The sequence below is a fragment of the Cetorhinus maximus genome, chromosome 32 (assembly GCF_964194155.1).
Source record: "Cetorhinus maximus chromosome 32, sCetMax3.hap1.1, whole genome shotgun sequence".
Taxonomy (NCBI): Eukaryota; Metazoa; Chordata; class Chondrichthyes; order Lamniformes; family Cetorhinidae; genus Cetorhinus; species Cetorhinus maximus.
In genome coordinates, this window is record NC_135910.1 from 15,329,173 (window position 1) to 15,473,351 (window position 144,179).

Sequence of the window (144,179 nt, forward strand, 5' to 3'; positions counted from 1 at the left end):
TGTGAAATACTTCGAACTGCCGCGGACAAATGAGTTTTCAAAGAGGTCGACTCCACCTCCACGTCCTGTCAAGTGTGTTGCAGGGGGCTGACCACATACCAGGTGTAGCTATGGCAACGGGGCAGGTGGGGAGGGGTCCAGAGCTGCTCCACTTCTTCGCTGACCCAGATTTCAAGGGACAGCGTTAAAGTCCTTGAAGAGCATGGTCACATGAGGGAGCATGTGAGAACAGGGGAGCGAGACAGAAAGAGACTGGAGGGGCTGATAAAGAGAGGAGAGAATGTGTGACAGAGTATCAGAGCCTGGCAGTGAACCAGTGGTGAGGGGTAGGGCTGCTAACCCTCCAGTATTGGCCTGGAATCTCCAGGAGTTGAAGATCAATCTCCAGGTGTGCGCAACCCCGGGACATTAAATAAGAAACTGTTCTTTGAACACCTGCCTTTACCAGAAAAAAATATTGTAAATGGGGGAAAAAAAAGTTGTTTGGCTGACAGTCAAGCATCATCCAATTGGTTAATGAGTCCTTTTGCTTTTCAGTTGGCATAGGAAGGCCACAAGGATGGATGTGTTGGCCGATAATGGCTGGAGAGTGGGGGGCAAATCATGTGATCAAATCTCCAGAAATACATTTCACCCACAGTTGGCAACCCTATTGAGGGAGGAAGAAAGACGGGTAAGTATGTGTGAAGGGATAAAGTGTGAGGAATGAAATATGGTGGGAAGAGTTTGTTCTATGGCTCAGCAGGTAAGGGCATTGCCCCCTGACCCCTAGCAGGAAGTTCCATAGGGCCGATCTCACAAGTAGTGTTGGGGAGCGCAACTCTGACCCGATTGTCTTGTTTTCCTGAATGGTGCTGAGTTCAGGATAAGGGGTCGACCATTTGGGACTGAAATGAGGGGAAATTTCTTCACTCAAAGGGTTGTGAATCTTTGGAATTCTCTACCCAAATCTGTGGATGATCAATCATTGAATATATTCAAGACTGAGATGACAGACTTTTGGGCACTAAGGGAATTAAGGGATATGGGGATAGTGCAGAAAGGTGGAATTGAGGTAGGGGATCAGCTGTGATCTTCTTGAATGTCGGAGCAGGCTTGAGGGGCTGAATGACCTACACCTGCTCCTATTTCTTATTTTGGAGTACAGTGGGCAGGTCAGGATTGCACACGTAGTGAGTATGAAGCTAACTCCAATCCTGACATGAACAACATGGTGACTCCAGAGATTTGAGCACAAAGTCCAGGCCTATACTCCCAATGCAGTACCAAGCGAACGTTGCACTGTCAGAGGTGCCATTTTTGGATGAGAAATGAAGCCAAGGACATACCTGCCCTCTCTGTAAAAGATCTCATGGTACTATTATGAAGAAGAGCTGGGGAGATCGCCCCAGTGTCCTGGCCAATATTTATGGAACAACAGAGGGTGAGAAGTGATAGAAGGAGAAACTCCAACAGTACAAAGGGTACAAAGATGAGTTTTGAGGAGACTTTTAGAAGCAAAACAAGGAGGCGGGTTGTAGTTGCAGGAAATTAGAACATTGAATCAGGAGGAGGCCAAGGAGGCCATTTTATCCCTCGAGCCCGATCCACCATTTATTGTCATCATGGCTGATATGGGGCCTAACTCCATGTATCCATCTTTTCCCCACGTATCTTAATACTTTTCGTTAACAGAAAATCTATGAACCTCAAATTTTACAGCTAACAATTGATCGAGCATTGACTCCTGTTTGTGGAAGAGAGTTCCAAACTTTACCACCCTTTGTGTGAAGGTCTGGGCAGCTGAAGACCGGACCACTGATGGCGGCTGGGTGAACGGGGTATGGGGGTGTGTAGTTTGCACAGGAGGCCAGAAGAGTGAAAGGCACTGGCTGGTGTAGTGATCAATGTTTCAATTGTTCTGTGTTTGATTATGTGAGTCTGGCAACTGATCTATGCTCACTGTGCTTGATTGATTAAGCCTGGGTGTGGACTCAGAACAAAATAAACAAACTCCGCAGAAGGAGCTGGAAGCTGCTAGAAGCATGAGGGGGTAGACATTTTAAAGCATTGCATAAAACTCTGTAAATAAAGTTCCTGCAAATGTAGAAACTAGTGACACCTCTGCATAGATCTGAGATATAAAATAAACAGCTGGGGTGTAGGGCTACAGGAGGTCAGGCAAGGCTTGGGAAAGCTTTATATAAAAGCAAGGCTTGCATTTATACATAACCCTTCACTTTACAATCAATTGTTGAAGCATCAACACTTGGAAATGTGGGGAAACACAGCAACTAATTTGTGCACAGCAAGCTCCCATACGCAGCAATGTGATATATTAACACCTGTTTTAAGAGATGTTGGTTGGGGGAATAAATATTGGCCGTGGTTCTGGGGTAGACTCCCCTGCTCTTCTTCGAAATAGCGACATTGGATCTTTTCAGTTCACCAGAGAGAGCAGACAGTTTAACGTCTCAGCTGAAAGCCAGCGCCTCTGACACCCAGAATAACTCCCCCCAACCCTATGATGGAGAGAGACAAGGTGAAGGGGTTAGAGAGAAAAACTGTGTAAGAGCGCGTGACAGGGACAGAGTGCATATCTGTCCATCACCCACAATTAACTGAGCATCTTTTGATCCCCGCCTGTGCTCCCTGTGTTTTTTATATCACATGTATAAACTCTGAAAGGAGGGTGTAATTCAGCCTGATTTGCCTCTTCTTTGCCTCCTCGGTCCGCGTTTCCTTCAGCTGTAAATTTAGTTCAGCGCTAGGGCTGCCCCACATACAGAACAATGCTCAGGATGGAAGCAGTAACCTAATTTAACAGGGAGCAAGCCGGCAGAAGGTAAGGCTGCAGCAATCTGCCTGTATGGGAAGCTGTTATCAGTGGATTGCATCTGTAAGATTCCAGGTTTGTACCTGTGTGTGTTAATGAATCAAATGGGATATTTAGTAACAGTCGCTTGGTACTACAGAACTTGAATTTTGCTGAAAAGAGGGACATGTTGCTGAAGCATTTCGACTTGCACCCATCAGGACAAACACAAGAATACCAAATTTCAAACAAGTAAATCAATTTACACTGCAGGAGAAAAGGGTGCGGATTGGTTGGCAAGTTCACTCCGATTGGCCAAGGTGTTGCCATGTAGAAAGCAACAGGGAACTAAAGGCTACCCAAGCTCCCAAGTAATTCAAAAAAGGCGCAAGGCTTGAACATATTCCTTTTGTTTGCAGAGAATGGGTCCCTGTGTATGAATGTGTGTTGCTTCTAGTAAATGTAAATGAGCCACATTACGAGCTTGACTGATTATCTTAAATTGGTTGTTAGTGCAGCTATTAGTGCATTCAGGATTGTTGACTTCCCAACCAATCAGCACCCTTTTCTCCTGTGTTGTAAATTGTTGTGATTGTTTGAAATTTGGCATTTTTGCATTTGTCCTTTGTCGCGGAAATCGGAGTGAACACTCAGACCCAGGAGGTTTGTCTCGGAAGCCTTTATTAAATCGTGATATCACGGAGAGCCCAGCAGCATACAATGGAGCTAGCTGACACTCTGAGGAAGCATCAGAGCACACACGTATTTATCGTAAAAGTCGTACATATCAAAGAGCTTGAAGGTGATAAGACTGTCTAACCTTCAATAATTAATTACATTGAGAATCATTGTCTTTGGCATGCAACACACAATTAGTCTATTCTAATTTATGACTATACAGGATATTGGGGGAAGCCCATCTGGTAATAAAAAAGTGAGACAGAGAATAGATAACCATGCTTGACCTTATCTTTAGTGCTAGGGGGTGTACACGCTAGAGAACAGATGACCATTGCTTGATCCTGTCTCTTTGTGTTGGGGGCAGACATCCTAGCCTTGTCTCAAGGATTCTAGGAAGCTTGTTTATGATACTCCTTTTCTCCTTTCCTGCTCAGTTAGCTGGCAGCTGCAGGTGTACCTGCTAGAACAAAAGAGGGAATTGTGCTGTAGTATTCCACTACGGTTTTAACTGTTTAACCCTTAGTTGTCCTGTAGGTGTATTTTATTCTTCCACATCCTTATAAGCGCAAGGCTTTTTTGGAGGTGTCAGCTGTGGCTCAGTTCATAGCACCCTCGCCTTTGAATCAGAGGGTTGTGGGTTCATGTCCCACTCCCGGAAACCAAGAACTGTGATTGTACTCGAAAGAGTTGCAATCTGTGACTGTTGATAACTCAAAAGAGCTTCAGCAACATGTCTCTCTTCTCAGCGAGATATTTATGAACAGGACAGGAGCTGATTGGATCATTGATCATCATCGTGGGAACCCTTCTCTTGTGGCTCGCCTCCCAATGTAGATTTTCCCCACCTACAAGAACTTGGGAATCCCCAAAAATTGTACCTGTGACACGACAAGATGCTTACATGGTTTATCCCCTTTTAACTAGCTTGGTGCAAAGGAATGAAATTCTTATGAATTGATTGCCACGATTCCTGTTCAGTCCTCTTCTTAATTTTCCTGGTTTTTTTCTCCCTCTTCCTCTTATGGGGAGCGAACTGGAAACAATTGCACTCCTGCCGAATAGCTGCTCAAGTGTGGCATGTGGTGGCATAGTGGTATTATCACTGGACTAATAATCTAGTGGTGTAGCTTGGTGGACATGAGTTCAAATCCCACTGCAGTTGGTGGAGATTAAATTCAATTAGTAAATCTGGAATATAAAACTAGCTGTCAGTAATGGTGACCATGACAACTACCAAACTTTGTTGTGAAAACACATCTGGTTCACTAATGCCCTTTAGGGAAGGAAATCTGCTGGTCTGGCCTACCCATGATTTCAGACTAATAGTAATGTGGTTGACTCTGTACTGCCCTAGTGCAAGACACTCAGTTCAAGGCAATTAGGGGATGGATGACAAATGCTCACATCCCATGACAGAATTTTAAAACCACACTGGGGCTGATTGACCACAGGTTGCATCACACCCCTCACCAATCTCGCCCTCACCGAGAGCAACTGCAGTTTCCACGGGGAGGGGGTAGGATCCCTGACTAATTTTCCACCACCTCCCCCCTTTGCCACTCCCTCCCCCTCTGCCACTCCCTCCCCCTCTGCCCACCCTCTTTCCAATGCCCAGGAGCAGTAGCTCCACTAGCATCTTAAAGCGCTATGTACCCCTTGTCTGAGATTAGTGAAGTGGGCACAAACTAGGCATCAAGCCTGTGCCCATATAGGACTGGTGCATTTGGCAAGTTGAGAGTTTTACTTTAGGGTGGTTGGGAGCGAGTACTTGCGGTTTTCAAGTATCAGTGCTGTTGCTAGGCGACGGAAACACAACCAGTGCCACCCAAAAGCTGCATCTCTTGTGGTTTTGTCCTGTGCTGTCTTGTGACGCAGAATATAAATCTATCCCCAGACACATTCATTCATTAACCACAACTCCATGCTATACCATGGGCCAAACGCCAGAATCACAGAGTGCGTGAGAAGGGATGAGGCAACCTGGGTCCCTTGCAGGTGAAATGGACCGCACCAAGATCAGGCACATGCAGACTTCCACAGCCAAGATCCTGGGGTCATGGTGGGAGTGTTACCCCACAAGAAGGATGATGGAGACTGAGAGAGAGGTGGGGTGGGGGGTGTGGGGGTAGAGAGAGAAAGGGAGAGGGAAAGAGAAAAAGAGAGAGCGAGAAAGAGAGACAGACAGGGGATAAGATTTTGGGCTATGGTAGAGTGTGGGATTGCTTCAGCAAAGAACTAGCACAGACAAAGGGCCAAATGGCCTTTTTCTGTGCTATGAGCCTCTATGGTTCTGTAGAAAGACAGAAGGTTAGCATGCAGGTGCAGCAAGCAACAAGGAAGGTAAATGGCATTTCAACCTTTATTGCAAAGGGATTGGGGTACAAGAATCAAGGATGTCTTGCTACAATAGTACAGACCTTTGGTAAGACCATCCCGGAATACTGCGTGCAATTTTGGTCTCCATGTTTAAGCAAGGATACTCTTACATTGGGGGCAGTACAGTGAAGGTTCACCAGATTGATCCCTGGGATCAGAGGGTTATCCTATGATAAGGGGCTGAGTAAATTGGTTCTGTATTCTCTGGAGTTTAGAAGGATGAGAGGTGATCCTCTTGAAGCATACAAGATTCTGAAGGGGCTTGACAGGGAAGACACTGAGTGGTGGTTTCCCCTGGCTGGAGAATCTGGATCCTGGGGGCACAGTCTCAGGATAAGGGACCGATTATTTAGGACTGAGATGAGGAGAAATTTCTTCACTCAAAGAGTTGTGAATCTTTGGAATTCTCAACCCCAGAGGGTTGTGGATGCTCCATCGTTGAACATATTTAAGGTTGAGATAGATCTTTGGTCTTACAAGGAATCATGGGATTTGGGGAGTGGGGTGGGAAAGTGAGGTGAAGGCCGAGGATCAGCCTTGGCTTGAGGGCTGAATCGTCTTCTCCTGCTCTGATTCCTTATTTTCTACGTAAGTGGAAGGTTGATTTCCGGGCTCTGTGATGAGCTAACAGATCTCAACTGGGGTTCTGAGTTAAGGAAGGGCGTTATAATTAGCCTAATTCCTCTAGGTTAGGGAAGAGAGTAGTGGGGAGAAGGAAGAAAATCAACCAAAGGTGAGACCCTCTGATCATGGGGATCAATTTAGTGAACCTTCGCTGTACCACCTCCAATGTAAATATATCCTTGCTTAAATATGGAGAGCAAAATTACACGCAGTATTCCGGGTTGGTCTTACCGAAGGCCTGTACAATTGTAGCAAGACTTCCTTGATTCTTGTACCCCAATCCCTTTGCAATAAAGTTCAAAATGCCATTTACCTTCCTAGTTGCTTGCTACACCTGCATGCTAACCTTCTGTCTTTCTACAGAACCATAGAGGCTCACAGCACATAGAAAGGCCATTCAGCTCTTTGTCTGTGCTAGCTCTTTGCTGGAGCAATCCCACTCTCTCTCATAACCCAAAATCGTATCACCCGTCTCTCTCTCTCTCTCTCTCACTCTTTTTTTCTCTTTCCCTCTCCCTTTCTCTCTCTGCCCCCCCAACTCTCTCTCTGTCTCCTGAGGCTCCTCACCAAAATTCAATGGGGGATCATGTGCAAAATATCTACTGAAATGTGGGGCCAGAGATTTGTAGACACAAGAGTCCACTCATATAGAAGGAGTGCTGCACTGTCGGAAGTACTGTCTTTTGGATGGGATGTTAAACATCTGCCTTCATGGGTGGACGTAAAAGATCCCACAGCCATTATTTCGAAGAAGAACAGGAGAGTTCTCCCCCTGTGTCTTGGCCAATATTTATCCCTCAACTAAAAACAGATGATCTGGTCATTATCTCATTGCTGTTTGTGGGAGCTTGCTGTGTGCAAATTGGCTGCTGCATTTCCTACATTTCAACAGTGACTACACTTCAAAAAGTACTTCATTGACTGTAAGGTGTGTTGGGACATCCTGAGGCCGTGACGGATGCTATATAAATGCAAGTTTTTCTTTTTATAAGGGAGTGGGGGAGCAGCGTAAAAGGATCGATTGTGGGAGGGGGATATTCAATGTCTTTACAAACTATAGTTAAAAACTCCATCATTCAGAGCAGGTTTATAATGTTGCTAGGTCTGCTGAGGAAGGAAATGTGTTTTAATAATTAATGGGATGTGGTCATCACTGGCTAGGCCAGCAATCATTGCCTGTCCCTAATTGCCCCTTGAGAAGGTGGCGGTGAGCTGCCTTCTTGAACCGCTGCAGTCCGTGTGGTGTAGGTACACCCACAGTGCTGTTAGGAAGGGAGTTCCAGGATTTTGACCCAGCAACAGTGAAGTAACGGCCGATACATTTCCAAGTCAGGATGGTGAGTGACTTGGAGGGGAACTTGCAGGTGGTGGTGTTCCCATGTGTCTGCTGCCCTTGTCAATCTAGGTGGTAGAGGTCACACGTTTGGAAGGTGCTGTCGAAGGGAGCCTTGGTGAGTTGCTGCAGTGCATCTTGTAGGTGGTACACACACTGCTGCCACTGTGCGTAGGTGGTGGAGGGAGTGAGTGTTTAAGGTGGTGGATGGAGGTGCCGATTGAGCAGGCTGGCGTGTCCCTCATGGTGTGGAACTTCTTGAGTGTTGTCGGACTCCTCCAGCTTGAAAACAAACATGACTGTTCAACCATGTGGCTTGAGTCCAGCCCTGGAAAGCACGCAAGCTGGATTCGAGGTACATGTTCCCCCGAGGACATTTGACTTGTGAAGAATAGCAAAGTAATCATTTAGGTCAGGGTGTGGTTTGTGCTTTCTTTAAAAGTTATCTCCTTGTCTGCCAACAGTCCTATTGTTTCCAACACCAGTGTGGCCTAATGTTCTGTACGGTCTGCTTTGCATAACTCCCAGCTGGAAACCCCCTCTCTACAAACGCCCAGACTCGTCTACAAGGAAAACAAAGTCTTGTAGCACAGACGTATCAAGTGATCATCCAACCCCAACAGGTTCAACCTCTTTCCTTCTGCACTTTTTCAAATTATCCAGCAGTAATAAATTGTGCATCTTGACGGTTAACCCTTTAATTAAAGCTTCCTAGCTTCAATTTTCTCCTCTATTCCCTTGTGATTTTCTGGGGCTGGGGTGGGGGGGAGGTTGGGGCTCAGGACAGTTGAGGGTCATCAGTAGCTCGCACCTCCGAGGTGAATCTACACACGCTAAAATATTCGCCCGGATTACTGACTCAAGTCTGCAGAGTGGTGCTTGAACCCACAACATTAAGTGTCAGAGGTCAGAGAGCTACCAAAACCATAAGACCATAAGACCATTAGACCATAAGATATAGGAGCAGAAATTAGGCCATTCGGCCCATCGAGTCTGCTCCGCCATTCAATCATGGCTGATAAGTTTCTCAACCCCATTCTCCCGCCTTCTCCCCGTAACCTTTGATCCCCTTACCAATCAAGAACCTATCTATCTCGGTTTTAAATACACTCAATGACCTGGCCTCCACAGCCTTCTGTGGCAATGAATTCCATAGATTCACCGCTCTCTGGCTAAAGAAGTTTCTCCTCATCTCTGTTCTAAAAGGTCTTCCCTTTACTCTGAGGCTGTGCCCTCAGGTCCTAGTCTCTCCTACTAATGGAAACATCTTCCCCATGTCCACTCTATCCAGGCCTTTCAGTATTCTGTAAGTTTCAATCAGATCCCCCCTCATCCTTCTAAACTCCATCGAGTATAGACCCAGAGTACTCAAACGTTCCTCATATGTTAAGCCTTTCATTCCTGGGATCATTCTCGTGAACCTCCTCTGAACCTTCTCCAGGGCCAGCACACCCTTCCTGAGATATGGGGCCCAAAATTGCTCACAATATTCTAAATGTGGTCTGACCAGAGCCTTATAAAGCCTCAGCAACACATCCCTGCTTTTATATTCTAGTCCTCTTGAAATAAATGCCAACATTGCATTTGCCTTCCTAACTACTGACTCAACCTGCAAGTTAACCTTAAGAGAATCCTGGACTAGGACTCCCAAGTCCCTTTGCACTCCAGATTTCTGAATTATTTCCTCATTTAGAAAATAGTCTATGCCTCTATTCTTCCTACCAAAGTGCATGACCTCACACTTGCCCACGTTATATTCCATCTGCCACTTCTTTGCCCATTCTCCTAACCTGTCCAAATCCTTCTGCAGCCTCCCTGCCTCCTCAATACTACCTGTCCCTCCACCTATCTTTGTATCATCTGCAAACTTAGCCAGGATGCCCTCAGTTCCTTCATCTAGATCATTAATGTATAAAGTGAAAAGTTGTGGTTCCAACACTGACCCCTGCGGAACTCCACTAGTCACTGGCCGCCATCCTGAGAAGGACCCCCTTATCCCCACTCTCTGCCTCCTGCCAGACAGCCAATCCTCTATCCATGCTAGTACCTTGCTTCTAACGCCATGGGCTTTTACCTTACTGAGCAGCCTCCTGTGCGGCACCTTGTCAAAGGCCTTCTGGAAGTCCAAGTAGATAACATCCATTGGCTCTCCTTTGTCGAAACGTGAAAATTGATTTCATCGTGCCTGTTATTTCCTGAATCTTATTTAAGCACCATTCATAGCCAACTAAGTACTTTTGAAGTGTAGTCACTGTTGTAATGTAGTAAACACAGCAGCCAATTTGTGCACAGCAAGATCCCACAAACAGCAATGTGGCACTGAAGAGATAACTTTCTTTTAGTGATGTTGGTTGAGGGATAAATATTTTGTCTGGGGATCAGGGAGAACTTCCCTGCTTTTCTTCTAAATAGTGGCTGTGGATCTCTTACATTCATCCAAGACAGGAGATGTGGCCTCTGTTCAGATGAATTCTGTGACAGGAAGGTCAGAGGCTGGGAATTCTGTGGCGAGTAACTCACCTCCTGTCTCCCCAAAACCTGTCCACTATCTACAAGACACAATTTGGCAGTATGATGAATTACTCTTCACTTGCCTGGAAGAAGCTCAACACCATCCAGGACAAAGCAGCCCACTTGATTGGCACTTCATCCACCACCTTCAACATTCACTCCCTCCACTACCAACGCACAGTAGCAGCAGTGTGTGTACCATCTACAAGATGCACTGCAGCAACTCATCAAGGCTCCTTCAACAGCACCTTCCAAACCTGTGCCCTCTACCGTCTAGAAGGATAAGGGCAGCAGATAGATGGGAACACCACCACCTGCAAGTTCCCCTCCAAGTCACTCACCATCCTGACTTGGAAATATATCGGCCGTTCCTTCACTGTCACTGGGTCAAAATCCTGGAATTCCCTCCCTAACAGCGCTGTGGGTGTACCTACACCACATGGACTGCAGCGGTTCAAGAAGGCAGCTCACCACCACCTTTTCAAGGGGCAATTAGGGATGGGCAATAAATGCTGGCCCAGCCAGCAATGCCCATGCCCCATGACAGAACAAAAAAACCAAACAAATACTGGCAGGATTTTCCAGTCCTGCCAGCAGCAGGCATCGCCGTAGATGGGACAGGAAAATCTGGAGCGCGGCCAAAAGTCAATTGACTTTCTCTCCAAACTTTTTTGTCCCGCCTGTACTTTGCCTGTTTCTGGTGGGACTGGAAAATCCCAGCTTACATCTCCAATAGCACAGCACTCCCTGTCACTGAAATATGAGGAGCACAGAGATCTTGGGGGGTGGGGGCAGGTTGGGGGGGTGGGTTGTAGGGCTGGAGGAGATTACAGAGATAGACACTGGCGGGCCTGGGCGCGTCAGTTTAGACTTTGCCCTGGGAGTGGGACTTGAACCCACAGCCCTTCTGGCTCAAACATGAGAACACTACTCACTGACACAGTGCAAACAGGCCACAGGATAAGCCTGACCCTGATTCGCTTGCTCTTTGGCAGATCAGGGGATTTTCCCCTTCTCCCTCTGGGAGAAAGAAAATCCTGGGAATTCCCAGTCAGGAGAAAAAATAGCAATAGAATCCAGCAGCTGGAATTTTTGGACAAGTTGGGATGTGGGAAATAGCAAGAGATGACAAAGGGGGAAGCAATAAGAAATCTGAGAGATCACAAAGTTGGTTGCTTGTAGGGAACATTCATTTGCATTTCAATGACAGCCGAACTCCCAAGTCAGGCCTCAATTTTAAAATTCTCGTCCTTGTTTTCGAATCCCCCCTTGGCTTGCCAGCGCCTATCTCTGTAACCTCCCCCAGCTCTACAATCCCCGAGCTCCTCTAATTCTGGCCTCTTGTGCATTCCTGGTTTTAATTGTTCCAGCATTGACGACCGTGCCAATCAGTTGCCTGGGCCCCAAGCTCTGGAATTCTCTCCCTAAACCTCTCTGCCTCTTTCAAGATGTGCTTTGAAAAAAAGCTTTTGGTTACCTGTCCATATCTCCTTTCCTTTTATTCATTCATGTGGGCATTGCTGTTTACTACATTAAAGGTACTACATATGTGAAAGTTGTTGATTTTGACATGTTTTCATTCTCTAAATTCCACTCTTATTTTCTCTTGAAAGTAAACACAACTTTCAGATTTATTCTTGCTCTTTTATTCATTCAGTACCTCCTCCTCCTCCTCACTTGAACATGGTGACCACACTCTAAGATTTTTTTTGATGGGATGTGGGTGTTGCTGGCAAGGCCAGCATTTGTTGCCCATCCCTACTTGCCCTTGAACTGAGTGGCATGCTTGGCCATTTCAGAGGGCAGTTAAGAGTCAACCACATTGCTGTGGGTCTGGAGTCACATGTAGGCCAGACTGAGTAAGGAGGACAGATTTCCTTTAGTGAACCAGCTGGGTTTTTGATCACATGGTTACTGTCTTTCCTTTTCCAATTTATTAATTGGATTGAAAGTCCACCAGCTGCTGTGATGGGATTTGAGCCCATTTCCCCCAGAGCATTTTTCAAAGCCTCTGGCTTACTAACCCAACAACATTACCACTCGTCTACAAGGAAAACAAAGGCTTGTAGTACAGACGTATCAAGTGATCATCCAACCCCAACAGGTTCAACCTCTTTCCTTCTGCGCTTTTTCCCTTGGCTGCTAGTTGGAAGGTGAGCAGGGAAGTTCTTTGTAGGAGCCTTGGGCCAATATTCATCCCTCAATCGACATCACTTCAAAATAACATTATTTCGCCATTGCTGGTTGTGGGAGCTTTCTATATTACAACAGTGAGTATATTGCCAACCCTGATAGCTATTGGATGATGCCATTGCCCAGTCTATTAGCAATACGTAAGGCCAGACTTTCCTCTGCTTGGTCCTCAGTGTTAGCTGATCTCAATCATAGCGAGAGGCTCAGTAACCACACCCCCGACCCCCTCCTGTTTGTTTCAGGTTTTGTTACTGATCATTGTCAATTTCGGATTTTTTAATTAATTGAATCAAAATCCCACCAGCTGCTGTGGTGGGATTTGAACCCATATCCCCAGAGCATCAGCCCGGTATCTCTGGATTACTAGTCTAGTTACATTACCACTACATCACTGACTGCAGAGGGCATCATGGACTGTCCCTATGCTTAGCTGTGGCTCAGTTGGTAGCACACTTACCTCTGAGTCACAAGGTTGTGGGTTCAGGGCTTAAACATTAAAAAAAATCTAGGCTGACATTGCAGTACTGAGGGAGTGCTGCCCTGTTGGGAATACTTGCCCGCTCAGGTGGATATAAAAGGTCCCATGGTCATTATTTTTGAAAAAGAGCAGGGGAGCTCCCCCTGGAGTCCTGCCTAACATTTATCCTTCGATCAAAATCAGGTTATCTGGCCATTATCACATTGCTGTTTGTGGGAGCTTGCTGTGTGCAAATTGGCTGCTGCATTTCCTTCATTACACATGACCACACTTCGAAGAGTTCTTCATTCTTCAGACGTCCTGTGGCCGTGAAAAGTGCTATATAAATGTGAGATTCTCCTTTTTGCTCTTCCCTCGGAGAACTCTGGAAGGATTTGTAGACTGATTAATGGTTTTACAGTACATGGTGTATCCATCTTTATACAAGCCTATAGGGTTGTTCATTCTACACAGACTGGGGGTGGGGGGTGAGTTTTTTGGGAATCCCATAACCCATTCAATCACGGAGCTGGGGCACTGACCTGATGGGATTATCTTACTGGATATCAACATGGAATTCCAAGCCAGAGTTCACCGAGACTGTTTGGGGTGGGATTCAAGCCCTCCATCTTCTGCCTCAAGGTGTCAATATTGCCACTAAAGACTCATTACGCAGTGCCCTGTGTTAATGGTCACTGTTGTTCTCTATCTGTCTCCCTTGCCACAGTTCATGAATGGGGATGCAGGACAGGAATAGTCTGAGCTACTCTCTGTGGTCAGTGACATTGTGGTAATATAACTGGACTAGTAATCTAGAGACCCAGGCTGATGTTCTGGGGGTGTGGGTTCAAATCCCACACAGCAGCTGATGGAATTTCAGTTCAGCTAATTTTAAAAATCCTGAATTGAAAGCTAGTCTCAGTAATAATAACCATACAACCATCGTTGATTGTTGTAAAAACTCATCTGGTTCACTAATGCCTCTTTAAAGCAAGGAAATCTGCCATCCTTACTTGGTCTGGCCTACATGTGACTCCAGACCCACAATAATGTGATTGAGTCTTAACTACCCTCAAGGGCAATTAGGGTGGGCAGCAAATGCTGGTCCTTGTCAGTCACACCTAAATCCCATGAAGGAATTTTTAAAAGAAAGGTTCTTTTTGGTGATACTCACTGTGAGGGCTCACATTTGACCACTGGGGTGGGGGGTAACTGCTACCAGGCAGTGACACCTGAGCAAAGACCTTCAATGAGGGAGAGGGAGAGAAAGAGGTTTAAAAAAATCTGCCTGAATGGAAAGCATTCAACTTTCTGGTTTCCCTGCCTGGTGTGGGAAATAATTTTCCATCTGCCTCCACTTGTTTATAATTCTCCTGTCCTGGGACTTATGCAACTGGCTTCAGGAGACTTCAGTTAGGGAACACTGTGGGAAACACCCCACTCTGGGCCAGGGAGGGAACAAACCCAATCAGGACGTCCCAAGGAGGATCACAGCCAACTAAATGTAGTCACTGTTGTTATGTAGGAAAATAAGATGGATATTTTGTGGGCAGCAATGAGATGAATAACCAAATTTTCTGATTTCGATGATATTGGTTGAGGGAGGATTGTGGTGAGACATGTGGGGAACTCCCTTGCATTTTTGAACAGCCTTTTACTTTGGGTCATAGGGTCATACAGCATAGAAGGAGACCATTTGGCCCATCGTGCCTCTGCCAGCTTTTTGAAAGAGTTATCCAATTCGCAACCATTTCTTTCTCAAGTATTTGCCCTAGGTCCCCCTTTTCAAAGTTCCTATTTGCTTCCACCACTGTTTCAGGCAATTCCAGGTCACAACAATTCGCTATGCAAAGTAAAATTCTCTCAATTGTTCTTTCACCAATTATCTTAAACCTGTGTCCCTCTAGTTACTGAACATCCTGCTTCTGGAAACAATTTCTCCTCCATTAATCCATCAAAATTATTAAATATCCCCTTAATCTTCTCTGCTGTAAGGTGAACAATCTCAGCTTCTCCAGTCACTTGAACAACATATAAATTAGGAGCAGGCGTAGGCCATTAGGCCCCTCGAGCCTGCTCTGCCATTCAATAAGATCATGGCTGATCTGATTGTGGCCTCAACTCCACATTCCCGCCTACTCCCAATAACGTTTGAATCCCTTGTTAGTCAAGAATCTATCTGCCTCAGCCTTAAAAATATCCGATGACCCTGCCTCTACCACTGTCCGGGGAAGAGAGTTCCACAGACACATGACCTTCTGAGGAGAAAAAAATTTCTCCTCATCTCTGTCCTAAATGGGAGACCCCTTATTTCTTAAACGGTGTCCCCTAGTTCTCGTCCCTCCCACAAGGAGAAACACCCTTTCAGCATCCACGCTTAGTCTCTCCACCTCCCTCTGAACATGCACAATTTAATGTCTCATGTCAAAGACTCCATCAGTACTTTTTTTATTATTCGTTGATGGGTGCGGGCATCACTGGCTAGGCCTGCATTTATTGCCCATCCCTAATTGCCCTTGTTCAGAGGGCATTTAAAAGTCAACCACATTGCTGTGGGTCTGGAGTCAAATGCAGGCCAGACCAGGTAAGGGTGGCAGATTAGTGAACCAGATGGGTTTTTACAACAATGGTTTCATGATCATCATTAGACTTTTAATTCCAGATTTTTATTGAATTCAAATTTCACCATTTGCTCTGGTGGGGTTCAAACCTGGGTCCTCCAAAGGATTACCCTGGGTCTCTGGAATACCAGTCTAGTGAAAATACCATTATGCCACAGCCTCCCCTCCCACTGAAGTACTAGACTGAATCCACAACCTTGTAATTCTTAACAAAAACAGAATTACCTTGTAATTCTTGCTGTGACAGAAGCGGTGTCAAACTGTTTACTCTGAAGCAGCCCAGCTATAAAACTTTGCATCTAAATGTTATTAAGACTACACAGCAGGTAAACATGAAAGTCTTTGAACCTGACTCCACTTTGAAAAATCCTTCCTTGGCTGTAAAGCACTTTGGGACGTCCTGAGGTCGTTATAGAAATGCAAGTCCTTTTTTTTTCCTTTTTGCCCACCTCTATCACACAGATTGGGGGATGTAGGCGGGAGCTTGTTAGGGGAACCATGAACGAAGCTCCTTCGAAACAAGCACCTGTTATCGAGATGGGTTAAAAGAGAAAGGACTCTACACTTTAGAGAATGTAGACTGAGGGGTGGATCTGATTGAGGCTTATAAGATGATGAATTACCCGGGAGCTTGAGAGACCAAAGTTCCCCGTTGCTTTCTCCATGACAACGCCTCGGCCATAAAGAATCGATTTGTCAACCACCTTTTTCTCGTGTAGTATAAATTGTTGTGAGCGTCTGAAATTTGGCATTCTTGTGTTTGTTCTGATGGGTGCAAGACAAAATGTTTCGGCAACATGTCTCTGTTTTCAGCAATATTCAAGAATAGATTGTGTTCCAGTTCACAGTTTCTTCCAATTAAGAAGGTTAGGTAGGAGCAGAGTGCATGATTTTAAGTTAAATAAGGCCAGATCTACATTAGGTGTCAGAGCATCGTTCTTTTTCCAGAGAATAGTGGACCTCCGGAACAGACTGTCGTTTTGTGCTGTGGATGCCAATTCCCTAAATTCCTTTGAGAGTTGGATCTGTTCCTGACAAGGGGCGGTCATCACCTCTTACCAGAGATAGGGTGGTTTCCTGGGCTGTTTTCGATTGCTCAGGTATATCAGAAACTAATCGCCCAGATTTTTCTTCAGCAGTTTTAATCGCTTGGTAGTACAGATTGCTGAAAAGAGAGACATGTTGCTGAAGCTTTTCGTCTTGCACTCATCAGGACAAATACAAGAATGCCAAATTTCAAACGATCACCATAATTTGTGCTATAGGATAAAGGGATGCTGATTGGTTGGCTAGTCAACTCTGATTGGCTGAGGCGTTGCCACAGTAAAGCAATGGGGAACTATAGGCTCCCCAAGCTCCCGGCTAATTCACAAAAGGTGTAAGGCTTGAATCTATTCCTTTTGTTTGCTGAGAATGGGTCTCTGCACCATTCACTAAAAGTTGCTACACAAGTTAGCAAGGCTATAAAAAGAAGCAACTCAAGCACCAGGCTTTATTCCTAGAGGGATAGAAATGAAAAATAGGGAAATTATGCTAAATCTGTATTGAACCTGGTTAGGCTGCAATTAGAGTACTGTGTGTAGTTCTGGTCCCCATGTTGTAAAAAGGAGCTAGAGGCACTGGAGAGGGTGCAGGGAAGATTTACAAGGATGATAACAGAAATGTATTTTATCAGGAAGGGATTGATTGGCTGGTTTCTTTTCTCTTGAAAAAAAGAAGGTTGAGGGGTGACCTAATTGAGGTCTTTAAAATTCTGGAAGGTTTTGATAGAGGTGGATACAGAGAGAATGTTTCCTCTTGTAGGGAACAGCTAAACTAGAAGCCATTAACTTAAGCTTCTAGGGGGAGATGGTGGCATAGTGGTAACATCGCTGTACTAATAATACAGATGCCCAGGCTAATACTCTGGGGAATATGGGTTCAAATCCCACCATGGTAGCTGTTGGAATTTGAATTCAATTAATAAATTTGAAATATAAAAATGATGGTCATGACAATTACTGATTGTTATTAAAAATCCATCTGGTTCACTAATATCCTTTAGGAAGGAAATCTGCTATCCTTATCCCCCCCATTTGGCCTATGTGTGACTCCAGACCGTAACTGCCGACCAAGCTGTTCAGTCAAAGGGCAATTAGAGATGCACAGGGGAAAAAAAATTGGCCGATCATCAAGAAATTCAATAGGGAATTAGGGAACTTCTTTACATAAGAGTGGTGAGAATGTGGAACTGTGAATGGTTGAAGTGATTAATGTAGATGCTAGACAAGGAGATGGGAATGGAGGGTTATGATGGTGGTTAAGATGGGAGGAGGTTTAAGGATAAACATTAGAAAGGACTGGTTAGGCTGAATAGCCTGTTTCTGTGCCATGTATCCTTTGTAAGCTACTTTGATTTGTGATTGAGCTGAGGTTAGACAGTCTAACCCAAGGCTGCCTACCCATGCAACCCAAACAACAAACAGGAAATCGACTGGCTTCTTGCTGCTGTCTCCCACACACAGAGCCAGTGACATCTTTGTGACTTTCTGCAGTCAGAGGTGTAGGCGTAGACAGAACAAGGGAAAGACAAAAAAATTCTACACAAAAGTTTAAAAAATCCATTGTGAATCTGCAGTTGGAAATTCTTGAAAACTGTGAAACATTTTCATGATAGCTTTTTTTCCATTTTATTTATAACTGACGGTGGTGGGCCAAAGAGGGTTTGGAAAAAAAAAAACTTATTTAAGAAAGGGCAGATGAGTCAATGGAATATGTCAACAGAGAAACTACCACTTCTCGGCCTAGTTTGGCCAAGAGCCAGCGAGGTTGCTGTGACAACGAGCCAACGTGACACATAGCTGCCTGGGCCCATATCTGACCACACACACACACACATACACACACACACACATACACACACACACACATACATACACACACACACATACCCTCACACACATACACACACACACATACACACACACATACACACGCACACACACACATATATATATATATATATACACACACCCTCACACACATACACACAAACACATACACCCTCACACACACACACACACCCTCACACACACACACACACAAACACCCTCACACACACAAACACACACACCCTCACACACATACCCTCACACACACACGCCCTCACACACACACAAACACACACACCCTCACACACACACAAACAGACACACCCTCACACACACACACCCTCACACACACACAAACACACACACCCCCTCACACACACACCCTCACACACAAACACCTCTGAGCTGATTGCTGCCAACAAGCCACATAAGCTAGCCACGCCATTAATGTTTTTAACCACATGAGCACTTTTGTGAGGGATTCCAATCTCGCAGAATGGAAAATTGTGTAAAAAGGTTGGAATATTGTGCCGCTCCGGGCAGCGGGAGACGGGGCTGGCGAACGCACTTAATTGCGCAGGAGGTGAAACGTCACCTTCCCAACAGCGGCCTGAAGGTGAGGAATTGTGCAGCAGATTGAAGGTGGATTGAGGCAGCAAGTGGCAGGAATCTATTTTAAATGCATGAGTCTGTCACGCGTACTCATCAAAACACCATTTCGCCAGATTAAATGGTACTGTTGCAAATAGCTCTCCAGCCTACGAGAAACGTGTGCCTTCAAATTCACGACAGGTTAAAGGTGGTGTGCAGCAGGCGAGATAGTCATCCTGGTGGATTTGGGCTGAATAGGAGCTGCTTTTCTTTCATGGGGAGCCTTGTTGGACCCTGGGAGAGGAGTCATTGCTGCATTGAGACTGGATGATGGCAGTGCAAGGGAATGGAGACATCACAGAACTTTTACAGGAGTACAGGAGGCCATTCGGCCCATCGTGTCGGCACCAGCTCTCTGAATGAGCAATTTGCTTAGTGCCATTCCCTCTGCCTTCTCCCTGTAACCCTGCACATTCTTCCTTTGCAGATCACAGTCCAGCCCCCTTTTGAATGCTTCGATTGAACCTACCTCCACCCCAGTCTCAGGCAGTGCATTCCAGACCTTAACCACTCGCTGCGCGAGAAAGTTTTTTCTCATATCGCTTTCGCCTCTTTTTGCCAAACACTTTCAATCTGTGCCCTCTCATTCTCAATCCTTTCACGAGTGGAAACCGTTTCTTTCTGTCTACTCTGTCCAGGACCCTCAGGATTTTGAAAACCTCCATCAAACCTAGGAAATGGGTTTCAGATCCGTTGTGTGGGAGGCCGAGGCACTTCCTTTAGAGGAGAAAGGAGAAGTCAAAGCACAATTCACCTTTACCTTGATATGTATTTCTGACCAGCCAATCCCCAGGATTCGAACTCATGAGTAATGGTGAACTAAAGAATCTGACCGAGGGAGGGAGGCAGAGTGCTGGCTGTGCAAGAGGAGTCAGGGTATGGCTGACCGAGGGAGGGAGGGAGGGTGGGTTGTGGTAGACCTACCAGGGATCGTGCAGGACAGAGCTGGACTAGATGGGAAAGGTCAATATCTACAGACGGGAGGTGACGGTAGGAGATCCAAGGTTATAGAGGGAAGATCAATGGTGAGGTCCTGAGGGCAGGTCAAGGAGGATGGAGTGCAGGTCGAGGCTGATGGAAGGAAGGTGAAATCTTCAAGCTCCAGGGTCACTATGTGAGTTATGTTTCCTTCTATAATTCAAACACGAGCTCACCAATCAGTCAAGCAAGACTGGCAAACTATATTGTTACTTCTTTATTCAAAGTTTACAGTAGCATGCATACACATGTTGCTGGAGGACTCTTACTAGTATTGGTCAACCAGCACATTCCAACTGCTGCATCACATGACAGGTGAGATCTTATCCTGTCTGATGATATGTACAGATTACAGACAGACCCACATCAAGCTCTTTTTTTGGCTCCTTCTTTCATGGGATGTGGGCATCGCTGACAAGGGCAAGATTTGTTGTCCATCCCTGATTGCCCTTGAATTGAGGCCAGTTAAGAGTCAACCACATTGCTGGAGTCATATGTAGGCCAGACCAGGTAAGGACAGCAGATTTCCTTCCCTGAAGGGCATTCGTGAACCAGGTGCAATTTTACAACAAGCAATGATAGTTTCATAGTCACCATCAACACAAGCTTTATATTCCAGATTCATTCATTGAATTTAAATTCCAACTTGCCCTGGTGGGATTTGAACCTATGCACCCCAACCCCCCCCGAACATTAGCTGGGCTGCTAGGTTACTAATCCAGTGACATTACGAAGAGACCTCCAGAATACAGGTCAAGGATGGAGATGTCCATAGTCAGGTGGGCGGAGACCAGGATGTGGCTGATACAAAGTATATAGGACTCCCCATTGGTCAAAAGTTCTCAGGAGGGAGGACCTCTTGCTGCCATCACTGGGGAACTGGACCTCCCGCCATTCCCGGATGGCGATGGCCTAGAGGAGAACCTGCAGGGAGGCATCGCTAACAGATGAATTAGGAGCAGGAGTAGGCCATTCAGCCCCCTCGAGCCTACCCCACCATTCAATAAGATCATGGCTGATCTGATTGTGGCCTCAACTCCAAATTCTGCCCACTCCCGATAACTTTTGACTCCCTTGTTAGTCAAGAATTTATCTACCTCTACCTTAAAAATCTTCAATGACCCTGCCTCCACCACTCTCCAGGGAAGAGAGCTCCAAAGACTCATGACACGCTGAGGGAAAAAACTTTCTCCTCCTCTCTGCCCTAAATAGGAGACCCCTTATTTTTAAACTGCGTCCCCTAGTTCTAGTCAGTCCCACAAGAGGAAACATCCTTTCAGCATCTACTCTTGTCAAGTCTCTTCAGGGTCTTATACATTTTTATAAGATCACCTCTCATTCTTCTAAACTCCAATGGATACAGGCCAACCCATCCCGCCTTTCCTCATAAGATAGACTCATTGACGTTTACAGCACAGAAGGAGGCCATTCAGCCCATCATGTCCATGCCGATCAACAAAGGTCTGACTGCACTAATCCCATTTTCCAGCGCTTGGCCTATAGACCTGGAGGCTATGGCAACACAAGTGAATATCTAAATACATCTTAAATGTTACGAGAGTTTCTGACTCAACCACCCTTTCAGGCAGTAAGTTCCAGACTCCCACCATCCTCTGGGTGAAAAATTTCTGCTCAACTCCCCTCTTAGCCTTCTACCTCTTATCTTAAATCTATGCCCCCGGTTATTGACCCTTCTACTAATGGAAAAAGATAATCACCCCCTCCACCCCATCCCAGGTATCAGTAGAGTAAACCTTCTCTGAACTGCTTCTAACGTATACCAACATACGAACAGGGAGCAGGAATAGGCCATTTGACTCTTTGAGCCTGCTCCGCCATTTAATAAGATCATGGTTGATCTGATCATAACCTCAAATCTGCATCTTGCCCACCCCCGATAACCTATCGCCCCCTTGCTTATCAAGAATCGAACCACCTCTGCCTTAAAAATATTAGTCATAGAATCATAGAGTTTTACAGCACAGAAAGAGGCCCTTCGGCCGTGCCGGTCATCAAGCCCCTATCTACTCTAATCCCATTTTCCAGCACTTGGCCTGTAGCCCTGTATGCTATAGCATTTCAAGTGTTCATCTAACTACTTCTTAAATGTTGTGAGGGTTCCTGCCTCTACCACCCCCTCAGGCAGTGAGTTTCAGATACCCTCCACCCTCTGGGTGAAAATATTTTCCTCAAATCCCTTCTAAACCTCCTGCCCCTTACCTTAAATCTATGCCCCCTGGTTATTGACCCCTCCATTAAGGGGAAAAGCTTCTTCTTATTTACCCTATCTATGCCCCCCATAATTTTGTACACCTCAATCTGGTCCCCTCCCAGCCTCCTCTGCTCTAAGGAAGACAACCCCAGCCTATCTAGTCTCTCTTCATAGCTGAAATGCTCCAGCCCAGCAACATCCTGGTGAATCTCCTCTACACTAGTGCAATCACATCCTTCCTATAGTGTGGCAACCAGAACTGCACACAGTACTCCAGCTATGGCCTAACTAGCATTTTATACAATTTCATCATAACCTCCCTGCTCTTGTATTCAATGCCTCGCCTAATAAAGGCAAGTATCCCATATGCCTTCTTAACCACCTTGTCTACCTGTCCTGCTGCCTTCAAGGATCTATGGACATGCACACCAAGGTCCCTCTGATCCTCTGTACTTCCTAGGGCCCCATCATTCATCGTGTACTCCCTTGCCTGGTTAGTCCTCCCAAAATGCATTACCTCACACTTTTCAGGATTAAATTCTATTTGCCACTGTTCTGCCCATCTGACCAGCCCATCTATACTGTCCTGTAATCTAAGGCTTTCCTCCTCACTCTTTATCACACCACCAATTTTCATGTCATCTGCGAACTTACTGATCATACCTCCTACATTCATGTCTAGATCATTCATGTGCACTACAATCAGCAAGGGTCCCAGCACCGAATCATGCAGTACACCACTGGAACCAGGCTCCCACCGCCTTTTCAGGAAGAGAGTTCCAAAGACTCACGACCTTCTGAGAGAAAAAAATTTGCCTCACCTCCATTTTAAATGGGCGACCCTCATTTTTAAACAGTGAGCCCCCCCAGTTCTAGATCCTCTCACAAGAATAAACATCCTCTGCACGTCCAATGCTGTCAAGACCCCTCGGGATCTTTTCTGTTTGGATCAAATCACCTCTTACTCTTCTAAACTCCAGTGGATAGAAGCCTAGCTTGTCCAACCTTTCCTCATAAGCCAACCCACCCATTCCAGGTATTAGTCTGGTAAACCTTCTGTGAACTGTTTACAATGCATTTACCTCCTTCCTTAAATAAGGTGACCAGCACTGTACACAGTGCTCCAGAACGCATTTATATCCTTCTTTAAATAAGGAGACCAAAACAGTACCCAGTACTTCAGATGTGGTCTTACCAATGCCCTGTACAGCTGTAGCAAAACAACCCTATTTTTATATCCCATTCCCTTTGCAATAAATGACAACATTCCATTTGCCTTTCTAATCACTTGCTGTACCATTTGCTACTCCTGCTTCTTGTTTGTATGCATTAGAAGCAGTTCAGAGAAGGTTTTCTCTACTGATAGCTGGGATGGGGTGCGGGTGGGTGGTTACCTTATGAGGAAAGAGTGGGCAGGTTGGGCCTGTACCCATTGGAGTTGAGAAGAATGAGAGGTGACCTTATTGAAAGGTATAAGATTCTTCGACAGGGTGGATGCTGAGAGGATGTTTCCCCTCGTGGGAAGAGACTAGAACTAAGGGACACAGTTTAAAAATAAGGAGTCTCCCATTTAGGGCAGAGAAGGGAATTTTTTTCTGCGTACTAACATTTTCTGATTCATGTACCAGGGCACCCGGAGAGGGGGGGGGAGGGGCGGTGGGTGGGGAAGGGGCAGTGGAAAGATCAGAAGGTTCCGGCAGCAGCTGTTGTCTCGCGGCATCCACTCGCACCGCCAGACAGCCGCTGCCCATATGGCACCTGACCTTCGACCCCCCTGAGGTGACGGCGGGGTCGTGGCACGACTGCACGATTGGCTGGGCGCCTTGTCCATGAATATCCGATTGGCTGGCTGCCATGTCATGTGACCTGCCCATGGCCAGCCATCCCCTCTATGAGTGGAAGGTGTGTGTATTTCCGGTCCTGCCACCAGGACACTCGCACTACATCAAGATTCCAGCTGTAGTGTCGGAGGGGGCTGGTGGTGCAGACGGAGCTGAAAGGTTACTTATTTATCAGCGAAACCTCTAGGAAAGGGACTGTTGTATTTTCCCCACATTAGTACCTTTTTCTTCCAGAGTAGGATTGCCAACTCTCCAGGATTGGCCTGGAGTTTCCCGAAATTAAAGATTAATCCCTGGATACTGTTGCAAGCATGAGCGAGAGACAAATAGGAACAGAGGGATAGGAGCAGGCCATTCAGCCCCTCTAGCCCGTTCCACCATTCAATGAGACATGGCTGATCTGAGACCTAATTCCTTCACTGTCGCTGGGTCAAGACACTGGTTAAGACACTCCATAAAACCTACCTCTTGACCAAACTTTTGTCCTAGTATCTACTTATGAAGCCCGGTGCCAAATTTTGTTTAATAATGCTCTTGGGGAGTTTTACTACGTTAAAGGCACTATGTAAATGCAAGTTGTTGTTGTTGTCGTTGATTGTATGGTTTGCTGCCTCCAATTACATCTCGTCTGCCTCAAGCACTGCCTCTAAGCTAACGTAGCAATTTTAACGTAAAAGAATGTTCCAAAAATGCACGGTAGAGATGCGAGCCAAAGATTGAGGGATCAGGAGCAGTGGACAAAATCCTATTCCAAGAGGCTGGTTTTGAGGAGTCCATGTCCAAATGCAGCAAGATCTGGACAATATTTAGACTTGGGCTGAAAAGTGGCAAGTAACGTTCGTGCCACACGAGTGCCAGGCAATGACCACCTCCAACAAGACAGAGTCTAACCATCGCCCCATCACATTAAAAGGTATTACCATCGCTGAATCCCCCACCATCAATGGGGTTACCATTGGCCAGAAACTGAACAGGACTAGCCATATAAATACTGTGGCTACAAAAGCAGGTCAGGTCAGAGTTGGCCTTAAAGGAGCAGAGAGGTCTAGGGAGGGAATTCCAGAGCTTAGGGCCTTAGAGACGACTGATAGCATTGGAAATTTGGCAATTGGTAATAGATGCGAGATGAATTGTTAATTTCAAATCTGAGATTGCTAGATCTTTGTTAACAAAAGATTTTAAGGAATATTGGCAAAAACATGCATTTTTTAAAATTCATTTACCGGATATGGGAGCCACTGGCTAGGCCAGCATTTGTTGCCCATCCCTAATTACCCTTGAGAAGATGTTGCTGAGCTGCCTTCTTGAACCGCTGCAGTCCATGTGGTGTAGGTGCACCCACAGTGCTGTTAGGGAGGGAGTTCCAGGATTTTGACCCAGCGACAGTGAAGGAACGGTGATATATTTCCAAGTCAGGATGGTGAGTGACTTCGATGGGAAGGTGGTGGTGTTCCCATCTATCTGCTGCCCTTGTCCTTCTAGATGGTAGTGGTTGTGGGTTGGGAAGGTGCTGCCTAAGGAGTCTTGGTGAGTTGCTGCAGTGCATCTTGTAGATGGTACACACTGCTGCTTCTGTGCATTGGTGGTGGAGGGAGTGAATGTTTGTGGATGGGATGCCAGTCAAGTGGGCTGCTTTGTCCTGGATGGTGTCGAGGTTCTTGAGTGTTGTTGGAGGTGCAATATCCAGATAAGTTGAGAGTATTCCAGCACACATATGCCTTGCAGATGGTGGACAGGCTTTGGGGAGTCAGGAGGTGAGTTACTCGCTGCAGAATTCCCAGCCTCTGATCTGCTCTTGGATTGCTTCAGTACCTGAGGAGTCACGAGTGGTGCTGAACATTGTGTAATCATCAGCGAACTTCTGACCTTATGAAGTCCTCCCAGGTGGCCTAGTGAGCCACTGAGTTGTGCCAAAGAAAGGAGGTTATTGGTGGGTCAAGAAGAAGGCCCATCAGCCCCTTCTCAGGGCATCGAGAGATGGCAATACATGGTGACCTTGCCAACGGCATTCTGAATCCCAACAATGGACAAAGGAAAAAATATGGAAATTTTGCTCCCGGCTCCTGATTGAAGTTGCCAACTCTGGTTGGACTTATTCCTGGAGATCTCATCACATGACCTCCTGCCCCACCAGCCCCACACTCCTGCTATTGGTCGTCTGACTTGTCCATTTTTAAAATGCTCTGCTTTCCCGCACCATTTGGAAAGTGAACAGCCTCTTAATTATCTGATTGGATGATCATTGTCGGTCAAACTATCTTTTGTTTGTCCCACCTCCAATGTTTTTAGAACCAATAAATGAAAGCGTTCAAAGAAAATATTATTTTTCATGCCCCCTGTTCGTTTTCCTCCTAGATTTCTGCTTAAAGGGCAGTCTTTCAGACAAGCCGTTAAACTGAGGCTCCATCTGCCCTCTCAGGCGAATGGAAAGATCCCATGGCCATTACCCGAAAAACAGGGGATTTCTCCCAAGTGTCCTGGGCTGATAAAAATCCCTGAACCAACATCACTAAAAATACAGATGTTCCAGTCATTATAGCATTGCCATTTGTGGGAGCTTGCTGTGTGCAAACTGGCTGCCTCGTCTCCTAAGATATAACTGTGACTCTACTGCAAAATTAGTTGATTGGCTGTAAAGTGCTTTGGGACATCCTGAGGCTGTGGAAGGCGCTATATAAATACAAGGTCTTTCTTTTAGTTCTAATGGGCTGATAAGCAAGGGGCTCATTATATAAAAAAAACTAGAATGTATGACACTTACTGGGGAAAGCCCATGCTGTAGGTGAGAGGAGAACTGACATTTCAACTCTCGTTCTGACTCCTATGACGAAGCGATGTATGTGGCCCATGGCCTCTGAAATGGGCCTATGGATCGTTGCGGGGGACTGTCAATAACCCACAGAAGGGGTGCCCAAACTACAGTGTGTGGGCTACATATTGACATTCCTGCCCTTAAAGCCCAGGAAACTCAGATGCATTTTCTCTACATTAACCAGTGACTACACTTCAAAAGTGTTTAACTGACTGTAAAGCACTTAGGGACATAGGAATAGGAGGAGGCCATTCAGCCCCTCCAGCCTCTTCCACCAGCCACTGCGATTATAGCTGATCAGTGACTCTCCTTTGCCCCATATCCCTTAATACTTCTGGCTAACAAAATCCAACAATCTCAGTTTTAAAGTTAACAATTTAACAGCGCATTGATTTCCATTTGTGGAAGAGAGTTCCAAACTTTTCCCACCCTGTGCGTGTAGAAGTGTTCCCTAATTTTAATTCTGAAAGGCCTGGCTCTAATTTTTAGACGCTGCCTCCTCCTCCCAGACTCCCCAGCCGGCAGAAATAGTTTCTCTCCATTTTACTCCATCCGTTCCTCTTAATATATTGGAAACTTCAATCAAATCATCCTTTAATCTTCTAAATGCCAGGGAATACAACACTAGTTTGTTTAATCTCTCCTTGTATCTAAACCCTTGAGACCAGGTCTCATTCTAGTACATCTACACCACACTCCCTCCAAGTCCAGTATACCCTTCCTAAGGTGTGGTGCCCAAAATTGCACCCTGTGAGTCCGGGTATTGTCCAACCGGGGCTTTGTACAGTTAAAGCTTTGGAACATCCTGATGTTGTGAAAGGCACCGTATAAATGCAACTTCATTCTTTATTTTCTTGTTGGGTAGGGAGTTTCAGGATTTTGACATGGTGGCAATGAAGGAACGGACGGTATATGTCCCAAGCACGTGCGAATTGGAGGGAAACTTGCAGGTGATGGTGCTTCCCTACGCCTGCTGCTCTTTGTCCGTCTATGTGGTGAAGGATGTGGGTTTGGGAGGTGTGATCCCAGCCACATACATCAATGCCACAGGAATCAGTGCTGGGACCTCAACTGTTTACAATTTATATATAAATAACTTGGATGATGGGATGGTTGCCAAATTTGCTGATGACACAAAGATAGGTAGGAAAGTAAGTTGTGAAGAGGATGTAAAAAAAATATAGATAGATTAAGTGAGTGGGCCAAGATGTGAAAAATGGAATATAATGTGGGAAAATGTGAAACTTGTCCATTTTGGCAAGAAGAATAAAAGAGAAGCATGGTGAGAGTTTGCAGAGATCTGAGATGCGGAAGGATCTGGGTGTCTTATTGCGTGAATCACAAAAAGCTAGTATGCAGGCACAGCAAGTAATTAGGAAAGCTAAAAGAATGTTATCATTTATTGTGAGGGGAATTGATTATAAAAGTAGGGAAGTTATGCTTCAGTTATACAGAGCACAAGTGAGATCACATCTGGAGTAGTTTACAGTATTGGTCACCTTATTTAAGGAAAGATGTAAATGTGTTGGAAGCAGTTCAGAGAAGGTTTACTGGACCAATGCCTGGAATGGGTGGGTTGTCTTATGAAGAAAGGTTGGACAGGCTAGGCCTGTATCCACTGGAGTTTACAAGAGTAAGAGGTGACTTGATTGAAACATGTAAGATCTTGATGGGTCTTGACAGGGTGGATGTGGAGAGGATGTTTCCTCTTGTGGGCGAATCTAGAACTAAGGGTCAATTTGAAAATAAGGGGTTGTCCATTTAAAATGGAGATTTGGTAAATTTTTTCTCTGAGAGGGTCATGAGTCTTTGGAACTCTCTTCCTGAAAAGGCGGTGGAAGCAGAGTCATTGAATATTTTTAAGTCAGAGTTGGTTAGATTCTTGGTAAGCAAGCGAGTGATAGGTTATTGGGGGTAGGCGGGATGCAGATTTTGAGGTGACTATCAGATCAGCCATGATCGTATTAAATGGCGGAACAGGCTCAAGGGGCTGAATGTTCATATGAATGAGGGATATCAATGGATTCAGCTTGTCTTCCAGGAAGAATGAGAACATGAGGGGTGGGCTTTTTTGCTTATGTGAAGTGAGATCCACTTATTAACAAATAGACAGTGCAGGATAGTTCTGTGAAAGTTGGGTTGGGTCTGAGAAAGAAAGTCTTGCACTTAAAAAGTGCCTTTCACCACCTCAGGACATCCCAAAATGCTTTACAGCCAATGAAGTGAGGCGACTGAAATGAGTCCATTTGTACACAGCAAGCTCCCACAAATGGCAATACAATAATGATCTTTTTCAGTCGCTGATTGAGGGATAAATTTTGGTCGGGACACAGGGAGAAATTTCCCTGCTCTTCTTTTGCAGCTTTGCCCTGGGATCTGAGATGGCAGACACAACTGTTCAACGTCACACCTGAAAGACAGCACCTCCAACAGTGCAGCTCTCTCCCAGTGCTGGCACTCGGACTCTCAGCCTAGGTTTTTGCACTCAAGTTGTCAATAGTGGGCCTTGAACTCACAACCTTCTGACTTATAAGCAACAGTAAAGCTTACTTAATTACTTTCTGCCAGAAATTGTGCAGTTTGTGGATGAAGGAAGTTTATAATTTTGAACACAACTTGATGCTATCAGTCAGTCTAATTGGAGTCTTCTCCCCACTCCGTGGATATACAAGCACTTTTAGCCGCTGTGATGAGATGGGGGAAGGATGAGATGTTGTACTTTACCAACAGTCATCCCATTACTGAAACAACGTGTGCGGATTCTCACTTACGCTGCACAACAGGAATGAGCATTACAGTCACGTATTCATCGCAAAACTTTGTTTGAAATACTTCATGAGTCACCTGCCTGACCAACCCTCCCCCCCCATTCCCCATCGCTTTTGAATAACTGATTCATCTTTTGCTAATTCACGAGTGATAGTCTCAGGAGGCCTGGTGGCTGAGGAGGCAGGCTTATCATCTGAATACTCGTCTGGAGTTCCAATAGCCAAGAACCAAAAGTCCCATCAGAGCCACTGAATCAGACTCAAGACCTGCCTATGTTGGGACTTTCCAACACACCCCCCACCACCACCCCACCCAACACTATCCTACCAGCAGCTTTATTGGCTACATTTTCACAGGCAGTGGATGCGCCACAGTGACCATTATGTACGTTGAACTTTACCCAACATCTGTCCAACACTGGGCAACATCATTGGACTCCCCTTGTGGGCAGGAATCACTGGATGACTTCTCTTTATGAAGGAGACACAAAAAGCCTGATAAGTGTATCCCCTTTTTTAGGGCAGCATGACTAATAAGCAACATAGGAGCTTTGAAACTGGAGGAGGCCATTCAGCCCCTCGAGCATGTTCCACTGACTCCCCAGAGTCGTTGGACGCTGAGCAGCAGCAGGAATTCTGGCTGTTTCCACCCCCCCCCACCTTAACCCGGGAGTCCTACCACCAATTGTAGTGCCCTCTGCAAGCATGGCTGAAGCATATTGAAAATTGAATTGTGCATTCTGTCCATTTAAGGCTCCCATACACACATCTACCAGCAGAGGGATTCTGCTAGGAAGAGATAATAAAGGATCCATTTTGACAGCTCATGCAATTCAATTTTAAATAAATCTGTGGCTGAATGTATAACTTTCTGTTCCAGGAATTTCAAACCCACCATTCTGGCCGAGACCTGTTCGCTGTTTGGGGATTAGAACCCAGGGCATCCTTGGTCTGTGCAACTGGGAGATGGAGGTTCTATCTCCATGCCGTACGAATTTCAAGATTGGCTTCCCACTCAAAAGCGCCCATGTGCTGAAAACAAAAGTGGACCTAGCATTGATCCCTTGCTATGTCACTATCAACTCTGCACCAATACAAGCAATGCCTCTGTATCCTAACTCTTAGCTTCCTATCCGTCAACTAACCACCGATATTCCATGCTGTTATATTTCCTCATATACCATATGCCTGATTTTTTTCTAATGTGTCTCTCGTAAGGCACCTTTTGAATGCCTTCTGAAAATCCATGAGCACTGCATCCACCACATGCCTATTCATTCTAATTGGCCACTCCTTTGAAAAATCCTCTGAAATTTGTCAAACAGAATGTGCCTTTAATAAATCCATGTTTGGTGTCCTTGATTAACCTGTGCATTTCTAGGTACTCACTACTTTTCTCGAATTATGGGGCCTAAGAATTTGCCCAAAATTAATGTTAGACTAACTTTCCCAGTTTAGTCAGCTATGCCTCAGTGGTAGCACTCTTGCATCCAAGTGAGAAGTCTTGATCCTGCTTTATAAATGCAACTTAGTGTTGTTACTGCCACAGTCTTGAACCTGGTTCAAGTCCCACTCCGGAGACTCGAGCACACGAATTTAAGTTGACTTTCCAGTACAGTTTTAAAAAATTCATTCATGGGATGTGGGTGTTGCTGGCTAGGCCAGCATTTATTTGCCCATCCGCAATTGCCCCTTGAGAAGGTGGCGGTGAGCTGCCTTCTTGGCCCGCTGCAGTTCACGCGTTGTCGGTACACCCACAATACTGAGAGAGCGCTGCGCTGTCGGAGTTGCTGCCCTTCAGGTGAGAGTTAAATTGAAGCCCCCATCTGCTCTCACGCAGAAGATCCTGTGGGCGCTATTTTGAAGAAAAGCGGGGGAATTGCCCCCGGTGCCCTGACCAATATATATCCCTCAACCAACATCACAAAACGCTATCCGGTCAGTGTCGCATTGCTGTGTGTGGGATCTTGCAGTGCGCAAATTGGCTGACGCGTTTCCGACATGGCAACAGACACTTTAAAAGTACTTAATTTGTGATGTCATATGAAAGGCGCTAAATGTAAGTCTTCCTTTCCTTCCTGCCCTCCCTGCTTCAGCAACGCTATTTTGTTGGCTCTTTCCCAGCGCAATGGCATATTTTGCAGGTTTAACAGGGATTGAAATATTATAGCCAGAATCTCTGCTCTTTCACTTCGACTTTATTGAACTTGAGGGTGCCATTCTTTTTCCAAATAATTTCCTTTTGTACAGTTACCTCTATCAATTGTTCCATACCCTCATCTAGCACACCTACACTCTCACTTCCATCATCGCTTTACAAACCGATGCAAAAATATTTATTTCATATTTCTGCCAAACTTTCATCCTACACAGTTAAAGTGCCCTTGAGACAGAAAGCTTATAAACACGCCAGCCTTGCAGTGTGCAAACTGGAGGCACATTTCCATTACAACAGCAACTACACTTCAAAATACTTCATCGGCCGTACAGCACTTTGGGACATCCTGAGTTCATGAACAGTATTGTGGAGGAGAAAGACGAGGGGTCTGGATGGAGTAGATAGGGAGAAACTGTTCCCACTGGCAGAAGGATTGAGAGCCAGGCGACACCAATTTAAGTTAAAACAAAAACAGAATTACCTGGAAAAACTCAGCAGGTCCGGCAGCATCGGTGGAGAAGAAATCAGCTAACGTTTCGAGTCTTCATGACCCTTGAAGACTCGAAACATTAGCTGATTTCTTCTCCACCGATGCTGCCGGACCTGCTGAGTTTTTCCAGGTAATTCTGTTTTTGTTTTGGATTTCCAGCATCCGCAGTAGCTTTTAGCTTTTTGTTTTTACCAATTTAAGTTGATTGGCGAAAGGACAAATTGCGACACGAGGAAAGTTTTTGTTTTTAAACGCATGGAGTGGTTAGGGTCTGGGATGGACTGCCTGATACTGTGGCAGGGTCGATTCAGTCATGGCTTTCAAAACAGAACTGAATCATTATCTGAAGAGAAAGGATTTGCAGGGCGATGGTTAAAGGCAGGTGGGGGGGAGAGGGACTAGGTGAGTTGCTCTTGCAGAGAGCCAGCACAGGCATGATGGGCTGAATGGCCTCCATCGATGCTGTAACTATTCTGTTCTATTCCATGAAAAAAATATTAAAACAACAAAGAAGGAAACTTTGTCAATTGGGGGACATGATGATGAAATTTTGTATTTCAGCCCCGTCCAATTGGAAAATAATTTAATTGACAACTGGAAAGTTCCAAAAACGCTCGTAGCAGGTAAACAGGTGGCAACTTAAGTAAGAAAAACAGATGGTGTAGTTGGGAGAGTGGTGCTGCACTAATTTACATGTTAATATAACTCTATGTATGGATAAGTTAAGGAGAGATTTAATAGCGGAGTCCAAAATCATGAGGGGTTTTGACAGAGTAAAGAAGCATAAACTGTTCCCGGTGACAGGAGGGTCGGTAACCAGGAGGATACATATTGAAGATAGCTGGTAAAAGAAACAGAGGGGGAGATGAGGAGAATTTTTTTACACAGCGAGCTGTTGTGATCTAGAATGTGCTGCCTGAAAGGGTGGCGGAAGCAGACTCAGTAATAACTTTCAAAAGAGGATTGGATAATACTTGAAAAGGACTATTGGGAAAGACTATGGGTAGAGGGACTAATTGGCTTTTTCAAAGAGCTGGCATAGACATGACAGGCTGAATGGCCTCCTCCTGTGCTGTATGATTCTATTCTGTGGGGACTCATGTGCAGGGAGATTTATTGTAGTAAGGAGACTTTCACCTATTATGGGTGACTCACACTCAAGCTGTCACACTCTTGAGAGTGCCAGTCATGTGTGCATTAGGGCTGTTACGCAATGGTACTGAATTCTGCTCCCCTGCCTGAAACCTTGCTTCCGCAGGAGACAGAAACAGCCCAAGAAAATACACACACAAACATGCCGTTTCATGGGGATTACTGTAATTCATGCAGGTATCATCACAAGGCACTGCGTCAGAGGTACTCTTTCAGAATGACTGACGCTGCGATGCACGACCACTTGTCGGCACCTCAGCTAGACAGTCAATGAAGCTCTTTCTTGAAGTGTAGCCACTGTTGTAGTCTAGGGAAATCCGGCTGCCATTCTACACCCAGCAAGCTCCCACAAACAACAATGTGTTGATGCTCAGATCATCTGTTTTTTATGATGTTGATGGGGGGACAAATATTGACTAGAATACAGGTCTAGCTCTTTTCAAATAGTTCTATCTGAGCGAGTGGACCCCGGCCTCTTTGTAATATCTCAGTGGAAAGATGGCACCTCTGACAGTGCAGCACTCCTTCAGTATCGCAGCGGGAGTGTGCAAAACTAGATTACAGGGCTCAGGTGGCTGGAGTGGGACTTGAACCCATGACTTTCTGACTCAGAGGCAAGCCTGCTACCCACAGAGTCACTGGCACTGAAAGGGGAAGAGATAGAATCAATAGTCAAATGGAAACAGAAGGTCATAGAATCACAGAGGCCATTTGACCCATCTCTGCTGGCTCTCTGTAGAGCAATCCAATCAGTCCCATTCTAGCCCTGCAAGTTTATTTCCCTCAAGTGCCTATCCAATTTCCTTTTGAAATCATTAATTGTCTTTATTTCTACCACCATCATAGGCAGCGAGTTCCAGGTCATTACCACTCGCTGTGTAAAAAAGGTTCTCCCCTGTATCCCTTGCCCAAAACCTTAAAGCTGTGTTCTCTAGTCCTTGTACCATCAGCTAATAGGAACAGCTTTTCTTTGTCTACCTTATTTAACCTGTCATAACCCTGTACACCGCTATCAAATCTCCCCTCAACCTCCCTCGCTCCAAGGAGATCAACCCCAGCGTCTTCAACTTAACCTTGCAGCTAAAATCCCTCATCCCTGGAACCATTCCCTTGTAAATCTCCTCTGCACACTCTCAAACAGCTTCACATCTTTCCGAAAATGTGGCAACCAGAACGGGACACAATAATCCAGTTGCGCCCTAACCCTTGCTTTATAAAGGTTCAGCATAACTTACCTGCTTTTGTACTCAATGCTCCTACTTATGAAGCCCAGCATCCCACATGCTTTGCTAAGAACTCTCATTATTTCCCACCACTTTTAAAGATCTATGCACATGAAGTTATAGGGCCCTTCTTTTGAAATTTGTCTTTTTGTTCTTTAGTAGGTCATGATAAAATGAATCATTTCAGGGCATTGGATATTGGCAAGGACAGTCTGGAAATTTCCAGCTTTGTGGCATTTCCTCTCCTGTGGAGCCGGAGACGCAACTTTGAGCAGCAGTTGGTGACATCTGGTGGGCAGCATGTTTTAGTGCAGCTGCATAACTGCCAGTGTCAGCACGCCCACCAATACCAGGCCAGCACGCATTTGTGTAATCGCCAGACCTTCCTCTGCGTTAGCACCCAAAGACACACGGAATGTGGACTCAAATGCAAAAAGGCTTGTAGAAGTTTTAGGCGATTTACACGCGTAACTACAGCATGCCCAAGTCTCCTCGATATTTTATGGCACCTCCCTCCTCCCCCTCCCCCTCAACTCCCAGTGCAACATAGGAACCAGAGGAGGCCATTCAGCCCCTTGAGACTGTTCTGTCATGCAATGAGATCACGGCTGATCTGTGACCTACCATATACCCCCTTTGCCCGATACCTCTTTTAATAGGAAAATCTATCAATCTCAGTTTTAAATTCAACAACTGATCTAACATTTGTCTAACATTTGTGCAAGAGAGTTCCAAACTTCTATCACTATTTGTGTGTAGAAGTGTTTCCTAATTTCACTTCTGAAAGGTCTGGCTCCAATTTTTAGACAATGCCCCCTAGCCCCAGGCTCTCCAATGGTCTTGTGGCAGAGTGGGTAGTGTCCCTGCCTCTGAACTAGAAGCTCCCGGTTCAAGCCCCACTCTAGGACTTGATGGCCATGGATGGTATGGTTCTGAACAAAGAGAAATAGAAGGCTTTCACCACCAGGATGCCCCAAAGTGTCTTATAATGAATTATATTTTGTAGTATTGTCACTTTTGTAAAGTAGGACATGCAGCAACCAATTTGTGCACAGCAAACTCCCACAAGTGGCAATGTGATAATGGCCACATTATCTGTTTTTCAGTGATGTGGATTGAGGGATAAATATTGGTCAGGACACTGCGGGGAGAACTCCAACATGGTGGCATGAGAGGTTTTACATATCCACCTGAGATGGCAGACATCTTGTTTTAACATCTAATCTGAAAGGTGGCACCACTTACAGTGCAGTACTCCCTCAATACTGCACCGGAGGTGTCCCGCTCCAGGAACCCAGGACCTTCTGCCTTAGAATTGAGATTGTTACCAACGGAGCCACAGCTGATGTCCTGAACAAAACAAACAGAGGTGCTCAAAATACGTGCGTGAATGAAGCAGTGCATGAGGGAAGGGGAGGCGAGGTCAGCAATGGCCAGGATCAGGGGAGGGGAGGCAGGTGGAGAGGTTTAGGCAGGGAATTCCAGAGCATAGGGCCCAGGCATCTGAAGGCACGGCCGCCAATGGTGGAGTGATTAAAATCTGGACCTCTCCACCTCTCTCTCTTCCCTTAAGATGTTTCTTAAAACCTATCTCTTTGACCAAGATTTTGGTCACCTGTCCTAATATCGTCTTGTAGCACAGGAGGCTAGAATGGGCAGAGATCTCTGAGGGCTATGGGTCTGGAGGTGGTTACAGTGATAGGGAGAGGGCAAGGCCATGGAGAAACTTTGAATGCAACTTGGAGAGCTTCAAAGTCTGTTCTGATGGCTGAATTCACCTTGTGACTAGCTTTCATTTGAAACATCTGCCCCTAAAGCTGGTTGACAGGCTTCTATCAGGCCCTGATGGTGATGGGGTGGAAGGTTCTATCTAGCCCCATATCTTGTTATAATCTTCCCTGGGACAATACTGTTTCCTTTCAATCGTTGGCTCAGAAGTTACCAAGCGCAAGTGAGTACTGGTTTGGTGCGGGGGGATGCGGGGGGTGTGTGTGTGTGTGGAGGGGGGCGGGTGATACTGTTGCCAACTCTCCAGAATCACCTTGGACCCTCCAGGAATGAACGATACACTTCCAGCGCATTGCTGTTTGTAAAGCCTGGGAGAAAAATCACCGGGCCAATCAAAAAGATGGTGTTTTAGAAATAAAATTGCTTTGAACACATCAGTTCTAAAGATATTGGAGAGAGAGAGACTCTTTGATTGACAATCAAGTATCATGCAATCGGGTAAGGTTGAATCTACTCGCTTTCCGGTTGGTTGTGGGATGGCAGAGCACTGACCAATGGTGGCATGATGGGGGCACGGCAGTGGAGAGGTAAACCCCTCTTCCCATCAACTTTACATCAAGAGGCCACAGGTTGAAGAGCCATTAAACGAGCAAGGCAGCGGCAGTGGTTTAGGCTTACTTTAGTGAGGAGCCAGTATGGACATGATGGCACAAGGGGCCTCCCTCTGGCATCCAGTCCCACTCCAGAAATTGAGCACAAAAGCTAGGCCGACACTCCCGGTAAAGTAGTGAGGGAGGGCTGTACTGTCAGAGGAGCCGTCTTTCAGGTGAGCTCTGGAATTCCCTCCCTAAATCTCTCCGTCTCCTTTGTGGTGCTCCTTAAGAGCCCTGTCTTTGACCAAGTATCTGAATGATTGAGAATTTAATGAACGCAACCTGACCACATATGATCTGTGGACTTTAATACAAAATGCAGAAAGCAGCAGACCTTTCATTTGTATTCTGGAAGTTAAGGGGACCTGCATATTGCAATGTGTTGCAATTTTTTGTATGCTGATATCAGGGTGACCACCTCTTATGAAATAAAATAAGGAACACTTCGACTGTGGGACTGGAAAGGGGAGTGGGGCGCGCATGGTGTGGTGGTTTAAAGCGACTAAAGCTTAAAACTTGTCTTGTGGAATCACAATGGACATTATCATCTCTCTGCTGGCTGACTCACAGACTTGCAGACCCGCTCAAATCGCTCAACTGAGACCCCCCAGGCTCAGTCTCCCACAGGGTGCCCTACAACCACGGGACAAAAGGCTTCCCTTAAGGGACGCAGGGAAAAACTGTCAAAATAAGAGATGAACCCTTAAAACAGGGGACAGTTGGTCACCCTGGCTGAAAGTATCATAGTTGTGCAAACCTTATATTATCTTACACTTTATTTTTATTTTCATTTTAATGATTGTCTATAATTATGGGCTGAATTTTATGTCGGGGTGGAGGAGAGTAGGTGGGGGGGGGGGCACATTGCTTGTCCCCACCCTTCTGGTAGAAAAGTTAGTCTGCTCCTCAGGGAAAGGAAGTCCCGCCATTGAGAGCTGCCGGCCAATCTGATTGGCTGGCAGCTGAGTAGTCCCTATAGCACCAGTAGCAAGGAGTGGCGCTGCTGGGACCACACAGAAGTTGCCGGGAAGAAGTATCATGGATGCCGGACTAAGGTAAGTCAGGACTTTTTGGGTGGGGAGGGATTGGAGACCCGGTTGGGTGGGGAGATTTGAGGCCGGGGGGGTGTAGGTGGGGGGGGTAAAATCTAGGGGAGATGGGGTGCCCCTGATGCCCACAGGGCACCAGCTGGAGGAGTTAATCCCTTCCCTCCCACTTTTTCACCAGGGTTGGTGAAAAAGCGGCCTGCCCACTCTCCTCCGCCTTCCACCACCAGCCATATTATGTTGGTGGAGGTGGAATTAGGTCCTTAACTGGCCCTTAATTGGTCAATTAAGGGCCCCAGTAGGAAGGCAGGCGGGTTGGCAGATGGCTTACCCTTCCACCATATTGTGTGGGACAGCTCGGGGTGGGTGAGAAGGTGGCGGGCTAGCCACCCGTCATATTTTATGCACCCCGCACCCCCACCTCAAACAGGCCCAGCCATAAAATTCAGCACTGGGTCATAAATTATGATTGATTGTATGAATTGTATCATCACCCCAATTCGGTAACTGCACCATGATGATATGTGTATGGTTGTATGTTCAATAAACCAATTATCAAACAGACACTTGGTAGTACAGAAGTTGAATCTTGCTGAAAGAGAGAAACACGTTGCCGCAGATTTTCGACTTGCACTCATCAGGACAAATACAAGAATGCCAAATTTCAAATGATCACAACAATTTATACCACAGGAGAAAAGGGTGCTGATTGGCAGTTCCCAGGTAATTCGAAAAAGGTGCAAGGCTTGAACATATTCTAACACGAACATCTTCCTGTTCTCTGCAAACAAAAGGAATATGTTCAAGTCTTGTGCCTTTGTTGAATTACCCGGGAGCCTATAGTTCCCCATTGCTCTCTCCATAGCAACAGCTCAGCCAGGGTTGACTTGCCAACCAATCATCACCCTTTTCTCCTGTCGTATAAATTGTTGGGATTGTTTGAAATTTGGCATTCTTGCGTTTGTCCTGATGAGTTCAAGACAAAAAGCTTCAGCAACATGACTCTCGTCAGCAAAACTAAGGATCAATGAACCAATCATCTATCTAAGCTTTCCATCGCCAGTTTAGTATCTCTTAATGTGGCTCGGTGTCAAATTTAGTTTGTTAACCTCTCCTAGAAACAAAGGAGCAGGAGCAGGTCATTCAGCCCCTTGAACTTTCTCTGCCATTCAACTAGATCATGGCTGATCATCTACCTCAATGCCATTTTCCTGTTGCTATCCCTATATTTCTTGATGTCATTAGTATCTAGAAATCTATTGATCTCTGTCTTGAACATACTCAATCACTGGGCTTCCAAAGCCCTCTGGGGTAGAGAATTGCAAAAATTCACTACCCTCTGAGTGATGAAATTCCTCCTCAACTCAGTCATAGAGTCATTATGCACAGAAGGAGGCCATGCCAGCTCTCTGTAGAGCAATCCAATCAGTCCCTTTCTCCGGGTCTATCCCTGTTGCCCTGCAAGTTTATTTCCTTCAAGTGCCCATCCAATTTTCTCTTAAAATCATTGATCATCACCACCCTCGAGTCCCTAAATGGCTTCTAAAAGACTGCGGTTCCTAAAATTGGTTCCCAAAAGACTGTGTTCCCCTGGTTCTAGAGCCACCCCCCCGTGCGCCAACACAGTCAGGGGGAAGAGTGCTGGGTACCTTTTATTATATTTAATGCGCTTTAGAAATGCAAATTGTTGTCCAGCTCTGAAGAAGAGTCATACGGACTCGAAACGTTAACTCTTGTCTTTCTCTCCACAGATGCTGTCAGACCCGCTGAGTTTTTCCAGCAGTTTTTGTTTGTCTTTGTTTCAGATTTCCAGCATCCGCAGTGTTTTGCTTTTATTTATGCAAATTGGTGTTGTTGGCAGCGCTTGAGTGGGGGTGCAGCTTTAAGAGGCGAGGGCCCGCCCACGCCCCGACGTGATTGGTCGAAGGCGCCCGTCAATCAGGGGCGGGCTGACTTCCGGTCTGGACGCCAGTCGCCGCTGAGCGGGAGCGCGCGCCACAGAAAAGCTGAAGAGATTCGGAAGAAAGCTTTTCTTTTAAGCAAACCTCTTTTTCCCCCTCCCCCTCTCTCTAACGCGGAGAATTCGGCGGCGGCGATCGGGCCGATGCTGGAGTTTAAAATTTCCTCAGGTAAAAGAAAAAAAAAGATTAAAAGGCAGGAGGCCTCAGCGGCTGCGGACAAACGGACTTTTTTTGTTGTTGGTATTTTAAAGGCCCCCCAACTATCTACCCGGCCCAGTTCGGGCGCACAGTGTGGCGGATATTCGTCCCCCCGCCGAGCGGATTTTATTTTTGCGCCTTTCACTGGCAGAAAGTTGTGAATCGGGAGCGGAATGGGCGGGGAGGCCGCCCCGGGACCGGATGTGGTGCTTGACGGGTGATGGACGGGCGTTCCGGCCAATGGGAGGGGAGGTCGGTCTGTTACTGTCCAATGGGCACACGGCAGGGGCGGGGATTCTGTTTGATTGACTGCGGTGCAAAGCCCTGGTATGTGTTTGTATGTAAACAGCAGACGGTCTGTTACAAGAGGGGCTCAAGGTTACCACCAGGCTGCACTTTTGCACACTTAACTTTCTGGTGCTTTTTTATCTTTTATTTACATTACCTCATACTGTTTTGCATTGGCCTCTGTTGAGGCAAAACCCTCAAATGTTTTCAACTTTCTCAATTTTTCTTCGAAAAACATTTATGTAGGAACGAATGAGGAGCAGGAGTTATGGAGGCTCAGTCATTAAGTATGTTCGAGAGGGACATTGACTGGTTTCTAGATATTAAAGATAAAGATTAAAGAGGATGTGGGGATGGCGTGGGAATAATGGAAGCAATGAAAACAGTGCTGGAAAAACTCAGCAGCTCTGGCAGCATCTGTGGGCAGAGAAACAAGAACTCACGTTTCGAGTCCAATATGATTTTTTTTTCCCCTTCAGAAAATGGTTTTAAGGTGGAAGATCAGCCATGATCTAGTTGAATGATGGAACAGGCTCGAGGGGCTGAATGGCCTACTCCTCCTAAGTTCCTTGTTCCTGTGAGTGGGCTGTCTGGCTTCTTGAGAACTTGCTCTGCCATTTGATAAGATCACGGCTTATCTGATTGTGGCCTCAGCTTTGCTTTCCTGTCTACCCTATATTCATGATTAACAAGGGTGTCAGTCTAACTCAGCCTTAAAAATATTCAATGATCCAGCCTCTAGTGCTCTATGGGCAAGAGAATTGCACAACTAATGACCGTAATGACTAATGAGAGGAAAATAAAAATCTCCTCATTTTCATCTTAAATGGGAAGCCTCTTATTTTTAAACTGGACTTTAGCAGGTACATCAGCATCCATTGCAGCTAAAGTTTCAGGCCCACACTAATACTGATGTCTACCTGTCCTCTGCACAGATGCTGACTTTAAGATTTTAAACAAAAGTAAAATACTGTGGGTGCTGGAAATCAGAAATAAAGCCATTAACTGCTGCAATGCTCCTCAAGTCCGGCAGTGTCTAAGGGGAGAGAACCAGAGCTGACAAAAGATCATCAACCCAAAAGGTTAGCTCCGTTGCTCTCTTTCTCTGTCCATAGGTGCTGCTAGAACTGCTGCGTGCTTTCTGTTCTTATTACTGATTTAAGATGTATCAAAAAATTGGAGGGGGACAGGGACAACGTGACTTTTTTTAGAAACTCTGCAACAACTTGCATTTATATAGCACCTTTTAACATTTGACAATCCCGTGAGAATCACAGCAGTCTTTTCAAATTAAATTTGACGCCATACGGGCAGGTGACTAAAAGCTTGCTTAGCAGTAGGTTTTCAGGAGTATCTCCGAGGAGGAAAGTGAGGCAGAAGAATTTTTTGGGAGGATATTCTGGAGCTTAGAGCCCAGGTTGCTGAATACATGGTCACCTGTGTTGGAGCGATTAAAATTGGGGAAGCCAGAATTGGAGTTGTCAACAAGTCATGGTCTGCAATGCACTGCCTGAAAGTGTGGTGGAAACAGTAATTTTCAAAGGGAATTGGGCATACACTTAAAAAGGTAAAATTTTCAGTGCGTTCATATGGTGCAGAAGGCAGCTATTTGGCCTTTTATGCCCATGCTGGCACTTCGAATTAGCTCCACTCCCCTACTCTTTCCTCGTAGGCAAGTTTATGGAATTTTCTGTTTTCATTTTCAGATTGCCAGCATTTGCATTTATTGAGTTGAGGGTTGGGGCTACAAAAGTGTTGACACACTCATGCTGGCACCTTTGTCCCCAATTGTCCTAACATCCGATAGGCTACCTGAAGCAGCAAAATGGTGTTGCTGCTTTATTCCTACTGATGTGTATTACTAATACAAATATTCACCACTAAATCATGAAATACAGAACCTGACGATCCCACTTTGAAACTTGATGCTTCAAGGTTGTGCCGAAATATATCGTGTGACATGGCCATGTTGCTGCCAAGCTTTCAGTAAAACATAACAGTGAGTTGGCAAATTTTGTTTTTCCGCTCTAATGTTCAACTGAGAATAATAACCGGATCCTGTCTATAAACATTGTGTTGCAGGACTTATGTACTTTTTTTTATCAATAGGAGGGTTATGCTTGCATTGGAAGCAGCTTGGAGAAGGTTCATTAGGCTGAACCCTAGGATGAAGGTGTTGTCTTATGAGGACAGGTTGAGCAGTTTGGCCCTGTACTCATTGGAGTTTAGAAGAATGAGAGGTGATCTTATTGAAACATATCAGACCCTGAGGGGGCTCGACAGGGCGGATGCCCCTCTACAACAGTGAGGAAAACCAACCCAGCCATGTAGTTTAAAGATTTTGTCCTTCCTGTCTTGAGTTGTGTCCAGAGAGAATATTTGGAGCTGTGTGCCACTGCTAAATCGTGGGATGAACCAGATAAAGAAGGTTCCATTGGACTAAAACTTAGTCTCCCATTGCATCACCCAACTGATTATAAATGATTAAATCCAGTGTTCCCTTTCCCTGTTTGAGGCTGAAGGGTATCGAGGGATAGGAGCAGGAGGAGGCCATTTAGCCCCTCCAGTCTGTTCTGCACCATTCAGTGGTTGATCTGTGGCCTAACACCATCTACCATATCTCTTAATACCTTTTGGCTAACAAAAATCTATCAGTGTCAGATTTATATTTACAAATGATCTAGCCCCAACTTCCATTTTAAGGAAGGACGTTCCAAACTTCTACCCCCTTTTGTGTGTTTTCAAATTTCGCTCCTAAGAGACAGGCCGTAATTTTAAAGCTATGCCCCTAATCCTAGGCTCGCCAATCAGTGGAAGCTTTTCCCCAATCTACCCTATCAGTTTCCCTTAATATCTTGAGAACTTCAATCGAAACATCCCTTACAGAACTAAGTCAGGTTAACAAAGGAGCAAGAGTAGGCCATTCAGCCCCTCAAAACTGCTCTGCCATTCATCTAGATCATGGCTGATTGGCTACCTCAATGCTATTTTTCAGCACTATCACCATATACCTTGATGCCATTAGTGTCTAAGAATCTATCGATCTCTGTCTTGAACATACTCAATGACTGAGCTTCCACAGCTCTCTGGGGTAGAGAATTCCAAAGATTCACTGCCCTCATGAGTGAAGAAATTCCTCCTCATCTCAGTCCTAAATGGCTTGCCCCTTACTCTGAGACTGTGTTTCCTGGTTCTATAACCACCCCCCAGCCAGGGGAAACTTCTTTTTTGCATATACCCTGTCTAGCCCCTTAAGAATTTAGTAAGTTTCAATGAGATAAGATACAATCAAGACTAACCGAATGGTGAAATCGGCTTTCAGGGCTGAATAGCCTTCTGTAAATCATGTAGCTATTAAGCATTGCTATTTACAGATGTATTATTAGTGGGAGCGATGGGAGCAATTTGAGGTTAAGAATTGAATATGTTATGAGGTGCAGTGATAAATCGTTTTGGCTTGAGTACTACTGTTTCTCCCGTAATGCCTTGATACTAGTTTGTGAAGGAACTTTGCCAATAAACAGGTGGAGAATCAAAGTTAAACCAGTACACTTTTTAATATTGCATCAATATGCTTCCCATTTATATTTAATTTGTCACCTGAAACTGCATCAATTGCAGTCTTTCGCTCTGATATTCGACTGAGAATAATAACCGGATCCTTTCTATAAATATCGTGTTGCAGGACTTATGTACTTTTTTTTATCAATAGGAGGGATATGCTTGCATTGGAAGCAGCTCAGAGAAGGTTCATTAGGCTGATTCCTAGGATGAAGGTGTTGTCTTATGAGGACAGGTTGAGCAGGTTGGTCCTGTACTCATTGGAGTTTAGAAGAATGAGAGGTGATCTTATTGAAAAATATCAGACCCTGAGGGGGATCGACAGGGCAGATGCTGAGAGGATGTTTCCCCTTGTGGCTGAGACTAGAAATAGGGGACACAGTTTAAAATATGGGGTCTTCCATTTAAGACAGAGATGAAGAGTAATCTCTTCTCTCGTAGATCTTTATAATTCTGTTCCACAGAGAGTAGTGGATGCTGGGTCATTCAATATGTTCAAGGCTGAGTTAGACAGTTTTTTGATTGACAAGGGACTCTAGGGTTATGGGGGGGCAGGTAGGAAAGTGGAGTTAAGGCTGCAGTCAGATCAGCCATGATCTTACTGACTAATGGAGCAGGTTTGAGGAGCCAAATGGTCTACTCCTGCTCCTATTTCTTATGATCTTGTAAGAAAAAATGCCCTTATTTCAGCATGCTTTTATGTTTTAATGACCTTTTTAATACATTAATCTAACTTTTCCAGTCACAGCATCACCCGCTACTTCACCCTGGTGTTATATAGCTCCAAAATGCTTTCTCCAGATGCAGCTCATGTGAGGGAGCACGTTTTTTTATAGGGGAGTGTTTTTCATAATAAAAGTTGAGATACCTTATGAAGATTTTTGCCTCACTCTGCTGCCCTGCCTCAGCGAAAAGTATCTATCACCCTACTGCAGCATTATGCACCAATGTTAATCTAAGAGGAACATCTGCTGCAGTGTAAATGTAAAGACTCCCACACTAGCCATAGTGTCTGAGTTACACTGCCAATTTGTGTTGTAATCCAGTGGTTTGAGTCTGCCCAAACTCATTTATGCAGCAGCCTTGCAGCCAGCAGTGAGAGAAGAGCGAGTTACATTCAGACTCGTTTTTCACTCCCATGTTACAACAAAACTGCAAATGTTTGTTTTTAAGCAAGGCTTGTAAAGTTGCTTTTTTGAAAGGGGTTAATTATTTGCTGTTTTAGCTGGAGTTTTCAACTTGACAATCAATCAATTTTTCTTAAATTTGAAGAGCAGGGTGAAAGGTCAGGGCTCATAGTGCAGGGCACCACAAATAAGAGGTGAGAATCATCATAAAGTAAAGGATAGGTGACAGCCAAGCTTCAGTTTTTAAGTCTTTAGGAAGTAGGAAAAATTGAGTGAGACAGAAAGTTACACAGCTTTGATGTTCTGTGGCGACTGATAGCAAGCCTGGTTCTCAGCACAACAGGGAGGAGGAAAAGTGTGTAGGATGTTGTATTTGTTGATTAGAAAGGCCAGGAGAGGGAAGTTTAAGAACAACCCTGATCACAATGGAGATAAGAGGGAGAAAGTGAAGGTTAAAGTGGCCAGGTGGAATTGAGTATCAGATAACAAACTGTTTCCTGCATCTCTTCTCTGAGAGGTGTGAGAAGGACGTCCTTAGAGAGCTGTTGAGACTGCATCCAAAGTCAACTCCTGTGGTAGCCTTGAAGCTGCAAATAGATGAGACTTGTATCCCATCAGGCTAGGCTGAGTTCAGACGCAGATTGCAAGAGACTCGATGACCTCTGTGCTATCCTGGTGAATCTTTGCACTTGTCAGTGCCAGGGATGTGGCTGCTAACACAAGGAAGGCACAGTAGGCATCCTGTTCTCCTGCCTCATCCAACCATGTAATGTAACCTTAATTCGGATAAAGGTACGTGCTTCACTTTCCAATGAAATGCCTGGTTATCAATGCACTTGGACACAGCTGTTGGAGATGGAAACCAAGGGATGTGGGATGTAAATCATCACGTCACAACAATTTAAAAATAATCCAGGTCTGCAGTTTACAGGGTCACTGCTTCCCCTATCCAGTACAGTGACCAGTGACTGGCACAGGTTTATCATTCAGCTAAGACCCGAGATGAAGTAGAATAAGTTGCTTTGATTAGGGGGATTGATACCTTACCTTGAACTAAAATAAGTGTTAATTATATTTAAAGAAAGACTTGCATTTATATACCACCTTTCAAGACCTCTGGAATCTCAAACCTGCTTTATAGCCAGTGAAGTGTGTTTGAAGTGTATCACTGTTTTAATGTAGGAAATGCAGCAGCCATTCTGTGCATAGCAAGCTCCCACAAACAGCTGTTTTTGGGAGCTTGCGATGCACAGATTGGCTGCTGCATTTCCTACAATGGCCTGATAATCTGTTTCAATGATCTTGATTGAGGAAAAATGTTAGAACACTGCAGAAAACTCCCCTGTTGCTCTTCGAAGTAGTGCCATGGGATCTTGCGCATCCACCTCAGAGGGCAGACGAGGCCTCGTTTAACGTCTCCCCTGAAAGACGGCACCTCTGCAGCGCACTGGGAGTGTCAGCCTGAATGTTGTGCTTGTGTCCCCAGAGTGGAACTTGGGCCCACAACTTTGACTTGGGCCAGAGTGACATCCCATGCAAAGACTTCTTTTAAATAAAGAATTCATGATGAAGGAGGGTGCTTTGCACTTAAAACAAACATCTCTTAACCCCCAGGTTCTTGTTTAAGTAAAAATTTCGCGATGGCAGTTTTGAATCCAAAATACCAGAAAGATCGATAGCTGAGCCAGACGCTGTCTAGACTACTGACCCCCCCCCTCCCCCTTCCTGCAGCATTATAGATGGTCAGTAGTCAGTAATACGACAGCAGTTTAATCAAAGGGTTTCAGATGATATTGCAAAACAGATGACATCATAAAACAGGAGAAGCTGGATTTATCGAATATCCTGAAATTAAATTGCTTCCTCTTACTCGCTGTAGAGTCTATAGTGCTTTTTGGTAATGTGCCCTGCTATCTCTTCTAAACCATGTGCGCTGTTGCCGTAAATATTTGTCAGCTGTGCAGATTAAAATCTTTGTCAGGCTGGGGTGATGCTGGCGTTGAAAGGTTACTGATTGTGATTCATAGGTCGGTGCCGTCGTTGGGCCTTTTCCAACTAAAAGTGAAATGAAGAGCCCTGGAATTTGTTTTGTGTCCGGTAAAAGCTGTATAGTGATGGGTTTTGTCCTTCTAAACATTGGTCATGCCTGAGACCTCATTCTGCGCTGCATGAAGCTGGGCTGAAGTGAAGGTGAGGATAGGTCTGTCACTAAAAGTGGGAGCATTCTGACACAGTCATCTAAGAGCATTGAATGAGGATTGAATAAGAGTCAGCCCATCGACTCAAGTGCATTTTAGTTTTCCCTGTAGGATTTTTTGCCAGTATTATACACCGAATATAACGGTGACACAGTATCTGATGTATATTGTTGAGTTCATGCTTGTGGGCTTTTATAATTTTGGATCCTATTTACTTGCTGGCAGTGACAGCCCACTGGCTTTCTGCCAGGGCAGTGTTGGTCTGTTAGTGATTTATTATTGGATAATGTTGTCACCGTTGTGCTTTCATTTGCTCCCCTCCCAGGTAATAAAAAGTTTGAGTGTGTGGCTGTCAATTCGCCCCTAGTGCTCCCTCTGCGAGTTGGAGGTCTTTAAGCATAGTGCCTCTCGCTAGTGGCGCACAGCTCCACACTCACTTGAGGCACCATCCCATGGTTTGAAGAAATGAGAGTGCTACTCGCTGGTTTTGCTGTTTTGAGTGGATGTTTTATAAAAGATTCACCTGCCGATAATTTCACTTCGTTAAAATTGTGTGGTGTTCTCTTAGCGTTATTTGACTTCGGATTCTGGGGCACATCGAACTTGCTCCATGAATTTACACTTCTGTTTTCTTATCCCAGTGGGGAATGTATGGTATGTGTGAGTAAAACACTGGAATTGTGCTGCCTACAGTGAGTCGACATGGACTTGATGGGCCAAATGACCTCCTCCTATGCTGTAATGACTCCATGACTATAACTTTCCCATGGTTTGTGAGCATTTTTTTTAAAAAGAAAAATAAACAAGGTGGCAGTGAAATTGGGTTGAGGGACCTGAGATTTGCCCATCAGAGCCACTTAGAGACCAGACCCTGCAGCTACATCGTGACAGTTGACATAGCAAATTCTAATGGACAATGGGGAATTTTTAACAGAAAGTGATGACAGAAGGAAGCATGTGCCCCATGCAGGGTTTTTAACTGATAGACCAAGCTTTCAGTACATGTGCATGTTGTGTCGTGGTAATTAATTTGGAATGAACAAGTGGAACACTGCATTTTTATTGTACGCTTATTATGTAGTGCAGCCTTGTACTGGCACAAGGCCAAGGCAGATGTTAAAGCGGACACCTGCATGTTTAAAATATCCCAGATCAAAGGGATGCTTTTCATGTTTAATATTGTTGTATTTCAGGTTTCTTTCCCTCTTTTGTAGTACTGGCGTCAGAGGTGCTGTTATAAATTAATCCTGAAAAATTCTGTGATTAAAATGGATCACGCAGCTCCTCAGCTGCAATGTCGGGTGAAACCAACCCTTTGCTGCTTTTATCTCTCCTTTATAACAGCAATAAAAAGAGCCCAGATTTGACAAGAGCATAGAATCCTTTTCTTGCTTGAAAAATCAGAGCTAATGGCTTTAGTGGTGCAGGCACTGTTTGCTTGGGTGCTGAGCTTTGTGGACCAGAAGACCTTGTGTTTCCCCGTCTGGTCTGTGGTGAGTTAGTTGATCCTAGTCAGACAGTGGGACTAAGGAGAGGAAAATCATTTGGAGATCTTCTGATCATTGTCCAGTGAAGCTCTACTGGAAAACGTGAATGTGACGGGTACAGGAACACGCTTAATTGTGACCTGCCCCCTCCCCTTAATAGAATAGTGAGCTTGCATTCACTGCTGAGACTTGTGCGTGAGGTCCTGCCTGAACTCTTGGGAGTTGGGGGGTGGGGGAGGGGGGGTGCTGGCTCCTGTGAAATTTAGAATTGCATTCCAGTGCAATTGATTTTGTGAGGGGTGGGAAGAAATTGGGGGGAAATCCTAAGTGGCCTGTAATTGGATGAGTGTGATTCATTCCAAGAGTGGGTCTGGTTTCTGGACCCCTTTGGGTGCTAACAGTGATCTGCTTTTTGTGTCACGAGAGGCAGACTGCCCTGCAGTTACCTCAGTTCATCTGTGCTTGCTTCACCTTGATTTCCATCATCATTGTGCTCCCCAAAGAGTTGGGCTCTTGCCTTTGTAATGGTTTGCTTTCTATTGACCAGACAGAATGTATACAGCACAGAAGGAAGCCATTTGGTCTGTCATGTCTGTGCTGGCTCTCCGAGCAAGCAATGCACCTAGTGCCATTCTCTCGCTGCCTCCCCGTTACCCAGCACATTCTTCCTTTTCAGATAATAATCCAATTCTCGCTTGAATGCCTCAATTGAACCTGCCTCCACCGCACTCTTAGGCAGCGCATTCCAGATCCTAACCACTCGTTACCTGAAAAGGTTTTTCCTTCTATCAACATTGCTGCTTTTGCTAATTACCTTAAATCTGTGCCCTCTCCTCGCGATCCTTCCAACAGGAACGGTTTCTCTCTATCCAGACCCCTCATGATTTTGAACACCTCTATCAAATCTCCTCTCAACCTTCACTTCTCCAAGGAAAACAGTCCCAGCTTCTCCCATCTATGTACTTGGGGGAGATAGTGGCGTAGTGATAATGTCACTGGGTTAGTAATCCAGAGGCCCAGGCTGATGTTCTGGAGGCAGAGGTTCAAATCTTACGGCGGCTGGTGGAATTTAAATTAAATTAATAAAACTGGAATTGAAGAAAGCTAGTCATCAGTGATGGTTGCATGGTAACCATTAGCGATTATTGCAAAAACGCATCTGGTTCACTAGTGTCCTTTAGGGAAGGAAAACTGCTGTCCTTACCTGGTTTGGCCTACATGTGACTCCAGACCCACAACAATGTGGTTGACTCTTAAATGCCCTCTGAAATGGCCTAATAAGCCACTTGATTCAAGGGCAATTGGGGATGGGCAACAAATGCTGGCCCATGAAAGGATAAAGAAATTAAAAGCAAACTTATCTGAAGTAAAATGCATTAGTGTTTTTTTAATTTTAAATTTAAATTGCCAAGTTACGAGGTCAATGGAATGAATCATTCATATCAAAATATGTGGCAGGGAAAAGTTTGGAATAGGAAGTGCAAATGGTAGAAATAAAGAGAAACAGCTTTCCTTTGTATTGTTCCTTTTATATTTTCAGCGCATCCCATATGCTTTGCACCCAATGAATTGATTGATTCACTTGTTATCTTGGCAAATAAATTGGATATACGGCACAGAAACAGGCCATTCGGCCCAACCAGTCCATACTGGCGTTTATGTTCCTCTCCAGCCTCCTCCCATCTTCCCTCATCTAAATCTATCATCATAACCCTCTATTCCCTTCTTCCACAAATGTTTGTCTAACTTCCCTCTTAAATGCATCTACACTACACACTTCAAAAACTCCCTGTGGCAGTGAGTTCCACACTCTTGCCAGTCTTTCAGTAAAAAAATTTCTTCTGAGTTCTCTATTGGATTTCTTCATTATCATATATTAATGACCTATCACACGAGAGGAAACATTTTCTCTGCGTTCACTCATTCAAAGCCTTTCATAATTTTCAAGACCTCTATATTACCCTAAGCCTTTTTTCCCCCAAGAGAAAAGAGATCCAACCTGTTGGTCCTTTCCTGATATGTATACCCACGCAATTCTGGTATCATCCTTGTAAATCATCTCTGCATCCTCTTCACTGCCTTTATATCTTTTTTATAATATGGTGACCAGAACTGCTCACGGTACTCCTAAGTGTGGTCCAACCAAAGTTTGATTGCATAACTTCCCTACTTGTCAATTCTGGTAACCAATTTAAGATCAGCTATGATTTTATTGAATAGCAAAGCAGGCTTGAGGGGCCAAGTGGCCTACTCCTGCTCCTAATTTGTATGTTTGTAGCTAGGTCCCACAATAGCAGATGATAAATGACCAGTTAATCTGTTGTTTTTTTGGTGGTGTCTTTCCATTATAAAGTGAGAAGGATTGTGATACTTAAAGAAGAACATTCATTTTATGATGGACTTTTGATGTTTGAACTCTGGGCCCCGCGGTTACTTTAAGTGGTTGAGTAGAACAAAGTATGGCCATTGTAGACGTAGAGGAAATTGCTTACCTTTCTTAAAAATTTTCCCCCCCCTCAGGAACTGTTCTTCATGCGGTGTAATGATCCTCTGTCAGTAGACAGCTGAAGTTGCTTGCTGAGTGGAAGAAGACTACCTTACAGAAATTCTTGCCATGTGTGTACAAAGAAAATGGGTGTTAATGCTTCTACCTACCCGTATCCATCATGTCCGACAGCTGGGGTGAAAACACAATCTTCAAATGCAGTTGGTGGTAAGAATTTTATTGCATATTGTGAGAGAGATCATCAGTATCTAATTGGATAGCAAGACAGGCTTGAGGGGCTGAATGGCCTCCTCCTCTTCCAATGTAACTCCTGATACTGTGGCTTTAGGGGAGCTTGGTTTTCGAATAACTCCCTAATTTCTTAGCGGGTAAAGGTTTAAGAAGCTGGGTTTGTTCCCCTTAGAGCAGAGAAGGTTAAAGGCTTAACAAAATAAGAGGTGTTCAGATTGTGGGCTTTCGATAAGAGTAGATTGGGAGTAAATTTTTGCACTGGTGGGACTGTTGATAAGCAGATGATACAGATTTTGCAACTTTGGCAAAAATCCCGAAGGGATGTGAGAATTTCTTTTGTTACACAACAGGCTGTTGTGATCTAAAAAGCACTTTATGAAAGGGTGGTGAAAGCAGATTAAATAGTAGATTTCAAACAGGAATTTGATTAAAAACTTGAAGACAAATTTACAGTGTTATGGAGAAAGAGCAGGAGAGAGACAATTTGAGCAGTCACAATGGGCCAAACGGCCTCTTTCAATGCTATAGGTTTCTATATATCGAAATGTGGTAATAGGCCTTGAAGGCCTGGTAATCCCAAATTCAGTCCCTGATTTTAAAGAAAAATTTACATTTATACAGCGCCTTTCACAAAGTCAGGATGGCCCAAAGCCCTTAACAGCAATTGAATTATCTTTTTGAAGTGTAGTTGCTGTTGTAATGTAGGAAACAAGGCAGCCAATTTACACACCGCAAGCTTCCACAAACAACAATGTGATAATGACCAAAAAATCAGTTTTTTTGGTGATGTTGATTGTGTAAATATTGGCCAGGACACTGGGGGATAACTCTCCTGTTCCTTTTCGCAGTAGTGCCATGGGACTTTTTGCATCCACCTGAGGGGGCGATGGAGCCTTGGTTTAACATATCATCCAAAAGATATAATCTCTGACATTCCAGGATGTTCCCAATTCTGCACTATGGTGTCAACTAGATTTTTGTGCTCAAGTCTCTGGAGTGGGACTTGACCCACAACCTTCTGATTTAGAGGCGACTGCTTTGTATTGAGCTGCAGCTGATACATTAGTTAGTTAATCTCAACAGGCTAATTTTTAAAAATTCATTGATGGGTTGTGGGTGTCGCTGGCCAGCATTTATTGCCCATCCCTAGTTGCCCTTGAACCGCTGCAGTCCATGTGGTGTAGGTACACCCACAGAGCTGCTCGGGAGGGAGTTCCAGGATTTTGACCGAGTGATTGAAGGAGCGGTGATATAGTTCCAAGTCAGGATGGTGAGTGGCTCGGAGGGGAACTTGCAGTTGGTGATATTCCCATGTACCTTCTGCCCCTGTCCTTCTAGATGGTAGTGGTCGTGGATTTGGAAGGTACTGTCTAAGGAGCTTCGGTGAGTTACTGCATTGCATCTTGTAGATAGGACTCACTGCTGCGACTGTGCATCGGTGGTGGAGGGAGCGAATGTTTGTGGAAGGGTTGCCAATTGAACTGGCTGCTTTGTCCTGGATGGTGTCGAGCTTCTGCAGTGATGTTGGAGCTGCACTCATCCAGGCAAGTGGAGAGTATTCCATCACACTCCTGACTTGTGCCTAGAAGATGGTGGACAGGCTTTGCAGAGTCAGGAGGTGAGTTACTCGCTGCAGGGTTCCTAGCCTCTGACCTGCTCTTGTAGCCATGGTATTTATATGGCTAGTCCAGCTCAGTTTCTGGTCAGTGGTAACCCCCCAGGATGTTGATAGTGGGGGATTCAGCAATGGTAACGCCATTGAATGTCAAGCGGCGATGGCTAGATTCTCTCTGTTGGAGATGATCATTGCTTGGCACATGTGTGGCGTGAATGTTACTTGCCACTTGTCAGTCCAAGCCTGGATGTTGTCCAGGTCTTGCTGCATTTGGACTTGGACTGCTTCAGTATCTGAGGAGTCAAGAATGGTGCTGAACATTGTGCAATCATCAGCGATCATCCCCACTTCTGACCTTACGATGGAAGGAAGGTCACTGATGAAGCAGCTGAAGATGGTTGGGCCTAGGTCACTGCCCAGAGGAACTCCTGCAGTAATGGTAGGGACGATAACATTGCCTTGACAACTATAGGAAAGTCACCCAGAGCTGTCATTATTGATGACAATTTATCTCCCCTTTATTGCAAAGTGCACATGAGGACAGGTTTGAGTTTAGTTGTGATGTGCTGTGTGGTTGAATTCCACAGTAGCCATCAGCAAGTCCATGCCTTTAAGAGAAAAGAGAAGGCTGAGCGGTGACCTAAAAGAGGTCTTTAAAATAATGAAATGTTTTGATAGAGGTGGATACAAAGAGAATGTTTCCTCTTGTGGGGAGGAGCATAACTAGAGGCCATCAATATAAAATAGTCCCCAAGAAATCCAATAGGGAATTCAGAAGAGCACTTTCTCACAGACTACAATGGTCACTACCTTAGGGCAACTGGGAATGGGCAATAAATGTCAGCCTTGCCAGTGATGCAGCATCCCAAGGATGTTTTTTTTAAAATATAGCTTGTTCTCATGAATCAGAATAACTTCACTGTGAGCTGCGTAAATCTGGTACTTTTAAGTTCTAACTGCTAGCAACCTCCAGATGCTATGATTAATTGTATTAATGTTCTTTTTTTCCCGTCTCCAATCCCTTTTTATTTCTCCCCTGCACCCTGTGTGGACTCTTGCTGGAGTCACTGGTCCCTGGGCTTCTGCCGCACTATGCTACTGTGTTCTGGGCCAATAACTAACAGCACAAAACAGATTATCTGCTCACCATCTTGTTGTTTGTGGGATCTTGCTGTGTGCAAATTGCCGTCTTTCCATTGACCTTATGAGGTTGTGAAAGGTGCTGTAGAAATACAGGTTCTTTCTAACTTTCCCTTGCCCAGATGGCTGCTCTTTATACATGAGCCTAGCTAGATATTGAGTGTACCAGGGTAATTCACTGTGTTATGAGAGATGAGGGTGGATCTCAGCTGATGTACACGCAGACGCACATGTGTTTTACTGGCTGGTAATCTTTATTGATTAAAATTGACAACTGCCTCACCATCGCTATTTCTTGGTGCCCTCACACAGTGAATTACTGTTGTTATGCGGCCAAATGCATTAGCCGTTCTGCACGAGCTATGATCCTTATTGAGCAACAAGATGAACAACCAGTTAATTTTAAAAACAATTGTGCACCGTATAGATTCAGCTCCTGGCACAGATCCCATCATATTAATACGACATCTTAGTCCAACATCATGTGCGAGGCATTATGAAGCAAACAATCTACTTGCCAGGAAATAGTAGTAGCCGTGCCACAGGTTAGACTTTTGTATAAATAAAGAGCAATATTGGAGGTATTTCAGGGACTGATTAAATCACCAGATTATGATGAACCTCCTTGCGTTTCCCTGCTGTGATTTATTACATCTCTCTGATCTTTTGATGGGATGCTGCCTTGTAACATGCTGCAGCTTGTGTACCACAAGTATGTATATTCCCCTTTTTTTGATGTTTTATTTTCCTATTGGGTTTCATTCCTAGTAAGTTTGTTTTTTCAGCCCGTAAAATGTATCTTGCATGTGACTAACATTATTATTAATAATAATAAATAAAACGTTGGGACTGTGCGTTGCCGTGCATTAGACACTGAACTTTTAACTCCTAGATCGGGTTTCAAATGCAGTTCAGACCAATGTGGGGGGGTTCTCTGCCAGCACTGAGGGTCCTATATAACATTCCTGCTGAGCTACGTGCATGTGTAGCTATGCAGCAACCTGGATGTGACCATGCACGCCTCATTTCATGTTAAGTACCCTGCCTGCAGTGGCCACGTAAGACAATTTTAAAGGTACAAAAGCAAAATACCGCAGATGCTGGGAATCTGAAATAGAAACAGAAAATGCTCAGCAGGTCAGTCAACATCAGAGCTGATGAAGGGTCATCATCAACCTGAAACGTTAACGGTCTACAGATGCTGCCTGACCTGCTGAGTACTTCCAGCATTTTCTCATTTTAAAGTGCCATGTGTTGCCGGGGTGGGTGGGGGGAGGGGGGGGGGGACTGACCGCATACAACAAAATTTTGTAGGGAACACGGGTACTACGTGGAATGAGTTCGAGCTGTCTCAATCCAGTACCTAATGGGTAGCACCAAACAGCCCCATTAAAAATTGTCTATTAGGAGCAAATTAATCGAGAGGCCACAGGACAGTTAGTTTGGGAATTGGGCTTGGATGGGGATACGTGTGCATCACTGGGGAAGAAGTTCCAAAAAGCAAATTTTACACTGAGTGCCCAAGTGAAAGATTGGAGGTGCTGACTCACCAGAGACCCTGGCCTGTGACCAAGAGGAGCTCGGCAGGGGTTGGTGGTGGTGGGTGGGGGGAGCTGCTAGAGATCGACGTGGCAGCAAGCGCTCCGATGATTGATCAACGGCATGCGGAAAATGGGAGCTAATGTTCTTGAGTGCTGAATATAGCAACTGCAGATGGAAGGCTTGTCCCAGTGCCAGAAACCTCGGCATGTGTTTGATTACGAATCTTAACAGAATTGGGAACTGTGCACGACAGTGTGGGAGGAACAAAGTTAGGATTTCTTTCCAGCTCCTCAAAACTGGAAGAACTTGCCGAGCCAGTGGAGAGAATTCGGTCCTGCCTTTTATTTTATTAATGACAATTTAAGTTGTGGAAACTTTGAATGGTGCAGATCTTTTATTTTTGAGTTTCAATGTTTTGCTTTATATTTTTGGAATCACCCCAAGATGTTGCAACTTGTTATAAATTGCAGCTTTCCAACTGAGCAGGATTACCTTGCAGGTGCAGCGAATGGTATGTTGGCCTCTACTGCATACTGTGGCTGCAAGAGCAGGTCAGAGGCTAGGAATCCTGCAGTGAGTAATTCGCCTCCTGACTCCCCAAAGCCTGTCTACCATCTACAAGGCACAAGTCAGGAGTGTGATGGAATACTCTCCGCTTGCCTGGATGAGTGCAGCTCCAACAACACTCGAGAAGCTTCACACCGTCCAGGACAAAGCAGCCCACTTGATTGGCACCACATCCACGAACATTCTTTACTCCCTCCACCACTGACGCACAGTAGCAGCAGTGTGTACCATCTACAAGATGCACTGCAGCAATTCACCAAGGCTCCTTAGACAGCACCTTTCAAGCCCACGACCACTACCATCTAGAAGGACAAGGACAGAAGATGCATGGGAACACCACTACCTGGAAGTTCCGCTCCAAGTCACTCACAATCCTGACTTTGAATAATATTTCCATTTCTTCACTGTCACTGGGTCAAAACCCTGGAACTCTCTCCTTGACTAACAGCACTGTGGGTGTACCTACACCACAGGCATTGCAGTGGTTCCAGAAGGCAGCTCACCACCACCTTCTCAAGGATAACTAGGGATGGGCAATAAATGCTGGCCCAGCCAGTGAAGCTCACACCCTGTGAATGAATTTTTTAAAAAAGGGTTTATGAGTACAGACGACTTGCTGCAGTTGTAGAGATGGCACCTGGATCATTATGCACAGTGTTGGCTTCCATACCTAAGGAATGATGTACTTGTCTTAGAAGGGGGCTCAGTGAAGGTTCACTAGATTGATTCCTGGGATGAGATGGCTGTCCTGTCTTTTAGGAGAGATCAGGTAGAATGGGCCTACACCCTCTTGGGTTTTGATGAATGAGGGGTGATTTCGTTGAAACATAAGACTCTAGAAAGGGCTTGACAGGATTGATGCTGAGGCTGTTTCCCCTGGCTAAAGCATCTAGAACTAGACGATACAGTTTCAGGATAAGGGGTAACCATTTTGGACTGAGGAGGAGAAAATTCTTCACTCAAAAGATTGCGAATCTTTGGATTTCTCTACCCCAGAGAGCTGTGGATGCTCAATTGTTGGATATATTCAAGCTTGGGATTGATAGATTTTTGGATTACAAAAGGATCAAGGGATATGGGGTTTGGATGGGAAAGTGAAGTTGATGTCAAGCTTCAACGATGATCTTATTAAATAACAGAGCAACCTTGATGGGCTTTATGGTGGCTTCCTGCTCCTGTTTATGTTCTTGTAACTTTGCCCCACTGGATCCTGTGTGAATTCTTCCCAAGCTGTAGACATGCTCGCTCTCCTCTCTTCCCCCCCTGTCCCCCTCACCATGATGCACCTTCAAACGTTCTACCGCACTAAAGAGGATATATAAAGGCATGTTGTTGTTGTTGCTGCAATTCCCCAACCCCTTCTCCACCCAGTTCCTTATTTCATTTAACCACCTCCCAGAGATGATCTTGTTGAGGTTAGCAGCTGCTAACAGAGGGAACCGGACCATAAAAAATGACTGACTTGCAATTATATAGTGCCTTTCATGATCTTGGAGCATCCCAAAGTACTTTACAGCTAATGAATTATTTTTGAACCGTAAGGCAGCTGTTGTGATATCTGACCTTATCACATTTTGCATTAGACCTTTTTAAAATTTATTTTGCTGCCACCTTATGGCTCCACAGCATGATTGGGATCTTGAAGGACAGAGAATTTTATTCATTGTGCTATTCAATTTGTCCTGTTCATCAAATTTGCAAGCGAACGTATTTTGCCAAGCATTTGACTGGACCTCTTTTGATTCACCACAATGTTACCAGGGCTCCCGGGGCTAAATTATGAAGAGAGATTACTAAGGTTCTATTTCCTAAAGTACAACTTAAGGAATGACTTGATTGAGGTTTGTAGGACTTTGAAAGGAATTAATAAAGATAAACTTTTTTCTGCTGGTGGATAGTTTAGGACAAGAGGACATAACCTTGAAATTAGAGCCAGGCCATTCAGGAGAGAAGGTGGGAAACGTTTCTTCACACCCAGGGTGGTAGAAGTGTGGAACTCCCTCCCACAAAAAACAGTAGATGCTATCCCAATTAATAATTTTAAATCTGAGATTGATAGATATTTGCTAGGCAAGGATATGGTGCCAAAGCAAGTGGGTGCAGTTTGGTTAAAGATCGGTGATTATCTTATTGAATGGTGGAACAGACTCTGGCCGAATGGCTTGCTGACGTACTAATGATGCATTAAATTCATGTTGATTTTTATGTTCTGTTCCTCAGCACTGCCATCGCTTAACTAAATCACAGAAATACACCACAATCTCAATGTCTTATCGACTATATTGTTAAGATTAAGAAAAACAGATGATGGCTAGTAATTGTCTTTGAGCGCATCTAAATAGGAGATAGCTGGGACACTATTGTGTGGAAGGAGAGCTATGACTCTGAACAAGTCGATAAACTCTCAATAAAGAAAAGCTCTGTGCCTTGGTTTTAGCTTCACCAACCAGCTTGGATCCTGTTAACACTCAGTCCACTTCTTATGCTTATGGCATTTAATCTAACCTGTTATTAATTTATTTCTTGGATAGAATCTCCTTCACATCCTCAGTTTGGATGTCAGCCAGAGGGGAAGTTCTGCATCTCTGGATTCGGCCAGGATAAACGTGAGAAGAAGAGGAGCTCTAATCTCGCCTTACTGAAGAAGAAACTCTTCAGACGCCGGAAGTCGGCCAAGGCGGCTGACCATGCCAAGCACATGCGTGAGCTTCTGTGCGGCTGGGACGTGCGGGATGTGGGTCTGCTGGTGAAGCAGTATGAAGCCGCGTTGGCTGTGAAGGAGCTGGTGATTCAGGCGTGTGTAGCCAGGCCAGAGGCCAGCCGGTTAAATGAAGATCTGGCCAAGCTTTACCAGTTCAAGTACTGTACGGATGTGGACCTGGTATTCCAAGGTACGTGCTTTCCTGTCCACCGTGCCATATTGGCGGCCCGGTGTCCTTTCTTCAAAACCCTCCTCTTATCCAACCTGGACCGCGCTGAGTTAGTCATGGACATCAGCACTGTCGGTATTGACATGCCAATACTGTCATCCCTTTTGCACTACTTGTATAGTGGAGAATTTGGCATGCAAAATTCCCAGATCAAGAACGTCGATGTGTTGGTTCGTCTCAGTGAAGAGTTTGGGATGCCCAATGCCCTTCACTTTGATATATACAGTCTCCTGGAGAGCTCCTGCTATTATGATGCAGTCCTCAGCTTTACCTCCAATCCCGACGTCTCCGATAGCTTTGAAGGGTGCTGCCTGGAGGGGGAGTTCCGCTGTCATAAGGCCATCCTATGTGCCCGCTCGCCATTCTTCCGAAATCTCCTCCAGAAGCGGATACGCACTGGCGAGGAGACAACAGATCGGACCTTGCAGACTCCAGCAAGGATCGTGTTGAACGAAGCAATCATTCCAAAGAAATACGCAAAAGTCATTTTGCACTGCATGTACACTGACCTGGTGGACCTAGACTTGGTCCTGCCTTTCAGCCCATCGACTGGGAGCTTAAGAGAAGTACAGGATGAAACTGGGAAGGACAGCGAGACTCGACTGGAAAATGCTATGGAGCTGTTCCATATAGCACTCTTCATTGAGTTTGATATGCTGGCACAAGGTAAGGCAAGGAGTGTTGATGCTCGGGGCAGGGAAGGGATTGATCAGGAGAGTCTCGCTGCAATAATGGGAGTGTATATTCACAAGTCTTTGAAGGTAGCAGGTCAAGTTAATAAGGCTGTTTGTTTAAAATGCATATGGGATTCTTGGCTTTATAAACAGAGGTAGAAAGTACAAAAGCAAGGAAGTTATGCTAAAGCTTTATAAAACACTGGTTACAGTTCAGCTGGAGTATTGTTGCCACCTCTGGGCACTACCCTTTAAGAAGGATGTCAAGTCCTTAAGAGGGGGTGCAGTAGAGATTTACTAGAATTATATGAGGGATGAAAGACTTCAGTTATTTGGGGCAACTGGAGAAATTGGAGTTGCTCTCTCAGAACAGAGACAATTTTGTAAGGGAGATTTGATAAAACTGTTTGAAATCTTGTAGGGTTCTGATAGAGTAAATAAGGAGAAACGAGTGGCAGAAGGGTTCACAACCAGAGGGCGTAGATTTAAGGCAAGTGGCAAAAGAAGCAGAGGTGAAATGAAGGGGGGAAATAATTACATAGCATATTGTTGTGACGCTGGAAGCAGATTCAGTAATAACTTTCAAAAGGGAATTGGATAAATACTTGAAGGAGAGAGATTTACACGATTGAGGCAAGAACAGGGGAGTGGGGCTAATTGGATAGCTCTTTCAAAGAGCTGACAGAGGCATGATGGGCTGCATAGCATTTTATGTGCTGTATCATACTACAAAGGTAAAGTTTCTACCTGCTGTTTCATTCCAGACTTACTTCAAAACCTTGTTAAAATCGATTTATTTATTTTACTTAAACCTATGACATCTTTTCTGTTTGGCTTGGGTGAAGAAGCCAGTCATAACATTCTCCTTTCATTCTGGAATATGGTTTTAAATACAGATCGAGGTGGTGGGATATTAGTTTTCTTTCTTTTCTTGGTGTATCTGTGGGTTAAATAGATTGGTGGGGTGGGGGGGGGCAGTCCCAATCCAGATTTGGAGGTGGTGTTTGATTCCTGGAAGCATTGTAGGCAATGAGTGCCCTCATGAGAGGGTTGTTAAACCCTGAGTGGAGGCAGACAAATGTAATACTTACATTTACAATATGCAACCACAGACCCATTAAATTAACTAGGCAAGGGAAGGTTTTCTAAGCGATAAACTGGCAAAGGAGCTATTTAGAAATAACATCATAATAAAAAAAAACATACAGCCTTGAAAGGAGTAATCGTGCTTATGAAACGTGTCATAACCTTTGAAGAAGTTGTAGATAAAATTGATGGTGGAATTCATTTTCCTAACTTACTTGGACTTCCAGAAAGGTTTTTGATAAAAGTTCTGCATGAAAGTCTTTTAATTAAGTTAAGTTATGGCACAGCACAAATTTCTCTTCAATAATACCTGTATCACTAAATTGGCAGCTTTGCTAAGACCATAAATGGTTACTATGTAAACCAGTTGGTGCTTAGAGCAAGGTCCAGTCGCGTGCTAATGTTCAAATGGAACCATGGACACGGGTGTGAGTGTCTTTTATATTTAAAGGAACTGGATTTAATTTGAATTATAAGCAACCACCTCTGAATTTGAGTTTAAAACTTGCCACTTCATCACCCTACCAATGTTCTTTACTCAAATTTGCGCACAATTAATGCATTTTAAAAATATTTATGTTAAAAGTTCACTTAAAACCTTGGGATTAGTTTCTTTAGTCTTTACTTAAGCTCCATTGTGAACAGTTACTGGATGGGACTCTGATAGGCCACTTGCAATCTCAATAACCTATAACCCTCCGAGAATGCTGCTTTCTTTATTTCCCGCCTCTTGCACGCCCACATTTCCTTTGCCCCACCATTGGCGGCTGTGCCTTCAGCTGTAGAGGCCCAGCAGTCTGGAAAATCCCTCTGCCTCTCTAACTCTCTTTCTCCTCCTCCAAGATCCTCATTTGAAACCTTCTCTTTGACTATGCTTTTAGTCCTGATATATTGTTCTCCAGCATATCTTCTGTGGGATCGCTACTTACCCTACTTTATCAGGAACTGAACAGGTTCATTGGGAATGCTCCAACTGTATTTGCTCTTGCAACAGACTGACCTGGAAGCCCAATTCAAAACCAACATATTGATCTCTGACAAACTGATTCAGTAAATGCAATGTTCACTGCATTAAAAAAAACATTTTACTGGAGGTTTTCGTCTTGATGCAGTAAGCATCTTTTGCAGATACAGTCAGAGTGAATGGTATTGAAATAACTAAGGATGGGGTTGAAACTTGACTTTCAACATGTCGAATGGATATAGAGCAGCACTCGGTGAAGCTAATAGAATTGCCAGAAGAATAGAATGCAAGTTGGAGGAAGTTATGAGCATTCTGTGCAGTGCGCTGCTCAGACTGCGGGGTGAACACACCTTATAGTTGCAGCCTTTGAGAAACAAGGGGACATTTAAAGTGCTAGAGGTTATGTAGAGCAGAGGCATGAGATTGCTCCCTAGTTGTCTTGGGTCTGAGATACAAGGGAGCGACTTGGGTTTTCGGCCCAAGAACGACACTTCTCAGAAAATACTTTAAAAGATATATCAAATAGGAAATGCTATGTATGGAAAAGGCTAACTCAGGATACAAATTTAAAATAAGCAGACAATGTGACACAGGTTCAAATTCGAAAGGTAATTTTAGGATTGATATTAGGGTGTTCAGGCAGGGAACTATTCGTACTTGGAATGAATCCATGAGACAAGTTGCGGAGGCAGAGTCTACAGAATTAAAGAAACAACAGGACATGGCAATAAGGGGGAGAGTAGGATTGTTCTAGGTGGGTTCCATAAGCATCTTGTGATCTGACAGTCTCCTTAGTATATAAATCTGCTATCAGCATCCTATGCTCTGGAGGCATTTTGTGTGTGCACGTGTGAGAGAGAATTGGCAGGGGAATGGGATTTGAGTGGATTGCTCTAAGAGCTGGCACAGAGGTGATGGGTGAATGAGGTAAAATTCTATCCAGCCAGACAAATGTTTTAACAGGGGATGAAGGAGTTGTGAAATCAATTAACTGGGAGAGCCTTCGACATAAACATCAATGGATTCAAGAGGCAGATGAAAATGTTCCTGCATCGAGAAGGGATTAGGGGATATGGTCTGAGATTGATCACAAAAGCACTTACTTTATAAGCACTGAGCATTTTGCTGTTCTTGTATTCCAATTGACATGATTTTCATTCTCTGCGCAGGCTGTGAAGACCTGATTGTTGAGAGTGTCACGCTGGACTCTTTAGTTGCTATCCTAAAGTGGAGCTCTCAACCATATGGATCTAAATGGGTCCATCGGCAAATGCTGCATTTCCTCTGTGAGGAGTTCAGTAACGTCATCGCTTCTGACATTCTCTATGAGCTAAGCAAGGAGCACCTGATGGCAGCAATCCAGTCAGATTACCTGCAGGTAATTGGCCTTTGTCTCCAACTAATAAGTCTAGGTTTTCTCCTGGAACCTTTAGTTTTTAGAGAAATTTGTTAGAGAAATGGCAGACGTGAGCAATTTTGGCTTGTGCAGAATTGTGGAGCAAAAACATTCTAGGTTTTTCCCTGGGTTGGAGAGTTTTGATGTGTATAACATAAGGATGAGACTCTGATTTTTACTGGTCAGCCTCTGGTGGTTCAATAATTTAAGATGAATAAAGAGAATCAAATGACTTTGAAAACAAAGAATCCTATACCAGAGAGGAGGTTTGTTAGCCCATCTTGCCTGTACTAGCTTTTTGTAAGAGCTATCCAGGTAGTCCCACTCCCCCTGCTCTTTCCTTGTAGCCCTGTAAATATTTTCTTTGCAAAGTATTTTTCCTTCTTGATAGTTGCTGTTGAACCTGCTTCCACTACCCTGCAGGCTAGCTGGAAGCAGGGTCTTTGAATATTTTTAAGGCAGAGGTGGACAGATTCTTGGTAAGCAAGAGGGTGATAGGGTTATCAGGGGTAGGCGGGATGCAGATTTGAGGTTACCATCAGATCAGCCATGAACTTATTAAGTAGCAGAGCAGGCTTGAGGGGCCGAATGTCCTACTCCTGATCCTTGTTCGTATGTTCAGGCAGCGCATTCCAGATCATCCTAGCTTGCTTTGTTTAAAAAAAAATCCCCCCACCTCCTCTCTGGTTCTTTTGCCAAATTGCTTTAAATTTGTGTCTGACTCAATTTGGTTACCGACATCTCTACCAGTGTAAACAGGTTTTCTTCATTTACTCTATGAAAGCCCCTCATAATTTTCTATCAGATTTCCCCATAACTTCCTCTAAGGAGAACAATCCCAACTTCTCAAGTCTCTTCGCGTAACTGCAGTCTTTCATCTCTGGTACTATTCTAGTAAATCTGCCTCAGCACCATCTCCAAGGCTTAATCAGACATTTATAAATGCCTTTATTTTAAGTACCATTTTTCCCATAGCTCACCGGTACTGATTTTCTAATTACTCTGAGTGGTAACATTGGAGTTCAAAATGTCATCCAAGTGGGAATCTGCTGTTGATTACTGCTGCTTGGAGTTGTGCAGTTAAAGTCACCTTCTGACTCACAAAATTGAGAGTTGAGTGGTGTCTAGTCCCAATTTGGTCAATGTGATGTGTACTTACGGCTTTGAATCGAAGGAAAGCCCAGAGTTGCAGGAAGTGGCAGTCCTTCAATTGCAAATGGCCTCTCGCAGCCCTACTGCATTGCTCTACTGATGAAATGACTTAAGCTTATAACATTTATTAAATTTTAATGCGTCTGCTGGACTCAGCTGTTGTACTGAAAGCTATGCCAGAAAGTAATGGCTTTACTCCAGGAGCTGAGCACATAGCGAAAGCTGACACACTATTGTAATACTGGGGGAATGCTATACTTTGAAGTCATTGCCCTTTAGATGGGACAATAAACCAGCACCCTGTCTGCATATTCTGATATGGAACCCAAAGCACACTTTATATATAGGAAATCACATGGTACGCTAGTCTTTATTACAAAGGGATTGGGAGTACAAGAGTAAAGAAGTCTTACTGCGCTTGTACAGGACCTTGGTGAGACTACAGCTGGAGCACTGTGTACAGGTTTGGTCTCCTTATTTAAGGAAGGGTATATATGCCTTAGAGGAAATACAACGAAGCTTCACTAGGCTAATCCCTGCATTGAGGGGATTGTTCTGTGAGGAGAGGTTGAGCAGACTAGACCTATTGCTACTTATTTAGAAAAATGAGAGACGACCTAATTGAAACATATCAAACTCCTCAGGGGCTTGGCAGGGTAGATGCTGACAGGATGTCCACCCTGGCTAGGGAACCTGGAACCAGGGGTCACAGTCTCAGAATAAGGAAGTGGCCATTTCAAACTGAGATGAGGAGGAATGGAATTCTCTGTCCTAGGTAGCTGTGAATGTTCATTATATTCAGGACAGAGATTGACAGGTTTTTGGATACTAAAGGAATCTTGGGGATAAGGGGATAGTGCAGAAAAATGGTGTTGAGGTTGAAGAGCAATCATAATCTTAGTGAATGGCGGAGCAGGCTTGGAAGGGCCTACTTCTCCTATTTCTTGTGTTCTTAAGGATGAGGGGAGTTCTCACCTGCAAACATTCCCCCTCAACCAACACCAGAAAACAAATCAACCAATCATCTTTTTCACCATTGTTTAAAGGATCTATATGTGAATAAAGTAACGAGTGTATTTGCCCAAGTAATTTTAAACTGAGTAGGATGAGGTAGCGGATATGTTACTGCATTAATAGTTCAGAGATCTAGACTAATAGTTCAGAGAATTTGGCTTCACACATCACCATAGCAGGTTAAAAATTTGAATGCAGTTTGTGTTCTTTTATTTAAAAAAAAACACTGACCGTGAAGCTGCCTGATTGCTGTTTTACACAAAAACAGCATATTAGATTGCTAATTCGGGAAGGGAACCTGCTCTCCTGACCTAGTTTAAGCTTTGTGTGACTCCAGTCCCACACCATGTTGGCGCACACTCTCTGAAAAGGCCCATCAAGCCACTCAGTTCTGGTGATCGATAACAAATGCCAGCCTTGCCAGGCACGGCCGCGTTCGAAAATCAATTTCAGAACGACAGGTATTTAATTGTATAACAATTCTGTGATTCTGTTGAAGCACAGTACGAGGCCATTTGGCCTGTTGTGTCTGTGTCTGTGCCTGCTCACTGTAGGAGCAGTTCACTTAGTGCCATTCCACTACTTTCCCCCCCATAGCCCTGCACATTCTTCCTCTTTGGATAGCAATCCAATTCCTCCTTGAATGCCTTGATTGAATCTGCCTCCATCTCTCACTGGTGCACTGCATTCCACTTGATGTGAGAAAAAGTTTTCCCTCAAGGTTTCTCTTGCCAGTACCTTAAACCTGTGCCCTCTTATTCTTGATCCTTCCACCAGTGGAAATGGTTTTTCCCTATTCTACTCTGTCCAGACCCTTCATGATTATGCCCCTCAAAAAAGGACTTTAAGATGTTCTCAGACGCACAACGGGATGTCCAATCACAGCTCTTTTTTTTTCTGCCTTTCAACCCTATCACTGCTACTAGCACTAATAAAATGTAAATGAAAATTGCAAATGACAAGGAAGATGTTGATATCTCAGCTTGGGCATTCCCACTGTTGGATCTACGTGGTCTTTGAAAACACCCTGTGCATCTAAAAGTTGCATCTGTATGCTATTGTCAATTGTGACAAGTGCCCATCTTAATACAGAAAGGACAACCATTTTCAAGGCTGTTACTCCAACCCTTGCCTTTTGGACCCTGAACAAAAGGATTTCCATTTCTATAGCGTCAAAGTGCTTTACAGCCAGCGAGTTACTTTTGAAATGTAATTGCTGTTGTAATGTGAGGAAATGTGGCAACCAATTTGCACACAGCAAATTCCCGCAAAGAGCAATGACGTAAGTGACCAAATCGAATGTCTTTTAGGTATTAGTTGAGGGAGGCACGAGTCCTACCGGCTGAGCCATGGCTGACCTGTAACTGGGGCTGTGTGCATGAAGTTTTTGAAGAAGACTTTGCTGACAAGCACAGTTCCCTCTGCACCCTGACAGTGTAGTTGCATTTACGTATAAATCAAATGGTGCAAATACACAGCAGGTTAGTCAGCATCCCAAAGGGAGAGACTAACTTTTCATGTAGAGCCTTCTCTAGAACTGAATATTATGTTTCAGCAATTGTCTCAAATATTGTATTGTATTCAGCACCATCTTCCAGCAAGTATAGACACAAATCCACCAGTGTGCTAACTAATTTGGCTTATTTTAACGATGTTGTTGCTCTTGGAGACCTTATGATACCTGCATTCTCCGCGAATAGCTAGATTGGATAATAACAAAATTTGAGCCTCATCTAGATGATTTATCTGATTTTAGTACTTTTTAAACAAATAACCTGCGTAAACTATTATGTAACAAACCAGTGTGTATTTAAATGTTACCGTGCAAAAGTTAAAGTATTCTCTTGTTAGTCACTGAAGTCTCTGTTTTGAAATTTGTGCCCTTCCGTTCCGGTCCACTTTCACAGTGTGGATTGACATCAGCTTCTATATTGCCCCAGTGCTGGCACCTGCCGGCTTCCTGATCCTGGAAAGCTATCGGTATTGCCCCAGTGCTGGCACCTGTCGGCTCCCCGGTCCTGGAAAGCTATCGGTATTGCCCCAGTGCTGGCACCTGTCAGCTTCCTGGTCCTGGAAAAAAAGCTATCGGTATTGCCCCAGTGCTGGCACCTGTCGGCTCCCTGGCCCTGGAAAGCTATTGGCAACACCAGAGTAAACATAAAGATAAAAACAAAAAGCTAAAAGCTACTGCGGATGCTGGAAATCCAAAACAAAATAAAAACAGAATTACCTGGAAAAACTCAGCAAGTCTGGCAGCATCGGCGGAGAAGAAATCAGTCAACGTTTCGAGCCCTCATGGCCCTTCTGCTGAAGGGCCATGAGGGCTCGAAACGTTGACTGATTTCTTCTCCGCCGATGCTGCCAGACTTGCTGAGTTTTTCCAGGTAATTCTGTTTTTATTTTGTACCAGAGTAAACATGTTTGGTTCTCTGTGCCACGCTGGAATATTCAGCATCGTTCCTGGCAGTAGCAAGTCTGGCAATTCTGCTTTGGTTTTGCTACTGGCTAAGTCAGGCCCTGGAGCCTTTCGAAGCCAGAAGGAATCCTCAGCCATCAATGTTATCCATGGCTCAGTGGATAGCGCACTCACCTCTGAAAGGTTGTGTATTCAAGTCCCACTCTAGGATTTGAGCAAACAAAATCTAGTCTAACACTCCAATACAGTACTGAGGGAGTGCTGCACTGTCAGAAATGCCATCTTACAGGTGAAACATTAAACCAAGGCCCAGTCTGCCCCTTTGTGGATGTTAAAGATCACACGGCACTATTTTAAAGAAGTGCTGGGAAGCACTCTTGGTGTTCTGGTCAATATTTATCCCTTAATCAGCATCCCAAAGCACAGATTATCCAGTTATTATCACATTGCTGATTGTGGGAGCTTGCTGTGCACAAATTGGCTGCCACATTTCCTACATTACAACCACAACGACACTTCAAAAATGAACTTCTTTGGCTCCAAAGCACATTGAGACGTCCAAAGCTGTGAAAGGTGCTGTATAAATGCAAGTCTTTTTTTTTCTTATAACATTAAGAGATCAATCTTAAAGTAGTTGTTGTGTGCTTTAAGGTGTTGCGGAGTTGTTTTTCTTTTTTGCTTTGGTCTGTCAAGATTTGACATTGAGCAGTAACTGCGCTCAATGAGAAGAGACTTTTGAAGTGAGGTTTTTTGTGGTTTGGAGTATTTTGGGGTGGGGTTACTGGAAGAGCACTTGTCTTGGCTTAAAATGAATCCGTGTACACACAGGAGGACTGTACACTTTGATCAGCAGATTGTCATGCTATCTCCTTCTCTCCTCCTTTAAAACCGCTCTCTTTGAAGTGTTTTTAGTCTGTCCCTCTAATCATGCCGGTTTGCCTCCAAAAGGGTATTTGAGAGTAAAATTCTCTAAGGGAAGGGCACTGTAATATACAAGCTTTATTTTTGTAAAAAACTGTATCATTAGTCAGGAACGTTTTAATTCTAGCTGTCGAAGAGCAGCTTAAAATGTTTCATGTCAAGTCATACGGCACCAGGAGCCTGTGGGATATGTTTTATATTTACAGCTTTCAACACAAGATAAAACTCTCTCTGCGATGTTCACCAGACATCTGTATGTGTACGGAAGTCGCTGGGTAACCATTTTCTTTATTTTAAAAACTCCTCCATAACCAGCAAAGCTGAGGGAAATTACAATATCCCTACCTGAATGACTTGATCAGTGTGAAATGATAGAATCCTGGAATGATCCACCACAGAAGGAGGTCACCTGACCCATTGTACTGTGCTGGCTCTTTGGAATTCGACACGTCTGTACGTAGGAACAGGAGGAGGCTAATTCGTCCCTCAAGTCCGTTCCACCATTCAGTGAGATCATGGTTGATAACTCTGTATACCTGCCTTTGCCCCATATCCTTTGTATCAGAAACCTATCAATGTTGGATTCAAAATTAACAATTGATCTAGCATCAGTTGCCATTTGCAGAAGAGAGTTTCAAAATTCTGCCACCTTTTATGTGTACAAATGTTCCTTAACTTCCACTCTTGAAAGGCCTGGCTCCAAATTTTTAAACTATGCCCCTGGTACTAGACTCCCCAGTCAGTAGAAATAGTTTCTATCTATAACAGCAGCATATTTATATAGCACTTTTAACATCATAAAATGGCCCAAGGCCCTTCACAGGTGTGTATAAAGCAAAATATGATATTGAACCACATAGGACATATTAAGTCAGATGATCAAAAACTTGGTCAAAGAAATAGGTTCCTTAAAACCTATCTGTTCCCCATTACATCTTGAAAGCACGATCAAGTCATCCATTAATCTTATAAATTCCATTGAATACAACCCTAGTTTATGTAATTCTTTTGGAGTCCAGTTATCATTCTAGTGAATCTACACAGCACTCCCTCCAAGGCCAGTATATCCTTCATAAGGTGTGGTACCCATGCCCAGAATTAAGCACTGTATTCCAGGTGTGTTCTAACTAAAGCTGAATCAAGATTTCTAACCCCTTGTATTCTTGTCCTCTAGCGTTAAGATGTCTAATCAGACTACGATTAGCCTGGGCAACCCTGGACTGCGAAAGAGAATCAGGAGCTTCAGCCACTGATTATGTCATCCATTCGGGGTAGTGGGGAAAGACGAGATTGGGCTTGATTGTTGTGTCTGCCCTTGTGGCCAGTTGACACTTGCTTCCTGGGGGTATGTGGAGATTGCCCGTTTTTGGGTGCGGTATTGGATAGCAGATGACTATTTCTTGGCTTTGACTCCCAGGAGAAAATACAAGGGTACAAAAATCTGGCATTCTTAATGTCTTGTCTGTTCGCAACCTTGGTGTCACTCAGCTGAGATGAGCTTCTGACCTCATGTTCATGCCATCATTAAGACTGCCTATTTCTATCTTTGTAACTTTGCCCCTATCTCAACTCATCTGCTGCTAAAACCCTTATTTGTGCATTTGTTACCTCTAGACTTGATTATTCCAAAGCACTTCTGGCAGGTCTCCCACTTCTGCCCTCAAAAAGCTTGAGATCATCCAAAACTCTGCTGGCTGCATCTTAACTTGCAGCAAGTCCCATTTCCCTATCATCCCTGTGCTCACTGATCGGTCACAGTCAAGCATCATTTTGACTTTAAAACTCTCCTCCTTGTTTTCAAAACGTCCCATGGTCTCACCACCCCCCTTCTCCTCCAGCTTCACAACCCTGTGAGATATTCTAATTCTGGCCTCTTGTGCATCTCTGATTTTAATTGCTCCACCATTAGTGGCCGTGCCTTCAGCTGTCTAGTCCCCAGCTCCCTAAACCCTTTGCCTCACTTTCCTCCTTTAAACCTACCTCTTTGACCAAGCTTTGGTCATCTGACCTAACATCGCCTTATGTGGCTTGGTGTCATACTTTATCTTGTAATGCTCCTGTGAGGCCCCTTGGGACGCTTTATTATGTTAAAAGGTGCTATATAAATATGTCACTGTTGCCGGTGGAACTGTGCCCCAGTAAAAGTCAGCACCTTTTCTAGAGGAGGGTAGAAAAGGGAACAGTAAAAATAAACTGCGATGCTGATGCTGACATGGTGCCTCTTTCTCTCTACCAACCCCCAAACTTTTCAGGCAAGTGAACACGATATCCTGAAGGCTGTGATTAAATGGGCTGAACACCAGCTGGCAAAGCGTCTGTCGGATGAAGGTAAGTTTTATGTACAGGTGTATTGAGTGCATTCGAGGCTCGCTAACCTGCAGCCCCGGGGTACCTGCCAGTTCAGGTGCTCTGGCCTGGTTGCTTCCTGCTGTGCATGGTGAAGGTCTCTGTTGTTACTTAATCATCGTCTAATAGTTTTGAGCTGGTGCTTGTACATAATCTAGTCGTTGCTGGTAAAATAAGTGCATTTTTGTATAGTTTGGCTATAGAAGTATTGTTGGGATCCAAACCCCACCCCCCCCCAAAAAAAAAACAAAACTACCAGCTTTGAAACACTTACTTGGCCTGGTAAGAGACTAATCTCTTCCAGCCCCGTTCTTATATTTGAGAGTTTCCTATTTCAGGCAGAGAATCAAGATGTTACTTTTATGTTGGTCCATTGTGGGAGTCAATTAGCTCAGTTGGCTAAATAGCTCAAGCGTGATGCAGAATGAAGCCACAGGTACAGGTTCAGTCCCTGTACTGGCTGTAATAGTTCATGGTGACTTACCTCCTTTCCTTTCCCCATGCTTGATGTGGAGTGGTGTCCCCTCAAACTATCTAACCACTCATCTCTCTTTAACGGAGAGATGCCTATGGTCCCCAATGGACTGTGGCTAACTACCTTTGCTCTTATTATTTTAGTGTGTGTTTCTCTCTGTCTTGCTGCCACCCCACCAATCCCCACATAAATTTGCTCCCCTCCTGTCATGACCACAATGTCTGGTGGTTTCTGCTTCAGCGTTTGCCAGCTCACCATTACCTGCCCAGTGGCTGCTTCCCTTGGTATAATTCCACAGTAACCGGACTCTTGCGGGGTCCTTACCGAGTGACCAGTGTGCGTTGTGTGAGCCTTGAACACAAGTTTTGCCAGGCTATCCATCTGTGTTGATATTGTAGCCAAAACTCAATCCTGTTTTCACCATGTGTGCTGGGGTCACTGGGTAGCAATCAATCTGGCCTTGTTTTTAATAAAAAAGACAAATTTTTTTTTCTTTCCGTAGGCGTCTCCGGGAAGGCCAGAATTGCTGGTGTTTACTGTTAAATAAGATGTTTTTGCATAGTTTGGCTATAAAAATGTGTGTGGGATCCAAACCCCTGCCAAAAAGACCAGCTTCAAATTACCCTTGCGAGCACTCAACCACACTGCTATGGGTCTGGAGTCCGGTAAAGGCCAGGCCAGATAAAAATGGCAGATTTCCTTCCCGAAAGGATGTTAGAGAACCAGATGGGTTTTCACGACAGTTGATAGTTTCATAGCGTCATTATTAAGACTAGCTTTCAATTCCATTGAATTTATTAATTGAATTTAAATTTCAACAGCTGCCGTGGTGGAACTTGAACCCATGCCCCCAGACTGCTAGTTTGGACCTTTGGTTTACTAGTCCACTGACATTATCACTACACCAATGTCTCCCTCCATAGCCCAGTGAGGCTAAGAGTAATTGTAGTATCCCCATCTGAATCGAAATTGAAACTGGTAATTGAAGTTGGGAGGATCCCCTGGTCAGTGTAGCTTAATGCTTACTAAATAAGTCTGTGGAGCTTTCTGGAGGGGATGGATGGCTGTGTACACTTTTGGACGCCTGATATCTCCCACTTCCTTCAGCCCCACCATTCCCTGACGTTTTTTCAGCTGTCGAGGCTATAAGTTCTGGAATTCCCTCCCTTCCGTTTCCAACTCTCCCTTCCATTTAAGACGCTCCTTAAAACCTACTACTTTGACCAAGCTTTTGGTCACTAGCCCTAAAGTCTCCTTATGTGGCCCAGTGTCAAATCTTTGGCTGATAACATTCATGTGAAATGACTCGGGATGTTTGCCTACATTAAAGGTGTGATGTAAATGAAAGATCTTGTTGAGATGGCCCTATGCTTGAATAACCTGATACTCATTCTTTAGTTCACACCTGGAGCGTAGCCACTTGGCAGGGAGGTATCAGTGGGCAACCTGCACAACATCACATCTTCAGAAGGGAAAGAAAGTCCCCTGCTTTGTACAATGTCTTACTCTTTTTTTTCACGTATTCTGTTTTTTTTCCCTGTCAATCAGACTATCACACTTCCAAATCGACAACCTTGAAAATAAATTGACTTGTGTGTGCGACTTTTTTTTTTAAAAACCGTGTTGAACGTGGGCTGATGCAAAGTTTGATTTTTTGTTTTCAACACATCGAAGGGCTGTTTGAAGTAATGTAATAATTAATGGGTGTGGGTGGCTCCTTTTACAAACCAGTAATAGTTGAGTCTGGATGATTGCATGTGTCGACTAGTTTGGAGCCAGATTCAATGCATGTTGGCACTTGTCATGCTGTGATCATAATTGCTTTTATTCGTGGAGTACCGACACCTGAATTAACACGTTGCAGCACACGCTGAGCTTGATTAGTTACTTTGTTTTATTTTTATTATTATTTACCACACCTTTATATCATAATGATACAAAAAACCCTTGCTGCAATAGCTCTTGAGACCTCCCATTTTAATTTTATTGTCTGTTCTGGATCTGAAATGTACACTTACTTGTCAAAGGTCTAATTTGAGTAAAACCTAGTACGTGCATCTCCAGATCAGCACTTCATGAAACAGCATAGTTACATCCTTGTTACATTGGATTCTAGAATTGTTTTTAACTTTGTGTTTTACCTGTGCTGTATATCCTTTCAGGTCATGCTCCACCCCAGCCTCCTCCAATTCTTCTCCCAACTTCAGTCATTAACATTCTCCCTTGTGCTTATCTAGCCTCCCCTCAAATGTGTCTATTCTGTTCATCTCAACCAGTTTGATATTCTCACTACTCTCTTTTATATTGATGTTTTGAAGCTTTCATTTTACTACCTCCCCCCTCTCGACATGAAAGCTGAAAATCTGTGATGTTTGTCGTAATTAATTGGCTATTGAATGTTCCGCCCATTGACCAGATTAGCAGAAAATTTTACTTAACCTTCACGTAAACAAATATCACCTTAAGTTGGGTGCGCAAGCTGAACACTAACTCCTAAGAGGTGAATAAAGGGGAGATTTGAGGAAATTCTATTTTGTATAAAGTGATCAACACACAGGATGGTCTCACAGGCAGAGTGGAGAATTTGAAAAGCCTGGGGACATTGAAGAGCCAATTGGGGAACTTTTGTACCTTCCTGGATGGGCCGAATGGCTTTCCTCATTTATAATTTTTTGATTTATCTTGCGTCAAGGGAATAGAAAGTCACACGGGTAGTGGGGAGGTGCAGCATTGGATTGTCCTGGAGCCATTTAACTGCACGGAAAGAACTTACTGGAATATCGGGCAGAGTCATCAAGGTTGAATAGACAATTTTGAACAGAAACTGCTTGCCCTAGGCCTCCCTTCCCCCTTGAACTTTTCACTGACTGAAACTGTATTTAGTGTTTTTTTGGCTGACCATTGATTGCAGTAGCTGAATGATTGTACTAAACATGAGAATCGTGCTAGGGGAGTGGGTTGCGGCCTCTCTAAATAGATCCAGTTGGGTAGTTTCTCCACTCTGGCGCATTCACACTGCTGAAAGAGCTGAGAGGGTATCGGTGAATGTGGGGAGTCGATTTACGATTGATTCCTCCAATGTCCATCAGCTTCCTCTTTTGTGAAGCTTAATCAGCTGATTGCACCATTGTGTTACGTTGTTGGCTTTTAAAAAAGGGAAAGAACAACTTGAAGCCTAAACTGCTTTAAAATCAAAATCTGAAAGCAAAATACTGCAGATGTTGAAAATCTGAAATAAAAACATAAAATGCTTGAAAAACTCAGCAGGTCTGCAGAGAGAAACGGATTTAACGTTTTGAGTCCAAATGACTCTTCACAGCTCTACAGTAAGGATTTGAAAACCCCCAGTCGCTGGGAGGTCCCAGTGTAATGGGATGTATGATCAGATTCGACTATAGTAGGAGTGTTAATGCACTTATTGACTTTGTGCAGTTTAATTTCCTACTTTGCTTAAATCCTGTCACAGAAAATCTTCAAAGCCTAGGAATTCAGGCAGAATATGCTCAGTTCATTGTTCCATTTGAGTGGGGTGTGGATTTTTGTCACTCGTGGCCCCCTCTAGCATACACACACACACACACACACACCCCCCACCCACCCCGAGTCCCCACCCAACAATAGGCTTCATTGTAAAGCAATGCCAAGGGTTAGCAGACATGCCAAAGAGGAAGAGAAATCTTAGAATGGGTTACCCTATGCTGCTTGCACACCTCCTTGTATAGCAACCTCAACAGAGACCTGAGAGCAGGGCTCTGCTGGCCCTCTTGGGCTGAGCAAGGCACTTGGTGCAAAAAGACTCGAAACGTATTGAAAATTGTTTTGTAATTAAAGCTTGTGTTTTCCTTTCCCATAACCCAGAGCCCAATTTGCTGAATGGGACGGCACACAGCGTCAACAAACGTGGGGTGAAGAAACGGGACTTGGACTCTGCGCAACTCCGTGAGATAATTTCTGACCTAGTACCTTACGTTCGTACTGCTCACATCCTTCCAGCAAAGAGTGAGGTCCTGTCTGATGCTGTAAGTGACTGCTTGTAGGAATTCTAACATACAAGGCTGTTCATGTCTATGCTGGCTCTTTGCCAGAGCATTGCCAGATAATACCGTTAATCCCCCTCTCTCCCATGCGCCTGTATCTTCCCGTTCATTTGATTTGTTGTTTCCAGGATCTTGCTCTGCACAAATTGACTGCAGAATTTGCCCAGGTAACAATAGTGACTACACTTGAAAACGAATTCCTTAGATGAGGAAGTTTGAGAAGTTCCAAGGATAAGGTACTCTGTACATAAAAGCTCTTTTTCTTGACTGACACAACCCTCTTGTTTTCTTTCTGTGGTCTCTGAAAAAATCTTTGAAAATGACTTCAACGTTAGAGCCAAGAAATGAAAGTAGTCTCATTTTAGGTGCCAGTGTCAGCATTTGTCACTCTCCATTTTTGGGAGCTGTTGTAGATTTACTGGTATTTGAAGTGGTTCCTTTCCCTTCTCTGGATAATTGCTGATTTGGCACAAGTGATTACAGCAACTGGGTTTCTTTACCTCTCCATGACCTTTCTATGCACGTGTGACTGAAAAGCCCATTCCAGGTTTGAGCTTTCCATTTGTTAGTCAAGTGCCATTGAAATGATACAGAACAGCAGGAGGCCATTTGACCCATTGTGTCTGTGCTAGCTTTTTAGCAGAACTATCCAGTTAGTTTCACTACATTACTCTTTATCTCCCTTCAAGTGTTTACTCCATTCCCTTTTGAAAGTTATTGATGAATCTGCTTTCAGCACCCTTTCAGGCAGTATGTTCCCAATCGGAACAACTCTAAATTTTTTTTCCCTCATGTCACCTCTGGTTCACCTTAAATCTGTGTCCTCTGGTTACTGACCCTTCTGCCAGTGGAAATAGCTGCTCGTTTACTCCACCAAAACCGTTCGTGATTTTGAACACCCCGCCTCTTAACTTTCTCTGCTATGAGGCGAAAATCCACAGCTTCTCCAGTCAATCCACAGAGCTAAAGCCCTGATATTATTCCAGTAAATCTTTGCAGCTCTCTCCAAGGCCTGGACATCCTCCCCAAAGTGTGATGCCCATAACTGAATATTTTACTCCAGCTGAGGCCAAACCAATAAGTTATAAAGGTTTAACATAATTTCCTTGCTTTTGCACTCTGTTTCTGTTAATAAAGCCAAGGGATCCCATGTACTTTTTAAAAAAATAAAACAAGAGATAGAAGGCTAAGAGAGGAGTGGAGGAGAACATTTTTCACCCAGAGGGCAGAGGGAGTCTAGAACTCTCTGCCTGAAAGGGTGGTTGAGTCAGAAACCCTCGTAACATTTAAGCAGTATTTAGATATTCACTTGTGTTGCCATAGCCTCCAGGGCTATGGGCCAAGCGCTGGAAAATGGGATTAGCGTAGTCAGATCTTTGTTGACCAGCATGGACATGATGGGCCAAATGGCCACCTCCTGTGCTGTAAACGTCTGTGGCTATAACTTGTCCAGCAGCCTTCAAGAAATTGGGTCTGTAGACCTCCAGGCCTTTGTTCCTTTGCTCCTTTTAAAAAAAATAGTGCCATTTACTTTATATTGCTTCTTCTCATTCTTCTACTAAAATGTATCGCTTCAAATTTCTTAAATTTCATCCACAGCACGTCTGCCCATTTCATCAGTCTATGTTCCCCTGAAGCCTGCCCTCGTCGTTGCGCCATCTGAAAACTTGGAAATTATTCCCGGCAAACCAAAATTCAGGACATTCAGTATACATTAAAAAGAGCAGCTGTCCTCCTGGGTCAGTTGTTAATTTTAAAATTGACAGATGTTTGCTAACTGAAAGTGTTAAGGGATATGCAGCAAAGGTGGCCATATGGAGTTAGGGGAGCAGATAAGCCATGATGTATTGAATGGCAGAACAAACTTGAGCTAAATGACCTTCTTGTGTTCTTGAGCACCTCTATACTTCCCTCCTGTTCGGAAAAACAGCCATTCACCGCTAATCTGTTTCCTCTTCCTTGGCTAGTTTCTCCTCCATGCTGCCACCGGCCCCTTAATCCGTCGCACTTTAAATTAGCCATTTAAAAATACAACCACGTGCACTGAACAAATGCTTGCATATAGCAAATTCTCCACTATTAACTTAGATAACGGGAACTGAGAACTACTGTTGAAATTTGCCATTCTGTGACTGGAGGAACTAACCAGTTTTTCTGGGAATAAGCATTAATATATTCTCTTCAACTATATTAAGTCATGACAGTGCAAATCATGGCTGTCCTGTTATGTTAATTATTGTTGCTCTGATCCCTGATCCATAGACCATGCTTTTGGGTAAATGCCAAGTGCCTAAACAGCAGGAGACTTTGGCCAGGATATTTCTTTGAAGTGTTGGGGCTAGACCTGAGTTAGCTGATTTCAGCCAGTGCTGTTGGAGGGGTGGGATGGAAGGTCCTGTGGAGGGGCGGGGTTCGATGTGGGGGGGGGGCATACATTTGATCTGAGTGCCAGGTTTAGGAAGGGGGGGACAGTTAGCCTGCGTTTTTGATCTTGACTGACGCTCCGTGACCACAGATGGAAAATGTGTGTGGTGGATAGCCAGTGAGGCTCGGCTGTGAGATCTGTCAGGATTGAAGAGCTTGCCAATGCATTACCGTCTCAGCTGCTACTTGAAGGAGAGCCATTTGGCTTGGATGGGCGGGTATCTGTGGAACCAAACTACAGCATGATTTAGTGCCTTCAGGAGAGCTGGAAAGTGGAACATTAGCAACGCGAAAGTGATGAGCTCTCCAAAATGTTTTCTTGCTGACCTAAATTTGCTTGCAGTCCAGCAGTATCTTGAATTTCAAATTCTTGCCCTTGTGTTTGAATCCCTACATGGCTTCGCCCCATTCTATCTCTGTAACCTCCTCCAGCCCTATAATACTTCAATACATACTGGGTTTCTCAAATTCTGGCCTCCTTGTGCACCCACAAATTCCCCTCTGCTCTCTGGGTCATATACTCTGAAATTTTCTCCCGACACTTCTGCAACTTTTTATTTTTCTGTCTTTCGCTCACTCTGTCACGCTTCACGCGTGCAAAAGCTCTAAGTCGCTTTTTAAAACCTTCCTCTTAAACAAAGCTTTTGTGTTTTGTCACTTTTTTTTGATAAAGTTCCTGTGCAAAGCCTTGGGGAATTTTTAGTAGGTTGAAGGCACTATATATAAATGCAAGTTGTTGTTTAAATCTCTTACTTGAAAGTTTAAACAAAGGCAATTATTTCTAGAAGAGTGCTAAAACTTCAGGTTTAAATATGTACTAAAAAATGATCTATGAGGGAATGAAAAATTACAGGAGCTCACTAAGGATTATATGAACCATAAAATCCAAGAAAAAGTTTCCACCATAGGCAGTACGTGGCCTGGGGGTCAGCTAGAGGACTACAAAAATTAACTGCAAAGAAAGAAAGATCTGCATTTACAACACGTATCACAACCTCAATGTCCTAAAGCGCTTTACAGCCAATTAAATACTACTTGAAGCATAGTCACTGTTACAATGTAACGAACATGGCAACCAATCTCTACACAGCACAATCCCATAAACAGTAGGACATTGACCAGATAATCTGTGTTTAGCTATGTTAGTTGAGGGATAAATATTGTCCAAGGCACTGGGGGGAACTCCCCTGCAAAGAGATTTGGGTCTCCTTAAGAATGAGAGAGATTTTTAAAAGAAAACATCCACAGATAGCACAGCAAGTTTATCTGGGTGGTAACCAGGAAGGACCGAAGTTTGATTCCAAGTTTGGTCTGTGGTGAATTAGCTTTGATGTTGCTGTTAGTCTGCAAAGCCCCTTAAGCTAGGGAGGAGAAAATCGTCAGAAGTCCCGCTTCTCATGGTGGTCAAGGACCCACGGAGGAAGCATGCACAAATGTTGGCTGATATTACAATTTTTTTTCTTTTTTTATCTTTATTCACAGTTGCAGCAGCAGGAAAATTCCTATGACAGAGTTGTACCTCCACTGAGCTGAAATCTGTAAAACCTGTGTAGAATGAATTGCTTTACATGCTGCAGGAGTTAACCACATTTACTGGAGTTACATACCAGAAGAATGAATCTAAAATGTCCACTGAGCACTGTTGATCGGGCAGAAAAATGCCTCACTGACAGACCATTAATAGTTCAGCCTAAAGTGCCCATTCAAATTTACTGTAACTTCAAATTTATTCAGAGCAAGGTTAACCACCACCTAAACTACAGCATAATATCTAAATTGAGCTGAGCTATTTTATGAAGCCATAAATGCAGTAGAACAGAATTAAGGAGTCCTTTTCCAGAATCCTTCAAGTAAAATCTGGATGGGCATACCATGGACTGCAGATATCTATGGACTTTGACTTACCTTTGTGAACTGAAACTAGGACTGCCCTTCTTTCCTCCTCTTACACACGCACACACACACCTTGCGCGCACACACACACCTTGCACACAGAACGACACGTCAATAGGCACAAGAGACTTCGGGACTGTAAAGGCCCATTGGGATAACAGTCTGCCCCTAATATCTGTATTACACGTGCGGAGCTATAGAATAGAAATATTCATAGCCCGTTTAGAATGGAGCTTGTTTCCGTTACTGCCAATGAGTCACACTGTACAATGGGATATGTACAAAGATTTACAAAATTGCAAGGCAGTTCCAACCATGGTTAATTATTCATGGAAATGCGTGAGGATTTGACACCAGCATCTCTGTGCAAAGGAGGTTGAGCTTTCATCTGTATTGAGTGACTGGTCAATGGTTCCAGCAACTGTTTGTGGTTTGGACAAGGCTGTAGAATAATTGTATATTTAAAAAATTTCATCTGTAATCGGACAGATATTTTACGAGCATGTTTGCTTAATCTTCAGACAGTAGGGGTTGTGTATTCATGGTTAAATCACTTATTGCCGACTAATTATTCTTCTTTGGCATTGCTCCTCAAATTGAGCATGCTTTTTTTTTAATACGCAATGACAAATATATTATTCTCCTACTATGTTTAAGCTGCCTCGTCCCTTTTGAAGGCTCAAAGTCTAATTGGCGGAAGTAAACAAAACCTGAGTTAGTTACTCTTTGGTGAGGTTTGCCGACTGGGGGTGGGCATTATAAATTTCTAGCTGCAGGTCAGGGGTGCGGGGGAGCAACGGCATGAAATAACTGCTGTTCTTCCTTAACATTTTGACAAACGTGATTGTCACTCTCAATTTTTGATATACTCGGTGATTTCCCATGGCTTGCACATGGGGAGCGACTGTGAGAACAATTCAGATGAAGAATGGTTCAATTATCCACACACTTCTTACCAATGTAGTTCAATACCCATTTTAAAGTTTTTAATTCATTCACTGGATGTGGGAGTCGTGGCTTTTATTGCCCATCCCTAATTTCCCTTGAAAAGTTGGTGAGCTGCCTTCTTGAACCGCTGCAGTCCATGTGGTGTAGGTACACCCACAATGCTGTTAGGGAAGGTGTTCCAGGATTTTGATCCAGTGACAGTGAAGGAACAGTGATATAGTTCCAAGTCAGGATGGTGTGTGACTTGAAGGGGAACTTGCAGGTGGTGGTGCTCCCATGTGTCTGCTACCCTTGTCCATCTAGGTGGTAGAGGTCAAGGGTTTGGAAGGTGCTGTCAAAGGAGCCTTGACTAGTTGCTGCAGTGCATCTTGTAGAATGTGTACACTGCTGCCACTGTGTGCCGGTGGAGGTGGAGGGAGTGAATGTTTAAGGTGGTGGATGGAGGGTGCCAATCGAGCAGCTGGTTTGTCCCTCATGGTGTGGAGCTTCTTGAGTATTGTCAGACTGCTCCAGCCCTCCTGTTGGCCAACTTGAAAACAAACATGACTGTTCAACCAGGTGTCTTGAATCCAACCTTGGAGAACACATGAGCCAGCTTCAAGGTTTATTTGCCTTAAGGACATTTGACTTTTAAAGTTTTTTTTTTATTCATTCGCGGGATGTGGGATGTAGGCCAGCATTTATTGCCCATCCCTAATCGCCCTTGAGGAGGTGGTGGTCAGCCTTGAACCGCTGCAATCCATGTGGTGTAGGTACACTCAGTGCTGTTAGGGAGGGAGTTCAAGGATTTTGACCCAATGGACAGTGAAGGAACGGTGATATAATTCCAAGTCGGGATAGCGTGTGTCCATACTTTTATATTTGCGTTGTAAATTCCTATGTCTGCATTTATCATACAGCTGCTATGTAGACGTGTCATGCTGTAATTGCCCCCTCCTGCTATTAATACGTTTAGGACTTTATAATGGAACAAGTTGACAGGAAACGCGTTGCTCAAATTTTTAAGCATGTAGATGGTAATGAGCTTGATTTAGATTAACAACTTGCATTGAAATAGTGCCTTCAACCTAGTAAAATGCCCCAGGGTGCTTCAGAGGAGTGTTTTATCAAACCAAATTTGACACCAAGCCAAATAGTTATTAGGACAAGTGACCACAAACTTGATCAAAGTAATGGGTTGTAAGAAGCATCGTAAAAGAGCAGAAATAGTTGGCGAGGTTTAGGGAGAGAATTTCAGAGCTTAAGGTCTAGACAGTTGAAGCATGGCCATCAATGGTGGAGTGATTCAAATCAAGGATGCATGAGAGCTCTAAAGTGGAGCCAGACACCCACTTAGAAACATAGAAAACGTACAACACTGTAGGACACCATTCAGCCCATCATGCCTGTGCCAGCCGAAAAATAGCTGTCCAACCTACTCCCTCTTTCCAACCCTTGACCGATAGCCCTGTAGGTTATGGCACCTAAATTACATATCCAACTGTTTTTTTTAAATAAAATGAACATTTATTCCTCTACCACCCTTTTTGGTTCTAGATGTCCACCAGCCTCTGGGTGAAAAAAATCTTCTCAACACCCCTCTAATCCTTCTGCCAATTACTTTACATCTATGCCTCCCAGTTGCTGACCGCTGCTAAAGGAAATAACTCCGTTCTGTCCACCCTATCTAAGCCTCACCTCAGTTATATCTTCCCTCTGCTTCCTTTATTCCAAAGAAAGGAACCCCAGCCTATCCAATCTTTCCACATGTTCTGTATTCAATGTACAAATATTCAGTATGTGGTTATCACAATCACTTTCTCCCTCCGCCCCCCTCTACCAGCTCTCCCGATCACTCACTTGAGTGGCCGTGTTTGTTTGATGCATGAGCCTGGAGACCACTTAAGCGGGGACATCAGTGTCCTGTCCTTACTTTGTCCATGTGGAAATTGCAGAATCCCCAACCACCCCTCTTTCTGTCCCTCTCACAATAAGCACAAACAATAGGGGCCAGTTGTAGCGTCACAACTCCAGCATCAGCTGAGATTGGCCAACTCAACAAAAATTGACAATGAAACCTGGGAGCATCTTGACTCGGGACTCCACCAGCAAACTGGCTTTGGTTCCCTTTTCTCAGATGCTGCGGTGCATAATTACTGACAGTGAAAATAAACAATGACTTTGTGCTTTTTTCTTTTTTTTGAAAAAAAGGGGGCCTGATGAAAGTAAATTCTTGAAGTTGAGATTTGAAACAATCGAACAGTTGCAAAGAATTGCAATCTTTTTTTTTTCTCCTTGAAGTTATTGATTCTTGCTGGGTTGCCACCTGCCCGCCAGTACCTTGTCCAGGTAGCCTGTCTTCAGGTGTAAGCCTGGGCAAATGGCAGTATGCTATTCAACTGTACAGAGCATCACAGCCAAGTCCAAACCTGTCCTTACCCGACATTCATATAAGACCATAAGACATAGGAGCAGAAATTAGGCCATTCGGCCCATCGAGTCTGCTCCGCCATTCAATCATGGCTGATAAGTTTCTCAACCCCATTCTCCTGCCTTCTCCCCATAACCTTTGATCCCCTTACCAATCGAGAACCTATCTGTCTCGGTCTTAAATACACTCAATGACCTGGTCTCTACAGCCTTCTGTGGCAATGAATTCCATAGATTCACCACTCTCTGGCTAAAGAAGTTTCTCCTCATCTCTGTTTTAGAAGGTCTTCCCTTTACTCTGAGGCTGTGCCCTCGGGTCCTAGTCTCTCCTACTAATGGAAACATCTTCCCCACGTCCACTCTATCCAGGCCTTTCAGTGTTCTGTAGGTTTCAATCAGATCCCCCCTCATCTTTCTAAACTCCATCGAGTATAGATCCAGAGTTCTCAAACATTCCTCATATGTTAAGCCTTTCTTTCCTGGGATCGTTCTCGTGAACCTCCTCTGGACCCTCTCCAGGGCCAGCACATCCTTCCTGAGATACGGGGCCCAAAATTGCTCACAATATTCTAAATGTGGTCTGACCAGAGTCCTATAAAACCTCAGCAGCACATCCCTGCTTTTATATTCCAGTCCTCTCGAAATAAATGCCAACATTGCATTTGCCTTCCTAACCACCGACTCAACCTGCAAGTTAACCTTAAGAGAATCCTGGACTAGGACTCCCAAGTCCCTTTGCACTCCAGATTTCTGAATTCTCTCCCCATTTAGAAAATAGTCTATGTCTCTATTCTTCCTTCCAAAGTGTATGACCTCACATTTGCCCACGTTATATTCCATCTGCCACTTCTTTGCCCATTCTCCTAACCTGTCCAAATCCTTCTGCAGCCTCCCCATCTCCTCAATACTACCTGTCCCTCCACCTATCTTTGTATCATCTGCAAACTTAGCCAGAATGCCCTCAGCTCCTTCATCTAGATCATTAATGTATAAAGTGAAAAGTTGTGGTCCCAACACTGACCCCTGCGGAACTCCACTAGTCACCGGCCCCCATCCTGAGAAGGACCCCCTTATCCCCACTCTCTGCCTCCTGCCAGACAGCCAATCTTCTATCCATGCTAGTACCTTGCCTCTAACACCATGGGCTCTTATCTTACTGAGCAGCCTCCTCTGTGGCACCTTGTCAAAGGCCTTCTGGAAGTCCAAGTAGATAACATCCATTGGCTCTCCTTTGTCTAACCTACTCGTTACCTCCTCAAAGAATTCTAACAGATTTGTCAGGCATGACCTCCCCTTGATGAAACCATGCTGACTTTGCCCTGTTTTACCATGCACTTCCAAGTATTCTGAAATCTCATCCTTAATAATGGACTCTAAAATCTTACCAACGACCGAGGTCAGGCTAATCGGCCTGTAATTTCCCGTCATTTGCCTCAGTCCCTTCTTAAACAGGGGAGTTACATTAGCGATTTTCCAGTCCTCTGTGACCCTCCCTGACTGGAGTGATTCCTGAAAGATCACCACTAACGCCTCCACTATCTCTTCAGCTATCTCCTTCAGAACTCTGGGGTGTAATCCATCTGGTCCAGGTGATTTATCCACCTTCAGACCTTTCAGTTTTCCTAGCACCTTCTCCTTGGTAATGGCCACCATACTCATATACACACGCGTTTTCCAGCGGGGGATGGGTGTAGAATCTTTTATTCCAATTCGTTTGGGGGAGAGATAGTGGCAATGTCACTGGACTAGTAATCCAGAGTCCCAGGCTAATGCTTTGGGGATCCATATTCCTCCATGGCAACTAGTGGAACTTAAATTAATTTAATTAAAAAAAACCTGGAATTGAAAACTAAGGCTCAGTGACGGTGACCATGAAACAATCATTGATTGTTGCAAAAACCCATCTGGCTCACTAATGTCCCTTTAGGGAAGGAAACCTGCCATCCTTACCTGGTCTGGCCTATATGTGACTTCAGATCCACAGTAATGCAGTTGACTCTCAACTGCTCCCTGAAATGGCTGAACAAGCCACTCAGTTCGAGGGAAATTAGGGATGGGCAATAAATGCTGGCTTTGCCAGTGACACCCACATCCCATGAAAGAATAATTTAAAAAGAAATTAAAGTTGTTTAAACAGTGAATAGGGCGGGGGGGGGGAGGGGGGTGCAAAAGCCATAGAATCAGAATCATCGCGATTTACAGCAGGGAAGTGGGCCATTCAGCCCATCATGTCTGCGTTGATTGACAAGTAACCATCCAGCCTAACACAGGCTGTTCTATTTCAAGAAAAAATAATTTGTTTCCAAATTACTCACGTCGCCAAAAACTTGGCTGTACATCAACTTCTGTTGTGCTAATCATGCATTTGTGATGTGATGTCACTATGAAGCACAAAGCCTGCAGGGAATGCATACTCCATGGGTATATCTGATAATGCTGCTGCAGTATCTGGCAAAAAGGGAATTGGCATCGACTTGCTGAGGTGCCCTAAATGTCCAGTGCGTTAAACTTGCAGCCTGCTGCAGTCCCAGGTTACACAGGAGAAATGTATTGATGCATTGCAAAGTTGTAATTTCTTTTTTAAAAGTGAAGGCTAGTGAAATTTTTAAAGCTGATTTTGTAATAGATTCTGGGAGGCTGCAATCGGTCAACCGGCTACAGGTATTTAAAATTCCCTGTTAAATTTGGTACCCTGATCCTACCGGCCGACTCGGACCCTTATTCTTCTCGGGTTTATTTATGCCCTGCCAGGGTAAGGAACTGGATTCAGTCGCCTGAATGCTGGGTGCCATCTTTTCAATGTCAAGCCGCCTGAAACCCAAACGAGACCAGCTTGAGATGTTCTGTGACGGGTTATTCCTGGCCCTGCCTCTGGGAACAATGGATCGTGTGAGACCTGTGAATGCATTGAGCGGAGAGGAGCACTTGCCTGATTTTTCCATCTATGATGATGGATAGAAAACTGGCCCCTCCTTGTTCAGCATTCCTGTATTAACAGTGCCCAGGCAGTGCAACATTCCTGGGCTGAGAGTAGGGAAAATCTGAGGCACTTATGGGACTGAGTAAAAAGAAAATGTGCGCCAGTCTGCATGCCTAAATATATTATGAAACTAGAGCATCATCCCTATGGGACTGGAATAAAACCTTGTTTAAAGACTTCAATACCACATAGTGGTAAAATTCCTTTTTGAAGCACAGTGAGCTATTTATACAAACAAACCTGATTCTAACTGTGAGATGAACACTGGCTTTCTCTCCCCAAGACTGTTAAGCAGGCCTGTGTGTACTTCGGAGAGTAATGTCGCCACATACAGACTTCATTAGCAGTTTTGCTTTGAACTAAGCACTGGCCAGACAGGCGCTTCAGCAGAACGTGTTTGTCGGATATTGGGACAGTACATCAAGGTGGAGTTAAGGTAGAAGATCAACATTATTAGATGGTGGAACAGACTCAAAAGGGCTGAATGGCGTTTTAAAAAATTTATTGTTCATTGCCCCATCCACAGTTGGCCTGCGATGATGAGGGGCTGCCATTGAACAATTGTACTTAGTGTCTGAAATGCCTCAGGATGTTTTGCTAAGTTAAAGCCTCTATGTAAATACAATTTGTTTTATCATCAGTACTGTATCAGGTGAAACAGTGTTACTAAGATGATTTAAATTGAAAAAAATGTAGCCACTGTTGTAATACAGGACACCTAGCAACCAATTTGCATATAGGAAGATGCCACAAACAGCAACATGATAATGACCAGGTAATCTGTTTTAAGGGATAAATATTGACTAGGACAGCCAGGAGATCTCCCTTGCTCTTCTTCAAAGTATTTGCATGGGATCTTTTACACCCACCGGAAAGGACAGATGGGACTTCAATTTAACATCTCATCCTTAAGACAACACATCACAGTGCAACACTTGTCAGTGCTGTGCTGGGGTTGTCAATGTGGGTTACATGCTTACCCGTTTGGAATGGGACTTGAACCCACAACTTCCTGACTCGGGCGAGAACGTTACCCAATGTGCCACGGCTGATGGGTAATTTAAGAACATTGGAATTAGGCTATTCAGCCCTTTGAGTCTGTTCCACCATTTAATAATGTTGATCTAACTCCACCTTGATGCACTATCCCAATATCCCTTGATGCCTTTAGGACCCAAAACTTATCGATCTCTCTCCGGCTTGAATATACTCAATGGCTGAGCATTCACAAATCTTTGGGATAGAGAGTTCCAAAGATTCTCAAACTTTTGAGTGAAGAAATTTCCCCTCATTTCAGTCCTAAATGGCCAACCCCTTGTTCTGGACTCTCAGGCCAGGAGTAACATCCTCCCACCATCTACCCTATCAAGACCCTTAAGAATTTTATCTTTCAATGAGAGATGAAGGCTTATGGTGTTGGGGGTGATATGTTAGCATGGTAGAGGACTGGCTAACTAACAGGAAGCAGAGTCAGGATAAATGGATTATTTTTAGGATGGCAAACTAACTAGTGGAGCACCACAGGAATTAGTGCTGGGGCCTCAACTATTTACATCTATATTAATGACTTGGATGAAGGGTCCAATTGTATTGTAGCCAGATATGCTGGCGATACAAAGCTGGGTAGGAAAGCAAGTTGTGAGGAGAATACAAAGAGTCTGAAAAGGGATATAGATAGGTTGAGTGAATGGGCAAAGGTTCAATGGAATATAATGTGGGAAAACGTGAGGTGGTCTACTTTGGCAGGAAGAATAGGAAAGCAGAATATTATTTAAATGGAGAGAAACTGCAGAGGAACCTGGGCGTCCTTGTACACGAATCACAAAAAGTTAGTATGCAGGCACAGTAAGTAGTTAGGATGGCAAATGGAATGTTTGCCTCCGTTGCAAGGGGGATGGAATATAAAAGTAGGGAAGTCTTGCTACGACTATACATGACATTGGTGAGACCACACCTACTGTGTTTTGTTTTGGTCACTTTACTTAAGGAAAGACATACTTGCATTGGAAGCAGTTCAGAGATGGTTCACTAGACTGATTTCTGGGATGAAAGGTTTGCCTTGTGATAAAAGGCTGAGCAAGTTGGGTCTATAATCATTGGAGTTTAGAAGAATGAGAGGCGATCTTATTGAAGCATGTAAGATTCTGAGTGGGCTTGACAGGGTGGATGCTGGGAGGATGTTTCCCCTCGTGGAACTAGGGGGTACCATTTAAAAATAATGGGTCTCGTATTTAAGATGGAGATGAGGTATTTCTCTGAGGGGCGTTAGCGTTTGGAATTCTCTTCCCTTGTGAGCAGTGGAGATTGGGTCTTTGAATACATTCAGGCTGGGACAGGTTTTTGATTTACAAGGGAGTAGAGGGCTATGGGGGAGGCAGGTGGGAAAGTGGAGTTAAGATCTGCCATAATCCTCTTTAATGGCAGAGCAGACTCTAGTGGCCTACTCTTCCTCCTCCTTGCATTCTTGTGACATCTCCTCTCATTTTTCTAAATTCTAAGGACTATAGGCTTTGTTTACTCATCCTCTTTTCATAGGACAATTGCCTCATCCCAGGAATCAGTCCAGTGATTGCACTGCCTCTAAAGCAAGTATATCCTTCCTTGGGTAAGGAGGCCAAAACTGTACAGAGTGCTCCAGGTGTGGTCTCACCAAGGCCCGATACATTTGCAGTAAGATGACTTCGCTCTTGTACTCCAGTCCCTTTGTGATTAAAGGCTAACCTACCATTTTCTTCCCTAATTGCTTGCTGGACCTGCCTGTTAACATTGTGGTTTGTCTATAAGGACCCCCATATTGATCATATTACAAAACCGATACATGTAGAGTGCATTCCAATATCCATCACAGCTTTTTGCCATACTTCAAAAACAATTAAGTTGAAAAAAGGTAATTCTTCACAAACTTAGTGCCAGAGCCAGAATGTCTGCAGTTTCCCAGTATTTACATAACAGCAACACTCCCTTAATTGATCCTTGTATGAACCCATGTTTACTTAATGCTGTGCGTGTTCATTTCAGGCTATACGCTTTAAATGGTATAACGTTTCTGACCTTATAAAGGAATACATCCTCTCATTCAACATGAATAATGCGACAAAATTTGCTAGTTGTACATCAGATGAACAATCTACATATATTTCTTGTCAATTGCATGTCAAATTTCTGCATCATATAAGAACTATGTAAAGACAGCAAGAGCAAAAATTTGGGAAGTACCTTGAAATTGTCCAGGAACAGAAAGTACCCAAATATGAATCTCTCTGTTGTCTTAACTGATCTTATCTTCAAAATTGAGGCTAAACCGAGATTCTCACCTACAGCACAGATAGCAGCTAAACTCTGTGAACTTGCTGTTTGCACCAACAGCAAGGTGACTTAATATTAGCAACAGGAAAATACATTGTGTGTTACATGGCACAACACCTTTGACCTCATAAAGCAGCCATATCTCATGTTCATCTAGTACCTATCGCAAAACAGTCATCAATGTAAAACAATCTTTGTTTTTTTTTTAACTACAGCCTTTAACCTGGGGCCTGACATTTACAGCCAGTTAAAGTTGCACTAGGGCACATGCCATTGGGTCTGACTATATATAATGGTGGCTAGGTTAGTAGCTAAACAGCGTCTCTCTCTCCCATCACACTCCTGCTGTCTGACTTTCCCTCATGCACACAGAAACCAGCAGAGCACAGACATAATTGGATTACTCTCTCACCTCAAACCCAGCAGCATGTTGTCCTGTGTGAGTGAGCTCCCTGATAGAAGTGCACTGCTTCACGTGATACTTGCCCACAAAGGTCCCAAGCTATGTTGAATTGGCTGACCTCCATAGTGGAGATGCTACAGTTGGTTTCAGTGCTGTTGGATTACGAATTGTGGGGGGGGGGGGAATATTAATGAGCAATTCCATCATTGATCATTGCCCACTGAACCATTTGGAATGGGGGCTGTGCTGTGTTCCAGTTAATATTTGGACAACTCTTGTGGGTTTCGGTTAGGTCACCCCTGAGGCTGGCGACTGCTTGTGGAGCCATGCTGCAGCAAAGACCAGTCCTGTAAGCAGACAGCATGACTTCAGCTGTCATTTCTGCAGCTGAAGCTGCTGCGGCTGTCCTGTGGGGTAGTAAACGCTAAAGTGCATTAATGGTCCAGGGGAGGTTGTACTGAGCCCAGCTGAAAGCCTGTGTTTAACTGTGCATATTGTAATGTTTCCATTCTCAATTGCTCTCATTACAGAATGGCGGGGAGAATAAATCCTCTTTGTGTTTCAGATGAAGAGAGCATTGATCAGCTCGCCCCCATTGGATATGCTTCCTCCCCCAGAGGGCAGGAAATCCAGAGCATGGTTTTGCCTCAAGGCTTCTGGCATCGGTGCCAAGCCGCGATTGTTCTCTCCGTACATCGAGGAAGCCAAGGCAAGTAAATCGCCTGTTCTTGTTTTATTTTCAATTGGAGCATGCAGCAGTTTTAGAAAGTTGCAAATCTGTGCCCTGGAGCCAGCTATTCGCCACAGGCACGGCTGTGGTAACTGTAGCGTAACATTAATGGGAAAACAGTTTCCGCTATGTTGCCTTTTCTTTCGATGCCTCCAGCATGTGACATTAAATAAAAGCCAGGGCTTGTTCCACCTCACTTCCCTGGTTGTCAGCTCTGATTAAATGCTACCTAATTAGAAGAATGGTAATGGGGGTCTGTACATCGTGCTAGTCAGAATTTGACTCTGCACCGATTTGTTATGCTCCTTGGATGCTGGACTCAGTTTCCCAGTGCTCTATTTGCACCTTCTTGCTGTTGATTGCTGCGCTTTTATTTTGATCAGTCATGCTGGTGGTTTCAGTTTTAAGAAGAAAGAAATTCAAGCTTGGCCAGTTGCCAAAATGAGCATTCTCTGCTTATTGTGCAAGCCAAAACAAACCCTGATTTATTCATGCTGTTTTTAATATTGGAGCTTTATTTCCTGGTAATCTGTTGCCAGGATTGTGCTCTCCTCCGAGCAACAGCGGCTAAGAGGAGACTTAATGGAGATGTTCAAAATTAGGAGGGATTTTATAAGAGCAAATATTGAGAAGGTGTTCCTGCTGGTGGGAGGGTCAGATGCCAGAGGATACAGATGTAAGATCATTGACGTAAGATCCGGGGAGAGAGTGGAGGAGAAATGTATTTTAGGCAGCGAGCTGTTAGTATCTGGAACACGCTGCTGAAAGAGTGATGGAGGCAGATTCAGTAGTCCCTTTCCATGGGGAATTCGGTATGCACTTTAAAAAGGAAAAAAAAAACAAAATGGAGCTCTATGGGGAAACAGCAGGGGAGTGGGACCAATTGGATAGCTCTTTTAAAGAGCCAGCACATGCGCAATGGGCTGAATGGCCTCCTATGCTGAATGATTTGGCTGACTTCACATGATGCCGCATTAGTTGGCGCTACCTCGGTGCCCCTGAGCACAGGAAGGGAGAGTCAGCCTGAGACGTTGCAGATTTCTACACACTGCCCTTCCCTGCACGTGCGTTCGTCTGAGAGCGGATGCATCAAAGGTTCTGGGATGAAAGGGTTGATTCATGGTATGGACTTTCTGAAGTTTAGAGCAGTGAGGGGTGATCTCATTGAAACATACAAAATTCTGAAAGCGCTTGAGAGGGTAGATGCTGAGAAGCTGTTTCCCTCTGGTGGAGTGTCTAGAACTAGGGGACATACCCTCAGGATAAGGGGCTGACCATTTTGGACTGACATAAGGAGAAATTTCTTCACTCAAAGGATTGTGAATCTTTAAATTCTCTATCCCAGAGAACTGTGGCTGCTCAGCCGTTCATCGTATTGAAGGCTGAGATCGATAGATTTTGGACTCTTAAGGAATCCAGGGATATTGGGATCGGGTGAGAAAGTGGAGTCAAGATGGAGGATCCGCTATGATCTTATTGAATAGTGGAGCAGGCTTGAGGGGCCATATGGTCTACTCCTATTTCTTAGGTTGGTTGTGAGACTGGGCTCAGCTGTAATATCCCTCTTCCTGTCTCTCTCCATTAATAACCTAGTCGTGATGCGACAAAGAATAAAAGGTAGTGATGAGTTTAAGGCTTAATTCAATCTTGGGTAGGCTTCTGCTGTTCAGTCCAGTTGAATATCCTGAAATTCCAACCTGAAATACTGCCTTTTAACATACTGGGGGTTATCAAAATACTTTATATAATGCACCTTGGTGCCTAAACAACAATAGTCCCTTTAGTAGAGCCTTACAAAACAGCCCATTAGTTGTGTTTTCCACTTGCAGCCCAAGCCCTAGAGGTTTACCCCGAGTCCCATCCTTAGCTTGTTGTATATTCCTGTTATGGGAGAGCCATTGCTGCTCATGCCTTTGGCTACCGAGAACCCATTGCCTAGACTTCCCTCTGTAAACCTCTCTGTCTTCAACTCCTTCATTATAAAGCCTTCCTTAAGGCCCACCTCTTTGACCAAGCTTTTCTCACCCCTCTTAGCCCCTTGGCTTGGTGCCCTTGTACTTGCATCCCTGCAATGCCTTAAACTGTGTTTTACTATATTAGAAGCGGTTATATAGACGAACGTTGGTGTTTGTTCAATTGAAAGTATGTTTTAAAGATCTAGGGAACCACATGTTGCACTGATGCTGCGATCTGAAGGACCCAAAGGAAGTGCACTTCTTTGGGCCATTGCACCAGTTTTCAAAGCAAGTGGGGAGAAGTTTATTGTCTTTTTGGCTGCTTCTCGGATATTGGCAATGAGGTTATCCTCAATCCTCCATCTGGACCCTTGTCTTAAACGTGGAGGAGGCTGCCACTTTTCTTTCCATCACTGATTCCTTAGGCTGTCCCTGAGAAGCATGAGGCACTCTGAGATATTCTGTCCTGCCACATCCTCTGACCTTGCAGAAGACGCTGCAGCCATCCCTCAGCATTGTCCTCCCTGTGGCATTAAGCCTGGGCCAATGCGCCACCTGTGTGTTTGCTCACTCATGTGGGAAGGGATTGTATAGTTAGACAGCAAAAATGCTACTGCAACCTAATTTTAAAAAAGAGTGCAAATTCCATCTATTTAGGTTGTCTTGGAAGAACTAATGTCGGAGCAGACTAGTTTGGAAAAGGTGCGGATGAGCCGGATATCCAGCGTTCCGGATACACTCTATATGGTTGACTCAAGTGTGGCAGACTTTTCCCGCCTGAATGCTGGATCCCCACACAACTGCGATGAAAGTGTTTCTGCATCTCTCCGTGATGAAGTACCTGGTAGGTTAACTAATGATGAGGATCTGTTTCTTCCTTTGGTGAGATATTTACAGTCTCTGTAACTTGGAAGTCCATGCTTTTGTTACCTCCAGACCCGACTAATCCAATAATCTTGTGGTTGAATCCTTCAGTACAGCACCTTCTCAATGACGTCAGTGTAGACTTTGTACTCGAGTCTCTGGAGTGGGTATTGAACTGATTTTGAGATGAGAGTGCTACCCATTAAGGTACGGCTGACACCCATGTCGAGCCTGATTGTCTCAATTTTCCCATGTAGATTAATTAAAAAGATTTTCATTTATATAACGCCTTTCACAGCCTCAAGATGTCCCCAAGTACTTCAGTCATTAGACACTTTTTGAAGCCACTGTTGTAATGTAGAATCTTTCTCTGGGTGCCTGTGTGTGAAAGATGGACACGGGCAATGTTAATATTACCAATGTGCACTAGATACAAACCTGTGAAACTGAAGGATGTTGGGATTGATGGCATTGTAACAAAAAGATGCATCAAAAGTAGGCTGTTTAGCTTTTTAATAGTCCTTGGCTAGAGGATGATTAGTCACATGCAACGAGGAAGGGGTGTGGGGACAAGTCCAGGCAAAGCTGAAATTAGACACACCCGAGACCCGGGCCAGGGTCTGTACAGGGACAGATTTAAAAATAGCAACCATCTCCTAACACCCTAACATCCCAAACCTTAGCAGAGCTACTCCTGGGAGAGTACTGGGAAAAATAATCATCCCCTCATGGGAGGAACAGTTGCAAAAATGCAGCTTCCGACTGTCGCAATTCTTGCAAAGTCGCTATTTGTGTCCCCAAAGATTTTTGGGAAGTTCAATTTATCTTTTTTTTCTAATTCTTTCATGGCATGGCCAGCGTTTATTGTCCATCCCTAATTGCCCTCGTGGTGGCGAGCTGCTGCCTTGAGTGGCTGGCTAGGCCATTTCGGGAGGCAGATAAGAGCCAACCACGTTGTTATGGTCTGGAGTCCCATTTAGGCCAGACCGGGTAAGGATGGCAGATTTCCTTCACCAAAGGACATTAGTGAACCAAATGGATTTTTACAGCAACCTGGTAGTTTCATGGTCACCATTAATGCCATTAGCGTTTTATTCCGGATGTATTTAACTGAATTTAAATTCTGCAGCTGTTGTGACGGGATTTGAAATCATGTCTCTGGGCTATTGGCGGATTGCTCGCGCGTCACAATAACCACGTTGCAATTGTAACCGTGTGTGAGATTGACCTGGTCGGCGCATTTAGGATTGCTCTTGATGACCTGTCATCTACAGTATCAAAGATAGGAGTCAAGTAGAAACAAAATTCATCATGTATAGCATTCACCAAGCACTTTATGGGGAAATGGTGGAATACTGGTAATGTCATTGGGCTAGTAATCCAGAGGCCCAGGTTTAATGCTCTGGGGGACATGGGTTCAAACCCCATCACATGGTGGAATTTAAATTCAATTAATAGATTTTTTAAAAAATCCTGGAATTGAAAGCTAGTCTCGGTAACGGTGACCATGAAACTATCATCTATTGTTGTAAAAACCCATCTGGTTCACTAATGCCCTTTAGGGAAGGAAATCTTCCGTCCTTACCCAGTCTGGCCTACATGTGACTCCAGACCCCACAGCAATGTGGTTGACTCTTAACTGCCCCTCTGAAATGGCCCTAGCAAGACACTCAGTTCAAAGGTAATTGTGGGGGGGGGGGGGGGGGGGGGGGTTCAAAGAATGTTGACCTTGCCAACGACACCCACACCCCATGAAAGAGTTAGAAAAGAAAGCTCTTGTATCACGCTCTTATTAACCGCTATGTGACTCTCTCTCTCTCTCTCTCTTTAGTGCCTCCAGTAGATGTGGCTAAAACCATGTTTAGACGGCTCAAGGAGATCTGGCAAGGCGACCAGGTGCAGAGGGCTTACACTTTAAACATTGGTGCTGGGGCAGCCGTCACCGGGGCTGTCTATTTACGGGTGGTCCGCGAGTTCGGCCTTCCTGATGTGGCCACTGAGTTATTAAAGGTAACCTTTTACATTCGGAGTATCTGCTAAGAGGGTGGTGGAGGAGGGACTTATTGTAGAGCAGTGTGGAAGCTGATCGACGAGAGGCTAAAAGAAACCTTTAGGAAGTGGCTTGTTTTTGTAACTAAAGCTGTTACTTATAAATCTTTCTTGGTTGCAGTGATTTAATTTTTGTCGTGTTTTTACAGAAGCTAATTGTTGAGAATGTGCACTGCATAATTGATCTGCGTTGTACTGGATCATGCCACTTTAATAACTTCCTATATTTAATAGACCAATTTAGTGCAGCAATTGTGATAGTACAAATAGGAATCGAATCGGGTGATTTTATTCCAATTTGACTTTGTTTTTATTTGCTTTTGTCTCTTTCCCCCCCTTCATTGAGCATTCTGACTTAAGTTGGCAGTCTTATGTCGGAGGTTCCCTCTGCAGGCTTACTTGCAACTGTGGGAAAACCATTCTCAAGCTTGGTCAACTAAACAGATTAAACAGAAGCTTGAAGGCACTGTCAATGTCAGAAACAAAAATGAATTGAGTTTTGAAATGTCAGTAATTTACTAGTACAATGAAACACTGTTTTGATCTCTTCTTACTGGAGACTGTTTTCTTTGTCTTGTGCTCCCCCTTGTGGAGAGTTCCTGATCTTAGCTTTCTTGTCCTTCTCCAAGTTGCTGTATTGCACTTTCTCCCCAAGTCTGCCAACTAATTGAGGGAGTGAAACCCTCTCCAACCCCACCCTTTGCTGCTCTTGGGCACCATCTAGTGACTGAGCTGAAAAGCACAATTCTAGAGGCCTGGTGTCAGATTGTCTGGCTGCTCTAACAACTGGTGACCACCTTTGCATGATGGATAAGCACAGAAGCAGGTCATTTGGCCCAAACAGGTTCATACTGGTGTTTGTGCTCCACAAGAGCTTCTTACCACCCAGAGCGAACTCCATTGATGTATCCTTCTTGTTACCGTTACCCTCATGTGTTTATATACCTTCCTCTTAGATGCACCTGTGTTATTCGCTTGCACCACTCCCTGTGGTAGCAAGTTTCTCATTACTGTCACGCCTGAGATTAGAAGTCTTTAATTTTCAAGTTTATGTGGGATAGTATTTGCGATTTCACTAGGCTAATGAATGCTGTGGGTATACATGATAGTTACTTAGACTCATGGCATATTTACAGCACAGAAACAGGCCATTCAGCCCAACATGCCGGTGTTATGCTCCACGCGAACTTCCTCCCACCCTATAAGTTCAAGCCTTTCTTTCTCATCCAACATATCCTCCTATTCCTTCCTCCCACATCTGTTTATCTAGCTTCTCCTTAAAAGTTTTAAGTCGTATCTCAAATCCTAAGTTACAATGTTTCTTCGCTGGTTTCTCCAACCAAAGGGTTAAATTTGTCTATCTCCTAGAATCTTTATTTTGAATACACGCCTTTTCCTCGTTCTCTAAACTACATGAATTCTTTCTTGATGCTTTTCCTTAGAGCCTCAGTGATTTTTGACGAGAGTTACTAGACCTGCACGCAGATTCCTTAAGCCTTAAGGTTTACCTCATGGATTTAAAACCGGTCACAGATTCTTACCACTTGCTGCAGACCTACAACCTTCTGAGATCTCCGTGTTCCTCCACTTCTGGCCTCCTACATGTCCTCATTCCTTTCGCTCCACCATTGATGGTCATGACTTCAGCTCTGAAGACCCAATGCTCTGGAATTCCCTGCCTAAACCTCTTTCCCCCCCCTTTAAGATGCTCCTTAAAACTTACCTTTTTGACCAAACCTTTTGTCATTTGACCCAATATCATTTTAGGTGCCTCGGTGTCAAATTTGTTTGATAAAGCTCCCGTGAAGTGCCATGGGCTGTTTTACTACATTAAGGGTGCTATATAAGTGCAATTTCTTGTCATTACTATCCTTCTTAAAAAATAATTTAAACTTCACAAAGGAAGACAACCATCTGCCTGGGGAGTGTGAGCAGGTAGTGGTGAATACTCGAGGCTTTCCAGGCTTCAGCCAGAAATAATGTTTTTTTTAAATTCCTTTATTAAATCACTCAATAAAGTCTACTGTTGGGGGTGGAATGGAGAAAGGGAGGCTCACTCTTTGAGTGTATACCCATGGTAGAACTAATCTGAAATGTTAGCCTTTCCTTTCCGATGTTGATAACCTGCTGTGTAATTCCAGTGTTTTCTGACTGTATTTCAGATTTGTATTACTTTTTTTACAGGCTGATTTTGTTCTAAAAGAGATCTAATGTTCCTTTCACTTAACCTTTTTCTTTCCATTTCAGTATCCTGCAGTGCATTTTCCTAATGAGCACCTTGGCATCGATAGCCCAACCTTCGCAAAACGCCAGCCAAACTCCCGTCGGACCACTCCAGTCAAGGAAACCAACATCCTGAGCCTGGACCCTTTCAGGAATTTCAGTCCCCCACTCCCTCCCCCTCCTCCTCCCTACCATCTCCCTCCAACACCCAGGGGAGAATGCACACAGCCCAGCGAAAAGAAAGAAGACAGCCAGCCTACCTCATGCCGTGCTTTGCGTGCTAACTTGCAGCCACATTCTGGCTCTCGGACTTCAGAGCAGGCGGTGCAGGCCTCCATCAGGGCCATTAACTGCGAGGAGCCCAGTGATAGCCACATGACGCTCGAGGAGCAGGTCTCTGTAAGTATACTTACACGCTACTCACTTCAGATGGGTGTGTGCCCACGCAGTGTTTCACTAATGCCACTGCTGTGTATTGCATTTTACTTGCTGACCTCTGCTGCAGAACTTAAACCTTCCAAGAGTTCCTGGAGCAAAACGAGAGAGGCCCACCTTGATGATAAACTGCCCCATTTTGTTTGTGGCTGACTGCTACTCCAGTGTTACAACAGTAACTACACTTGGCAGTAAAATGCTTTGGAATATCCTGAGGTCACAAAAGCCATACATGTTCCTCATTATCCCAGTTAATGCATCTGTTCAAATCTTTTTTTTCCAGCCCCAATCACCCATAAAATTGATTTTATAAAAAATGATGTTGAAAAGTGTGAAATAGAATCGGGCAGCCCAGGAATGGAGCAAGGAGCCATTGTTGGCCTATATTCAATTAGTGGATTTTAGACTGGGTGGCTGGAAAAGGAGGGAGTTTTGCAGTGTTGAAGGTGCTGATAAATCAAGGCCCTTCCACTCTTTCAAGTGGCTATTAAAAAATATATATGATCCAAAGAAAAGCAGATGAATTCTCCTGGCATCCCAGCTATTTCCTTTTTCTTTATTCTTCCATGGGATGTGGCAAGGCCAGCATTTATTGCCCATCCCTAATTGCCCTTGAACTGAGTGACTTGCTAGGCCATGTTAGAGGGCAGTTGAGAGTCAGCCACATTGCTGTGGGCCTGGTGTCACAATTAGGCCAGACCAGGTAAGGACGGCAGATTTCCTTCCCTAAAGGACATTAGTGAACCAGACGGGTTTTTACAACAATTGATGATAGTTTCATGGTCATCATTGCTGAGACTAGCTTTATATTATTGAATTTAAATTCCACCAGTTGTCCTTGGTGGGATTTGAGCCCATGTTCCCAGAGGATTATCCTGGGTCCCTGGATTCCCGGTCCAATGACTTTACCACCTCGCCTCCATCTTCTCCCATAATACTTGTCCTTTAACCCTCATCCCTAAAGCATCTGGTTATTTATCTCATAGCTGTTTGTGGAACATTGTTGTGTGCAATTGGCTGCTATTTTTCACTACATTCTGACAGCAACTATATTTCAAAAGTGCTCAATTGGCTATAAATCACTTTGGGTGCTGTGAAAGAAATTAATACATGCAGTTGCTGTTGTTTCCTCACATAATAGTATCATAGAATCTGAACGGCACAGAAGGAGGCCATTTGGCCCATCATGTCTGCACTGGCTCTCCAAATGAGCATTGTGAGCTAGTGCTATTGCCCTGCCTTTTCCCCGCACCCTTGCACATTGTTTCTATTCAAACAATCATCTAATGTCCTCTTGAATGCCTTGATTGAGCCTGCCTCCACCACACTTCCAGGCAGCGCATTCCAGACCCGAACCACTCGTTGTATGAAAAAGTTTTCTCTCACGTCACACTTGCTGCTTTTGCAAACCACTTTAAATCTTGTTCTTGATCCTTTTACGAGTGGGAACAGCTTCTCCCTATCGACTCTGTCCAGCCCCCTCATGATTTTGAATATCTCTATCAAATCTCCTCTCAGCCTTCCTCTCTCCAAGGAGAACAGTCCCACCCTCTCCAATCTATCCTCATAGCTGAAATTTCTCATCCCTGGAACCATTCTTGTAAACCTCTACTGTACTCTCTCCAATGTGTTCCCCCCCCCTCATATAATATGGTGCCCAGAACTGTACACAATATTCCAGCTGAGGTCTAATGAATGTCTTTATATTAATTCAGCATAACCTCCCTGCTCTTGTACTCTGTGCCCTTATTAATAAAGCTCTATATGCTTTATTAACTGCTCTCTCCACCTGTCCTGCCACCTTTCCTGTAGAAAATAATACATTTATTATATTACTACTTGATGTTCAGTGGCATTGCGCATAGGGGAGGCAAGATCAAGTTTAGTCTTTAGGTAATGCAAGGTTAGAAGGTGGGAATAACTGAGCAATTTTATAATACCTAATGTTTCCATTATAAAATTCCTTGGTTGATATTTATAATGGAAACTATGTAAACTAGTCACACTGTAATTGCATCTTCCCACCAGTGGTGGCGATGCAGTGTCTCCATATTTATAATGGAAAAACTAATTCTGATGTGTGTGCAGATTTTAATACAAAAGATAATGATTCTTCCTACAGTGTGGATTCACTTTGGCAATTTCTATGGTCTAATTTAACTGTTTGACTTCACAGAGTTCCAAAAGTTTGGTAAAGGACTTGATGCCTGACATTGCCATGGCAGCTGCATCAAAGCAGAACTTGAGCCCCAAAGACCCTGAGCTTTGTAAGGCCATCACTGACGCTGGTCGAGATTCTGCAGAGCCCACCAGCGAATCGTCTGAACCACTCTGCTCCAACCGGGGTATCAGTAAGTACAGTCTAAGGAAGAAGAAGCACTCTAGAGGGCAGAAGCCGCGAAGGCATGTAGACTTCTGGAACTACCCTGATTTTTATGACTTTTCCCCTGAAGATTCTTGCCAATCCTCCGCTTTGTCCCAAAAGTTGCCTTCCCCTTCCCCTTCAAAGGGTCACACTTTCTGTCAGGACTTGAAGAATAATTCTAGACCACCCACTGGTTTAAAGCAAGGCCAGATTAACCCCGCTTCACCGTCAAAAAGGAAAGAGACCTTGAACAGTGAATCTGCAGATCCTCAGGAGAAGCCAGAACTTAAAAGGACTTCAGTAAAACTTGACCCATCACCTACAGTAGAGGTTGTCCATTGTACTGCTGGCACAGATTTGACCCATGGGCTACCGGCCCATGAGGAAAGGCTACTTGACATTCATCAACAGCTTGGAAGATCTGACCAGCAACTGCCTTTAGAACCAGCTAGTTATAAAGCCACCTCTGGTGGGACTTTGATGGGGACGGACTTGATACATGGTTTGCCAGCTGAAGAGCAGAAACCTAGACCTAGACTTGCGTCGCCAATCAAGTGCTCATTTCTCACTTGCGAGCCACCAGCTTCTCAGTCGAGGCAACGGAGCTCCCCACAGACCACAGTAAAGTCCGACAACCTTTCTTCCCCGGGGCCTAGCTGTTGTGATTACCTTTACCGGAGAGGTGGAAATGGCACGGCAATGACGACGGACCTGACTTGCAGTCTTCCTACCAGCCCCAGTGTTGGTGTGCCATTAATCTCAGTCATCGAAGACTCCTCTGGAAGAAGACTAGCCGAGGCAAACCTCCTCTCACCATCGAACTGTTGCATCACTCACAGCGTGAACTCCAAGAGACAGACAAGTAAATCGGAGGCTAGAGACTTTCCTTACAAAAAATCAGCTCTATAAATCTGGTATTTGTATTCCTCAGCTGTTATATTTTATATTTTTTCCTCCCCCTTTTTTTTCTCTCTCCATTCTGCAATGGGTGCCCTTGACAAAAGAAAAATATATATGGTGTGATGAGAGTTCTTGGTTGACTATGGTCCGGCTTTTTCAGTGTGAGCTCACTGACATCTCTGACAGTGTTGCTAGGGACATGATCTGCTCAGAATGAACGTTGGATGCTCCTTAATGATCAGATGAATCATTTGGGGGAAGGGTGGGGGTGGCAGATTGAGGCTGGGGACCGTTAATATGTTAAATTTTTTTTAAAGTGCCATTGCATTTGCACCTGGGCAAAGGCAGAGCATTGGCCCCTATGACGATGCTGCCATTGAGTGGCCCATTCTCAACCTGTTCTATCACTGGAGACGGTCCACGATAGGCAGGCCATCCTCACAGGGAGGTAAAACTCAAGAGGGAGCTCACGGGAAGCCTTTGCAACACGGCCCAGCGACTGGCTGTGGAGGAATTTCAACTAATGGCCAAGATCAGAAAGTGGAAGAGGACAGATTTGGGGAAAGGGGAATAAGAGGTTTCACTTCCTGTCTCAAGTATTCCAAGATCCAAGCAAAAGAGCAATTAAGAAAGATGAAACAATAGGGAAACGCACAAGGAATTATTTGATGACAAGATAATTTCCTCTTGACACCAGGAACTCCCTCTGAGGTGGGGGGGGGTGTTCCTACAACACACGGACTGCAGCGGTTCAAGAAGGCAGCTCACCACCACCTTCTCGACGGCAATTAAGATGGGTAATAAATGCTGGCCCGGCCAGCGATGCCCACATCCTATGAACAAATAAAAGAATAGAAAATGGCTCAGTGGGTTAGAATCAGGACCAGGAGTATTGAGGTTAGAGATGAAGTTAGGCGGACGTTCCTGTTGTCAGCATCGTCAGGCGTGACAACCAATCACAAGAATTTGCTCCACTAATGGCCATAGATTTGCTGCTCACCGTGAGTTTCAGCCATGCAGATCAGAGAGGCCCAAGTTTGATTCCCACGACGCACCGAGTTAACTGAACACTGTCAGCTTGACTGTGCGAGAGGTTACCAAAGGAAGGAAAGGTCAGCCAGCTTTCCATGCCTGATTGCTGGCAAGTGCATCCATGTGATGCCTTCTCCTTTTCTCTCTCACTGTCTCTCTCCTTCACCTGTAAAGCGCATGTGCTTGAATGACCTGTGGATTGCACGTGAAGAACGGGCACTGAGTGAAACTGAGTTCTATCCTGAGCGTTGAGATCAGGGGGAGAAACCATTCACCGTCGGTTACTCCTGTTTATTGTTGAACCGTCCGTGCTTGAAACAAAAACAAAACTAGCTTCCACTCCGCGCCCAGTCGAAGCGGGTTTCTGGGTGCCAGTCCCCATTTGGGAGGGGATGAACTCAAAAATCAGGGACCACCGTTTGAACAGGTTGGCTGCTCAGCCCTTGTTGCTGGGAAGGAGGTGGGGATTCTTGGGGGTGGGGTGGGGGAAGGGGAACAAAAGGGAAGTAAATATCTTTGCGAGTCACAGGTCTCACCATTTCATCAATGGTATTCTGTAGCCAGAGGCCGAGAAATGGACTGAAAAATGCTTTTGTTAGTAAAGTTAGTTATGAAGCTCTTCAAACCTGAGCTACCCCTTCACTTTTGATGATGATACCTTTTGCTGAATCTTTTTGGTGGGGGAGAGCCACTGTCTGTACAATGTAACAAAGTTTCCCAACTGGCCTATTTGCGAAAATACAAAGGCACCTCAACTTGTACACAACATAGAAGGAACTGACTGATCAACTAGCCAGGGATGTCACCAGGAATTTCATTTTAAATGTTAAACGACGTGTGGGTGAAACTTAAACTGATGCACCCATCAGCACCAGTGATGGATTCTGCTCCCCTGCCCCCCCCCCTCAAACTTTGCTTCATGTTTGGTACAAGTTTTCTGAGTGGTGTGATGTTTTAGGTGAAGCGCTGATGGGTACAGATCTGTCACTGGTGGTGGGAGAAGCTTTGAGGGGTTGAGTTGAGAGCATTGTATAAGAATACATCTTAGTCGACAACGGTTATTTTCCAGAGGAGCTTTGGTACTAGCACAACAACACTACACAGCACAGGGAGTTCTCTCACACCCTTTACGTCTTCTGTCTAGGCCTTGGCTCTGGCCAGGCCGCAGTAACCCACCTAGCTCACCACTTTAACTATCCTTAAGTTGCTTCTAAACTGCTTTTGAGAGGGGCAGTTTTTATTTAGGCTTCTTGAAGTTAAAATTATGTTTTGAGTATATTTTTATATGATATATCAACTTTAAAAACTGTGCATCTGCAAATTGTATTGTCTTTTTCTAAAGCACCCTTGTTTGTTGAATCCTTTGCTCCTGCCTTACCCTACTTGATGAAGTGGTCTTTGAAATCATGTTTTTTTTTTGTATTAATAAAAAAACAAGATTTGCTTTGAAAACCCACCAGAAAGCCAGGGGTTTGTTCTGGGGCTACTAAATTAGGTCGGCTTTCCTGCAAATTCCAGCTGAAGCTTAATTCATAATTGGTTAGCTGGTTAATCTAATACCCTGGACACCAATTAAGGCACTTGAATATTTAATGTGTGTTTTCTCCATTGGCAGCCCCACTTAATTGCTTGCATTCAACAGAGTGGCATCGGCCAAGAACATATCCTGTACTATTATCGATGGGGTTACCAAGCCCAAAACCAGATTGTGGGGGCAGTGACTACGTCATGACTTGAGCAATGAGGCTCACTTCCCTAATTCAACAATAGTCTGGAGTACGAGGGAGGAAAATAAATATTTCCCTTCGTAGACAGGAAGTGGAAGGGCTATAATTTAACCTAATCTACCAGGTGGATATCTCACAGAAACAGATGGCATGCTATTAAAATTGGACGGGGCTAAAGCCAGAGTCCTGTCTGATTCCATCAGTTTCCCCAATGGGCACAGGTTAAAATTTCCTCCTTTGTGCCTGGTTTACCTCCTGAAAATTTTGGAGAATCTTGTTCAAAAGTTCAGACTATTGTGCCTACAACCAGGCACTTGTCAACTTTTGGTATTAAAGCTGCTCCATGACTGGTCATGAGAAGAACCAATGCTCTAGGTTCTTGCTCTCTCTCAACCCCACCCTCCCTCCCTCGCTGCTATGTGTCTATAATGCACTGAGGTACACAGATGAATATGTCCAAGTATTAATATACAAGACTAGCCTGGTCAGAGGGAAAGAAGTGCCTCCCTTCTTTCCATCACCACCCTATTCTTGCATTTATCTACATAACGATTGCTGCATTTGGAAGGCAATATGTTGTACAAGTGCTAGTTTTCCTTTCAAATATACCTTCCTCTTCCTGGTGCCCATTTTCTAACTAAAGGGTGTCAGAGCTAAACAGCTGACTCCTCGTTCATTGCCAGTAGGTTCTTGAGCAGGTCACTAAACAGTGCTTAATGCTGATGCAGGGTGACTGCCATTTATTTATTCTCCCTTCTCATTCTTCCTTTTTTTGGGGGAAATGGCCCCCTTGTATCCGTGTTTCCCTCGTGGCAAAGCTACACTGGGGAAGCCTTGCCGCCTGGAATCATTGACAGAGATTCATGTTCAGCCAGGAACACGTTTCCTATTCCAATAAGTTGCATCATATAGAGTAATCACAAGATCGACAAACATGGGGGAGGCCATTCAGCCCATCTTAACTCATTTGCCACTTCAGTTAGAGGCTTCCAGGCGTCTCAAATGATTCCAGGTTTTCTTTATCCTATTCGGAACTTAATTCCAGGCGTTGGGAATTCTGGGAGAGTTAGGTCTTCCTCACATCAGTCTCAAACTTGCCTTTCACCAAAGTTTGCCCTAATTGGTTTCCTCTTTTCTCTTTCCTTCCATTTAATTGGATAAGCACCATTGGAACCCCATGCAGCACCTTAAACCTTCACTCCTTCTGCCACCAGTGCACAGTGGCAGCGGTGTGTACCATCTACAAGATGCGCTGTAGCAACTCACCAAGGTCCTTCAACAGCACCTTCCAAACCCGTGACCTCTACCGCCTAGAAGGACAAGGGCAGCAGATGCATATGAACACCACCACCTGCAAGTTCCCCTCCAAGCCACACATCATCCTGACTTAAAACGATGCTGTTCCTTTACTGCCGCTTGGTCAAAATCGTGGAACTCCCTCCCTAACAGTACTGTGGGTGTACCTACACCAGATGGACTGCAGTGGTTCAAGAAGGTGGCTCACCACCACCACCTTCTCGAGGGCAATTAGGGATGGGCAATAAATGCTGACCTAGCCAGCGATGCTCACATCCCATGAACAATTTAAAAAGCTGCCATGACACTTCTATGGAATCTTCTGAGAAATATTGAATGTTTCAGTAAGTTGGTTTCAAGTATTTTGAAAGTTGAAGCAAGTTTAAATAAAACAGGTAAATGAAAAGGACCAATATTGTCAGAGGGGAGCTGGGGAGGGCTGTATGGTTTGCTGAACATCACTTGAGGAATGGTACAGGGCAAGGCTTTTGGTGGTGGTAGCAGAGACCTCTGCCCATACCTGCCCTTCAGTCCTCGAGATTAAAATGGCAGTTGTCAACACTGCCAGCCATTGCTAAGGCATCTCTGCAATCAGCATGGTAATAGTGGCAGGTTTTGCCGTTTGTGTTGTTAAGTGCTATTGACCCACATATACCATGGGAACTCAATGTGATTGTTTTCACTCGCTGTGGTTTCTGTTTGAACCCTGTGAGATCATGAACACAAACCCAAAAGAAACATTTTGTGGCATTCTGTATAACAGATTTTTCAGTATCTTGAGTGAGTAACACTAATGGCAGTGTAGGATCCCTTTATGTTGTAATTGGGGGCAGATGTATCAAAACCACTGCCCTTAATAATGGGCTTGCAGGTCGCAATTTACTTTCTTTGAATTTGATTCTCTTTCGAAATATGTTTAAATCCTTTTCCTTTCTACCCAAGGGGAAAGTGGTTTCAGGAGTTCGGTTAGTATACCTGGCCTCCTGATGCCGTGGACTTTGTCCAACACCCCTCCGACCCCAAAGTTTATACTGTTCTATCCAGCACCGTTGTTTGGCTATAAACCTGTGACAGCGCATACTACAGCTAGACCTACGAAGGAAAGGGTCTCCACTGTCACAGGGACAGGCTAGGTCAGGTCGGTTGTTTCAAAGCACATTAGAACAGTGCATCTACTCCTGGGAAGTAGAAGCAATGTAAGAATTTGGCTAATTCATAAGCTCCCATTTGCTACTTCAGAATGTCCTGTCTCCGTTCATGGTCCTGTAGCTTTGCCCAGCACGCGTGCATCATCTGACTCGCACTACGGGCAGTTGTTGAGAGAGTCAGAGGAGGGAGTGGGGCAGGAGGGAGAGTAGAAAAACATTTCTTGTTAATGGAATGTGGAGTTTTAAAAAGCGAAAGGTTCCTGAGATCCGAGCAATTGCTCGGGAGAATGGTTCTGCATTCTACTCAAACCATGGTGCATGATGGAAACATGGGAGTAGGAAGAGGCTATTCAGACTATTTAGGGGGAAGAGGGTGGCGTAGTGGTATTGTCGCTGGACCCAGGTTAATGTTCTGGGGACATGGGTTCAAATCCCACCATGGCAGCTGGTGGAATTTGAATTCAGTAAATAAATCTGGAATGTAAAGCTAGTCTCCGTGATGGTGACCATAAAATCATTGTCGATTGTCATAAAAGCCCATCTGGTTCACTAATGTCCGTTAGGGAAGGAAGTCTGCCGACCTTACCCATACTCTTTGTATGAACCTTGAAGGCCAATGCCCGGCAGACCACTTAACAGCAAGAGTCACTGCAGAGCAATCGGAAGCAGAATTTCTGCATGGATTTTTTACCCCTACTCCTCTCTGCTCGCACCAAAATCAAGTGGTTTAGCATGTACTGGGGATCAAGTTAGGAGCTTTCAGGTATGGGTTAGGACCCATCCCAGGGAGGGAAATTTGAGTAGCAGCTTTTAAATGTGATTTGTCGATGACATTTTAAATATGTCTACCTAACCAAAAATCAGGAAAAACTGCATTGGAAAAGATTTGCGAGCCATTATCCCCCACCCATTCCTTAGCTGTCGCAGCTAGTCCAGTACAATTTGAAACTTCTTGTTTTTCAGTGTAAAACAGTGAAATCCTCTCATTAAATTGCTGCCAAGAAACTTTTAGTATTAAGCCAGGGCTTAATACTAAACCCAAGGGCTCTGCGAGCATTCCTAATGGATTCCACACAATTTTCAGGTCATTTGAAAATTGCACTAAATGTTTAAATTTTTCAAGATATATTGTTCTTACATTTAACGAAAAACTCATTAAAATTTTTCAGCATTTTCATTCATTCGTTCAATAGTGTTTTACTTTGCTTTCATCTTTATATATGGACACACACAGTGGAGGGGAGGAGGGAGAGGGGGTTGAGGTTCCACAGAATTTCACAAAATATTATAGGGTTCCTTAAGTAAATAAAGGTTGAAAACCACTATATTAAGCACTTATCTGGTTTTAAAATCAGCAGTGCCCTATAATGAGCCGTTTTTATAATTGCCCTAGGCTGCATCAATTGTACCACTCGCTCTACTACAATCCAACTGGCGTGGGTTATGATGAGATGTTAATTGGAATGGTTGCAGCAATTATGTTGAATGCAGCTCCTGCAACTGCTGTTCCTTTTTCCTTTAAGTTCATCTTTGTGCAACCTATATGTTGATGACTGAATTCTGCCCGCAAATGTACACGATATATAGTAAAAATCTTAACCTTCTCTGTAAATTTGACCATGTGAATTATATGTGTTTCTTCTAAATCTATTTTTCTACGACAGTAGATAATGTAATTAAAAGAAAAAGAACTTCAGTAGACACATTGACGATTAGGGAAAATGACTGAAGAAATTGATTCCAGGATCCTTTTCCACGCAAATAGTAACTTATTTATGTACTATAGTTGCTTGGATCTTTCTAATGTTATGAGGATAATAAATGTACGAAGAGTCTGGCTACAGCTTGTATGTGTTTTCTTTTAAACTGGCTGCCTTACATACGGGAAGCGTCGTCTGAAATGTTCACCTTTAATTGCAGGAGCGGAGTATTGGTTAACTGGCTGGTTGGAAATTTTTGTAAGAATAGGGAAGATTTTTACATTGGATTTGAAAAGGTAGCTGAACAGCAAAAGTAGCAATTATGATTAAACCACGTGAGAAGGCAGAATTAGTTTCTCTGACAAGTCCTAGCTTATATTTATGAAAAAAAAATTAGTAACCTTATTTTCAAATTCTGCACCCCGACGCTCCTCGCCAAACCCTATCTCTCTAACCCCCTCCAACCCTACGAGCCTCTGAGATTGCTGTGCTCCTTCAATGACGGCCTTCTACTCATTGTAAGTTTGATGTTTCAGAAGGAAGGCGACATAGCGTAACACACAAGGTGTTATTCTCCAAGTTATCTGCGCTCCTTTCATTCTGGCCTCTTGTGCATCCTTGGTTTCCATTGCTGCAGCATTAACGGCTGCCAAACTCTGGAATTCTCTCCCTACGCCTCCCTGTTTTCCCCCTCATCCTTTTAAGGTGTTCCTTGAATCAAGCTTTTGGCCACCTGTCCTTATACACTATAACCGCTCCAGTCCGGAATGCTTCTCGTTTCTGGATTTTGGAATTCTGAATTATAGAATGACATTAGAATGCCTAACCACAGGCATGTGAATTGGAATGCACTGCAGATATAAATATTGACCTGAAGTATAAAACACTATAAAGCCATAATAAAAATTGTTTACTTAATTGTTTACTTATTCAAATACACTATCTTTCATGTTTCTGCTCCCAAAGTACTGGACTAAAATTATGCCATGAATTGCTTCTCAAAAAAAATTTCGGACAACTGGTGTTTCTGCATAATAGATTTCCGGACTGAACAAGGTTATCTCCTTATGTGATTCAGTGCCAAATTTTGTTTGATAATCGCTCCTGTGAACCACCTTGGGACATTTTACTGCGTGAAAGACGCTATACAAATGCAAGTTGTTTTGATCACAATGACACTCCAGGATAAGAGCAGATGTTGCTGAAGGTAACATTGATGAAGAATTAAACTTTTAAATAATATGAGGATATTGACTAGGACATGCCTCAGAGTGTGTGTATGTCCAGCAATCTGTTGATGCTTGGAGTGTCATAAACTGCCTGACAAAGTTAAAATTCACTAGGATTAAGAGAGTGCTAGTTAATAATAAGGATGTTTGTTTGTTAACAGCTGTTTAAAAGAGAGATACAAAGCTTCACTCTTAAGAAATTTTAGCTACCTTCAAGGAATGATGCCATGCGAGGAGTCTTCAGACTGCTTTTTGAAATTAACATCAGTAGCAAAGGCAACATCTGGCCTGAGTGAGTAAAATTGTGAGTAACTGTACCTAACTAATATTAGAGATGATGCAGAACAGATTCATAAGAATGGCTCCAGGTGTCAGGTATTTGAGTTATCTGAATAGCTTGGAGAAGCTAGGGCTGTTCTCCTTGGAGAAGAGGAGGTTGAGAGGAGATTTGATAGATGTGCTCAAAATCATGAGGGGTTCTGGACAGAGTAGATAGGGAGAAACTGTTCCCGTGGGTGGACGGGTTGAGAATCGGGGGGCGTCGTTTCAACGGGATTGGGAAAAGAAGCAACAATGACGTGAGGAAAAGATTTTTTACACAGTGTGTCATTAGGACGTGGAATGCACTGCCTGAGATTGTGCTGGAGGCAGATTGAATCATGGCATTCAATGGAGAATTGGATGATTATATGAAGAGAGAAAATTTGCAGAGCGATGGGGAAAAGGCGGCGAGGAGTAGGATTGGGTGAGTTGCTCTTGCAGAGAACTGGCATGGACACAATGGGCCGAATGGCCTTCTGTGCTGTAACCGTTCTTTGATTCTGTACCTTGTGTAGACTACATGTAAGGGGTTATGTGCTGTTATCTCATTGACTTGAATTATTAACCAGATGTTTTTTGGTGTTTTCTACATCTTGACCTGTGTTTAAGGTAAAGAATGTATTGCCATATTTTATATTACTTCCACATCAGAGCATATGACCGTATCCTATGTAATCCTAAAAAGTTTCAGTCCTCATTTGCTACTCTCTCAGACTCAGTGTTCCTACAATCGGGAGTTTGACTTCACTGTCCAACATCTAGTGGTAGGCCAGCACGACCAGACAGCGTGTAACAATGAAACTCCTTTTGTATACCGTATGCAAATAAGGTTCCCAAACGCACACCTTCTTCTGAAGACTGATTGATATGCAGTCTCGTGTGACGAGACCAACTGTAAACCAACAAAGATACTTGTGCCTCAAAGTTTGGAGTAAGTTTTAACCCTTCTTTATGCTCCAGGATTTTTTTAAAACACAGCAGGACACTATCCCAGTTAGCGGACTGAATTTAGCAAAAATAAGTGAGTTCATTGAAATGTATGAAATTCTTAAAAGGTTTGACTGGGAGGATGATTCCCTAGCTGGTGATTTGAGAACTAAGGGTCATAGTCTCAGAATGTGGGGTCGGCCATTTAGAACGGAAATGAATACAAATATCTTCACAGAGGATTGTGAATCTTTGCAATTCTCTACCCCAAAGAGCCATGGATGGTCAGCCATTGGGTATATTCATGACAGAGATCGATAGATTTTTGGATATTAAGGGAATGGAGGGATCTGAGGATAGTGCAGGAAGGTGGAGTTGAGGTAGAAGATCAGCTATGATCTTGTTGAATGGCAGGGCAGGCTGGAAGGGCTGAATGGCCTTTTTCAGCTATGATTTTAATTCTGACTTTCCTGATTTGCAATTCTCTGAAACTAGTCAGCAATAAACTTGAAGGAATTCTCACCGCTGGCCTGTCCCTCTTTGCAGCCTCCATTTAGCTATTCCCTATGGGGAAGTGGATTAAGTGGATACATCCTGTGCTGAGTGATGAAATAATAGCTATTGCTGAGGGATTTTTTTTTCCCCCTCCGTTAGCAACTGCTTGTAAATCTCTGGCTGCTTACCATGGAGAGATATCAGAAAATCAAAAAGAAAATAATTAGCTCTCTCATTTTAAAACAAATTTGGTTGTAAATTACTGTTTTATTTGACTCAAGACTTTTCGTTCAAGTATAACGATCTTTGAGAAGCAGAGGATGTGCATTGACACAGAGCTTGTATATAACCTCGAGTCTGTTCTGTCACTTAATTAGAACCTGGCTGATCTGTATGTTAACTCTGTCTCCCCACTTTTGCCAATAAAACTCTGACGAAAGGTCGCAAACCTGAAATGTTGAAATCTATAAGATTCGGTTTTGAAATTTTCAATTGACCACCTACCTCGATAGCTTTCTGGGGGAAAGTGTTTCAGATTTCCACTACCTTTTTGTGTGAAGTGTCCAGACATCGCCCCTGAATGGCCTAGTCATGACTCCTACTCATCACCTTAAACATCTCGATTCGATCATCCCTTGACCTTCTACAACTGCACTCAGTTCTCCCCGGTGCGGAGAGGGGCGGGGAAGGAGGAGGACCTCCTCGTGAACCTGCTCCTGGGCATGATCAAGTTGGCCATTAACAGGTCCAGGCAGCGGGGGATCAAGGGGGTCATCCAGCCCGACTGTCTGCCCCTCTTATGCGGCTACGTTCGTGGCTGGGCGTCCCTGGAGAGGGAACACGCGGTGTCCACCAGCACTTCCGTGGTCGGTGGGCACCATGGGGACTGGGGTGTTTTATTGACCCCTTTGATCACATTTTGGTTTGGTGTTTATAAGTTTCCTTTGAACTTTGTCTTTTGTTTTTGCAGTTTCCCTTTTACTTTGTCCCTGAATTTGTTAATTTAGTTTAATTGGCTGTGACCCGAGAGAGTTGCACCCAGTTCTCATAATTTAATCCTTTTAGCCCCAGTATCGTTCTGGTGCATCTGCGCTGCACCCTCTCCGAAGTCAGTACACCCTTCCTGAATTGTGGTGCCTAGAACTGAGCTCACTGCACCAAATTGGATCTAACTAGCAATTTATACAAACTTGAAAACAAAGGACTGGGATTTAAAGCCCTGTCATTGAGGTAAGGTGGCAAATATCTCCTGGTTGTCTTTTTAAATTGATAGACTGTTAGATGAAGGACATTACCAGAAGAAAAGAGCAGGTCTCCAGGTAGGAGTTCATTAGCGGTGATAAAAGAGTCCTAAGCTAGATAGTGAAGTATGAAACTAGACGGAATCCTTTTGATAGGTTGTTTATATTTACCGAATGCAGCATTACATGTCTGCCTCCTACCTACTAATCAGGGCCCCAGCAGTCCTCTATATATGCTCTGTAAAAACCCATAAACTGTCCCTCTTTATACTCTTGTGCATACCAATAAAAATAAATAACAAATAAACTAATGGACAAATTAACAGCCTCTTAAAGGGGCACCATAACAAAAAGGCAATACATTAAAGGAAATTTATCAAACTCAAGTAAAATAATGTTCCTGGGGCTGATGATGCACCCCAGCCCCTGCAGTGCCCACTGGTAGTGGAATATAATTGAAGTTAAATTCCACGAGCTGCTGTGGTGGGATTTGAACCTATATCCCCAGAGCATTAGCCTGGACCTCTGGATTACCACTAGGCCATCGTTATCTTCCACTCCATCTTTATACTCTTTTTAAAACCCAAAAATAAACAAATGAACAAGTGACAGCCCCTTAAAGGGGCACTTATATTTATATAGTGCCTTTCACCACCTCAAGACGTCCCAAAATACTTCACAGCCAATGAAGCACTTTTTAAAATGTATTCTTTCATGGGATGTGGGCATCACTGGCAAGGCCAGCATTTGTTGCCCATCCCTAATTTCCTTGGCACTGAGTGGCTTGCTAGGCCATTTCTTAGGGCAGTTAAGAGCCAACCACATTGCTGTGGGTCTGGAGTTACATGTAGGCCAGACCAGGTAAGGACGGCAGATTTCCTTCTCTCAAGAACATTAGTGAACCAGATGGGTTTTTTTACAACATTGTTTTCATGGTCTCCATTACTGAGACTAGTTCTTCAATTCCAGGTTATGAATTGAATTTAAGTACCACCAGCTGCCGTGGTGGGATTTGAACTCCTGTCCCCTGAACATTAGCCAGTGACATTACCATTACACCATTAACATCTCCCAGTCCCTCTTTATATGCACTTTTGGAAAAAAAAACGTAAATCAATAAAATTAACGAATAGAAGGGGTTGACGGCTGTAACAAAAACAAAACTTTAAAGGAAACATGTGTAATTAAATTAAAATGGTGCTCCCCGAGCTGCTGATGCACTCCAGTTCTCGCGGTGCCCGATTTTCGCAGGCCTCCAGCGTACTGGTGGACACTGCGTTCTCCCTCTCCAGGGACAACCGGCTGCGAACATATCCGCGGTAGAGCAGCAGACAGCCAAGCCAGGTGACCCTCTCGACCACACCTGCTGCCTAGACCTGTTGATGGCCGCCTTGGCCAGGCCTAGGAGCAGGCTTACACAGAGGTCCTCCTCCCTCCTCGCCCTTCTCTGCACCAGGTGACCAAAGAGCAGGAGCGTGGGGGCTGATGTGCAACCAAAATTTGAGGCACAGCCCCCTCGAATGGCCGCAAAGGGGCTGAAACTTATGGCATTCTGCATAGATTTGGAACATGGACTCGCCAAGGCCACAGGTGGCCTGAGCCCGTGAACCATCTTAATCTCCTATTGCACGGGTCTGTTGCATGCAACGCCCTCCACACATAGCCCTCTGCTGGGGAATCCTGCCACTGCCAGACACCAGGACAGAGCTCCGTGGCATGTCTGGACGGTTGACGAGTGAGGAAGTGGGAGTAGCCCACACAGGAAATCCCTCTGCACCAATATTTAATTGACTTCAAATTCCTCCAGCTGCCATCGTGGGATTTGAACCCATGACCCCAGACATTTTTTTACATTCATTTGCGGTTTGTGGGTCTCGCCGGCTGGGCCAGCATTTATTCCCCTTCCCTAATTGCCCTTGAGAAGGTGGTGGGTGAGCTGCCATCTTGAATCGCTGCAGTCCATGTGATGTAGGTACACCCATAGTGCTGTTAGGGAGGGAGTTCCAGGATTCTGACCCAGCGACAGTGAAGGAACGGTGATATATTTCCAAGTCAGGATGGTGAGTGACTTGGAGGGGAACTTCCAGGTGGTGGTGTTCCCATGTGTCTGCTGCCCTTGTCCTTCTAGATGGTAGTGGTCCTGGGTTTGGAGGGTGCTGCCTAAGGACCCTTAGTGAATTCCTGCAGTGCATCTTGTAGATGGTACACACTGCTGCTACTGTGCTTCGGTGGTGGAGGGAGTGAATGTTTGTGGATGGGGTGAGAATCAAGTGGGCTGCTTTGTCCTGGACAGTGTCAAGCATTAGCCTGGGCTTCTGGATTACTGGATCCACTACACCATTACCATCTCCCAGTCCCTCTTTAAATGTGCTTAAGACATTTAATCAGCCAACACCCCGCACCAGTTTATCCTTAAACTTAACAACACAATTAACTCAATATTAACAAGTGGTGATGTTGAAATGAATTTCTGGACCCATTGTATTTTTGTTTTTGCTGGGGTTGTAGAAAAGAGCAGCTGCAGAAAGGTATTTAAACCGTGTACCAAAACAAAGATGGCAGATGCTGGAAGTCGAAAATAAAAAGAGAAAATGTTGGAAATCCTCAGCGGGTCAGGCAGCACGTGTGGAGAGAGCAGCAGAATTAATGGGCTGAATTTTCCCTGTAGGGGGCGGGAGCGAGAGCCAACCCGATCGGCGCCCCCGATTGGGTGCGCGCCACCATTTTACATGGGTGGGCCAATTAAGGCCCGCCCAGCGTGACGCCATCCCGGAAGCGCTGTGCGGGCAGGGCAGGGGAGGGGGGGATTCCCTAAGTCGGGGCCTGCGCTGTTTCGCACATGCACGTGAAAAAGCACAGAAATCTCCCTGAGGCACGGAGGTGCCTGGGAGATTAGTTTTAAGTTTTGAAAAATTGTAATCAAGGTAAAGAAAAATTTTAAGGACATGTCCCCTCATGTGGAACTGTCACATGAGCTGGGACATGTCCATAAATTGTTTCAAAAACTTTTATTTAATTAATGAGCCCTTCATGAAACCTCATCCCGCCCGTGGATAAGGTTTCATGAAAAATGCGATGACCGCCTGGGCTCTTCGCCTGCCACCCCCCCCCCGCCAACCTTAAGGTTGGACGGGCAGCATTCTTAACAGCTTTAATTACATTGTTAATGGCCTAAATAGGCCTTTGACAGTTCGGGTGCGCAGCCGAGGCGACTGTGTGCCCGCCGAACTGACAATCTAAATGACGCGTGGTGAAGTCGGGACCCCCGCCTGATGTCGGTGAGTGGGCACCGTCCCTGCTCGCCGATGGGAAAATTCTTCCCCATTTTTTTTTGAAAAATATACTCTATTCATAAAATATCTGAAAGAACGTTACAAAACATTTCTAGATCACCATCACAAAAAGTTCAATCAGATTCAACTTTTACACATGGATCACACGGTGCTGCAATACAATCAATGAATATTACAATCCTTTCAACTTGGTCATTACAGACTTTCAGGCCTATGACCTTTCATCAAAGCCGGTGCCCAGTATTGGAATAGTGACTACTCCTACATCCTTTTAAGACACTACTCCTTAAAACCTGCCTCTTTGACTAAGCTTTTTAGTCACCTGCCCTGCTGTCTCCTTTCATGGCTGAGTGCCAAATTTTGTTTGGCTTTGGGTGGGGTGGGGAGGGTCTCAGGATATTAAAGGCGCTAAATAAATGCAAGTTGTTATTGTTCGGAAACGGAAGATTCTGAAAAGTCAAGTTGTAGTCAACACGGTGGAAGGAATGTTGGAGCCTGAGGAATATAAAGCTGTGTTCAATTATTTATTTGAGCTTTAATTTTTAACAATGCAATAGATTAATGGGCTACTGAAGATAAAAATAAATTAATTCATAAGAGGACAAAAGCCAAACTACCAGCTTTAGGTAAATGGATGTAATGGGCTAAATACTGCATATGAAACTGAAATAGATACTGTGTAGTAATAAAAACAAATTGAATTGCCATATAATCCTTTAATGCAAGAATACACTGTTAGTGCCTCTCAATCAGCCTTTGTTACTGTGCCCCATGGTGGGTGGGGGTGTGGGCAAAGATCTTGCACAAGACTCCTCACTTAGTTTTGAGTCCATAAGGAAAGACAAAGAGGAGTGGGGAAAATGCTATTGACACAGCAATGGGTAAACGCAATTGTCGAGTGGGAAGAGTTCAGTATTGTTCCCGTTCACTGGAGGGAGCATAATAGCGTCACCTGAGTGGGTGTTTATTGTGCAATAAAATGTTTTGGCTCACCCACAGCCACACTACTTAAAAGGGAAGTGAGTTGTACAGAATTGACACAGAACCTTAAGGTTGTAAATAAAGGGAGCTCTTTGCACGCTAACTTCCTGTCATTTACAGGCACTTGAACTCCCTGTAATTCTGTTTATTACAGCAGGTACCTAGCAGCTTGTGAAAAGCTTTTGTAACATCATGAATGGTGGTGGAGGGGAAACCTCTGATGAATATCTCTGTGGTGAAAGTGGAGCTTTTAATCTGCACAAAATACATTTGAGCTTTTTTTAAAAAAAATAGGACTTTAGATAGAGCAAATGTGAACATGAAATGAGCTTTGCAAAGCTTTAACTTTTTAAAAAAATCTCCTTTGTCTCCTGTGCCATAGGACGAGTCAGTCAGTATTCATCACCATTTTTCCATGAGTTTAACTCTGTAAAATGTAGGCGGGCTTTGTTTTGATTGTAGATTAGACCGGATATTGAAACTTTGAGACACCAATTTATTCCCAGCCAAAGCAGTAACAGTGATGTGAAATGTGTAAAATTACTAAATGAAATTGAATGCATGCAATAGTGTTTGATGGAAGGAAAAAATGAAAGACTTGCATTTCTATAGTCCCTTTCATAACCATTAGCACTCTACAGCCAATGAAGTACTATAGAAGTGCCTTCACTGTTGTAATGTAATAAATGCGGAAGCTAATTTGTGCACAGAAAGCTCCCACAAACATCAATGATGTTTTTATGATTTTTTTTAATGATGTTAGTTGACGACCCCTAGGAGAATGCTCCAGCTCCTCTGACGGTGCAGCATTCCCTCAGCACTGCGCTGGAAGTGTAGGTCTGGATTTTGTGTTACTTTTCACTGATTTTTCTTGTGGTCCTCTGGTCCCACTTCAGATGGTGTAGAGAGAGAGAACTTTGCGAATGGGAGTCATCATTTTACAAAGCTTTTGTGCTGTTTTATTTGTGTGAGTGAAAACACACTCCTGGGTTTGAGTTCCTGCTGGTCCCAAACTCAGGCTCATGTCATGAGGGAGTTTAATAACAATATTTTAATTTTGTGTCCTTGTTTTCTCACAGTCTACTTCGCTTATTTTTCCATTTCCCCCCTCCCACCCTGCTCACTCACCCTCTCCTGCCATCCTGCAAGACTGGATGCACAAAAAATGCACATTTGACTTGCAAGAAATATGTTAAGATTTCATAGATGTCAATGTTCGAGAGAGCAAACTGATAGAGCTGCTGAGAATGAGAAACTGACTTGGCCTGCTCTGCAATGACTTCATACGAACATACAAACATATGAATTAGGAGCGGGAGGAGGCCACTCGGCCCCTCGAGCCTGCTCCACCATTGAATAAGATCATGGCTGATCTGATTGTGGCCTCAACTCCACATTCCCGTCTACTCCCAATAACCTTTCACCCCCTTGTTAATCAACAACCTATCTACCTCTGCCTTAAAAATATTCAAAGATTCTGCTCCCACTGCCTTTTGAGGAAAAGAGTCCTGAGGACTCATGACCCTCAGAAAAGATTTCTCCTCACCCCTGTCTTAAGGGGTTGCTCATTTATTTTTAAACAGTGACCCCTCGTTCTAAATTCTCCCACAAGAGGAACCGTTTCAGTCGGCAGTGGTTTCGGTGTCGGCAATGACCTCGGTGTCACCGGGTTTGGAGCGGAGAGTAATCAGCCGTGGCACAAGAGGCCAGAATTGGAGGCATCCAGTGATCTCCAAGGGTTGTGGAGCTGGAAGAGATTACCGAGATAGGGAGGTAGTGGGACAAGGCCATGGAGTGATTTGAAAACCAGAATGAGGCTGCAGTCTGAGAAAAACCCAAATGCAACTGTGGAATACTTTTTTTGAGTTTTGGTACTTAAAGGCTTCAACTATTACTGTTGCTGCTGTGGACGTTTCAAAAATTTAGTCTGCTCCGCTAAACTGCTGTTGCCTTTCACCCCTTCCCTTTTAAGGTACTGCTCCTGTCCCATTCGCCTAGATCTAGTTTCCCCTTAAATGCATCTATCGTATTCACCTTTTATTCATCCATGGGATTTAAGAATCGCTGCGTTTATTGCACATTCTTTTTGAAGGTGGTGGTGAGCTGCTTTCTTGAACCGCTGCAATCCATGTGGTGTAAGTACACCTACGGTGTTTTATTTTGTGTGTTTTTTTTTTACAACTGAGTTTCTTGCTAGGCCATTTCAGGGGGCGGTTAAGAGTCAACCACACTGCTATGGGTCTGGAGTCACATGTCGGCCAGACCCAGGTAAGGGTGACAGATTTCCTTCCCTAAAGGACATTCGTGAACCAGATGGGTTTCTACGACAATCCGGTACTTTTAACGATCGCCATCACTGAGACTAGCTTTTTTTATTCCAGATTTATTAATGAATTAAATTAAAAATCCTCTAGCTGCCGTGGTGGGATTGGAACTCATGTCACCAGAGCATTGGACCGGGCCTCTGGTTATGTTACTGGACTAGTAATTCGTTCTGCCTCAACCTTTCCCTGTGGTAGCGAGTTCCACAATCTCAACACTCTGGAGAAAGAAATATAGGGAGAGCTAGTTCTGCTGGTGGCTTGCTGAATTAATGCAAAGTGCTTTGGGACGTCCTGAGGTCATGAAAGACACTATGTAAATGCAAAGTCTTTATTTATTGAAACATGGAAGTCATTCATTCATTTTGAGGGAGATGGTGGCATAGCAGTAATGTCACTAGAGTAAGCAGCTGATGGAATTTAAATTCAATTAATAAAATCTGGAACTGGAAGCTAGTCTCAGTAAAGGCGACTGTGAAACCATCATCGATTGTCACAAAAGCCCATCTGGTTCGCTCATGTCCTTACCCGGTCTGGCCTGCATGTGACTCCAGATCCACAGTAATGCGGTTGACTCTTAATTGCCCTCTGAAATGGCCTAACAAGCCACTCAGTTCAAAGGGCAATTAGGGATGGGCAAAAATATGTTGGCCTTGCCAGCGATGCCCACATCTCAAGAAAGAACACATTTTTTAAAAATTCAACCCCCCCCCCGCCCCGCCCCCTCCCCAGTCTGGAAATTGACTGAGTTCAAGTACTGAAGTCTGGGGACTGCTTTCATTTAATAATTGTGTAGAATAGTTAATAGACACAGGCTGCTAGTCAAGCTTCATTATCTACAACATGTGGCCCAGTTTCGTCTGCAGCCAGACTAAAACTGGAGTAGGGTGTGTGTATCCTTGCATCTGCTGCATTGGTTTATCAGTAGAACCATTTAAAATCTTTCCCTGTGAACAAAATCCAAGCAACTGGTTGCGTTCAGAATCCTCTTGAGGGCATCGTTTCGTTCCTACAAAGCCAATGACAACTTGCATTTATATAGCGCCTTTAACATAGTAAAACGTCCCAAGGTGTTTCACGGTGACATTATCAAACAAAATTTGACAACCAGCCACAAGGTGATATTTGGCACCTTAAAGTAAGAGAGAGAAGCAGAGAGGTTTAGGGAGGGAACTCCAGAGCATTGGCCTCAGGCTTGACACAGCCACCAATGATGGACATGCAAGTGGCTAGAATTGGAGGGGGCACAGAGATCGCGGAGGATTTCAGGGTTGGTGAAGGTTACAAAATCGACGATAGCTTTGTGGTCGTGATTACTGAGACTGACTTTCAGCTCCAGATCTTATCAATTGAATTTAAATTCCACCCGCTGCCCTCATGGGATTTGAGCCCGTGTTCCCAGAGCATTAGCCTGGGCCTCTGAAGTACTAGTCCAATGACAATACCACTATGCCACAGTCTTCCCCACTCAACTGGTCAAATCATGTTAACACCATCATATATAGAATCATAGAAAATAGGAGCAGGACATTCAGCCCTTTGAGCCTGCTCCGTCACTGACTCTAAGTGGTGCTAACTACCATAGGTATTCAAATCAACGTTATATGGCACCACCATAGACCTGTTGCTGTTTGTGAACTCAATAATACAGATCTGTATACTAGTATATTTATAAATGAGTGGTGGTTGAGATCTCCTTGACTTATTTTGGAAAACAAAATTGGCAGTTTCTATGGCGACAAATAAACAAATGTTACTGGTGGGTTATGAAGGAAACTGAGCTGATCGTGCTCAGTGACCCCATCATTGTTTTCCACACTCTGGGCCCCTGATTGTTTCCAGATGTCATACTTTATTCTTAAATAGAGCCAAGATGGAATAAATTTCAATTAAACAGCAAAAACTGGTTGCAGATAAATGAACTTCCAGGCAGAGCCAAGACTTGCAGGCGGCCGCTGTGTTACAAAAAGAAAATAAACACTTGTATTTCTATAGCGCCTTTCGTAGCCTCAGGACATTCCGAAGCACTTCACAGACAATTATGTACCAAAGAGTAGTCACTGTTGTAATGTATGGAATTGGCAACAGCAGCCACTTGTATTTATATAATGCCTTTATCATAATACTATGCCCCAAGATACATCGCAGGAGAGTTGTAAAGAAAGATTTGACACTGAGCAGCATAAGGAGATATTGGGTCAGATGACCAAAAGCTTGGTTAAAGAGGTAGGTTTTAGGGAGCGTCTTAAAGGAGGAGAGAGAGGTCAAGAAACAGATTTAGGGAGGAAATTCCAGATCTTAGAACCAGACAGCTGAAAGCACAGCCACCAATAGTGGAGTGATTATTGATTGGGGATGATCAAGACCATCAGAATTAGGGGAACGCAGATATGAGGGTTGTGGGGCTGGAAGAGATTAGGGAGAGGGGAGTCCATGCAAGTAAAAAAATTTTTAAATCAAGGCTTTGCTTGACCAGGAGACAATGTAGGCCAGCGAGCACAGGGGGAATGGGTGAATGGAATTCGCTGCATGTTGAGACATTGGCAGCAGAGCTTTGGATGACCTCAAGTTCATGGAGAGTAGAAAGCGAGAGGTTGGCCTTGGGTGTGTTCGAATAGTCCCATCGATAGGTAACAAAGGTACAGGTGAGGGCTTCAGCAGTGGATGAACTGGGACGGGTGGAATTGAGCGATGTCACCCATGTAGAAATGGGTGGTTTCAGTGATAGGGTGGATGTGTGGTCGGAAGCTCATCTTAGGGTCAGATGTGAGACCAAGGTTGTGAACCATCTGGTTCAGTCTGAGACAGTTGCTGGGGAGAGAAATGGAGTCAGCTAGGGATCAACGTTTGTAGCAATGGGGACAAAAGAGAATGGCTTCGGTCTTCCCAAAATTTCTATTCATCCAGTACTGGATGTGTGGTGAGCAGTCTGATCATTTAGAGACAGTGAAAGGGTCAAGAGAGGTAATGGTGAGGTAGAACTGGGTGTCATCAGCATTTATGTAGAAGCTGATGTGTTTTCGGATGATGTTGCCGAGGGGCAGCAGGATGTAGATAAGAAATAGGAGGGGAGGGGGGGGCGATGAATCCATTGTTGGGGGCCACTAGAGATGCAAGATGGGGTAGAGAAGGCATTGCATCTGATTTTCTGGCTACGAATCAAAATTAGAGATTTAAAGACCACAGGAATGGTCTTGACTGAATCTTGACATCGTGCTTTTTGTTTCAGTTTATTCAGAGATCTCTGTAAGAGTCGTTAATTAGATAAACTCGATGACTGCCCTTTTGGTCAATGGGTTTTGGGATTAACTGTTTAGATTGTCACTGCTGGTTGCCCAACGTTTGGTCCCAAGTTTCAGATTGATTTACTGCAGAAAATCTCAAACCCTTAAGTTATTACTGGGTTAGGGGTGGGGCCCTCAGATTGACTCAGGCCCCCGTGCGGTTGCTCAGTTTACATGGCCCCTTACTCATCTGGGCAGAATGGGACCCATTCTTAAGGCCCTCAAACCTGTTCAAAACAGATCGTTACCCAGCGTACGACAAGCAGGGTAACCATCGAGTTTTTTTTTTCCTCCTCTCCATCTCCAAATTTTTCACCCTGTCTCCTTAAGGTGCAGGCTGTCCCTCCAAGTTATTGTTTCATGGCCCATGCTACACATCCTGACCCAAGTGGTCATTCCTCATTTGTTAACCTAGATAGGGCAAAGGGCTATTCAACTACCAAAACCTTCGTAGCTGAAATCTAATTCCGCCTTCTTGACCTGATGTCCATATGTTTACTTTCCAGCCAGGTTTACTGAGTAGCAATAAGGAGAGGCAGATTTTTCTTTATACCCAGATCCTCAGAGCCACTGAGGCTAATTTTGACTTCCCCACCAGGCTCGTATCTGAGATCGACCAAGTGAGCACATCCCAGAATTTGGACCTTCTAATCCCTCTCATATTACCCAACAGGTTCTGAACTAGAAAACCCAGGTGTCTGGGTGAGCATGTGGACCGTTTTCCAAATATACCCCACTTTCTTCCATTTTACATCCATATCACGCATTTATATAGTGCATTTCAGAACCTCAGGACGTCCTAAAGCCCTTAACAACCAATCACAATGCTTATAAAGTGTAGTCACTGTTGTAATGTAGAAATGCAGCAGCCAGTTTGTGCATTGCAAGCTCCTGTGATAATGACTGGATAATCTATTTGAGTGATGTTGATTAATGTTGTTTAAAACGTACTTGGATAGGCACCTGAAGTGTCATAATCTACATAGCTATGGAGCAACAGCTGAATTAGACTGAAGAGATGTTATTAGCCAGTCCAGACATGATGGGCTGAATGGCCCCCTTATCTGTGGTAAATTTCAGTGATCCTATGATTAAATATTGGCTAGGAACTGGAAGAAAACTCATCTCCTCTTCAAAACCGTGCCAACTCACACGCACCTGAAACAATTTAGTATCTTGCGTGAAAGATGGCACCTCCAACATTACAGTACAGCGTGTCAACCTAGATATTTGTACTTGTAGCTATAAGGAATGTAATGACTGTAGCTACAATTACTACAATATTATACTGGAGTAGGATTTGAGCCCACAGCCCTCTGCTTCAGAGATGAGTACTACCTTCTGAGCTGCAGCTGACACCAGTACGAAGATAGCCCATGAAGTTTTTTTTTAATTTGTTCACGGGTTGTGGGTGTCTCTGACTAGGCCAGCATTTATTGCCCATCCCTAATTGCCCTTGACAAGCCACCGCCTTGAACAGCTGCAGTCCATCTGGTGTAGCTACACCCACAGTGCTGTTGGGGAAGGAGTTCTAAGTTATGGACCCAGCGACGGTGAAGGAACAGTTACACAAGTCAGGATGATGTGTGACTTGGAGGGGAGCTTGCAAGGTGGTAGTGGTGCTCACTTTGGATTGTATTTATAAGCAGTCAAATACGTTTAAGAATACTGGGCATGATTCCACTTCCTGGATTAATCATATACTACCCATTGGATAATAAGGTGGCCTATCAGCCAATCAGGCATTCGGACCATAAATAAATTAGGAGGATTTTTCAGATTCAACGGCAGCAAAACTCCCACTTCCTCAATCCACCTCTTGTTTCCATTAGCTCCTCCCACCCTTCAGGTTGATTGACAGCCGCAGAGTGTCCAATACCAATGATCAAATGTGTCAGCAGTGGCTCAATGGGCAGCACTCTCACCCCCGAGGCAGAAGGTTATGGCTTGAGCACAAAAGTCTAGACTAACGCTCCAGGAAGTGCTGCATTGTTGGTGGTGCTAACTTTCAGATGAGATGCCGAGGCCCTGTGTGCCCTAGTGTGGAGGTAAAAGATCCCATGGCCACTATTTTGAAGAAGAGCAGGGGAGTTCTCCGCAGTGTCCTAGCCAATAATTATCCCGCGGCCAACGTCACAAAAACAGGATGTTTGGTCATTATCACGTTGCTGCTTGTGGGAGCTTGCTGTGCGCAAATATACTGCTGTGTTTGTTACATTGCAACACTTTCAAATAGCACTTCATTAGTTGCAAAAGTGCCCCCATGGTCGTGAAAGGCGCTATATAAATGCAGCTCTTTTTCAAATACCTTGAAGGGGGTGGGGCTTATGGCCGCGCCCACGCAGGAAGGCGTGGCTTGTGGTTTTCTGTGTTGCAACACTGGGGGATTGTAACGATTTGGTGAAATACACCAAGGGGGCGGCGCCGAGACTGGGAGCCAGAGAATGAGTTGGGAAGCAGAGTATTCCTGGGACCTGCTGCTCGTTGGGTCCCTGCGGAGGAGGGAAGATATTGACGGAGTGGGGAAGCAATCAGACTTTGGCCCTTTTTTATTAAGAATGGGAGAGGTGAAATTGATCAGTTATGATTAACATGCGCTGGAATGACTGAGCGCCCGCCCCTCCCTCCCTCCCTCTTCACAGCTTTTATATCAATCAAGGTGCAACTAACTTGCTGCTAAAAGATCTCACCCCAAGGGAAGACATTTACCGCTTGTAGCCAGAAGTGTTGAATCATGCAAACATGGTTCAAAGCGAAACGAGTGGGATTCTGCCTGAGCGATAAGAAAAGGAGGAAGCTGAATTTTCTGGTCTTCGCTGATCTCTGTCGGTAAGAATGGGTGGGATCTATTTTCATTCCTTCCCTGGAGGTTCAGAGCTTTAAGAACTCTTCTGTCTTTGCGGATGGGTTATAGGTTAGGGAGCATCTTGTAAGCACTGGACTGACACACTCCTGAGGACCCCACTGACAGTCCTGGGGAACCCCACATCCCTGACCCTGTACTTACTGACACAATCCCCCAGTAAATACTGACACACTCCCCCAGGTCCCCCTGTAAATACTGGCACAGCCCCCTAGGTCCACCTGTAAGTACTGACACACTCCCCGGGGACCCCCTGTAAATACAGACGCACTCCCCATGTCCCCCTGTAAATACAGACGCACTCCCCATGTCCCCCTGAAAATACAGACGCACTCCCCATGTCCCCCTGTAAATACAGACGCACTCCCCATGTCCCCCTGTAAATACTGACACACTCCCCATGTCCCCCTGTAAATACTGGCGCACTCCCCATGTCCCCCTGTAAATACAGACGCACTCCCCATGTCCCCCTGTAAATACAGACGCACTCCCCATGTCCCCCTGTAAATACAGACGCACTCCCCATGTCCCCCTGTAAATACTGGCGCACTCCCCATGTCCCCCTGTAAATACAGACGCACTCCCCATGTCCCCCTGTAAATACAGACGCACTCCCCATGTCCCCCTGTAAATACTGGCGCACTCCCCATGACCCCCTGTAAATACTGACGCACTCCCCGGGGACCTCCTGTAAATACTGACACACTCCCCCGGGGACCCCCTGTAAATACTGACACACTCCCCGGGGACCCCCTGTAAATACAGACACACTCCCCGGGGACCCCCTGTAAATACTGACGCACTCCCCGTGACCCCTTGTAAATACTGACACACTCCCCAGGGGCCCCCTGTAAATACTGACGCACTCCCTGTGATCCCCTGTAAATACTGACGCACTCCCTGTGATCCCCTGTAAATACTGACACACTCCCTGTGACCCCCTGTAAATACTGACACACTCCCTGTGACCCCCTGTAAATACTGACGCACTCCTGTGACCCCCTGTAAACATTGATACACTCCCTGGAGACACCATGTAAATACTGACGCACTCCCCAGGGACGCCCTGTAAATACTGACACACTCCCCGGGGTCCCCCTATAAATGCTGATGCATTTATGGTAAAAGCCAGCTCATTACTTAAAGGCTGCATTGATAAGCATTTGCTGTGGATGACTTCATACAGCCACATCTTAGTTAACACAGGAAACCTGCTGAAGTAGGTGCTTGCACAATCGTTGCTGTCAAATAGAGGTTTTTCTTATTTCTCAAACAGTTCAGTCTTTCTTTTGTGTGTTGAATCAATTGGACATGGCAGCCCTCCTTTTGTTCCAGGAGGTTGAGTCTACCATGAGCTGTGAAACTTATTGACAGTTTCAAAAACCCAACCAATAAGAGGTTGAATTGGCAAGAGTTAATGCTTCTTGTCATTTCCATTGATCGCAAAGCCAGATTGGAAGGTTTCAGTTCTGTACAGGCTCTGCCTAAGTAGGTGCCCACCTGACTGCTTTTCAGTCTTTTGTGTGAGAGGGATCCCGCCAGTGATACAATACAAAGTTAACCCACTCCCCAGGGACTCCCTGCAACTATTGACCACCTTTTTATTCTTCATTGGATATGAGGGTGTTGTTGGTTAGACCAGCATTCATTGTCCATCCCTAATTGCCCCTTGAGAAGGTGGTGGTGAGCTGCCATCTCGAGCCACTGCAGTCCCTGTGTTGTAGGTACACCCACAATGCTGTTAGGGAGGGAGTTCCAGGATTTTGACCCAGCGACAGTGAAGGAACGGCGATATATTTCCAAGTCAGGATGGTGAGAGATTTGGAGGGGAACTTCCAGGCAATGGTGCTTCCACTTGTCTGTGACCCTTGATCCCTCTGCAGGGACTCCTTCCAACTATTGATAATGTCAGACCTTTACTCTTACCTACATTACAACAGTAATTACGCCCCCCCCCCCCCCCCCCACCCATTGATACAATACAAAGTTAACCCACTCCCCAGGCACTCCCTGCAACTATTGATCACCTTTTTATTCTTCATGGGATATGAGGGCATTGTTGGCTAGGCCACTTCAAAAGTAATCATTTGATGGTACAGCGAAGAGGAAGGCCATTAAGCCATTGAGTCTGTGCTGGTTCTTTCAAGGAGCGATTCCCATTAGTTCCACCCCCTGCGAATCTTTCTCCTTTGAATATTTATCCAATTCTCTTTTGAAAGCTGTGAAGGAATCACCCTAATTGGCAGCTCATTCCAGATCCTAAACATGCATTAATCCTTCAACCTCTTGCTTAATTAACACACCAGTCCACTTAGCACACGTACCCTCTTTTGATTCCTTACTCCCATTGTGAATTATCACCTTTTGCAAACTGAATTGGGATCGGATATGGTAAACTGCAGCATAACCTAGCCACTCTCCCTGCCTCTGTTAACAAAAGCACAGACCCTTGATTTGGTGATATTTGATGAAACATAGGTTCTGGACCAGGACTCCACAGGGAATTCCCTCCTTTTCAAAGAGTACTGTGGCACTTTTTACTCATGTATCCACCTGAGAGGGCAGGCTCAGCTTAACGTAGCACCGATTTTTTTATTTAGTTGAAAAAGCTACACCTCCAACGGTGCAGTGCACACGCAACAATTTGCGCTGACGTCTTTGGAGTGGGTCTTTTAAAATGTATTCTTTGATGGGATGTGGGCATTGGTGGCATTTGTTGCCCATCCCTAATTGCCCTTGAACTGAATGGTTTACCAGGCCATTTCAGAGGGCAATTAAGAGTCAACCTCGTTTCTGTGGTTCCGGAGTCACGTGTAGGTCAGAGCAGGTAAGAATGGCAGATTTCCTTCCCTAAAGGGGCATTAGTGAACCAGGTGGGGTTTTTACGACTGTTGATGGTAGTTTGATGGTCACCATCACTGATGACTAGCTTTCAATTCCACAATCGTTCATTTAAATTCCACCAGCTGCTGTGGGGAGATTTGAACCCATGTCTCCAGAGCATTAGCCTGGGTCTCTGGATTATTCATCTGGTGACATTACCACTACACCACCATCTTCCCATGACTTTGGGCTACTCCTGCACCTAATTTGTATGATCGTATTTATGTCCTCACTCAGGCGACAGTGCTGCACACACAATCGACACAGATTGAAACAAGGATAGACCCGCAGACAAATTTTCTGCTGATTCTAACCGGAAATGTGTCCTTGGAACCTTGTGCCAGAGACAGTCAGCAGCACAGGGTGTGAGAGGGAAAAGTAATCCTGCTGGGAAATTCTGGGCCATTTCTGCATTTCAATTTTGTTAGAGCAGCTGACTTGAACGTTCACTGTTTAATTTCTCTTTTGTTCTGAACACTGGACCTAAAACATATAGATCAAAGTATATTCAAAATGGTAAAAAGCTAGAAACAGTGGAGGTCCAAAGAAACTTGGGAGTCCAAGTACAGAGATCATTAAAATATCATGAGAAGATAATCAGAAAGGCTAATGGAATGCTGGCCTTTATACCTAGATACTTGAAGTACAAGAGGTTAGTGTTATTATCTTGCCAATTGCATTGTTAAGGTTAGAAAAACAGGTGATGGGTATTACTTGCCTTTGAGCACATATAAATAGGAGGTGCCATTAACTGGCCCAGGCTGCGGGCAGTAGGGACTGTCATTCAACCCGACTGTCTGCCTCTCTTCTGCGGCTACATTCGTGCTTGGGTGTCCCTGGAGAAGGAGTGCACAGTGTCCACCAGTACGACCGATGGCCACCGCAGGGGCTGGAGTGCATAATCAGCCCCAAAATGGTACTTTAAGCTAATTTTGATAAGTTTTTGTTTTTAGTTATAGTGCCCTTTTAAGGGGCTGTTATTTTGTTTTATTCATTTGCTCAAAAAAGTATAAATAGGGGATAGCTGGGACACTGGGTTGAGTGAGAGGAGAGTTGTGAGACTGAATAAGTCAATAAACACTCTTAATAAAGAAAAGCTCTGTGCCTTTGTTTCGACTTCACCAACTGGCTTGAATCAAATTGACAAGGGTAGCCTCGAGGGAGAGTTCATAGAGTGTATTAGAGATTGTTTCTTGGAGCAATATGTTGTGGAACCAACCAGGGAGCAGGCTATTCTGGATTTGGTTTTGTGTAATGAGATGGGATTAATTAATGATCTCATAGTGAAGGATCCTCTAGGGAAGAGTGATCATAGCATGCTAGAATTTCAAGTTCAGTTTGAGAGCGAGAAACTTGGGTCCCACACTAGTGCTCTGGAGTTAAACAAAGGGCACTACATAGGCATGAGGGCAGATTTGGCCCTAGTTGCCTGGGTAGTAAGACTACAAGGTAGGACAGTTGATGAACAGTGGCAGATATTTAAGGAGATATTCAATTCCTCCCAACTAAAATATATTCCAAAGAGGAAGAGAGATGTTAAGAGGGGGAAAAAGCATCCGTGGCTAAGCAAGGAAGTTAAAGATAACATAAAGGCAAAAACTAAGGCATACCAAACTGCAAAGGTCAATGGCAGGCTGGAAAATTGGGAAACTTTTAAAGATCAACAAAAAAATAATAAAAAGAGCAAAGGTAACTTGTGAAAGAAAACTATTGCAAAATGTAAAAACTAATAGCAAAAGCTTCTACAAGTATATAAAAGGAAAGAGAGTAGCTAAAGTGAATGTTGGTCCCTTGGAGGATGAGACTGGGGAGTTAATAGTGGGGAATGCAGAAATGGCAGAGACGCTTAATCAATATTTTGCCTCAGTTTTCACAGTGGAGGACACTAGTACCACCCCAAAAGTAACAGGTAGTGCAGAGGGTATAGAGAAGGAGGAACTTAGAACAATCACCATCACCAGAGAAAAAGTACTGAGCAAACTATTGGGATTAAAGGGTGACAAATCCCCAGGACCTGATGGCCTACATCCCAGGATCTTAAAGAAAGTGGCAGCGGAGATAGTGGATGCATTGGCTATAATATTCCAAAATTCCCTGGATTCTGGAAAGGTTCCAGTGGATTGGAAAAATGCTAATATAACGCCCTTATTCAAAAAGGGGGGGGAGGCAGAAAGTAGGAAACTACAGACCAGTTAGTTTAATGTCTGTCGTTGGGAAATTGTTGGAATCCATTATTAAGGAAGTAGTAATGGGGCATTTGGAAAGTCAAAATGCAATCCATCAGAGTCAGCATGGTTTTATGAAGAGTAAATCATGTTTGACTAATTTGCTAGAGTTCTTTGACAAGCAAAGTGGATAATGGGGATCTTGTAGATGTAATATATCTGGACTTCCAGAAGGCCTTGGATAAGGTGCCACACAAAAGTTTAATGCACAAGATAAGATCACACAGAGTTAGGGGTAATATATTAGCTTGGATAGAGGATTGGCTAACCAACAGAAAGCAGAGAGTCAGGATAAATGTTGATGGCAAGCTGCAACTAGTGGGGTGCCACAGGGTTCGGTCCTTGGGCCCCAACTATTTACAATCTATATTAATGGTTTGGATTCAGGAATAGAAGGTACTATAGCTAAATTTGCAGATGACACCAAAATAGGTGGGAAAGTAAGTTGCAATGAAGAAATAAGAAATTTATAAATGGATATGGACAGGTTAGGTGAATGGGCCAAAATTTGGCAGATGGAGTTTAACGTGGATAAGTGTGAGGTTATCCATTTTGGTTGGAAGAATAAAAAGGCGACTTATTATTTAAATGGAGAGAAACTTCAGATGCTTCAGTGCAGAGGGATCTGGGTGTCCTCGTGCATGAATCAATGAAAGCTAATATGCAGGTACAGCAGGTAATAAGGAAGGCAAATGGAATTTTGGCATTTATTGCTAAAGGAATAGAGTATAAAAATAGGGAACTGTACAGGGCATTCGTGAGACCACACATGGAATACTGTGCACAGTTTTGGTCCCCTTACTTGAGGAAGGATGTAGTTGCATTGGAGACGGTTCAGAGGAGGTTCACTAGATTGATTCCAGAGATGTGGGGCTTGTCTTATGAGGAGAGATTGAGCAGTTTAGGCCTATTCTCGCTAGAGTTTAGAAGGATGAGAGGAGCTCTAATTGAGGTATACAAGATGCTAAAGGGGATCGACAAAGTAGACGTGGAGCGGATTTTTCCCCTTGTGGGGCATTCTAGAATGAGAGGCCATAGTTTTAGGCTAAGGGGTGGTAGATTTAAATCAGAGATGAGGAGGAATTACTTTTCTCAAAGGGTCATGAATCTGTGGAATTCACTACCTCAGAGTGCAGTGGATGCCGGGACGCTGAATAAATTTAAGGAGGAGATAGACAGATTTTTAATTAGTAACGGGTTGAAAGGTTATGGGAAGAGGGTGGGAAATTGGAGTTGAGTCCAAAATGAGATCAGCCATGATCATATTGAATGGCGGGGCAGGCTCAAGGGGCTGAATTGCCCACTCCTGCTCCTAGTTCTTATGTTCTTATGATCCTATTAGCAGTTAGGAGTCATACTTCAGCTATACATAGCCCGTAGTCCATACCTGGAGTCACTGCGAGCAGTTATGGGCATCACAACTTAGGAAGAATATATTGGCCTTTGATGGAATGCAGCATAGATTTGCTAGAATGATATCTGGACTCAAAGGGTTAAGTTACAAGGTGAGATTACGCAAACTAGAAATGTATTCTTTGGAATGTAGAAGATTGAGGAATGATTTGATTGAAGTTTTCAAGATATTAAGGGGAACATGTTGGTTAAATAAGAGAGCAACTATTTCTGCTGGTTGAGGAGTCTAGGACTAGTGGGAACAATCTAAAAATTAGAGCCAGGCCTTTCAGGAGTGATATTCGGAAACACTTCTACATGCAAAGGGTGGTAGAAGTTTGGAACTCTCTTCCAAAAATGACCATTGATGCTAGATCAGTTCATTTTATATCTGAAATTGATAGATTTTTTTGTTATCCAAAGGTATTAAGGGATATGGGGCAAAGAGTAATATGGAGTAAGATCACACATCAGCCATGATCTAAATGAATGGTGGAATAGGTTCGAGGAACTAAATAGCCTCCTCCTGATCCTATGTTCTTTCATATCAAGCCCCACAAGTGTCTTTGTGCCTTGAATTATGGCAAAATGCTTTGCTATATGTTGTACAATCGTTGGCACCTGTGTTTACTGATGATGGCCCACATGGCCTACCTGGTATTCTGCCTTATTTCTGGCCATGTACATGCAGCTTGCTGCTGTAACAAGTGAACGGAAAACATCCAGCTGTACAATTATACATTTTGTTCTCCTTGCTCACTCCTTCCCAGTGCGGGCTGTGTCTGAAGAGATTTTTTTGGGCTGTTCTTTTCATTTTCGCCCTAGTACCAATCACATTGCCTGACTCCTCATTGAATGATGAAAGCCTCACCCATGCCCTCGTTACCTCCAGACTTGACTATTGCATTGCTCCTGGCCGGTCTTACATCATTCACTCTCCATACACTGGAACTCATCCGGAACTCTGCTGCATGTGCCTGAACTCGCACCAAGTCCCATTCACCCACCACCCCTGTGCTCACTGAGCTACATTGATTTCTGGTTAAGCAACGTATTAATTTTAAAGTTCTCATCCTTGTTTTCATACCCTTCCATAGTTTCACCCTTGCCCATCTCTGCGATTCTCTCAAGCTCTGCAACTCTCTGAGATCTCTGCACGCCTCTAATTCTGGGCTCCTGCACATTCCTGATTTTAATCGCTCCACCTTTGGCAATCGTGCCTTTAGCTGCCTGGACCCTAAGCTCAGGAATACCCTCCCTAAATCTCTCCGACTCTACCTCTCTCTCCTTCAAGGCACTCCTTAGAACCTACCTCTTCTAACAAGCTTTTGGTCACCTGCCCTAATATGAGATAAAATTTGTCTGATAATGCTCCTGTGAAGCACCTTGGTACCTTTTCCTATGTTAAAGGCGCTATACAAATGCGAGTTGTTGTTCAACAGTGGGGGGAGTATTGGTGCTTACAAGTTTCTCGCAACTGGTGTCAGCCGCTTAGTGCAGTGAATTAGAAGAATTAAAAGATCACAGAACTGTTAAAGCACAGAATGAGGCCATTTGGTCCATTATGTCTGTACTGGCTCTCCAAAAGAGCAATTCACTTAGTGCCATTCTCCCGCCTTCTCCTTCTAGCCCTGCACATTCTTCCTTTTCAGATAATAATCCAATTCCCCTTTGAAAGTCATGATTGAATCTGCCTCCACTGCACTCTCAGGCAGTGCATTCCAGATCCTAGCCACTCGTTGCTTGATAAAAAGTTTTTCCTCACATTGCTATTGCTTCTTTTCCAGTTACTTTAAATCTGGGCCCTCTGGTTCTCGGTCCATCAGTGGGAACAGTCTCCCCCTATCTATTCTGTCCAGAGCCCTCATTATTTTGAATACCTCCATCAAATTTCCTCTCAACCTTCTCTTCTCCAAGGATAAGAGTCCTAAATTCTGCATTCTATCTATGTAACTGAAGTTCCTCATCCCTGGGACCGTGAACGTTTTTCTACACTGTCTCTAACGCCTTCACATCTTTTCCAGAACTGGGCCCAATACTCAAGTTGAGGCTGAACCAGTGTTCTATACAAGTTTAACATAACTTCCTTAACATTAAAATATTCATGAACAAGTATGCTTTTTTCACATGTTGTTGTCTGGTGACACCAAAAGAATAGGATCAGCTAATGGTCAATATTTTGGAGGCCTCGTGTAGTTTGTACATGAAGATCATGATGGAAGAGCCGCCCAAATCCTCTCTTTCCTGCCCTATCCACATCCCTCTTCTTCTGCTCTGGGAATATCTTATAACATTACTGCAATTTCTTTTGTAATGTTCTCTTGTCCGTTCTGTTGAATCATTAAGAAATTCCCAATTGGGGCAGCCAATCTCAGTTGCTGGGCTGTGATAATGGGGCCACCACCCTGATCATCAGAACTGAAGGTTTTCAACAGAGGGTTTTCCTTACTGCTTTGCACGCTGGGATATTCTGTCCTTCATTGAAGCTCAACATAATTCTCCAAGCAAGAGAAGCCATGAGCAACCCCTGGGCCCGGGAGAGCTGTGAAGGGAAAATGCTCAGACTTAATATATTATTGGTACTTGGGAGGCTACTAGCGCCCGCGTATCATTGCCAGTGCCTCAAGGGCATGACTCGACTAAACGTCTTACACTTGTGATCTGTCAGGTTTTGATAGTCCTCCTTGAACCTATAAAGGTTTTACCTGATCAGTAATTCATTCGAGCAGGGATGACCCATCCATGTGAATTCCAAAATTAAGATGACTTTTTAAAATCCATTCATGGGATGTGGGCGTCACTGGCTAGACCAGCATTTATTGTCCATCCCTAATTGCCCTTGTTCAGAGGGCATTTAAGAATCCACCACATTGCTGTGGGTCTGGAGTCACATGTAGGCCAGACCAGGTAAGGACAGCAGATTTCCTTCCCTAAAGGGCATTAGTGAACCAGATGGGTTTTTTACAACAATCAGCAATGGTTTCACAGTCATCATCAGACTTTTAATTGAATTTAAATTTCACCATCTATCATGGTGGGATTATGAACCCGGGTCCCCAGAGCATTACCCTGGGTCGCTGGAATATTAGTTCAGTGACAATACAACTACGCCATCGTCTCTTCCCCGACTCCACCACACTGGTTTTGCTGGGACACAATGGCATTGTGCTCGCCTCTAGGAAGGTTCTGGGTTCAAGTCCCACTCCAGCTAGGTTGACACTTTCAATGTGGTGCTGAGAAAATGCTGTCAGAACGTCGGACGTGCCATCTTTGGGATGAGATGTCAAACCAACTCTTCAGTGGATATCAAAGATCCCATGGCACAATTTCTTAGGACAGCAGGGAATTCTCCTCTAGTGTCCTGACCAATATTTATCCCTTAACCAACATCATTAAAACAGATTATCTTGGTCATTACCACATTGCTCATTAGCCATCGCCCCTGTGCTGATTGGCTCCCAGTATAAGCGACACTTCAATTTTAAAATTCTCTTCCTTGTTTTCAAATCCCTCCATAGCTTCACCGCCTTCCTATCTCTATAATCTCCAACCTTACAATCCTCCAAGATCTCCGCGCTCATCTCATTCTGTCCTCATGAGCACCTCCAATTTTAATTGCTCTACAATTGGCAGCCATGTCTTCAGCTGCCTGGGCCCTAATCTCTGAACCTCCCTTCTGAAACCTCTCTGGCCCTCTCTACTCTCCCTCCTCCTTCAAAACACCCCTTAAAACAATTGTCAAATTGTGCTATATATCACACCTGTGAAATATGTTGGGATGCTGTGTTATGTTAAAGGTGCTATATAAAAACAAGCTGTTGCAGTTTGTGGGAGCTTGCCTTGCACTAATTGACTGCCATGTTTCCTTCATTACAACAGTGACGACACTTGAAAAGTACTTAGTTGGACTGTAAAGCACTTCAGAGGTTGTGGAAGGTGCTATATAAATGCACATGGTGCAATCACCCTTTCAAGACACACAACCTTTAGGAACTACAAAATGGAGATCAAATTGGGAAGGATATTTTGCAAAATTAAACATTGTATGTAGGTTACCTTCAGTTTCTACTTTTCATTTTGAATATTATGCCCCTCCTTTTATCCAGTGGAGATCCTGTGGCACAGTGGGTTAGCATCCCTGCCTCTGAGCCAGAAGCTCCAGGTTCAAATTCCGCTCCAGGTTCAAGTCCCATTCCAGGACTTGATGGCCAAGGAAGGTGTGTTCATGACGCAGCCAAACAGATTGAATACCAACCTGCAAATCCTTCCAACACACGCCAATGGCAGGCGGTAAGAGTGGGTGAGATTCCTGGTCAGCCATGTGATGGTAGTTGGAGCCTCTACCATCACTATCCATAGCTTCAGACTACAACATGCATGTAAAAATACATGTTGCCACAGCAACACAGAGTGCCTGAATGAATTGTAATACACCGCTACCACTTGTATTTTCCTCCTTCTCTATCTCCTTTTCCAAAAGTGTTGACTTTGAACTAGGCTCTAGGTTGTCTGTCAGCTCCTGGTGCAATTATTTCTTGATGCACCATTTCTCAGCTCAATAGGGAGCAAGGAATGATACTCGCAGCAGCTAGCGTTAACCTTAAGTGTTGTCATTTGCTGTAATAAAGGTACCTTAGAAGAATGTACTTAATCACAACACTGGCATCTTTATTTTACTTCCTGCTTCAGCCATCTTTATTGTTCTCTGAACAACAAAGAGGCCTTAAAGGGACATGTCACACTGGTCACCACCTTTGCCTTAGCAGCAGCAACTTGCCTTTATTTAGTGCCTTTTAATGTAGCAAAACATCCCAAGTTGCTTTACAGGGGTGTCAGCAGACAAAATTCGACACTGAGCCGTGTGAGTTGCCAACCGTCCAGGGTTGGCCTGGAGTCTCCAGGAATTGAAGATCAATCTCCAGGACACTGCTGTGTGCAAACCCTGGAGAAAAATCATCGGGACATTGAAAAAGACTTTCTTTTGTCATTTTCTTTGAAAATGGGGGGAAAAGGCAGTTCGGCTGAAGTCAGGCATCATCCAATTGGGTAATGAGTCTTTTTGCTTTCCATTTGGTATAAGAAAGCAGTACGTCACAAGGATGGACGTGTTGGCCAACTAATGGCTGGATTGTGGGGGCGAGTCATGTGATAAAACCTCCAGGAATACATTTAATCACAGTTGGCAACCCTACAAGCCACATAAGGAGATATTAGGACAGGTGACCAAAAGCTTGGTCAAAGAGTTAGTTAGCAACGGCTTCTAGGATGATGAGGATAGGAGTATGAGAGGTTTAGGGAAGGAATTTGAGAGCTTGAGGTCCAGGCAGCTGAAGACATGGCTGCTAGTGTTGGAGTGATGGAAACCGGAGATGCCCAAGAGGTGAGACTTGGAGGAATGTAGAGACCTCAGGCTGTAGAGCTGGACGAGGTTACAGAGATAGGGAAGGGTGCAGCAGAATAACACCTTGCGTGTCCCTTAATATAATGTCCTATTCTTCTAAACCATCAAACTTACCACAGGCAAAGCCATGGGAGGTTTGCTAGACTTAATAGCATGTCTTGCATTCCTTTGAGAAATAATAGCTCCACTGGAAGAGAGATCCGTTCGTGGCTAACTAAAGAGGTTGGTGATAGTATTAGACTAAAACAAAAGAGGCTGTAAAATTGGCACAAGAGTAGTAATCCTGACAACAGGAAGAGGTTTAGATGCCAGTAAAGCATTATCAAAAAGTTGATGAAGAAAACGAGAGAAAATAAAATGAGAGTAAACTCCTCCCCCTCCTCCTCCAGATACCACAGTATCACAGTATCTTTACAGTGCAGGAGGAGGCCATTTGGCCCATTGAGTCTGCACTGGCTCTTTGAAAGAGAATTCCACCTAGTCCCACTCTCCTGCCTTATCCTGGTAACCTTGCACATTCACTCTTTTCAGGTAACAATCCAATAATTGAATACCTCGATCGAACCTGCCTCCACCACCCTTTCAGGAAGTTTGTTCCGGACTCCAACCACTCTCTGGGTGAAAACAATTTTCCTCGCATCACATTTACTCCTTTTGCCAATTATTTTGAAGCTGTGCCCTCTGGTTTTTGATATTCTGTTGAATGGGAACAGTTTCTCACTATTTACCTTTCAGCCTTCTTTTCTCCAAGTAATACAGTCCCAACCTCTCCAATCTATCCTCATAGCTACAGTTCTTCATCCCAGGAATCATTGCCATGCCTTAAGATGGCAGTGGTGACCATGGACTTCCATTGGTTTGGTCCATGATTATGCTTGGCAAAGTACTGCAGTGGTTTGCTGTTGCCTTCTGCAGTATGGCTGACCAGGAGACACCCCCAATCGTATCAGGCATATTGGAAGGATTGACAGGCTGATAATCAGCTTGTTTGACCATGTTATGAATGCACCTTCCATGGCTATCAAGTCCTGAAGTGCAACTTGAACCCAGATCTTCTGGTCCAGAGATTACGGATGCTACCACTGCATCACAAGACCTCCTGAGAGCAAACTAGCCAGCATTATATAAACAGATCAGAAGAGTTTCTACAAGTATATCAAAAGGGAGAGAGGCTGAAAGTCAGAAAGCCCCCTCGATCTGATGGCTTTGCATCCTAAGCTTCTAAAGCAGGTTGCTGAAGAGTTAGTGGATGTGCTTATTGTGATCTTCCAAAATTCTCCAGATTCCGGAATGGTCCGGGTGGATTGGAGGCAACAAATGTAACACTGCTATTCAACAAAGAAGGGAGAGAGAGAACACCGGGGACCATAGCCAGTCAGCCTGACATCAGTTGTCAGGAAATTGCTGGAGTTCATTATTAAAGAAGTGGTAACAGGGGAGTTAGAAAAATCATCACATGATTAGGCAGCCTCAGTTTTTAGGCTGGTGGAAGCAGTTCCAGGGTAGGGGGGAGGTCCGAAAATAATCGGGTTCAGGCCTCGGGCAGGAAGGGGGAGGGGCACCTCCATCAGCATCCCCCTTTTAACATCGGGTGCCCTCTCCTTAACATCTGGTAATCGCAGGACCTCCCTCCGCTGCCGGTGTCTCCACCGACACCCCAAACTCCCTCTGCCTACTCCCCCAGGCCTCCCCTACCTGAGACCCCCAAAACTTACCTCTTCCTGGGATCCTGGGGACTTGGGCCCTGGGGACTCCATGCGGCCCCAGTCCTGTCCACTGCAGCTTCTGGCGCTTTAGGGACTAGAGTGCTGCTGGTCAACCAGATTGGCCGGCAGGTCTCTTGAGGCGGGGCTTCCTCCTGAGTGAGCGGTGGAAGTCCCGCCTCCAGCCAATTAACACTCGCTGGAGTGTCAAATCGCTACGGGACAGACAGTGTTGGCGGGCAATGTGTTCCCCCCTGACTCTTCAGATGGCAGGAAGGGAAACCCTGCCACTCTCAAAACCCTGGCTGTGGAGTTGATCACTGGTGGTTCAACGCCCAGTAGGATTTCTAGGGAAACCCAGCAAGAGCTCTGTAATATGTAGGAGTGACTAGGAGGAGCAGCAAAGATTCTCTTCCTAGTTTTCAGACTTGTTCTGAAGTGGGTCGAGGCCCTCATTTCATTGTTTTGTTTATAGAGAATTCCCTCCGTGGTCTCACTCCTCCCTATCTCTGTAAACTCCTCCAACATGGCAACCCGCTGAGATGTCTGCGCTCCTCCAATTCGCCCCTTTGTGGATCCCCAATTTTATTCACCCCAGCATTGGTCTTTATCTGCCTGACCCCTAAGCTCTGGAATTCCATCCCTGAACCTTTCTTCCTCCCTCGCCCAAACCTTTGGGCACCTGTCCTGATATCTCCTCCTGCGGCTCCGTGTCAAAAGTGCTTCTCTTGATGACAACCTTGCGATGCTTTCCTACATTGAAAGTGTTAAATAAACTCAGGTTCTTGTTGCTGTTAAGTATGACCAAAGGTCACATGATCCATCCAAATCTGGGATATTTTGGGCAGTCCCTGAAGAACATTGATGAACCAGTTGGGTTTTTACGATTATCTAGAAGCTTCTGTGGTCGTTATTTCTGGTGCCTGCTCACAGTTCCTCAATTTGCCTTGGTGGGATTTGAACCCACAACCTCCATGTTGCTAGCTCCCTGCCCCTAGCCTCTCGATTACTGTGCCTCTTAAAGTACATGCAAGAGGTGAATCTGCTCTGCTTTCTTTTGGATCCATAATGTAAAAGCCTTGAGCCTCCTGGGATTGAAGATCAATCTCCTGGGCAAAGCTCTGAGCAACATCTGGGAGAACTGTTATTGGCGTTAACATAAAGTGTTTTGAACGCTCCTGTTTATTAATTACAAAAAAATTGCAGATGGCAGGGGAAAGGTTGTTTGACTGACGGTCAAGAGTCACCCATTTGGATAAGGAAGAGCCTTGTCACTATCCCAATGACTTAGTATATCTAACCCTGTACTGACAGGAAAATTGAATTGGGATCTTTCTGAGTTTAAAAAGAAGTAGGAACTTGTATTTATATAGCACCTTTCGCAACCTCAGGATGCCCCAAAGTGCTTTACAGCCAACGAAGTGCTTTTGAAGTTCATTGGCTGTTGTAATGTAGGAAACACGGCTGTCAATTTGCACGCAGCAAACTCCCACAAACAGCAATGTGGTAAATGACCAACAGTAAATGTTTTAGTGATATTGGTTGAGGGATAAATATTGTCCAGGACATCAGGGAGAACTCCCCTGCCCTACATCAAGTAGTCTCGTGGGATCTTTCCTCTGGGGTTTGACATCTCATTCAAAAGATGGCATTTCTGACAGTGCAGCACTCCCTCAGTGCAACACGGAGGTGTTCATCTGGATTATGTGCTCATGAATTTAGAGTGAGGTGCGAGCCCATGTCCTTCTGACATAGAGGTGAGAGTGCTAGTACGAAGCCTAGACTGACACCTAACTTGTTAAACTACTAAATTGATTGGGGTGAAGCTAGTCTGTCTTAAGATATAGCGTCAGTGAGTTCTCTGTAATATGCTGAGTATGTTGCAAATTTGAGCCGTGTGTCATATGCATTTGCGCTTACGTGTAGACAAAAGGTCAGTTAATGAATGATATGAGTTACAGCTTCACTTCAGTCGTGATAAATTGGCTAAAAGTTTAATGCAGATTTTTCTTTTGTTCCATAGGACAAGAGGAATCGAAGTCATAGAGGTGAGTGACGGCTGTTTCTTGTACCTTTTATCTCTGGTGAAACTGCTTCTCTTTCCCAAAGTCTGTAGCTAGTTTCCATGGTGAAGATTTACTCTGCTGTAATTTTTTTATTCATTCATGAGATGTGGGTGTCACTGGCAAGGCTAACATTTGTTGCCCATCCCTAATTGCCCTTGAGAAGGTGGTGGTGAGCTGCCTTTCTGAGCTGCTGCAATCTATCTAGTCTGGGTACACCCACCGTGCTGTTAGGAAGGGAGCTCCAGGGTTTTGACCCAGCGACAGTGAAGGAACGGCGATATAGTTCCAAGTCAGGATGGTGAGTGATGTGGTTGGAGTGTGGAATTGGAGATGGTGATGTTCTCACACATCCTCTCTACATGGACTTCTAGTGGTAGAGTTCACAGGTTTGGAAAGCGCTATCAAAAGAATTGTAACTGTATTCTTTAAAATAGCAGGAAGAAGGAATTTTCCCTCTAACTCTGGGGCTCCACTTATCATCTAGAGTCAGATTTTGTATGTTCCACTTGAGATATTTACAAATTCCATATCCAATTGGAGTGAAGAATAGAAAATGTTAGAAACAGTTGGACGATTGGCAGCGGTGGTGTGGCACGGGGCGGGGGGAGGGAGGGGGGTGGTGGGAATGAAAGGTCATGTTAATGTTACAGGCTGATGACCTTCCATTGTTGTTTAGTTCCTGGCTAAAGGTTATCGACCCAGAACATTAACTGTACCTTCCATCGCCCGATAGATGCTGCCTGACCTGCTGAGTGCTCCCAATGTTTTTTTTTGTATTTTACCTTTTGGCCAATTGTAGTTCCTTGCATTGATAGCAACTCAGCACTCAACTGTCTCAGGGTTAATGCAGGATGTGGCTTGACAGATACGGTCAGTGTTTACTCTAATTTGACAAGATATTTGACAATGGGATGTGTACGTTTCTCACGAATACAGGAAAGGGTATTTGGAAAATTACGAAGTATTTCAGACCATTTGGTCCATTTGGTCAATACTAGCGTTCATTCTCCACACAAACCTCCTTCCATTTCCCTTAATCTCATCCCATCAGCATAGCCTTTCATTCCTTTATCCCTGGCTTCCCCGTAAATGCATCTACACTATTTGTGGGAATGAGTTCTCACCACTCTCTGGATAAAGAAGTTTCTCCTGAATTCCCGATTGGATTTATTGCTGATTATCTTGTATTTGTAGGAGATCTTGCGCTGCGGTGGGTAGCGTACCTGCCTGAGCTAGAAGCTCCAGGTTCAAGTCCCAGTTCCTGATGGTCAAGGAAGGTGTGTTCATGACGCAGCCAAACAGGTTGAGTATCAACCTGCAAATCCTTCCGACACACGCCAATGGCATGTCGAAAGAGTGGGAGAGATTCCTGGTCAGCCGTGTGATGGGAAGAAAGTTGGAGCCTCTACCGTCACTATCCATAGCTCCAGGCTGCAACATGCATGTAAAAGTGCGTGTTACCACAGCAACTTGGACTCCCTGATTCAACTATAACACACACCATCATTTTGCATTTATTGCCCCTGGCTTTGGTCTCCCCCACAAGTACAGCCTTCATCTCTATGCCGACCCTATCAAGCCCTTTCATAACCTTAAAGACCTCTATCAGATCACCCCTCAGTCTCCTCTTTTCTAGACAAAAGAGCCCTAGCCTGTTCAGCCTTTCCTGATAGGCCTAACCTCTCAGTTTGTGTATTATCCTCGTGAATCTTTTCACTGCTTCAATAATGCACAATATCAAAACCAAGCATGTTTTTTAACTGTAGGTGGTTGAAAGTGAGTGCAACTGATTGTGAAAAGGGAATGGGCGAATACGCTGATGGGGTAAGATGAAGAGGAGTGGGAGGAGACTAGTGGGAAGCATCAACCAGTTGGGCCGAGTGGCCTGTTTCTGTGTGGTACATTTTATATTACTCCGATATGTGGCTTGCCATGTGTTGGATTGTTTAATTCATATTTGTAACCCCTGGCCTTGTTATCCTGCCTTATTTTAAGTTAATATTCACACATTTACCCTTCTCTAAACAATTCGATGTACAATTTTTGTGCAAAGGTTAAACGCTGATTTGTGCAACAGGCGAATGGGGTCTGAAAAGAGGGGATAATGTTTTGGATCAGACTGGCCGGCAGCAGACTCTGGTGGCATTGTTCCGGGTCATTCCGGAATCTGGGCAAGATTGTCGATGTTAAAGAAACAACCTGCATTTGGGTAGCACCTTTCACAATTTCAGGAAGTCCCAAAACGTTTTTTTTCCCCCCCCAGTGTAATCGCTGGGAACGCAACAGCCAATTTGCGCACAGCAAGCTCCCACCAACAGCAATGAGATAAATGACCAGGTGATCTGCTTTTTTTTTGAGTCACATTGGTTGAGGGATGACTATTGAGCTAGGACACCATGGGAGAACTTTGAGTAAAAGGTAAGGGAGCTTTTATGTCCACTTGAGAGGGCCGACTAGGCTTTGGTTTAACCTCCCATCTTTTAAGCTGTTAATTTTGGCTTGTCCCTTTTAAAGTCACAGGCTCACCAAATAAGTGGAACTGGGCTATGCAAAGCAAGTTGAGTGCTGAACGCTTATCTCTGGATGCTATAATGAAGCCTCTTTACCAGATCATGAGAAATGGGAACAGGACTAGGCCATTCGGCCCCTTGAGCCTGCTCCGCCATTCAATTAAATCATGGTTCCTATGACTGTGGCCTCAACTCCATTTTCCTGCCTGTTCCCCATAACTCTTGGCCCCCTCGCCAATAAAAACTCTGCCTA

The 144,179-nt window shown here is 44.4% G+C and overlaps 2 protein-coding genes and 1 long non-coding RNA gene across 7 annotated transcripts in view; all 3 read left to right on the plus strand.

Annotated features, from left to right (window-relative positions):
- The first annotated feature begins 541 nt into the window (after positions 1-541).
- Positions 542-31,084, plus strand: LOC144671442 (uncharacterized). The gene is made up of 2 exons (XR_013573938.1): positions 542-673; positions 30,603-31,084. It is a non-coding gene; the product is annotated as an uncharacterized LOC144671442 (long non-coding RNA).
- A 9,054-nt stretch (positions 31,085-40,138) lies between these two features.
- Positions 40,139-108,930, plus strand: LOC144671432 (BTB/POZ domain-containing protein 7-like). Of its 3 annotated transcripts, none has more exons than XM_078533334.1 (12): positions 40,139-40,301; positions 51,513-51,705; positions 59,125-60,189; positions 63,417-63,625; positions 69,353-69,421; positions 71,399-71,474; positions 75,826-75,986; positions 90,933-91,076; positions 93,710-93,896; positions 95,748-95,926; positions 98,213-98,587; positions 100,800-108,930. In XM_078533334.1, the coding sequence occupies exons 2-12, from the start codon at positions 51,624-51,626 to the stop codon at positions 101,895-101,897; spliced, it is 3,645 nt and encodes a 1,214-aa protein (XP_078389460.1). In that variant the 5' UTR covers positions 40,139-40,301; positions 51,513-51,623; the 3' UTR covers positions 101,898-108,930. The 3 variants fall into 3 exon arrangements, with proteins under 3 accessions (XP_078389460.1, XP_078389462.1, XP_078389461.1); XM_078533335.1 differs by lacking the exon at positions 40,139-40,301 and adding an exon at positions 41,562-41,701; XM_078533336.1 differs by lacking the exon at positions 69,353-69,421.
- Positions 108,931-125,287: 16,357 nt separating this feature from the next.
- The window catches only part of LOC144671448 (inositol-tetrakisphosphate 1-kinase-like), a 56,015-nt gene continuing 37,123 nt past the window's right edge, over positions 125,288-144,179 (plus strand). Inside the window, exons 1-2 of one of the 3 annotated variants that reach the window (XM_078533357.1) lie at positions 125,288-125,712; positions 141,374-141,398. In XM_078533357.1, coding sequence (XP_078389483.1) covers positions 125,618-125,712; positions 141,374-141,398 — 120 coding nt within the window. In that variant the 5' untranslated portion in view covers positions 125,288-125,617. Of the gene's footprint in view, positions 125,713-129,497; positions 129,546-141,373; positions 141,399-144,179 lie in introns of those variants that run through there. The other 2 variants (XM_078533359.1, XM_078533358.1) reach the window with 2 other exon arrangements.

Excerpts from the sequence above, each read along its gene's own strand:
- LOC144671432 (XM_078533334.1), top strand. The coding sequence starts at position 51,624 with ATGGGTGTTAATGCTTCTACCTACCCGTATCCATCATGTCCGACAGCT. Across the intron at positions 51,706-59,124 it reads ATCTTCAAATGCAGTTGGTG|AATCTCCTTCACATCCTCAG; the intron begins GTAAGAATTTTA and ends TTTCTTGGATAG. Across the intron at positions 95,927-98,212 it reads TGGCCACTGAGTTATTAAAG|TATCCTGCAGTGCATTTTCC; the intron begins GTAACCTTTTAC and ends TTTCCATTTCAG.